Below are 130,241 nucleotides of genomic sequence, written 5' to 3' on the forward strand. Positions count from 1 at the left end.
TTTATTTATTCATTCCACCTTTCCTTCCAGAGCTCAGGGTGGCACACACGGGCCTCTTGGGTATTCCTCCTCATTTTATCCTCACAACAACCCTGTGAGAGAGAGTTAGTGTGAGAGAAAGTGACTGGCCCAAGGTCACCCAGTGACTTTCATGTCTGAGCAGGGGTTTGGACCGTGGTCTCCTTGGTCTTAGTCCAATACTCTCACTGCTACTCCACATGGGCACACACTTTTCGGGGGTTCTCCCAACGGTTCTGAGCCAATTTGAGGAGGGTGCAGAGGCATGTGAAGAGACGGGGGGGGGGGGAATCATTGCACTGGCTTCTGTTACCTCAACAACCTATTTGGCTCCAGCCCAATATATTTATTTATTAGTGTCAGGGGTTCAGGGAGAGAGGCACAGATGAGGGAGGAGACTGAGAGCGAGGGGGAAGAATCCAGGAACGAGGAGGAGGAGGATGACAATGACTTGAGGGCTTCCATGAGTCTCTCAAGTGAATCGGAGGATTCCCAAAAGGGGGCGCTCCTGGTCAGGCCAAGGGGAGCCACAGGGGGGACTCGTCAGGAGCAGGGGAGCAGCAGGGAAACCCCAAGTGGGAGTGGGAGATCGGGGCCGGCTTCCCAGCCGGAACGGAGTGAAGAGGGTGGAGTTCACAGTGTGACACACGGAGCAGAGCAGGAAGCAGAGAGGGGAAGGAGATCGGGGCAAGACGTCCTGCCGGAAGGGGCGGAGAGTAGTACAGAGAGTAGTATAACTGTCAAGAGGAAGGTCAGGGGTAGCGAACGCGCGCCAAGTTCAAATGTGGAGGCGCGCGGAAATGCGGAGAGCCCGGAGGAGGAGCCTGGTCCCAAAGCACGGAGGAGGGGGGAGCAGGCGTCTGGGGACTCAGCGTCAGGGGAAAGCAGGAGGGAAGGAACCCAGGGGGGCAGAAAGACCCTGCGGAAAAGGAAGGACAGGAAGAGGTGGACTAGCACAAGCCTCTTAAACTGGTGTAGAGGCGGGACTGATTCAGAGGGGACTTCAGCGGTCTAAGCATAACAGACGTGGGGCTGCGCGCCTCGGCTGTGGAACAAACAATGTACTTCAATAAAGACTTTTGTAAATAAAGTGGACTTGGCGTTGGTCTCTTGTGAGCTGGGACCTGAGGCGGCCCTGACAATTGGTTTTTTTAAAAATAATTTTTATTAACAGACCAATCAAATCACATTAATTCCAAATTACAAAACCGAATTTTAAATTTTTGGTGGGGGTTCCCATGCTTCGAGCTCCGAAAGGGATCCAATCATCTTTATTGCTGCTGCTTTGATGTTCATAGTTCTATCCAATTAGTATTCGCAGTTCTGTCCATTCCTCTCTTTATTATTTCATCTCTTCTTGTTGTTATCGTATATTTTTCCTTTCTTTGTAACCTCTGATAGACTCCACAAGTGAGTTGAAAACAAACGTTGTTATAGTCCTGTGTGTGTTTTCACATTAATTCAAAGGTCATATTCACACAGCAGACGCCATTCCAGCACTTCCATAGAAAACAGTCTTAGCGTCTGCTCATTAATCTTTGCAGGCTTGTCACTCCCACTTCAATCTTTTCAGGGGGCTCTGCCAGGTCAGACACAGAGTCCAATATAATAACAAAGCCACGGCTTCCTCCCCCTCTTGATCTTCAACCCTGCAACGAAGCCTGCCTGTCATGGCGAATCTCTTTTTAAAACTGCGTCATTCCAAAGGCCTTCCATTCCTTTCCAGATCTTCCACAAACAAATCCTTTGGTTAATAATTCATTTCCACACACCGTTCATAATCATCCCGCTTATTATCAATTGTTGCAACGGTTCTTCTTGGGGGGGATTGTTAGGTAATCACATAGAGAAAAAAATAAAAGTCCCCCCCCCTTTCCGTCCTGTTCCAACATACCAACATCTTTGATGTATCTTCTTCTTGATTTATTTTCCTGTTGAATCCAGCCCGTCGCTCAGCTTCACGGAGGTCACTTTAATTAGCAGTCTTAACTCCCTTTCTTCACTCGAAACATGTGCATTTGCTGCTCTCTAATTGTTTATTTTGAGCTCCTGCAACTAGGTTGTGCGATCAGAGACGGCGTCCGGGAGAGCGAAAAAAAACCCACACGAGTGCTGTGCACCTATTGCCCTCACCCCTCCTTCTTTCGAACTCGGGGGTGATTTATTGGCAACCGCAGGCGAGGGCAGTGTTTTCCCAATTCCCTGGGAAAACCTTGGGAGGCTAATTACTCCCATATTAGCCTCTTAATTACCTCGTGTGAGCCGGAGAGATGGTATTGTCGGCCATCTTCCAAAGAGCCCCTAGCAGCCCCCAATATATTTATTTATTGAATGTTATTCTTAAATTTGTTCTTTAATTGTAAATTGAATTGTCATTTTTTTTAAAATGATCCAGTTAAGATGAAGAATTCTTTTCATTATAATCTGAAGAATTATTCTCTGAAAAACAGTTTTCTCAAAATGTTATTCCAAAAGTTAGTAATATATATACTTGCTACTGCAGAAGTACGTATTACAAAGCCTGGGAGAAACAGTGGCAAAATAGCTTAAATAGGTGCAACCCCATATTCTAGTCAGTGGCAGCTCATAACACTTTGACTACTTAGGGCTTTTTGCTTTCATCACAGTAAGACTTGCACAGCACTTATTCAGGAATGTGTGTGATTTCACATGAGCAGAGTGCCACTGACTAAAAGTCCATTATGCTCTGCACATCTGTGGACGAAAGAAGAACTTCTATGCAAGAGGGCCCAAGGTATGATTTTCAGACAAGATTGACTCTCTGCTCCTGGCAGGCTCCCTCATACAGACACAAATATTCTTAATTTTCTTGCCCTTTCATCCAGTCCATCATAATGATTGGTGTTTTCTTTAATAGCCTAATTGTAATCCATATTTTCACTCATTCTATACTGTAGTGGAAAGGTTATGCATAGTTCAAGAATCTGTCTCTACATAGAAAGATTCAGTTGGCTCACTACTTCATCGAAAGACTCCACTATCATTTTATTCTATAGGGACACAATTTTATTTTCAATATTTTTTTAAGTACACAGCAGGCAAATCAGGCTAGAATACAGGCTCAGTCAAACAACAAAACTGCTTTATCATCTTCTCCGTCCACAGGATTTTAATTTAATGCAGTTCCTCATGTGTCACTTGTCTCACTTCTGGATTACACGAATATGAATGTGTGTTTGGGATGCAGCTCACGCTTCCAATCATTTTTGATGGAAGACAGAATGCATCTCTCATCACACCTTTTCCAAATAAGAACATGTACCTGATATAATGCACAACTCTACCGAATTCCCTTTTCAGTTTAGGATTTCCCCAAATCAAGAGGCTCGATTGCACGGATGGGCATGCATTTAGAATGATGGCGCAAAACCGGCTTGCAAGACTGCTGTCTAGAAATCTATTGGACAGAAGGACCATCAAAGACACAAAATTAATGACATTTATGACCAAGAGAGAAATGATTATTTTCACAGCCTGAAAATGGGCAGCCATGCTTGGGCTGCTGAAACTGGCTGAACTGTTCTGCATCTGCTGGGTGTGTCTCCACAGAGAAAAGAGTAAGAGAAAAGTTGATGTGGTTGAGATGAAGAAAGCCACTGTGAATCCCAGGCCACACCACAGAAACAAATGAACCAAATCTGTTTCGACTGTAAAGCCTTCAAGTGTGACATTTCCTAATATATCAAAACTACTATAGTTCTGGCATGTAAAGATGTAAATTTCTTTGAAGAAAGGTGACGTAGTTGCCAATGATCCAAGCAAAGAAGCCAGAAGCATCCAGGGTACCAATCTGGAGATTCTTGTCTTCAGGAGGAAGAAAATGTAGTGCTGGAAGTTAGCAATCTTTGCACAGTAAAATGTACACAGGCAGGCAGTGAAGCAGAGGTTGGTACAATTTAGAAACCACGTTGTAGCTTTGTATGTTTGGTATAAGCTTGTGTATTCAAATATCCAAGGAAAGAATGCTATCCAGAAAATCTTGATAACTAGCAAGCACATGTAGAAACATCTGGAGACACCAAAAGCAGTCAAGATTTTATCAATGGATTTCAGGTGTCCATTTCTCATCCCATCAATGCAATTCACTACAGCAATGAAAGCATTCAACGACATCCCAACAACAGCCTCAATTGATGTGCAAACTATGTAGAGTATAACTGGGAGTGGAAAACGCTCCGCTCTTTGATAGTTGCACCCTTGGTCTTCCATTCTTCCAGATACACAGTCTGAAAAGGCTGTAGTCTTTAACTTTTGGATAGCACATGCTTTATTATCCATGAAATTGAGAAGTGATGCTGTCATAGGGCACCTATTGCACTCTGATTTGCATTCTTCTTTTCATGGGGTGCAGAACAACCAACTCTTTTGCCAAGAGCTTGTGGCAAAAAAGCAATGATTTACATGACATTTACTCACAATCCCCAGAGCATTTGTTTTCAAGGTTATGTAGAGATGCATTCTATTTTTATCTGAGACTGACGCATTCCTGCAGGACTTGAAAATGATGGACAATTTGCACCTGTTATTTCTTGCTAAAGAATTAGTATGAAACCCTAGGCAAATATCAGAGGAAAGTGTAACGTAATATTTAGGGATACTGGTAGAGCTAGGTTGCTGCCAAACCATTCCTTAGAGCTGTGGCTTTGACTTTAAGGGTGCACTCAGACCTCTTTCCACAGGGGAGAGCTTTGACACCAGCCTATGCCAGGAAATACTCCAGAGGCACATCCTCTGCACCAGTTTTCCAGCTGAAACTTCTCAGGCTGCTCCCAGATGTCCTCAAGTGCCCTGGCTGACTTTCTGCATAGTTCAAGAGTGAAGGAGGATGGCAAGGCTGACAAGAGTGATGCACAGAAGGAGAAAGGGACAGCCTTATATGCCATGAATGGAAGTTTTTAGAGAGTGGAATGGCAGATTCCCCCCCCCCCCCAAGCTCTTGAATCTAATAGTTGCTGTTAGCAGACATTTCAGCTTGGGTAAATTAGACTGGAATAATCACTTACAGCTTCTGGAGTTCAAAGGCTTTAGTCATGCAAGAACTATTTTCAGGTTATCAGGGCTGGATTCCTATGCAAGAAGTAGAGTTTGTCAGAGAAGTTAACCCTTTATTCAAGGAAATGGCATACAGCTCAGCCACACTTCTCACTCAGTCTTGTCCCAATAGAGCAGTTGCCAGTACTGACTGCTCCCACTTTCACCCCCCTCCGCTGGCTGTTTCCCAAGCAGTCTCCAACTGTGGACAGGGCTCTCTGTTCCGCTCTACACATCACTCTGTATTGTTGTGTTCTGAAGGTAAAGGAAGGACTGGACCATGATTAATAAAATACACACGAGGCTTGGCCAGCAAGACTCTGGGAGGAAGTGCCAATAATAATCTGCCACACCCTGGCCCAGGTCCCTTTTATTAACAAAAGAAGTTTTGACACAGAGTTTGTAAGAACCCATCAGGTTTCCTCTGAGCATTTCAAAAAATTACCACGTGGGACGAAGTTAGATCAGAGAAATCCTTTTAACTACAAAGAACTAATTTCCTACTTGAGCATGCATACATACATGGTTAAGCTAAAATAAACAGGAACCAATGCATTTAGCATTGGTCATAAACAGGCAGTAAACAGGAAAGGAAGGACGACAAGGAAAGTCAGGCATTTTTATCACCTCCATGTGAAACTCTATTTCCTGGCCCTAAAATTAACAAAACTAACAAAAGCTACACCAAAGCTATCTCCTATCTTATGTACTGAGGATGCCTGGTGAAGCAACTGGTCTGTGTAAAATGCTCTATACGTGACTGTCAGGCAGAGAGAAAGAAAATGGCAGAGGTGCAGAGGCTTGTGGGATTTGATCAGAAATTATTGTCAATGACTCAAGCCCGTTCAAGCAATGCTTTCATCGCCGACACAATGGCGTGCTGCATTTTTCATAATTCCTCATAGCAATCCCACCTGACCACCATACTGCATGCCCTTGGAGATAAGGGGGGAGCGGAGCTTGTCATAGTAGGAGAGGCAGGCTCCGTGTATGCTTCGGCCTCTGAGTTGGAACTGCTCTCTGTCACAGGCAGAGGGAAAGAGGACCTAAACAGCTACAGGTTGGCCACAACAGCAGCAAGAATACTTATCGCAAAGTATTGGAAGACACAAGATCTACCCACCCTGGAAGAATGGCAGATGAAGGTGATGGACTATATGGAACTGGCGGAAATGACCGGCAGAATCCGAGACCAGGGAGAAGAGTCGGTGGAAGAAGATTGGAAAAAGTTTAAAGTCTACTTACAGAAATACTGTAAAATTAATGAATGTTAGAATGATGTTGGATAAGAAGTTAAGTGGTTTTTAGCTATAATGCTATAAGGAATATGAAAAAATGGATTATTAACAGGTAAAAATTTAATGTTATAATATTTTAAGATTAAAGATTAGGATAAACAAAGAGGGAAAGGATTTGCTGAACTAACAAATTGAACTGGAATACAAAAAAGGGAGGTGTGAGGTGGTCCGGGAAACAAGCAAATGAAAGATAAGTAATGGAAAGATGGAATTGTTTTTAACTATTTTTATTTTGTATTTTTCTTTTTTCTTTCTTCATTTTGTAATACTTTGAAAATCTTAATAAATATCTTTTTAAAAAAATAATAAACAGCTACAGGTTGATGTCAATTTCAGGGAAGTTCCTTGAAGTCATCATTAAATAATCTGTCTGTGAGCACTTAGAAAAGGATGCTGTGATTTCGAGGACCCAACATGGGTTTTTCAAAACAAGTCATGCCAGACTACTTTTATTTCTTTTTTGGATAGAGTTACAAGCTTGGTGGATCAAGGGAATGCTGTGGAGTATCTTGACTTCAAAAAGGCTTTCAACAAAGCTCCCACATGATATTCTTGTGGAGAAGCTGATAAAATGCAGGCTAGATGAGGTTGCTATTAAGTGGATTTGTAGCTGGTTGACTGGCATGACCCCAAAAGTGTTCACCGATGGTTCTTCATTATCCTGGGACAAGTGCAGGATTCTCTTTATGAAGGAATTGAGGAGATACTCGTACAATTTGTGGAGGACTCCAAACTGGGAGGGGTAGCTAATGCCGCTGAAGACAGATGATGCTGAAGACAGATGCCGCTGAAGACAGATGACCTTAACAGTTTGGAGAACTGGGCCCAAACGAAACAAAATGAATTTTAATAGGGGCAAATGTAGATTCTACACTTAGGCAGGAATAATCAGACAGACAACTATAGGATAGGGGACATCTGGTTTGACAGCAGTATAAATATGAGAAAAGCATCTGGGCATCCCCTTTCACCTTAGAAATTGCAGAAATGTTTATTGTGTTGTGACCAGTGTATAGTGATACATTTCCCCCTATTGTTCCAAATTTCCTAAATCAACATCAGAACAGAACAGAACAGAAGAAATATCCAGTGATAACGCTTTTACCCAGTAGGCTGGGTATGGAAAACAATATTTCTAGTATTTGTATGAGTGAATATTTGTTTTCTTAGTCCACATTTAGCATCACTACGCATGTAAATGTGGGAAATATTCCATTACAGTCACAAGTTTAATTTGCTTTGATTTGCTGTCGGGTAGTGGCGTAGCTCAGGCTGCCTTTCAGATGGCATTTCTGTGCACAGATTAGGGCCGCTTTCAACATCCAGCGGAAGGCAGAATGGGAACATGTTTCCTGCTTGGCAGGGGGTTGGACTCGATGGCCCTTGTGGTCTCTTCCAACTCTATGATTCTATGTTTTATCCAGGGCAGCTTCTGAAACCTGAAAATATTTGAAAACACTTCTAAAAAGGGGTGTGTGTGGCTGTTATTCTTCTTCCATCATACCTTCCCACAGTGTATTCCATTTTTGGTTCCATGTGTCGTCTTCCATGAGAAATTCCAGATTCAACGTAGTAATTTAAAATATCTATTTTATTAACAAGCACACACTCATACACATGCAATGCCCATCAACTGAACTGAACTTTCTCAAAGTGAAGAAGCCGACAAGCCTTGCCCGGAAGAGTTTGTTAATTTTAAAGCTACAGCAACATGTATCCGCCTGGGCGTGCGCACAAAGAAGGGAATGAAGAGGCGGGATGGAAGCGGGGCATCTGCACACAAGGGGGACTCGGGGAAAGGAGACAGAAGGAGACAGAAGGAGGCGAGGGGCTGGAGGAGATGAAGGGCGTCTGTGCGCCCCAGGGGCTCTGAGCCAGAGAGAGGGAAAGGCGCAGAAACGGGGCTGATCGGAGTGCAGGGAGAAGGGAGGAAAGCGAGGAGGAGCGGAGACGGGAAAGGGGTGCGAGGGGGCGGCCCCAAAGGAGGAGTGGGAGGCACGATGATGGGGAGGCAGCTGAAGGTGGGGTCCGGGGAGAGGAAGAGTTGGAAGCATCGCAGGGGCGGGAGCGAGGGGGCTTCATGCCTGCGCGGAAAGGGAGCCGCCTGCTCGGTCGCTTCCTTGTGCGGGAGGAGATGCGCAGAGCGGGGTTGGGGGGAGCCAAAGCGAGGCTGCAGAAGAGAGGAAGGGGGGAAGGCAAGGTTAGTCGTTGCCGGGGGGGGGGGGGCACGGAAGAAGCTCGAAACAAAGAACACCAACGTGCGCCGCGTGTTCTGAAATTGCGCAGGAACCCTTTGCCGAGACCCTGGGAGATTCGCAGCGGCCGAGCTCTCTTTTCCGGGGGGGGGGGCTGCTGGGCCGGGGCGCTCCCCCCGCACTCCTCTTCTTCCGCCAGTGCGCCCCCCCCAAAAAAAAACACGCTCCCCGCACCGATCCCTTCCAGCATCCAAAGCAGATTTGCAGGCTCAAAGCAAGTTCGTGAGAACAAAAATTGCTGAGCAACCAGAAAGTGTGATGTTCAAAAGTTTAATTTATCCGCTCTACATTCAAATCCTGAGCAACAAATTCTAAGTACTATATGGCGCAAGAGGAAAATATGGCAAGAGAAAAAACTGTTAGTAGCAGGCATGGAGTAGGCAGGATTTTTTAAGGGAGGGTGGAATATACTCAGTTGCACAGTGATTTCATGCTCTTTATTGCAGCTCCTAAAACAGTGAATGAATCCCCCCCCCCACCTCAGGCTTTATAAACATTATTTACACAATGGGTTCCTTCTGATTGGCTGATTCTGCTTCCCTCCTGGAGCCTGATTGGTCTTCTCCTGCAGGCCAGTCAGGTGTTGCATTCTAGGATCCTACCTGCCTCTTGTTCTAGGATCCAAGCTCAGTCCATAACACCCCTCCCCTCTATGTTCCCCTGGCATCCGGGAGGTTAGCATTCATAGTTGCCAAGGTACGCCGGGTGCCTTCATATGCGTTGTGGTCAGGGGTGTCCCTCGGCGGGGGTTTCTGGTTCTGGCTCTCGTTCCGGCGCTGCCGGCTGCGACGGGGCCTTTTGGTCGGGCGCCGCCGGTCTGCTCAGTCATGGGTCTGGTTCCTGTGGCCGCTCAGCCTCGGGGGTCACCCCTGGCCTTACTAGTTCTGCCTCCCTTGCCTGCTGCTCCTGCTCATGCAGGAGAAGAACCCAGGAAGGATGATTCAGGTGGATAGCTGTGTTGATCTGACATAGTCATAATAAATAACAAGATGAAAGATGAAAAAATATTTTTAAATAATTCCAGTGCCACCTTAAAGATCAACTAAATATAAGCTTTCAAGATATGTTGTTGTTGTTTAGTCGTTTAGTCATGTCCGCCTCTTTGTGACCCCCTGGACCAGAGCACGCCAGGCACTCCTGTCTTCCACTGCCTCCTGCAGTTTGGAGTACTACTCTATTCCAGACCACACCTGGAATACTGTGTCCAATTCTGGGTGCCACAATTTTGGAAGGATGTTGACAAGCTGGAAAGTGTGCGGAGGAGGACCATCAAGATGGTCAAGGGTCTGGAAAGCAAGCCTGATGAGGAACGGTTGAGGATGCTGGGCATGTGTGGCCTGGGAAAGAGGAGGCTGAGAGGAGATATGAGAGCCATCTTCAGATATCTAAAATGCTGTCACATGGAGGAAGAACTTTCTCACAGTAAGAGCTGCTTGACTCCCAGGAGAGGTGGTGGACCTCCATGGAGGTTTTAAAGCAGAGATTTGTGGTATGTCATGTTTCAGCAATGATACATTCAGATCAGCCTCAGTGCTCTAATAATACAGTACATGCAGATCTCACTATCTGAACACAATGCATTCTCAGGAAATTGTTAGGTAATGATTTCCATTGATTCCTATGGGAAAATTTATAATGCATTCCTGACCACAGAATTTTAATCCCAAGATGACAAAAGAAACATTGGGAAAACCCTCTGCAACCTTCAAAAAGGCAGACAAGGGAGGAAAAAAATGTTGTATTATTGATCCAATCTCTCCACCCCCTTCCTCCCCACTCCCTTCTGGTTTCTGGAAGATTGGCTGCTGTGGAGCAGCAATTCACAAAAAGGTTGTTTAATGCTCTTATTCTTTTACACACACAGGTCCGACTGTTTGGATATCTGTATGGCAAGGTTTCGTACAACAAGAGTTTGGATAGCAGGACTTGCATGTATTATGCCGGCCTTAATTGTTAGTCATTCAACTAACTTGCTAGATGCTGCCTGTGATGTTAGCGTGCAGCCTTGAGCAGATGGGCCACTTTCACACCCACTGTCACTGTGATTTTCTGATTTTCAGAATCTTGAGCCTAGCTAGGATGCATCAATTACAGGGGGGAATAGCAAGATCCCACAGACTCCCAAGTATAGAGATATGGGTGTCTTCAAAGACCCCCCACCCCCAATGGACAAATCACTCAACAATGTCTTGTTGTAGGGGAAGAGAGAGGGAGAGAAATAGAGGCAGCACCGGCCTGTTACTTTTTAAGGAGAAGGAAGGTGCACGAAGGATGCAGAAGGGCCCACAGTGGAGGCACTGAGCCCCGAGAAAGTATTTCAGAGGAATATCAGGAACCTGAAGATACATAAAGGAAAGCAAAACCCCCAGCTGGACTATATATTTAGCACTGTGGTTAATGGAGCCTGATTTTAAGCTCCAGGGTAGTTATTAACAAGCTCCCTGAGGAGATAGCTCTCTCTGTTAGTCCCTCTCCTACTATCAAGAAGGAACTCGCTGACATAGTGTGTGGGACTCTCTGCCCACTCAGCCAGTTTAATCACGTTTCACAGGACATCTAGTGCACTGGAGGTCGACAATGGACACTGAGTTCAGATTTAATCTTATAGTCATAGGATTCTGTTTGCTTCTGTGTTGTAATTAAAATATTAATTGAATTTTGATTTTGCAAGAAGTTCAAAATGAAACAAGTAAAACGCACCAGGCAGCCAATAACTATACATGCATCTAAAAGGTCCTCATTAGCTTCTTTGAACTCACTATTACTTACTAACATGGGTGGACTAGATGATCCTCAGGGTCCCTTCCAACTCTGCGATTCTATGATTCTGTGAAAGAGGACCGCTGTAATCAGAGTCTTTTTGTAGGAGATTCTCTTCTATAAAACAAGATTTTAATTCCATTGATTTTGTGGAATAGGGACTGACAGGCAGGCAGATGGCAGCAATAGTCAGAACATATTTTGGCTGGCTTTTTCAGGATGGATTCTAATTGAACTCTGCTTGCATTTAGCATACCTCACCTAGGTTCTGCAAAGCAGCGCAGAGAAGCCTTGACATCTCAGCGGCTTTGCTGAGATGTTTCTGCCTCTGGTTTTGTTAATGTTCAATGAGGGGTGGGAGGATAAGCGCCAGGCCTCATTTAAAAGTGTTTCTGCGACAAGCTGCTTTGTGCATTGACAAGAAGGGATTAGAAGGTCTGTTTCTTTCTGCCATGGCTTCTAGTACAGCTTTCCAGTTTTTCAGTCTCACTGTGCTTTTTGCACATTGCACCTCATTTTCAGTAAGTTCCGATCCAGCGACACTCCTCCCTCTTCGTTGCCTCTTTCGGTGGTTGCTAAACACAATGAATAATTTTCCTTCTTTTTTAGGTCGACCGCTTACTACCGGATGAAGGTAGGATGCTGGAACTCATTAAGATGCTCAGAGTAAAACATTTTTTATTTCGTTTACTTTTTGTGTCTGAAACTTAATGTTATTGCTTGTATTGATTAGATGCTGATGCTGATGCTGGTGAACTGAGAAAGGACATCCCTGAAATAAATTCAGGTGGGCTGCACTGAGACAGTTAGCACTTGGATAAACATACTCCCAACCCAAAAAACTTTTCTTTTTCAAATAAAGTGGGCTCTATGAACTTTTTGGCACTTTGCTCTGCTCCTTTCTTTGGCATCAAGAACATTGCATTTTATGGTGTTGTGGGTTTGTGGTGTGCAGTTTGATGTGTGTGTTGGGGTAACACTCCCAAGATCCAAGAGCTGAAACCGTATTCTCTCCTTGCCCCTTGGATAAATGTTCTTGCTGGCCAAGAGATAATTTAACTGTTCGGATAAAACTTTGAAAAGAATCCAAAGGGAATATTCTCAACAGAATTCAAGAAGTTTACCTAGTGGACATTTTCTTTTAGCCGTGGGTTAACTCCTTTCAGCTCTCCTCTGAATGTGTTTCTTTTCTCCCAAGTTTTAAAAAAACTTCAAATATTTTTGAGCTTTTCAACAAAAGTTGTGTGTGTGTGTGTGTGTTTCCCACGCCCCCTTCTTAAGCAAAATCAAATCAAAACAAAGCCAAGCCAAGCCACTTACCTTTGAAAGGAAGAGTGGTACTCTGAGTAGGAAATGAAGATTATGAACACGCACAGAAATGGCATTTCCAGTTAAGACTTTCTTTTTGGAAGGAAATGTGAAGCAGTCAGGACCTGGCAGGGAAGGTTGCCTAGGAGGGAGGAGAGGCCCCGTTAGAAGCCACAAGTGAATTTGGAGTGGTGGTGCTAAACGCATATGGCCATGTTGCAGATATTAGTTTGGTGCGCTTTGAATAGAATTGTTAGTCATGTTGTGAGTCTTTATAGTAAGCATATTCAAAGAGTGAACACATTATTTTAAATATCTGATGAATCATCTTTTGCATTTTGATTATGCCATCTTTTTTATTTTCTTCTAGCTGCTGGACTCACCCTCTTCCAGGGGGATATTGTACTGCCTGTAAGTGGTGTTGTTGTTTTAGGTCATACATTTTTTCTTCTTATTTGTGTGCCCAAAGGTAAAGCATCTAATCTTAACCTTTCTCCATTTTCAATAGAGAAGCCGTAGTGCGCTCAAAGATGAGGCTTACCGATGGCAGTTCCCTATTCCATTCATTCTGGGTGACAGCCTTGGTAATACAGCCTTTGTATCACTACAATACTGCCGAGGATAAAATCTGATCCTGTTGTGATTCCTCTAGCTGTGCCTCCAACATTGCACAGGGGGTTGGACTAGATGACTCTTGGGGTCCTTTCCAACACTACAATCATTTTATTCTATGACTCAGAAGATCCCTGTCCTGCACAAATAAATAACTCAACCTGCTAAAACAAAAAAAATTCCTTCCAGTAGCACCTTAAAGACCAACTAAGTTAGTTCTTGGTATGAGCTTTCGTGTGCATGCACACTTCTTCAGATACACATGTGTGCATGCACACGAAAGCTCATACCAAGAACTAACTTAGTTGGTCTTTAAGGTGCTACTGGAAGCAATTTTTTTTGTTTTGACTATGGCAGACCAACACGGCTACCTATCTGTAACTCAACCTGTTAAGCAGTTCCTCTGAACAATTCCCTGCCTTTTACGTAAAGGTAATCTGATGTCCCTCTTTAAACTGCAGTAATCATAGGAACATGGGGAGCTGTCTTACATCCTAGGCCAGGGATCGGCAACGTGCAGCCCATGGGCCGGAAGCAGCCCATGGAGGCCGTTTAACCGGCCCACGAGCCACCCCAGAACCGAGCTGCCCGCTCAGCGAGTCCCGGCGCGCTGCGCTAAACTGGTGCAGTGGGAACTCACTTCAGCAGCGCCAGAAATCACGGGCACGCTCGCTTGTGCATGCGCGCATGTGATTCAGCGCGATCCAGTCCACGGAGGGATCTCCACGGGACCAATCCGTCTCAGGCAAGGTAAACCTTGCCGACCCCTGTCCTAGGCAGGTCCATTGAGCTCAGTATTGCACACTGAGTGGCAGCATTGGCTCCCCCAGGTTTCAGGCAGTGGGCCTCATCCCCACCTGGGGATGCCACTCGGGGTTGGGCCTGGGACCTTCTGCATTCCAAGCACATGCCCTGCTCCTGAGCTAAGGCCATTCCTCTCAGTAGATTTGTCCTGGTCTGGTGCATGTAATGTCTTTTGTTTTGTAGCTGTGTGATTTGTGCTCGTATTGTGATGGCCATTGGCTATAAACAATAAAAATGACTGATTGATTGATTGATTGATTGGTAGTGGCAGTCAATCAATTTCTCATTGATTCTCATAGATTTCTCATGAACTGCTTTTTTTTAAAGATCTGAATGCCAAAGGGGTAATTCTTAGAGCGCTTGAAGGATTCCAGTTAAAATCCTGTGTGGATTTCAAACCATATAATGGGGAGCAGTCGTATATAATATTTCAGAAGTTAGAAGGGTAAGTAAAAACACATTGGTGCTTGGGGTTTTTCTTTTTTAATTTTTAAAATTAAAAACACATTTATTCAAAGGTTGCACTGCCATGAAACCACAGAATGATCACCTCGTTTTCCAGAGACATTTAGGTACGGGACAGTGAATCATATTGTTCTAGTTTCTTCCAAAGAGATGGAAGCTTATGAAATCTTGGCTGTGAATCATTGCTCAAGTACTCTTTTGTTTGGACAACCTTGTAGAGATAGGCAACCTGTGAATTTCATTTTCTCTCAATTCATCTAACTTCAGCAGCGAGGTTGTTTGTTTGTTTAAGTTGCATGAAAATTTGTACACTTTTTGTATGTAACTTTGTCTAATAGAGGCACTTTTGCAAGCAGTTCCCCCCAGCAGCTCCCCTATAAAGCTGCTTGAATGATATTTTCACCCGTATTTGCTTTTTTGTGCACTCTTCCCCCTAATATACAAAAGCATTTTCTGTCTGGAGAAGTGCGAAATCTGAAAGGTAGCTGTGCTTTGGTTGGTCATGCTGGCTTGATCCCTGAGATGCTGCGCCAGAACACAACTAAAAAGCCTCTTCCTGTACTTCCTTCCACCTTCCTGAACCTGGTGTGGTCCTCCCTCCTCTGCCTCTAGCCTTGTGTGGAATGAAGATTTCCAGCTGTGCCATCACCATTCTAGTTGTGCAGATAAGGTGAATGTGTTGGGGGTGGATCTTGTGCGCTCTCAGCCTCATGGAAAAAGAAAAATGGAGAGGAATGATAAAAGGCCAGAGGCAGAAGGAGGGCCAGAGAGTGAGTTTGCAGAGGACATAAGGAGGACTCTCCACCCCTTCAGATACTTGGCCATGAAGGGGACGTGTGGATGGTGGGAGGAAGTGTGGTCCAGAGGAAAAAGGAACATGGGAAGAGTCTGGCTGCTGGATCCGGCCAAACAGGGCTCCGCATGTCAGAGGTTATTGAGCTACTGCATCTGTATTGCAGGGGGTTGGTCTAGATGACCCTGGGACCCATGCCCTGCTCTACAATTCTATGATTCAACAAAACCAGATGACAGGAGCTGGCCTTGATACAGCCCATCACTATTTCTTTTCTTTTCTTTTAAAAGCTGTATTTTACATGCAGTTTGGCCCTATGAATGCTGAATACAAAAAGAAGAGGGAACGGAAAGGCAAAGGAATAATTAAAATTAATTTAAAAGGTGTGGTCAAAAATAGTTACAAATTGTTATTGGTTTCCACATATAAAGAGTGTTGTCCAAAATGAAAAGCTGAAAGTTTATCCCTGTCAAGCACCTTTACTTTTCATTTGCGTTTTTCAGATGTTGGTCTAAAATTGGAGATGTAAAAGGAGGCCAGAACCTTTCTGTTGGTGCAGGATGTGACACCAAAGGCATCATATCTCATGAGATCTTACATGCTTTGGGACGTATCCATGAGCAGACACGGCCAGACCGAGATGATTATGTCGAGATCTGGTGGGATCACGTGCTTCCAGGTTGGTGTTCAGGCCCTTGAAATGGGTTGGGATGTGGACATTGCAGCTGCTTTGTTTCTCCTCCTGCAGATGCCAGAGGAAATGGGGGAAAGTCCTTTGGAGAACAGATGGGTGATTGATCTCGCCTCTGGTGCTATGTCTTATTCCTCTGCCTTATACGAAACATTCATTCAAGAGAATATACATATGCATGCTCAGCAGTTAGAACAGGCATAGGCAAACTCGGCCCTCCCGATGTTTTTGGGACTACAGCTCCCATCATCCCTGACCACTGGTCCTGTCAGCTAGGGGTCATGGGAGTTGTAGTCCCAAAACATCGGGAGGGCTGAGTTTGCCTATGCCTGAGTTAGAACAATTGAAATGGTTTATTGTCAAGAAATTTGAAGCTACTGAAATGGCTTTACAATTGTCCATCTTCCTAAGTGGTTTATTATTATTATTATTATTATTATTACCCAAGATTGGTTACAACAATGTAAAAATACAATATTAAATATTTTGTAAACGCCTTTAATTTCATATATCCCTAAATATACTGTAATATTCACACATTATATGCCCACAAAACCAGGCTTTCTACTAAGTGTAACTCAACAGACAATCCCAATTCTCTGATTATTACCGTATATATGTATGATGCATATGATCCTTCATGGATCACTGCCTTGCCGTGGCGAAGGGGCCTGAATAACTCAGAGAAGCTATGAGCTATGCCGTGCAGGGCCACCCAAGATGGACAGGTCATAGTGGAGAGTTTTGACCAAACGTGATCCACCTGGAGCAGGAACTGGCAAGCCACTCCAGTATCCCTGCCAAGAAAACTCCATGGACAAAGACAACAGGCATATAAAAGTTATGACGCTGGAAGATGAGCCCCTCAGGTCGGAAGGCGTCCAACATGCTACTGGGGAAGAGCGGAGGGCAAGTACAAGTAGATCCAGAGCTGATGAAGCGGCTGGGCCAAAGCCGAAAGGACGCTCAGTTGCGGATATGCATGGAAGCGAAAGGAAAGTCCAATGCTGTAAAGAAAAATATTGCATAGGAACCTGGAATGTAAGAACCATGGACCTGGGTAAGTTGGATGTGGTCAAAAATGAGAAGGCAAGAATAAATATTGACATCTTGGGCATCAGTGAACTAAAATGGACGGGAATGGGCGAATTCAGTTTGGATGACTATCATATCTACTACTGTGGACAAGAAACCCGTAAAAGAAATGGAGTGGTCCTCATAGTCAACAAAAGAGTGGTGAAAGCTGTACTGGGATGCAATCTCAAAAATGATAGAATGATCTCGATACGAATCCAAGGCAGACCTTTTAACATCACAGTAATCCAAGCACCAACTACTGGTGCTGAAGAAACTGAAATTGACCAATTCTATGAAGACTTACAAGACCTTATAGAAGTGACACCAAAGAAGGATGTTCTGCTCATAATAGGGGATTGGAAAGTAGGGAGTCAAGAGATAAAAGGAACAACTGGCAAGTTTGGCCTTGGAGTTCAAAACGAAGCAGGGCAAAGGCTAATAGAGTTCTGTCAAGAGAACAAGCTGGTCATCACAAACACTCTTTTCCAACAACACAAGAGACGACTCTACACATGGACATCACCAGATGGGCAGCATCGAAATCAGATTGATTATATTCTCTGCAGCCAAAGATGGAGAAGCTCTATACAGTCAGCAAAAACAAGACCTGGAGCTGACTGTGGCTCAGATCATCAGCTTCTTATAGCAAAATTAAACTTAAACTGAAGAAAGTAGGAAAAACCACTGGGCCGGTAAGATACAATCTAAGTCAAATCCCTTATGAATACACAGTGGAAGTGAGGAACAGGTTTAAGGATTTAGATTTGGTGGACAGAGTGCCTGAAGAACTATGGATGGAGGCTCGTAACATTATACAAGAGGCAGCAACTAAAACCATCCCAATGAAAAGGAAATGCAAGAAAGCAAAGTGGCTGTCCAACGAGGCCTTACAAATAGCGGGGGAGAGAAGGCAAGCAAAATGCGAGGGAGATAGTGAAAGATACAGGAAATTGAATGCAGATTTCCAAAAAATAGCAAGGAGAGACAAGAAGGCCTTCTTAAACGAGCAATGCAAAGAAATAGAGGAAAACAATAGAATGGGAAAAACCAGAGATCTGTTCAAGAAAATTGGAGATATGAAAGGAACATTTTGTACAAAGATTTCCATAATAAAAGACAAAAGTGGAAAGGACCTAACAGAAGCAGAAGACATCAAGAAGAGGTGGCAAGAATACACAGAGGAACTATACCAGAATGAAATTGATGTCTCGTATACCCCAGGTAGTGTGGTTGCTGACCTTGAGCCAGACATCCTAGAAAGTGAAGTCAAATGGGCCTTAGAAAGCATCGCTAATAACAAGGCCAATGGAAGTGATGATATTCCAGCTGAATTATTTAAAATTTTAAAAGATGATGCTGTTAAGGTGCTACACTCAATATGCCAGCAAATTTGGAAAACTCAGCAGTGGCCAGAGGATTGGAGAAGATCAGTCTACATCCCAATCCCAAAGAAGGGCAGTGCCAAAGAATGCTTCAACTACCGCACAATTGCACTCATTTCACACGCTAGCAAGGTTATGCTTAAAATTCTACAAGGAAGGCTCAAGCAGTATGTGAACCGAGAACTCCCAGAAGTGCAAGCTGGATTTAGAAGAGGCAGAGGAACCAGAGACCAAATTGCAAACATGCGCTGGATTATGGAGAAAGCTAGAGAGTTCCAGAAAGACATCTACTTCTGCTTCATTGACTATGCAAAAGCCTTTGATTGTGTCGACCACAGCAAACTATGGCAAGTTCTTAAAGAAATGGGAGTGCCTGATCACCTCATCTGTCTCCTGAGAAATCTCTATGTGGGACAAGAAGCTACAGTTAGAACTGGATATGGAACAACTGATTGGTTCAAAATTGGGAAAGGAGTACGACAAGGCTGTATATTGTCCCCCTGCTTAGTTAACTTATATGCAGAATTCATCATGCGAAAGGCTGGGCTGGATGAATCCCAAGCCGGAATTAAGATCGCCGGAAGAAATATCAACAACCTCAGATATGCAGATGACACAACCTTGATGGCAGAAAGTGAAGAGGAATTAAAGAACCTTTTAATGAGGGTGAAAGAGGAGAGCGCAAAATATGGTCTGAAGCTCAACATCAAAAAAACGAAGATCATGGCCACTGGTCCCATCACCTCCTGGCAAATAGAAGGGGAAGAAATGGAGGCAGTGAGAGATTTGACTTTCTTGGGCTCCATGATCACTTCAGATGGTGACAGCAGTCACGAAATTAAAAGACACCTGCTCCTTGGGAGAAAGGCGATGGCAAATCTAGACAACATCTTAAAAAGTAGAGACATCACCTTGCCAACAAAGGTCCGTATAAGTTAAAGCCATGGTTTTCCCAGTAGTGATGTATGGAAGTGAGAGCTGGACCATAAAGAAGGCTGATCGTTGAAGAATTGATGCTTTTGAATTATGGTGCTGGAGGAGACTCTTGAGAGTCCCATGGACTGCAAGAAGATCAAACGCATCCATTCTTAAGGAAATCAGACCTGAGTGCTCACTGGAAGGACAGATCGTGAAGTTGAGGCTCCAATACTTTGGCCACCTCATGAGAAGAGAAGACTCCCTGGAAAAGACCCTGATGTTGGGAAAGATGGAGGGCACAAGGAGAAGGGGACGACAGAGGACAAGATGGTTGGATAGTGTTCTCGAAGCTACAAACATGAGCCTGACCAAACTGCGGGAGGCGGTGGAAGACAGGAGTGCCTGGCGTGCTCTGGTCCATGGGGTCACAAAGAGTCGGACACGACTAAACGACTAAACAACAACATGATGCACATGTTTTCAAGAACTAATTTGTTACTTGCGTGGTCAATTACCAAAAATTAAATTAAAAACAAAATTGAATGGCCCTGGGATCTTCAGATGAATAGTGGTATACAATTATTATTATTATTATTATTATTGTTATTATTATTGTTATTATTGTTATTATTATTAGCATGAAGAACAGTCTGACATTTGCAACACAATTAATCCCATTTAGCTTAATTAAAGTACATTCATGCCTTGGCTAGTGACAATTAAAAATGACAACTTTTCATTATCCTGGAATCATTATTGAAAAGTAAGTGATCCATATTTTTAATTCCTGGCTATTGGCCACCATGGGAGTTGTAGCCCACAGCAGCTGGAGGGCACCATGTTGGCTGTCCCTGTTTCAAAATATTGTTTATTTACACCTCGCCTTTTTCCCTGTCAGGACTCAAGGTGGCTTACAGCTAAAAATAAGCAAATCAAGTAAATAAATAAAAATATTTAACTAACTGACCAACTGTGTCACAGATAGCTTGGTTCTGCCCCCCCCCTCCTAAATCTTGACTTTGCCCATGCCTCTACCTGAAGAGACAGACATTTAAACCTGGTTTGTATTTGAGCCAGGTGTGCAAGGAAACATACATTGTAGATCAAAATGAAGGCTTGTTTTCTCCTGCTCTGGAGGGTCTGACCCAGCAATGGCTTCCAGTTACAAGGAAGGAGATTCTGACTAAATATCAGGAAGAACTTTCTGGCAGTAAGAGCTGTTGGACAGTGGGAGATTGTGGACTCTTGTTCCTTGGAGACTTTTAAGCAGAAGTTGGATGGTCATCTGTCATGGATGCTTTAGCTGAGACTCCTGCATTTCTGGGGGTTGGACTAGATGACCCTAAGGTCCCTTCCAACTCTACTGTTTTATGATTCTATAAGAACTGGACTCAAATATTCATGGGGGCAGGGTGAAATGTCTCGTCCCTTGACAATGGAATTGATCTTTGGGGAATCAAAATTCTCAGACCTTTTGAGCATGCCCATTGGTGGGAGGGTCTTTCTAAATTGCCCAAGAGTTTGGTTGTTTGTGGCACTGAACATTCAGTTACAAGTGGCCCTGGACTGTTGAAGGGAGCCAAGCTTCGTAGAAGTAGAAGCTTGGCTCCCTTCAGTAGTCCAAGGCCACTTGTAACTGAATGTTCATTGCCACAAACAACCAAACTCTTGGGCAATTTAGAAAGAAGATTTGGAAAACCCCTAAACCATGGTAAAAATATAGGCTGATGTGTATTAGATTCCTGTTTATATGTTTTTCTTGTAAAAGCCATGTGCACTTTTTTAAACATTTTGGCATGACATTTTCATGCATATTCCTCTGCAGTTGAAAAACAGTGCTTTCTCGTAAGAGGTAACAGCAGTGAGTTGATGGTTGATGAGAGATTTGAAACTGTGAACTCTAGCAACATAGTTCATGCTCTTAACTAGCACACATTAGTTGAGGTCATAATTTTTCTACACATATTTGTTCAGAGTGTGACCCCCCCCCCCAGTCATCTTACGAGTCGAAGGTGGCAGCCATGGCCCTGATGAAATCATGGCATCCTGTTCCATAATCAAGTCAGCTGGCAGAGTGTGGATTGCAAGCCCTTTGTGAGCACTTCCAGAAAGTAACTGTGTGGTGTTTATTCTGCATGCAGATCAAGAGTACAACTTTAAGAAAGTGGTTGATGACGATATAACAGACTTGAATACTCCTTATGATTACGAGTCCATCATGCACTATGGTCCATCTTCATTTAGTAAAAATGAAAGCTTAAAAACAATTACTACGAAAATACCAGAATTTAATAACATTATTGGCCAACGCTTGGATTTCAGCGCTTCTGACCTGGAAAGACTCAATCGAATGTACAACTGCAGTAAGTCATGATGAGACAGTGAAGTTTGCAGAGTGAAACTGAAACCATTGCCTTTGAATAAAACTGATTAAATGGTTTTGTTAAATGGAAATGGGAAAGGCACTTCTCTTTAGTTTTTAAATATTTCTTTCTGTATTTTTACTCTCCCCTCACTCCTGCCCCAGCGAGAACTGTCATCCTTTTGGACCAATGTGATTTTGAGTCAGCTGATATATGTGGCCTGGTTGAGAAAACCAGTGGAGATACCAACTGGATTCGTAAGAAGAGTGGCCAAGACCATACCCTCTCTGGACGCTGCAAAGGTAAACTGGGGACAATCCCCTCCTTCTTTCATGGGACCAGTTCTTTGCTTCTTGATCACTGTGTTATCTCCTGTTGACTCAGTGGAAAGTCTGTCACAACTCTTGGCTTTGCCATTTTCCTGAGCTTCCGATCATCTTGGCCCAAAGTGAAGTGGAAGACATGCCAAATGAGTCTTTAATCCGGACAGCGGTTCCAGTAGTTACATTTTATACTTCTAAGAATAGTCTGAGACTAGTCAATTAAAGTGTGCAAAACTAACGTAAGGAGCATTTGCAACAGGAGCAATTGCTTCCAGTTCTGCACTTCTATGATCCTAGATTTGTTGTGTTCATCATTTAAGTGAAAGGGAATTGAATGAGGCCACTTAAGGAGCTGGACTCCGGCAGCTTTAATGCAATGAAGTTTTTGTGGTGTTGGAGAAGGACCACATTTGTGTCAGCAGCAGAGTGTCCTGTTCAACCCCCAAGTGAAAGAATTGGACTCCTTGATGCCAGATTTACATCAATTTATTGTTTTGCATAGAATCTGTGTGCAAAAGAATAAAAGGACAGAGACCTGGCTCCACAAAAGAGACGCCAGGGAGAGAACCGTCTTGCAGGAGGACTCCATTCTGGGTGACCCCAGTGCTGCACCAGATGATACTGGAGAAGGGAAAACGGGGAAGCATCTGCCTCCTCCATTTGATAGAATTCACTGAACTTCAGATCTGTGGGGCTACTTCCGCTTCTGGAGCCTAGCCAGTGGCTTAAGCCCTGCCAGTGGTGAGGTGGGGGGTGGGCCTTTACTCCCCTGTCTCCCAGTTCGCCCCCTCACATTGCAGCCAGTAGGTCAGAATTCACCACATCAGCTTGAGGGTTGGCATAGTTGAGGAACCATTTAGCAGGAGTGGGCGGGGGATGAGGATTCTGTAGATCCTCTACTATTCCTCAACACACACAAACACACACACCCCGACCTGACCTGTTTGGTTCCCTCTGCAAGTGGGACCAGGGCCAAGTCACTGCCTCTCTGCCAGCAAAGCAGCCCTTTTGTCACATCCAACAGCCTTTGGCTGGCTTCAGGGCTGCAGCCTTCATTGCATACAATTTAAGAAGAAGGAAAAAACACATAACTTGCCAATATTCGTTCCAAAGAAGAGTCTCCTTCTTTCATAGAATCATAGAATCATAGAATCATAGAGTTGGAAGAGACCACAAGGGCCATCGAGTCCAACCCCCTGCCAAGCAGGAAACACCATCAGAGCACTCCTGACATATGGTTGTCAAGCCTCTGCTTAAAGACCTCCAAAGAAGGAGACTCCACCACACTCCTTGGCAGCAAATTCCACTGTCGAACAGCTCTTACTGTCAGGAAGTTCTTCCTAATGTTTAGGTGGAATCTTCTTTCTTGTAGTTTGGATCCATTGCTCCGTGTCCGCTTCTCTGGAGCAGCAGAAAACAGCCTTTCTCCCTCCTCTATGTGACATCCTTTTATATATTTGAACATGGCTATCATATCACCCCTTAACCTCCTCTTCTCCAGGCTAAACATGCCCAGCTCCCTTAGCCGTTCCTCATAAGGCATCATTTCCAGGCCTTTGACCATTTTGGTTGCCCTCCTCTGGACACGTTCCAGTTTGTCAGTGTCCTTCTTGAACTGTGGTGCCCAGAACTGGACACAGTACTCCAGGTGAGGTCTGACCAGAGCAGAATACAGTGGCACTATTACTTCCCTTGATCTAGATGCTATACTCCTATTGATGAGGCCCAGAATTGCATTGGCTTTTTTAGCTGCCGCGTCACACTGTTGGCTCATGTCAAGTTTGTGGTCAACCAAGACTCCTAGATCCTTTTCACATGTACTGCTCTCAAGCCAGGTGTCATCCATCTTGTATTTGTGCCTCTCATTTTTTTTGCCCAAGTGCAATACTTTACATTTCTCCCTGTTAAAATTCATCTTGTTTGTTTTGGCCCAGTTCTCTAATCTGTCAAGGTCGTTTTGAAGTGTGATCCTGTCCTCTGGGGTGTTAGCCACCCCTCCCAGTTTGGTGTCATCTGCAAATTTGATCAGGATGCCCTTGAGTCCATCATCCAAGTCGTTGATAAAGATGTTGAATAAGACCGGGCCCAAGACAGAACCCTGTGGCACCCCACTAGTCACTCTTCTCCAGGATGAAGAGGAACCATTGATGAGCACCCTTTGGGTTCGGTCAGTCAGCCAGTTACAAATCCACTGAGTGGTAGCATAGTCAAGACCGCATTTTACCAGCTTCTTTACAAGAATATCATGGGGCACCTTGTCAAATGCCTTGCTGAAATCAAGGTAGACTACATCCACTGCGTTCCCTTCATCTGCCAGGCTTGTAATTCTGTCAAAAAACGAGACCAGGTTAGTCTGACATGACTTATTTTTCAGAAATCCATGCTGACTATTGGTGATCACAGCATTCCTTTCTAGGTGCTCACAGACTGTTTGCTTAATGATCTGCTCCAGAATCTTCCCTGGTATTGATGTCAGACTGACTGGGCGGTAATTATTTGGGTCCTCTCTTTTCTCCTTTTTGAAAATAGGGACAACATTTGCCCTCCTCCAGTCTGCCGGGACTTCGCCTGTTCTCCAGGAATTCTCAAAGATGACTGCCAGTGGTTCTGAAATCACATCTGCCAGTTCTTTTAATACTCTTGGATGCAGTTCATCTGGCCCTGGAGACTTGAATACATCTAGACTAGCCAAGTATTCTTGTACTATCTCCTTAGTTATTCTGGGCTGTGTTTCCTCTGCTGAATCATTTGCTCCAAATTCTTCAGGTTGGGCATTGTTTTCTTTATCGGAGAAGACTGAGGCAAAGAAGGCATTGAGGAGTTCAGCCCTTTCTGTGTCCCCTGTTTGCATTTCACCATCTTCTCCTCTGAGTGACCCCACGGTTTCTTTGTTCTTCCTTTTGCTACGAACATACCCATAAAAGCCTTTTTTGTTGCTTTTAACCTCTCTAGCAAGCCTGAGTTCATTTTGTGCTTTAGCTTTTCTGACTTTGTGTCTACACGTGCTGGCTATTTGTTTGAATTCCTCTTTGGTGGTTTCCCCCCTTTTCCATTTTTTGTACACATCCTTTTTTAATCTTAACTCAGTTAAAAGTTCTTTAGATAGCCACCCTGGCTTCTTTAGGCACCTTCCATGTTTCCGTCTCATTGGTATTGCCTGAAGTTGTGCTTTTACTATCTCCCTCTTAACAAACTCCCAGCCATCTTGAACCCCCTTTCCTTTTAGTATTACTGTCCATGGGATCTCACCCAGCACTTCCCTAAGCTTTATGAAGTCGGCTTTCTTAAAGTCGAGAAATTGAGTCCTAGTATGCTTGGCTGCTCCTTTCCGCTGTATAGTAAACTTCAGAAGAGCATGATCACTCGCGCCTAATGATCCTTCCACTTCTACCCCACTAACCAGGTCATCAACATTGGTTAGGACCAGATCTAAAATGGCTGTTCCTCTTGTTGCTTCTCCCACTTTCTGGACAATGAAGTTGTCTGCAAGGGCAGTGAGGAATCTGTTTGACCTTATGCTCTTGGCTGAGTTTGACATCCAACAAATATCCGGGTAATTGAAGTCCCCCATTACTACTATCTCCCTTCCTTTTGCATGCTTGGCCATCTGTTCCAGGAAGGCATCATCTATGTCCTCCGTTTGGCTTGGGGATCTATAGTAAACTCCCACAATGAGGTCACGGTTATTCTTCTCTCCCTTAATTTTGACCCAAATGCTCTCACTTTGGCTTTGAAGTTCTAAATCTTGGATCTCTTCACAGGTATACACATCCCTGACATATAACGCCACTCCTCCTCCTTTCTTGTCTGGTCTGTTTCTTTGAAATAGATTGTATTCCTCCATTATTACATTCCAATCGTGGGATTTATCCCACCAGGTTTCAGTGATTCCTATTATGTCATATTTAGTTTGCTGTACCAGGAGCTCAAGCTCATCTTGTTTATTTCCCATGCTTTGCGCATTAGTGTACAGACATTGAAGTCCATTAATCATTCCCCCGTGTCTCTTATTTAAGGATTTTCTCCTCCCACCACTAGGTCTGCATGCTCTTTGCTCCATTCGGTCTATGACATTTGGATGATCATCTTCATCAATTGATAGACTCCTACCTTCAGGAGCACTGTCTCCCTCCCCCACATTAGTCAGTTTAAAGCCCTCCTGATGAGGTTTCTGAGATTTTTTGCAAAAACATTCCTCCCAACCGTTGTGAGGTGCAGCCCATCGCTTGCCAGAAGTCCATCTTCAAGAAACTGCATTCCGTGATCTAAGAATCCAAACCGTTCCTGTTTGCACCATTTGCGAAGCCAGTTGTTCACTTCCACTATTTTTCCCTCTCTCCCTGGGCCACATCGTTCAACTGGGAGGACAGATGAGATAACAATTTGTGCATTTAATTGCTTCAATTTCCTGCCCAGAGCCTCGTAATCTCTTTTGATCTTCTGGAGGCTATTGCTTGCAGTGTCATTGGTTCCCACATGAACCAAGAGGAAGGGGTATTTGTCAGTGGGTTTTATGATTCCTTGCAGTCGTTCAGTTATATCTTGGATCTTAGCCCCGGGGAGACAGCACACTTCCCGAGACATCTTGTCAGGCCCACAGATCACTGCTTCTGTTCCCCTCAGTAGGGAATCCCCTATCACCACTACACGCCTCCTCTTAGGTCTGGTCGGGGTTCTTCTGTGAGCTGTCGGTTCCAAGGTCGCCTGGACATTCCCAGAGGACTGCCTTTGCTCCTCGTCTTCATATACCTGATCGACTGTAATGAGGGAGAGATCCTCAAATGGAGTCTGCTCTTCGTCTTCCATGCTAGGGGAAAGGACCTCAAAGCGATTGGGTATTTCTAAACAATCAGAGCGAACCCTGGGCCTCCTACTTCTTTGAGTCACGTTTCTCCATATATCTGACTCCTGTGTTGGTGAACTAGCCACCTTCTCAGGGGAGTCCCCTGTCTCTTCCTTGGTGGAGATGGTGTGCTCTGTTGCTTCCAAGAAGAGTTCCAGCTCTCTAATTCTTTGGAGCGTAGCTACACGTTCCTCCAGTTGCTGGACTTTGTCTTTTAAGAGGGCAATCAACATGCAATTGCTGCAGGTAAAGCTGCCTGCAACCTTTGGCAAGATGGCAAACATTGCGCAGGAACCACAGGCGACTGCAGCTGTTCCCTCACCCTCCATCTTGGGAACGTGTCGTTGGGGGTGACTACAGTGGTCCTCTATCATAAAAAGTGTGGAGACAGGACAAATAAATCCCTCCCAAAAAACCTAGGTCTCCCCCAACAAATGTTTGAGACTAGGTCCCCTAAATCTAAAATATGGATCAAACTGCGCGCGCCGCCAGGCGCGCACCGCTGCCCTGAAGCTCTGAAGGTCTTTAAGCAGAGGCTTGACAACCATATGTCAGGAGTGCTCTGATGGTGTTTCCTGCTTGGCAGGGGGTTGGACTCGATGGCCCTTGTGGTCTCTTCCAACTCTATGATTCTATGATTCATTCCATTTGATAACTGAAGTGAATGAGGGCCTTGGAAGCCTTCGCTTGGTAAGAAGAATCTAACAGAGACCCTTAGCCCCTCGAAGAGCCATAATACCCAGGACTCTTAGGAAAGCCAATGACTGCTCAGCCATTTTAATACCATGAAGCAGATATGCCCCTAAGTGCTCAGTTTTTTCAAATTTTTGGAACCCAGCGAAAATAAAATTCTCAGTATTTGTAAGTTATAAAAAATTACAGACATTGTGATTCAGGTTGTACATAGCTCATTGGGTAGAGCATGAGACTCTTAATCTTGGAGTCGCTGGTTCAAGCCCCACGTTGGGCAAATGATTCCTGTATTGCAGGGGTTGGACTAGATGATCCTTGTGGTCCCTTCCAGGTCTATTATTCTGTGGTTCTAAGAGGTAGCATATGCATAATAATGCTTGATACGCCTTCAGTAGCGCTAGCTTCTTCTCCACAGATGCCGGCTATTTCATGTACTTTAACACCAGTTTTGGGAAGAGAGGCGAAACAGCGATTTTAAAATCCCGCATTCTGTACCCAAAGAGGAGAAACCAGTGTCTCCAGTTCTTCTTCAAAATGACAGGAAGCCTCTGGGACAGGCTTTTCATCCAGGTGGTCAAGGATGATGGCACCGGAGAAGTCCGCAGGCTGGTTAAAGCCAAAACATTTCAAGGTAATGTTGAAAACCAGTAAAAGATTTTTGGAGTGTTCTAAGCATACAGTGATACCTCGGGTTAAGAACTTAATTCGTTCCAGAATTCCGTTCTTAACCTGAAACGGTTCATAACCTGAGGCGTGCTAATGGGGCCTCCTGCTGCCACTGACATGCGATTTCCATTCTTATCCTGGGGCAAAGTTCTTAATCTGGAGCAACCATTTCCTGGTTAGCGGAGTTTGTAACCCAAAGCGTCTATAACCTGAAGCGTCTGTAACCCTAGGTACCAGTGTACCTTGTTTTAAGACCACAGCAAGATTTTATATCATTTTGGCAGTGACTGCAATGGCCAAGGAGTTTGGTGGTCATATATTTGGAGCAGATTCTCACTCACGAATAACTCCTGCACAGGAAAGAGATGTAGGAAATATGAGCAGCATCCTTTATGCAGACTGTGCAAGTGTCTGTTTCACCAGATTTCCCAGGGTTCTAAAATGCACAGAACCCTGCATCAGATAACCACCTTCCATTTGGCCACAGAGGCAAGCTGCTTCTTCCTGCTGTCCCCTCATCAGTTTACTGCCTCTCTTAGTGGCACATGTGTGAATTATTCTAGGTTAATACAGCATTACTAAGAGCTGGAGTCAAGCAGCAATGGGTTCCAGGAAATAAGTTATGCTTTTACAATTAATGGCAATTTTGCTATCAGCAGATACAGCAGGTTTTAGGGATAAATGATTCAGATAATTTCTGGGTCATTCCACTTCTGCATATTTTGGGGGGCTGGAGTCTCTTTTGTCCAATTTCAGCAATAATGTGCAGGTGTTTAGTTTTTGTTTTTTAAAGAAGAATTCCACATAAAACTCTGATATGAGCGCCAACATGGTCATCTTTCTCATATGCCAACACAGAAGTCACAGCGTCTGTCTTTACTTCCCATAGGAGACAGCGACCATAACTGGAAAATTGCCCATGTGACTCTGAAAAATAAAAAAAAATTCAGGTATCTCTTCCATGGCCTAAAAGGCAATCCCGATGACTCATCTGGAGGAATTTTCATTGATGACATCACCCTGAGTGAAACGCGGTGCCCCAGTGCTGTCTGGCTTATTCGCAACTTCTCTCATCTTCTTAGAACTGCCCCCGAAGACTATGCCATGCTCAGTCCCCGGTTTTATAGCTCTGAAGGCTATGGTTTTGGCATAACGTTGTATCCCAGAGGCCAGAGTGATTCTGCTTCGGCAAACTACACAAGGATTTCTTTTCACCTGGCTAGTGGAGAAAACGATGGTGTCCTCGAGTGGCCAGCTCTGAACAGGCAGGTGACCATCAAGGTGCTAGACCAGCATACCAATATCAAGGAAAGGAGGTCCATCGAGAGGAGTTTCACAACAGATGAATCACAGGTTCTGCCAGGTAGGTAGCTTCTGCAAGAGGGGAGTGAGTGGTTCAATGTTTTTGCCTCCCTGAGATGCTGGAATACAAAATGCCGGAGCTTTTGCTCAAGATTACAAGCAAATGTCACAGAAGATGCTGAGAGTAAAATTCTTTATTTGTGTGCTGTTAATTCAGCAAAGGACGAATTTGCTCTTTAACAATCCAGGGAGACAGGGAATGAAGCATAAACTGTGATTTAAAAAAACCCGTCACAGAAAAGTTTGTAACTGGAACAAATCTTTGGTGTAAAATGCTTCCTTTAAGGCACATTGATACCTTCAGGTAATAATAATACTATGACATTTGAAGGACATAAAGCAACTGAAAGCAATATAGCAAATCAAAGGAGGGAGCTGCTGCTCCTCCTCCTCCCTCTTGTCCCTCTTGACATGCTCTGAGGGGGCAGTTGGAAAAGTAGCAAAAGCAGCAAGGAGGAAGCCATGAGGGGGCTAGCGGGGGCTGAGATTCTGCTCTTGCTGCCAGAGCTTCCCTCTGCAATGCCTCCCTCATTCTTTCATCTGATTCATCTCCTGCAGCTTTCCCACCAAATTTGTTCTCAAGGCAGCATGCTAAAGTTAAAACCAACGCAACGGCTTAACAAAGGAAGGGTATTTTTTCCTCCCAGCTAGAAAACTCTATCTGGAATTCAACATAGTGCTAAGTGGCGTATGATAAGGTTGCCAGACATCCCCGTTTCCCAGGCACAGTCCCCGGATTTACAAATCAACCCCCTGGCAAAATCTATTTATAAGAATAATTTTTATTAACCGACCAATCACATCAAATCAAACCAAATTACATAAATTCCAAATTACACAGCCGAATTTTAAATTTTTGTTGGGGGTACCCATATTTCAAGTTCCGAAGGGGGTCCAATCATCTTCTTGCTTCTTGCTGCTGTTTTAATGTCCACAAATCTGACCATATGATGTTCACAGTACTATCCAGTCCTTTCTTGTTGTTTTTCCACATCTCTTCTTATTATTTTCATATATTTTTCCTTTCTCTTTGTGACCTCTTATAGTCTCCCCAAGCGGGTTAAAACAGTTTGTAATCCTGTGTGGATTTTTTTTTAATCCAGTAGCCATATCCAGACGTTTTCCGTATAACATCACTTCTATAAATCAAAACAGTCTTAGCATCGTTAATCTTCACAAATCTGTCGTCTTTCTCTTTTTTTTTTTTATAGTAAATTTTTATTAGTTTTCCATAAATAAAGAAAAGACAAAACAAAAACATAAACATAAACAAACAAAAACACGACTTCCCCATACCACCCCTTTTCTGCATTCTTGTTTCAAGATTTTTCAGCAACCCTCTGATCATAACTTAAATATATTTCATGTATTTAACTTCAGTTAGTTATTAATACAACTGTAGTTCTTTATCTCTTATAACTCTGAGCCCCTAATTTTCCAAATTACAACAGTTTTTAAGATAAACTTTAAATTTGTTCCAATCTTCATCCACCGCCTCTTTCCCCCGGTCTCGAATTCTGCCAGTCATCTCTGCCAGTCCCATATAGTCGATCACCTTCGTCTGCCATTCTTCCAACGTGGGTAAATCTTGCGTCTTCCAATACTTTGCTAGAAGAATTCTTGCTGCTGTAGTGGCGTACATAAAAAATGTCCTATCCTTCTTTGGCACCATTTGGCCCACCATACCCAAGAGAAAGGCCTCTGGTTTTTTAACAAACGTTCTCTTCAGAACTTTTTTTATTTCATTATAGATCATTTCCCAGAAAGCCTTAATCTTCGGGCAGGTCCACCAAAGGTGATAGAAGGTTCCCTCCGTTTCACTGCACTTCCAACACTTGTTGTTGGGCAGATGATAGATCTTTGCTAACTTAGCAGGAGTCATGTACCACCTGTAGATCATTTTCATAATGTTTTCTTTTAAGGCATTGCATGCCGTAAATTTAACACCAGTGGTCCATAACTGCTCCCAGTCAGCAAGTTCAATGTCATGCCCAATATCCTGTGCCCATTTAATCATATTAGATTTCACCATTTCATCTTGAGTATTCCATTTCAACAGCAAGTTGTACATTCTTGACAAATTTTTAGTATTGGGTTCTAACAGTTCTGTTTCTAATTTTGACTTTTCCACTTGGAAGCCTTTCTTTCTGTCCTGCTTGAATACTTCATTTATCTGTCGATAATGTAACCAATCTCTCACCTTAAACTTCAGTTTCTCAAAACTCTGCAATTTTACATTTTCGCCATCTTGTTCTATAATTTCACAATATTTAGGCCAATTAGAACCCATATTCAATTTTTTCACCTCTTTTGCTTCCATTGGTGACAACCACCTGGGGGTTCTACTTTCAAACAGGTCTTTATACTTAATCCAAACATTATACAGAGCTTTCCTCACGATATGGTTCTTAAAACCTTTATGCAATTTTACCTTGTCATACCATATATATGCATGCCAACCAAATCTGTTATCAAATCCTTCCAGATCCAAAATGTCTGTATTCTCGAGGAGCAGCCAATCTTTCAACCAGCAAAACGCTGCTGATTCGTAGTAAAGTCTTAAGTCCGGCAGGGCAAAACCCCCTCTATCTTTCGCATCTGTTAATGTCTTAAATTTTATTCTTGGCTTTTTGCCCTGCCAAACAAATTTCGATATGTCTTTCTGCCACCTCTTGAAACAGTCCATCTTGTCTATTATTTGTAATGTCTGAAACAGAAATAACATTCTAGGCAATACATTCATTTTGATAACAGCAATTCTGCCTAACAAGGAAAGTTTCAGCCTTGACCATATGTCTAAATCTTTCTTAACTTCTGTCCAACATTTATCATAATTGTCTTTAAAAAGATTCACATTTTTCGATGTCAAATTCACCCCCAGGTACTTCACTTTTTTTGCTATCTCCAAACCTGTTTCATTCTGGAATGTCTCTTTTTCTTCATTTGTTAAGTTTTTTTCCAAGACTTTAGTTTTTTGTTTGTTCAACTTAAATCCTGCAACTTGACCAAATATCTCGATCAGTTCTAAAACTCTTTTTGTGCTAGTGATTGGCTGTTGCAAAGTCAAAACTAGGTCATCTGCAAATGCCCTTAATTTATACTCTCTCACTCCGACCTGAATTCCTTTAACCAACTGGTCCTTTCTAATCATGTTTAGCAAAACCTCCAGAACCAGTATAAAAAGTAGGGGAGAAATAGGGCATCCCTGTCGTGTTCCTTTCTCTATAGCTATCTCTTCCGTTACCACATTATTCACAATTAGCTTTGCCTTCTGCTCAGAATAAATTGCACCTATACCATTTTCAAAACCTTGGCCTACCCCCATCCCTTGGAGATTCTTTTTCATAAAACTCCAACTAATATTGTCAAAGGCTTTCTCCGCGTCCACAAAAATCAAAACCGCTTTTCTGTTAATGTTCATCTCCAACAGTTCCACAATGTCTATTATGTTCCTCACATTGTCAGACATGTGTCTTCCCGGGAGAAAGCCAGATTGATCTTTATGAATCTCGCCTGTCAATACTTTCTTCAGTCTTTTTGCTAAAATGTCTGCAAAAATTTTGTAATCCACATTTAATAATGATATCGGGCGGTAGTTCTTAACCTGGTTCTTTTCAGTCTCGGTCTTTGGTATAAGTGAGATAAAGGCCTCTTTCCACGTTTCAGGTGCCTTTTTCCCCTCCAATATTTCATTGCAAACTTCTTTCAGTGGTTGCACTAAACCTTCTCTCAAAGCTTTATAATATCTAGCCGTCAGTCCATCTGGTCCTGGAGACTTTCCCAGTTGTGCCTTTTGAATGGCCTCCTCTATTTCCTGTTCTGTTATTTTCTCATTCAAAATCAACTTGCCCTGTTCTGGAATTTTCGGTAGTCCATAATTTTTAAGAAATTCTTCTATTTCTTGTTCGTTTACTGGCCCTTGTGTGTATAATTTCCTAAAAAAACTTTGAAAACAGTTACTTATCTCATTTGGCTTATGAACATTCTTTCCCTCTATCTCCAAACAAGTAACTGTATTCAATTTTTGCCTCTTTTTCAGTTGCCATGCAAGGAGCTTCCCACACTTGTCTGCAGACTCAAAAGTCCTTTGTCTCATTTGTTTAATTTTCCATTCTATCTCTTGATTTGTCAGTTCCATATATTGCGTCTGATAATATTTTATCTCTCTCAAAATTTCTTGAGACTTTGGTTTTGACCTCAGTTTCTTTTCTCCTTCCTTCATTTTTTCTAAAATTCTTTCTTTCCTTTCATTTTGCTTTTTCCTCTTGATTGAATTCTGTTGTATCAGGAAGCCTCTCATCACGGCTTTACTCGCGTCCCAAATTGTTCTTTTTTCCACATCTGTTCTCAAATTTATCTCGAAGTAATCTTTCAATGTCTTTAGGGCCTTTATACAGAATTGTTCATCTCTAAATAGGGAGTCATTCATTCTCCATCTAAAGGATCCAGTTGTTGTCATTTTCATTTCCATCTTTACGGCATTATGGTCGGAGCAGGTTTTTGGGCAGATTTCTACTTTTTTAATCTTTGTAGCCATCACACTAGATACCCAGATTTGGTCGATTCTCGTCCATGTCATTTTAGATTCCGAGAAAAAAGTTCCCTCTCTCTCGAGAGGATTCTTTGTTCTCCAGATGTCAATCAAGTCCATATTTTCCGTCATCTCGAAGAAAGTCTTTGGTAATCTTCCTTCTTTAGATATTGTCTGTCTTTGTGCCTTGTCCATATTTGTAGAAACCACTCCATTCATGTCCCCCATCATTATTATTTTGCAGTCGAGATAATCTAGTAAGGTCTCATGCAACTTCTTAAAAAATTCTGCCTTCCCATCATTTGGTGCATATACTCCAATTATCAAATATTTTTCCCCCTGGATCTGTACTTCAATTGCCAGGTATCTTCCTTCTTCATCCTTAAATTTTAATTTTGGGTCCAATTTTTCCTTTGCATAAATCACTACTCTCTTTTTTACTTTATCGGAAGATATAAATTCTTGTCCCAATCTTTTGTTCACCAACAATTTCCTGTGTGCTCTAGTTATATGAGTTTCCTGTAGACATATCAGATCCAGTTGTTCCCTTTTCAAAATGTGGAAAACCTGTCGTTTTTTTCTGGGATGGTTCAAACCGTTGCAGTTCCAGCTTAGAAGTTGCAGAGACATTTTGTTTGTTAGATGTTTGATCCTCCGACTGCTCCAAGTTTTTCTTCCTCTTCAGTTGGCGGTTGTGGTAGTCCAAATGATAGATTTGCAATGTCCGTTAGCCCTCCTCCTTCTGATGTTAATCCTTGTCCTTCTCTTGCCGGGTCCACCGTACCTTTCTGTAGGTCCTCTAGGTTTCTCTCCAAAAAGTACTCTTTCTCCTGTACTGTTCTTATTCTTACTTTCTTCCCTTTGTAGTTAAAGGACAACCCCTGTGGGAATTCCCACCTGAAGGGTATGAAGTTCTTCCTCAGCAAATTGGCAAGATCTCTATAAAAAGTCCTCACTTCCAAGATGTATTTAGGGATGTCCTTAAAGATTTGGACTTGAATGTTTCCAATCACCAAAGCTTTTTGATAGTGAAGGTTCAGTATCTTGTCTCTTTCCTCTTTGGTTCTAAAGGTGATCAGACAATCCCTTGACTTCTTGCTTTGCTTTCTACCAAGTCTGAAAGCAGTTGTTATCCCCACTTCATCTTCCTCCAGATCTCCTTGCCAATTTTCCAGAATTGCCTCTGTGAGAAATTCCGCCAGATTGTCCTCTTCTTTCTCTGGGACCTGTCTAAATTTCAGATTTCGTTCTTTCCGTTGTAATTCCAGTAAGGAGAGGGCCGCTTCATGCTCATTCACCTTTTTCTCAATCGGCACAAGTCTTTCCTGCGTCTCACCTGCAACAGATTTTGCACTCTCTGCAATTTTCCTTGTTTCTGAAGATTCCTGAATCAGTCTATTTATAGATTCTGTGTTTGTTGCCACTGATGTGGTATTCAGATCCAATCTTGCTGTAAGTTCTGTCAATTTCTTTGAATTTTCTGTAGATTGCTTTGTTAAGGCCTCAAGGGATTGATTTATTTTAAGCAGTGCCTGTGTCATAGATTCCATTGATGCTGCTGTCACACTGTCCGGTGCAGGCACTGTGTTGCCAGAGATTGAACCTCTTTTCTTTTGTGTTAGTTTAGCTTTAGATCTGGTTCTTATCTCCTCTGCTGTGCCACTCATATCCCAAGGCCGTTCTCACAGGAAAAACTTGCAATGGAAAATCCCACTATTAGTCAGTTACTTTGCAATTTTTCCCTCTTAGCCCTCAAGAGGGAGCAGTTAAAAGTTTCCAAGTTAGAAACAACAAAGAGACAGAAAGCCGGATGTAGAAAATCTCAAATCCGCCATTAAAGTTGTAAAACTTTTTCTCCAATTTAAATTTGGTTAGTCCAATGTCAGTAACAAAGTCCCATTCAAGTCTTAAATGTCTTAAAATTTTTTCACCATTTAAGGTATAGTCTATATCCACTTCAGAGTTATTTTAAAGAACAGTTTTCCCGGTGTTAAGTCCTGGCAGGTCGTCCCGGGGATCAGAGCAGTGAAAGACTTTGTTTCCCTTTAAATTAAAAGTATCTTCACAAGACTGTCTTTTTTCCCCCTTCTCCTGCCAATCTGGAGGGGAGAGATACTTTTGACAGCTCAGGTTTGACAGTTCGCAACTAAGTTTCTAATAACTGCAGCGAGGTCTTTCGTTGCTTTAAATTCCTGCAGTCCGGGGGGGGCAGACTTCCTTATTTTTTGCCCTCCCGTTTTCAGCCAAATTTTCTATTTTTAAAGGTTCCTGATTTTTTTCCCTTCTTACTCACGGGAATCCAGTCCAGATTTTCTTTTCAGGAAGGAATCGGCGCTCTCCGCTAATGGCGACGCGGCTTCACTCCGCAGGCTGGGTAGCGACTCTCAGCACCGCGCTCACTCCCGATGCCGCTCCGGAGCCTTTAAAAAGGCTCTTTCACAGTACCGGGGGGCGCAAAGGTGCCCACCGAGTCTCCTTGCTCTCAGGCTTCCGCGCCTGAGATTTTAGGGGTCCCCCACTCGCCGTAGCGGGTAAGACCCGAACTTGCGGAGCAGTCCTTCTCCTTCTCCGGAGCTCGGAGGTAGGACCGCCATTAAGCGCTGGCACCGACCGGAAGTCCAATCTGTCGTCTTTCTCAAACCTCTGAGGAGATTCACCAGGAATGCAGTCTGAAAACAAGTCCATTCTTCCTCCCGGCTATAAATCCTTCGGCAAGATGGCGTCTCTGAATTAATTGCTGTGCCAATCCAAAAGCTCTTGTTCCTACTCAATCTCCATAAAGCATACTTATTCATCCTGCTTGGGTCAGTTAGACCGACGGTTCTAACGAGGAGGGGTTCTTGGTTAATCACATAGAAGAAAAGTATAAAAGGTTTTCCCGCCCCGCCCTCATTCAGTCCCATTGCCGACATACCCAGCCTTTGATGTATCTTCTTCGTAAAATATTCCTGTTGCTCCAACCCGTCGTCTTCTTTTCGCAGAGGTCACTTAAATTAGCAGACTTCACTCCCCTTCTTCACTTGAAATATGTGCATTTGCTTCTTTTGTAATTAATTATTCCAAATTGCTGCAGCTAGTGCGCGATCAGAGACAGCGCCCAGGAGAGCCAAAGTCCTCACGGGGGCATTCTGCCTAGTGCCCTCACCCCCTTCTTTCGAATTTGGGGGTGATTTATGAGCACAGCAGGCAAGGGCTGTGTTCCCCATCCCCTTGGGGCAACAAGGGAGGCTGCCTACTCCCATCACAGCCTCTTAATTACCCCGTGTGGTCTGGAGAGATGGTATTGTCGGCCATCTTCCAATGCGCCCCCTAGTGGCCCCCATCCGCTGACAAAATCCATCTATTTAGTAGGAAGTTGAAAAGTGTCCCCAGATTTATTGAAAAAAATCTGGTACCCTTAGGGTATGAGCCTGCGAAGATGGGAATGCAGGACAGCTCTGCTTTGAAAAACTGTTAGTGGTTGTCATGTGTTTCCTTTTGAAAGTGAGCTGGCTTCTGGTGTCACACGGAAGGCACTCAAACAGAAGGCCCGCCAAATTTCTGGTGTCCTGAGCACTCATGGCAAGGCCTCAAGTATCCAGGACCCAGATTACTTTTGGGCTTTAAGTGTCAAAGCCAGCACTTCCAAGTCAGCCTAGAATCTAAGTTGCAATCCTTGCAGCTCCTCACAGAGTGGATCACATGGTCTCTCAGACTGTCAGCTGTCGGCTGATGCCTCCTGGACCGACTGAAGTTTCTGAATGCTCTTCACGGCCTGCGCAGGCAGCACTGCAGTAGTCCAAAGTAGGGTATGTGCACATTGGCAGCTTAAAAGGCAGAGGTTGCTCCCCCCCCCCCCGCCTTCCAAGTCACATTTGATAGGAAGCCTCCGAGGGAGGGAGCAAGACGGGGAGCCTGGGGAGGGAAAAGCCCCCGGCTCTGGTCTCCTGGATACAATCATCACGACTATAGTCAGTCATAGGATTGCCGACTTAATTTAGAATTTGTGTGCAGAGAGCAAACAGTGTCACTGCGTAATTTGTACTATTTTGTAGAAAAAAACAATTCTTCCCGATGGGGAAAGCCTTCTCTTCTGGGGAAATTTGATACTTCATGCAAATGCCACCGGAGCATAGATCGAGGATGGAGCAATTTTGTGTCCCATGCACACCTAAGAAGAAGGAATTATCTGAAAAATGATGATCTTATTATCTTTGCAGAGTTTGACGGTATGGAAAAAGATTCTATTAGAAGATGGAAAGCAGAGTCTTTTCAGTTTTGACTTATTAAAAACAAAGAACAGAAAGTTATTTTTTCTTAAGTAAGGAAAAGGAAATAACAGTAAAGTATTATTGGGGCTCTATTTGAGCTAAGATTCTACAAAACCTAGCATTCAGTTCCTGGGATTTACTCTGAAGAGTAATAGTAAAAAAGTGTTAGTGAACAAGTACATAATGTTTTTCATTCATCACTGAGTAGCCACACATCTGGAATTAGCAGAAAGAACCTCCAGGGAATAATAATAATAATAATTTATTTTTTATACCCTGCCCATCTGGTTGAGTTTCCCCAGCCATTCTGAGCGGCTCCCAATCGAGTGTTAAAAACAATACAGCATTAAATATTAAAAACTTCCCTAAACAGGGCTGCCTTCAGATGTGTTCTAAAAGTCAGATAGTTGCTTATTTTCTTCGCATCTGCTGGGAGGGCGTTCCGCAGGGCAGGCGCCACCACCGAGAAGACCCTCTGCCTGGTTCCCTTGTAACCTCACTTCTCGCAATGAGGGGTAACGCCATACAAGTCTCATTTTTAGAAATTAAGCAATGTGCACCACTGTTCTCATTTATATAGATAGATTTTTATCCAATAGAGTGTGTATTATATATAACAAATGGCTCCAGCTTCTCAATATGTTTGGGTTTCTCTCCACGCACCCTCCGCAACCGAGGACTAGGATTCTTAGAAACAGCCACCTAGTATTTTATGAGAAAATTACAATTGTGTATAAAGGTTATTTACTTTTTTTTAGTGCAACATTTGACAAAGACATTTAATTTTAGTCTGCATTGCTCAGCCTAGTTACAATTTTCATTTCATTTCATTTTAACCTACTGTAACCTATGCATTCTGGTTTTTTGCTGCTGCTTTAAATAAAATTAAATAAATTAGTAGGTGTAAGTTTCCATTTCAATTTTGGTTGAAAAATATGTGCCACATTTGTTTGGACCAGTCCTTTCTCTCTTTCTGAGTAAGATTTAACACATCTCAAGAAGACAGAACACATTTTCCCAGAAAAACGGCCTGTGGAACAGAATGACTCCCTGGAACGGAAAAAAAGATCAGCCTCTCTGGAAGACTGGCAGTCCTACCTGAGAGAACAGTGTGACCCAAATCCGTGCCAAAATGATGGCATTTGTGTAAAACTAAAAGGAAAAACAAGCTGCAGGTATCCTATGCTTTCATGGCATTTTTTTTCTTTCTCATTTATGTGCCACATGATTAGATCACAACAACAACAACAACTTCAAAGGTAGACTCCACCATGGGAGCAGGGCCAGGGTGGGAGAGTGCTAGAGTCCTGTCTACTCAAGTTGCATTCCAGTCTGTTACCTCCAAGGATGTGGACAGGCTGCTTGGACGAGTGAAACCAACCACCTGTATCCTTGATCCTTGCCCTTGGCTTATAAAAGCAAGCCGGGAAGGGCTGGGCGATGGGCTTCGTGGGGTGGTGAATGCTTCTCTCTGTGAGGGAGCCTTCCCAGACCCGCTGAAAGAGGCGGTCATTAAACTGCTTCTTAAAAAAACATCTTTAGAACCGGCCAATTTGGCCAACTATCGCCCAGTCTCCAATCTACCATTCTTGGGCAAGGTGCTTGAGCGGGTGGTTGCCGAACAACTCCAAGCACGCCTGGAGGATGCGGACCATTTGGATCCCTTCCAGTCGGGATTCAGGCCTCATCATGGGACTGAAACTGCCTTGGTTGCACTGGTCGATGAACTTCAGCAGGCTAGGGACAAGGGTGAGAGCTATTTCCTAGCTCTGGATCTCTCAGCTGCCTTTGATACCATCAACCATAACATCCTTCTGGACCATCTAGAGGGGCTGGGAGCTGGGGGCACTGTTATACAGTGGTTCCGCTCCTTCCTCCTGGGTCGTGTCCAGAAAGTGGTGGTGGTGGGGGGTGAGTGTTCAGACTCCTAGGCCCTCACCTGTGAGGTCCCTCAGGGTTCCGTCCTCTCCCCCATGCTTTTTAACATCTATATGAAGCCTCTGGGAGAGATCATTAAGGGGTTTGGGCTGGGTGTTTATCAGTATGATGATACCTAGCTCTATCTCTCTTTCAAATCGGAACCAGTGAAGGCGGTGAAGGTCCTGTGTGAGTGCCTGGAGGTGGTTGGAAGATGGATCACGGCTAACAGATTGAGGTTGAATCCTGACAAGACAGAAGTACTGTTTTGCGGGGACAAGGGGTGGGAAGGTGTAGAGGACTCCCTGGTCCTGAATGCGGTAACTGTGCCCCTGAAGGACCAGGTGCGCAGCCTGGGAGTCATTTTGGACTCACAGCTGTCCATGGAAGCGCAAGTCCATTCTGTGTCCAGGGCAGCTGTCTATCAGCTCCACCTGGTACGCAGGATGAGACCCTCCCTGCCCGCAGACTGTCTGGCCAGAGTGGTGCATGCTCTGGTTATCTCCCTCTTGGACTACTGCAATGCGCTATATGTGGGGCTACCTTTGAAGGTGACCCAGAAACTACAACTAATCCAGAATGCGGCAGCTAGACTGGTGACTGGAAGTGGCCGCCGAGACCACATAACACTGGTCTAGAAAGACCTACATTGCCTCCCAGCACGTTTCCGAGCACAATTCAAAGTGTTGGTTCTGATCTTTAAAGCCCTAAATGGCTTCAGCCTAGTATACTCAAAGGAGCGTCTCCACCCCCATTGTTCACTGAGGTCCAGCTCTGAGGGCCTTCTGGCGGTTCCCTCACTGCGAGAAGTGAGGTTACAGGGAACCAGGCAGAGGGCCTTCTCAGTAGTGGCACCCTCCCTGTGGAACGCCCCCCATCAGATATCAAGGAAATAAACAACTACCTGACTTTCAGAAGACATCTGAAGGCAGCCCTGTTTAGGGAAGTTTTTAATGTTTGATGTTTTCTTGTGTTTTTAATATTCTCTTGGGAGTTGCCCAGAGTAACTGTGGAAACCCAGCCAGATGGACAGGGTATAAATAATATTATATCATCATCGTCATCATCATCTGTTTTGCCTTTGCTTTTCTTGCAAAAATTCCAGCCCATTGATGTTGCACTTGGATAGGGAAGGGACTTTGTGCCAGAGTGCCTCACCTTTCTTTGAGGGCTGCACTGAGCCATGGTCCTCTCTCCAAGAGCTGCAAGTCAAGTGGGCATAGCCAAAGTATAAAACTGAGCATGGCCAAAAGAAATGTATTATTATTATAATTACTACTACTACTACTACTACTACTATTATACAAATTTGGGCAGAAAATTTGGGCACAAAAGCCATTTGTACTGCAGCAAGGGGACGCATGGTCAGTAAAAAGCAACAATTAATTTAATTTTTTTTAAATTTTTTTATTAAGGAATGAAGGAAGAGTCCCAAAACTCCTTTTAGTATCACAAAGGGGATCTATTGTAGCAGCCTGTTAAAAAAAAAGAATTGCAGGGACCATTGGGGTGGCACATAAAACTTTGTGGCATCACAGGAACAGTCAATCATTTAAGGGGGTTTCTTAATTACAAATTTATAGGGGTCTTTGCAAACACACCAAAAGACTTGGCGGGGGCTCAGTTACAGCCCCTGGGGTGCCAGTTAGCCCCCCCCCCCATGCAGAGGAAGGCTACTCTGTGTGTGCTTTGGAAGCATAGGTACAGCTTTTCTCCATGAAGCAATGTCAACAGAAGCTACACCTGTTGAATTTTCTCCTACCTGAGATCTACAGATGAAGGGTGGTATATAAATTTAATAAACAATAACAGTAATAAATAGCATGCAGCTATTAAAGGCCCTGGAACACCACCCGTCAAGCTCTTAATTTAGCATTTACCTCTGTCCCTAAAATCTTGGCAGTCTTTGAAGCGGGCCAACATGGGCAATGGCAGTCTGGTTGCTCTGAACATGGAGACATGCATTGGGTCACAGCTCAGATTGGGATTATGGTGGTGACACATTTTCTGGGCTGGGCTTTAAGACTAATAAGGGGCAGGGAGGCTAACCTTTCCTTCAGGCAACGAAGCAGCTCCAAACTACCTTCCACTGGGAATTCCTGAACTCACATCAATGTTCAAAGAAGCCTCCTGTTTACAACCCAAGCTCCAAAATAGACATTTTCCCTTCTTCTGTTTACAGGTGTGCTACAAGCTGCCTCTTCTTCTACACAGGAGTGAGATGCCAGGTGACACATGTCCACTGGAACACCCTTGGTCTGTTAGCTGCTGGAGCTGTAGCACTAACCATAGTTACGATTTCCTTATTAGTTAGGCAATAGTCTTCCTTTTTCCAGAGTGTAGTTTTACAGTGATTTCATACTTTCCGTGAATTTTGTTGTAATTCCAACTCACCTGAACTCGATCATCTGAATTATGTGAAAGTGATAACATGATCACCTCCTGTCACCTCAGTCATGTGCTCCAAAACTGGAGGCCAAACAGGGAAGTGATAGAAGGTCCCGACTCCTTGTCTTGGTTTAACTTGACATAACAGATAACTGCCCTTAGAATCTCAATGGAGCATTAAGCATGACTATGGCCTCTGTTGGAGTTCTGTTGATTTCATTGTGCAAGCAGAGTCTGTGGAGATGCGAGCAGATATTATGTGCCTGGTTTAAAAGGCGGAGGAGACCTCTTCAAAGTTGGCTTTGCATTCTTAGAGCGTTTGCACTGCACAGTTCTATTCCAGGCATAGGAATGTTGCAGTATCCTTTCTCCTTTCCTCCTAAAATGCTTTGCTGTTGGTTTTTATGGGTGTGTAGTCCTCAGCACCAAAGACAATGGGGAAAGGTTACTTGTGAATTACTGTTAACTCCAGATTAAAGTTGTGACACAATGTGTGGTACAATAGTTATCTATAGAATGCCAAAGGAATGAAACTGAGTTTCAAACTGAGTACTAGGGATGAAAAAGGTGCCTAGCTCAGCGGTAGAACTTCTGCTCTGCATGTAGAAGGCTTCATCGCCACAGCATCTCTTAGCAGAGCAATGTGAGACCCTTGCCTGAAACCCTAGCGAGCCGCTGCCGGTCCATGTGGACAGCACTGGGCAGTACGGACCAGTGGTCTGACTCATTAGAATGCAGCTTCCTATCATTACAGAAATGGATTCATAAGTTAAAGGCACCTTTTTTAGGTTTTCATCCTTTAAAAAGCTTGCTTTATTTCTGGTTTGCTTTGCTTAAAAACACACTCTGCTTCTCAAACCTTAAGCTTTGCGACGTGGGTGTGACCCACTTAGAAATAAGCTGCCTGAGCAGCTGTCGTGGAGGCCCTGGACGTTCTGGCATGAGAAAAGTTCACAAGGAGATAGAAGTCACACAGTGTTTCCAGTATGCCTCCAGTTTGGACCAGGAATACAGAGTAGAATAATAATGTTTTCTGGACTCCTACTCCGTCTTGTCTAGTGCCAGTTAAGAGCCATCTCTGAATTTATCTGTGGAACTGACTGTTCTGGCATGTAGAACGGAACCACCTGAAGCAGCTTCTCCTGTGAACTGCACACCTCAAGGGGAAACTGCTGGCATGAAACAAAAGCTGGCAAGTAGCAATTCAGCAACTATCTATAGTTGCTGTTTTAAAAGAAATGGTTAACGGAGGGCAAGGTGTTTGTTTAAACGTGGTGCAAGCACCTTTTATTAAGTATGACCATAAATAAATATATATTTACATGTTTACAGAAAAATTTGAAATTTCCCCTTCATTTTAGTAAAGCAAGGTGTATAACTGGAAATTGTTCTCTACTATAAAAGTAAAGTGCTTTATAGAGGGCAGTTTACACAACTGACATGATAGTCCTAGTACTCTTTCTTAAGCAGAAGTCCTACTTCATTCAACTTCACTCTTTCCTGTGCAGGTCAGTGTAGCCTTGTCTCCTGGTGTCCCATCGGCCCTTGTGGCCCCACAGGAATCCCCTCCCTCGCCCCCTCAAGGCCTCAAAGCCAGTGTGGTGTCGTGGTTAAGAGCAGTAGATTCGTAATCTGGGGAACCGGGTTCGCGTCTCCGCTCCTCCACCTGCAGCTGCTGGGTGACCTTGGGCCGCTCACACTTCTCTGAAGTCTCTCAGCCCCACTCACCTCACAGAGTGTTTGTTGTGGGGGAGGAAGGGAAAGGAGAATGTGAGCCGCTTTGAGACTCCCTAGGGTAGTGATAAAGCGGGATACAAAGCCTGTGCTGCCCAGCACCTGTGGCCTTTGGGCAGTGCCAGGCGCCCCTTTGGAAACCGGAGGGAGTGAGGAGAGAGGGGATGAGCTGGGGAGGGGAAGAGGGGAAGCCACAGAGCCCAGGGGGGATTTCTTTCCATAAAATGCCACTGCAGGGGGCTCTACACTGTGTGGTGGTGGTGGGGCTTAATGGTAGTGCAAATTACAATCCAGACTGAGACTCCAACAGGGAGCAAAAGGTGAAAACACATTATGCCCCACGTATGAGGGTCCTGATGCACATCAGCCCCTTGGGCCTGCCATTTAGTGCTGAAAGCAGCCCAATTCATTTCAGTCAGAACATGTTTCACATTTTTCAATTGGCTGTTGCAATGCAAATTGCTGGGGTTTGTCTGTGGTGTGTCCGTGTTTCCACATGCGTATCTGAACATCAGTTTTCTTCCAGTGAAGTTGGTATTTTATTGTGCTTTGTGAGAACAAATGCATTGTTTGGCTCAAACTTAACTGTGTTAGCTTCTTGAGCAATTTACTTGGGCTTTGTACTAGCAAGGCCCTCACAACCACCATTTTGTAGGAGGGCCCACAACAGTTTTTCTGATTTTCCACATGTGCCTATATGTATGAAAAGTTTGGGCGGTCTTACTTCAAACATTGCAAAAAGCACAAAAAACAAACCCACCCAGAAATGCTACAATCCAGCAAGGAACTCGTTTGAGGTGCCTGGATACCTACTTTGCTGTGCTGTATCTCTCACTCTGCCCTGAAAGCCAGAGTGCCCAGTTGCTCTGGCACATCTCCTGGTCCCATGACTGCAACAGGGCTGGGGAAAACACGACATGTGCTGAAGGATTAGCGGGGCTCTGGCACAAGACGGCATTCAGATTCTTACGGCGTTGGGACCCTCATCACTGAATTTCTTCTAGCAATCAAGCAGATATTATAATTAACTTTCCAGACAGTGCATGGTATATCAAAGAAATATTTTGTTAAACTAATACGCCACAGTTCTTTACAGCCTATACGAAGTCCATGCTTCTTGCCACATCAGGGGAAAGAGCCCAGAGGTCTTCCAAGCTTCTCAGTTTAGCAAAGAATATGCCTTTGAAGTGCTTTCAGAAGCTGAAGATGATGCTGGTTCTGTAGAAGAGACTTGATATTTTCCTGCAGGACAGAAAGGCAAAGTAATGTTCAAAAAATGTTGTTTCATTATTGGACATGTAAATCACACACACAAACCCCTGCTCTGCCACTGTCAATGTGGCTGGCTGTTGCCAGAAAGCGCTCTCCTTCCTTGTTTAAGAGAACACAGCATAAAGTTAAACATTACTGCTTGAACTGTGTGCAGGAATAAACCACATTCAATTGTACTGCAGTCGCCATCGGTTTCCTTGCCGTGTACAGTATGCTTTGTCCTTTCTATCCTCCAAAGCCATATTCACAGAGGAGGGGGCTATCAGTGGCCCCCTAGCCAGGACGGCTCGGCTCTGCCTGCACAGATGGAGACAGCAATGCTCCTGCACACCACTTGCTGGAAACCAGGGGAGGGGAGGGAGCTGCTCTTGGGCTCCTGTTTTGCTCCCTGGTTTCCCACAGGCATCTAGTGGGCCACGTGGCAATAGGATGCTGGACTAGCTGGGCAGGGCCTCATCCAGCAGACTCCCACCTTATGCCTGGCTGAAGGGTGGCTTCGATTAAGGCAGAGCTGTCCCTCTGCTCAGCTCTGGAATGGGGCCAGGGTCCCCGCAGACACAGGAAGACCCTGAAATGGGGGGCAGGTCTTGGGGTAGAGAGAGGATGGCGCTGATCCAGCCTGGGATATGCTGGATTGCAAGTCTGTCTCGCTGCTGTTGAGTGGCAGCATTTGACCTGATCTGTGTCCAGACTCAAGCTCATGCGGCCACCGGGGTCTGTTTAGAGGCCAGGCCCCCTCCCCTTCCTCACTGTCTGCTGCCACTGCAGATACAGTGGTGCCCTCTAAGGGTGGGAGTTTGGATTGCACCCTTATTCTGGCAAGAGGGGTTGGGCTGAGCTGTTGAAGGCCATCCAAGACAATGTTGTACGTGGGTCTCCATTGTTGAAGTGCAGCCTTTTAGGCACTGCTATCGCAGAGGCCCCCAACTGCTTTTGGAGGCTGATGGTAACCATGCTTGGAAAGCGCCTTCCCCTCTTAATGAACTGCACCATCAGGGCATCACTTCCAGCAAGCAATGCTTTGCGCATCTGGCTTCTACGGCATATCCGGCTTGTTGATGTTTTAGCACAGCAATTGGCCTTGCAGTGCCTTGAAATGGCATGAATCTGAAGGCCCAACATACAGAAGGACATTTGAAATTGTACAAGGAAGTTGGTTGCTGATTACATACTGTACCTGTTTTGCCAAACCAGTTGTTTAAAGTTTTTGAGAATGGAGAACTGATGGAAAGCATAGGCGCTGACATGCCTTGGGATGTTGACTGTAAGACACAAGCACATATTAGTGAAGAGCAAGCAGCATTTTCTATAGGACAGGCTTTTATTTCGTCTTAGCTTTAATCTGGCAATTGTAGAAAACCTCAAACTTAAGACTAAGTTAACTAACTTAAAACTAAGGATTGTCAAATTGAGCCCTGAACCAAATCAGGGGGCCCTTGCACAGTCCTAGTGCAAACCATAAGCACAGATAGAAAAGTGTTGGAGATAGCAAACATGTCCCTTGCACCAGAGTATGTATGGCAGAACCATATGGACCACGGAGGGCAGCTGCACTTTTAGCCCCACCCCAAACTTTGTGTTCCTCCCTTTAACTATTCCCCATGGTGCATATGTATCCTGACAAAGTCCAAGGGTCCTGGCCACATGCAGCCCCCGCACACAAACAGGAATTTGCACACAGAGCTTTCTATACAACCAAAGAAAAAGGATCCAACATTGTCTGAAAGCAGCCCCCCCCCCCCCCCCGCACACTGGGGGCTGCCAACAGGGCATTTAAAGTTGTCGTGGTGCTCAGAAAGGCCTTCATTGGCACCCCAGGGCAGGAGGGCCACTCTGAGCTTGCTAGCTTTCTTTTAAGTATTTAGCAATCTTAGGAAGTTATCAAACAAAACTTGCAGGTCCTCTTCAAGGCAATTTCTGTGAAATGAGACATACTGGCTGCTCCAAGTTGCTCAAGAGTCCTCAAGAGCTGCTAATTTCTCCCCAACTGTAGTGAACGCTTCCTGCTTTTGTCTTACTTTCAAGTTCTTGGACCCTACATTGCTTGCCCTTCCTTTCCCCTAGATGCTAGGATGCATCTTCCATGGGGTGGGTTTGTCTGAGATCAGGTAGTCCCTAGGAGTTATTTCCTGCAAGAACTGCTACACAAGTGTGAATGAATGCTGAATAATCACCCTTCCCCCACTCCCCCAACAAATGTAAATACTTTACAAAAAATGCTAAGGCACATCTCCTGCTTTGTTGTTGTTTAGTCGTTTAGTCGTGTCCGACTCTTCGTGACCCCATGGACCAGAGCACGCCAGGCACTCCTGTCTTCCACTGCCTGCCGCAGTTTGGTCAGACTCATGTTTGCAGCTTCGAGAACACTGTCCAACCATCTTGTCCTCTGTCGTCCCCTTCTCCTTGTGCCCTCCATCTTTCCCAACATCAGGGTCTTTTCCAGGGAGTCTTCTCTTCTCATGAGGTGGCCAAAGTACTGGAGCCTCAGCTTCACGATCTGTCCTTCCAGTGAGCACTCAGGGCTGATTTCCTCCAGAATGGATGCGTTTGATCTTCTTGCAGTCCATGGGACTCTCAAGAGTCTCCTCCAGCACCATGATTCAAAAGCATCAATTCTTCAACGATCAGCCTTCTTTATGGTCCAGCTTTCACTTCCATACATCACTACTGGGAAAACCATGGCTTTAACTATACGGACTTTTGTTGGCAAGTTGATGTCTCTGCTTTTTAAGATGCTGTCTAGGTTTGCCATCGCCTTTCTCCCAAGGAGCAGGCGTCTTTTAATTTCGTGGCTGCTGTCACCATCTGCAGTGATCATGGAGCACAAGAAAGTAAAATCTCTCACTGCCTCCATTTCTTCCCCTTCTATTTGCCAGGAGGTGATGGGCCCAGTGGCCATGATCTTCGTTTTTTTGATGTTGAGCTTCAGACCGTATTTTGCGCTCTCCTCTTTCACCCTCATTAAAAGGTTCTTTAATTCCTCTTCACTTTCTGCCATCAAGGTTGTGTCATCTGCATATCTGAGGTTGTTGATATTTCTTCCGGCGATCTTAATTCCGGCTTGGGATTCATCCAGCCCAGCCTTTCGCATGATGAATTCTGCATATAAGTTAAATAAGCAGGGAGACAATATACAGCCTTGTCGTACTCCTTTCCCAATTTTGAACCAATCAGTTGTTCCATATCCAGTTCTAACTGTAGCTTCTTGTCCCACATAGAGATTTCTCAGGAGACAGATGAGGTGATCAGGCACTCCCATTTCTTTAAGAACTTGCCATAGTTTGCTGTGGTCGACACAATCAAAGGCTTTTGCGTAGTCAATGAAGCAGAAGTAGATGTTTTTCTGGAACTCTCTAGCTTTCTCCATAATCCAGCACACGTTTGCAATTTGATCTCTGGTTCCTCTGCCCCTGCGAAATCCAGCTTGCACTTCTGGGAGTTCTCGGTCGACATACTGCTTGACCCTGCCTTGTAGAATTTTAAGCATAACCTTGCTAGCATGTGAAATGAGTGCAATTGTGCAGTAGTTGGAGCATTCTTTGGCACTGCCCTTCTTTGGGATTGGGATGTAGACTGATCTTCTCCAATCCTCTGGCCACTGCTGAGTGTTCCAAACCTGCTGGTATATTGAGTGTAGCACCTTAACAGCATCATCTTTTAAAATTTTAAATAGTACAGCTGGAATGTCATCACTTCCACTGGTCTTGTTATTTGCAGTGCTTTCTAAGGCCCATTTGACTTCACTCTCCAGGATGTCTGGCTCAAGGTCAGCAACCACACTACCTGGGGTGTACGAGCCATCCATATCTTTCTGGTATAATTCCTCTGTGTATTCTTGCCACCTCTTCTTGATGTCTTCTGCTTCTGTTAGGTCCTGCTATGTAGGAGCTAAATTAAGAATTCACCATATAGGTAACTCACAGTGCAATGGCATGCATGTTTACTCAGGGATGCTGAATAGTAGCCTAGCCTTTGGTTTAGGGTTAGCATGGGGCGGGGGAATTAGGTTCTTATGCTTTTAGCGGCTGTATGGCAGGCAGAAATTCAACAGATCAAGCCTTTTTTAGTAAGGAAATACAACTATGAGAAAAGTTTCTCCATGACAGTACGCTCTCTAATCGTGTGTTATGCCATACCCGCACAGCAGCCATCCAAATGTTGCCACTGATTCAAAAAGGTTAGCAGCCCCTGCTGTAAATCATTATGCCTTAAACATAAGAAAGACAGTCCATTACAAAATCCTGTTTGATGAGGATGGTGTTGATGGTGATATGTTTTTTCCATTCCCTCATTCCCTCCCTTTTCCTTATTGTGAACAGTTTCAAACACATACTATTTATAAAGGTTGATAAAATAAAGGTTTTCTCATTCATTGTTGAGGGATTAAAATCAGAGAGAGTCTATTAAAAATTAGGCAGAGTACAAGATTTAAAACAATGCTTCCATTAGCAGTGGATATCTTCTGCAATTAGAAGGGCACCTTTGGCTCCAACCCACTATTTATTCCTGGAAATAATACTACCTTTGTGTGTTGTGAACTCCAGCTGGAGAGGGAACACTTTTTCCACAGAGCTTCCCATACCTGCACATTTGAAACAGAGAAAAGCCAATATCAAATAATCTCTGCAATTCAATCTAATAAAATAAAGCTTTAATATTTTAAAATTAATTTCCTACCGTTCTATCTGAGAGGATTCCAAGCAGCAGAATGAATAATCCCTGCAAAATATTTTCATATTAATATTATACACATTTGTAAAACGGCACCCTAGATGCCTGAATCTAAAGGCCAAAGGATCTCTCTAATGTAATTCCAAAGAAAGAACAGCATTTCTGAACACTGATTGCCAAAGTGTATGGGGGAAAACATGGAGCCTAGGAGAAAAATAAGCGAGAAGTTTTGGATAACATTCTGGGGATTACAAACTAATCCTGATAACAAGCTTCAAAAGCTCAACAAGCAACATACTGGGGAAAGAGACCTCACATTGCAATCCTATGTGTTTCCTACTGAGTTCAATGAGACTTAGTCCCTGTTAAGTGGGATCAGAATTGTAGTATAACAGACCCTCCAAGTACCCCTATTTTTCCAGGGTCAGTTCCAGTTTCTGATTTGATCCTGGAATGAGACCTCCCCAGGTATAGCGCAGTATATTAAACAAACAAAAACAAACAAACACATATATAATGGAACAATGAATCTTTCACAAACATTTGCTCCGCATGCAATTCTGGATTCAATCTAGAGGTGACTTTGAACTCACAGTCACAGGTGCTAATTTAGGATCAGGGCTGGCACTACAGTGCTTTGATCTCAGCATTTCTCAGGTCAGGAAATATATACTTATAGTAAGTTTAATAGGAATATGTCCAGGAGAAACAGGCCTGGGTCATAGGTCATGTGATGGCACAGGCTCTAGGAAAGGAGACTGCAGCCCCTTCACTCCTCCTGGGTTGTGTCAACAGGAGTGTGTGAAGCTGCACTTACATTGCTAGCAAAGTCTATTCAAACTCCTGAAGGGGGGGGCAAGGTAAGGGGGGGAGCAGTCTAAGACACAGAGCAAGAAAGATAGGGCAGGTTCAGTTAAGGGCTCACTATCACAGTATCCCACCAGATTTTAGCCATTTCCTCTCTAGGATGGGCAAGAGGAGAACGGGGCCAGGCTTAGCACAGAAGTCCAAATTCAGTGAGATCGCTAGACTCTTACCGCATGGAAAGTAACTATATGAATCACCTCCTCGTGTGTACAGTGGTACTGAGGAGTCCCAAGAAATGTTGACAATATTTTTTTATCAGTTAAGCATAGCAAACAGCTAGTATCTTTTATCTACTTACCTGAAAAGCATTGAAAAGAGTAAATAAGTAGTGGAATGCTCTAGGGCTTCCAGGGATAACTGTAGCAAGACCAAATAACCAGGTGAGGCCTAAGAGTGATGTCAGAACACCGATACACTTGGTGATGCGATACAATGAGCTCTTTTCTTTATTTATTGATTTTTCGCCGATGGAACGTCTTTGCATTTTTGCTATGACCACAATGGTAACAATCACATTGACAGCGACAATGATCATGGCAGGAATGACTAAGGCCAAGAGAGCTCTACTCTCATCCCAGTTGAGTAAACAGACCTTTTTTCTTGTGTAATGTGGGTGGGTGCTGCTTACGGTGATAGCAGATATAGCTAGTGGGCAAAAGTATCCCAAGCAGAAGCTAAGAGCTTTCATGATGGTCTTGCTTGCATTATGTACGATAAAGACTATGTGGTAGAACACCATGAGGCCCAAGGTTAGCATCCAAAAGAAGACACAGAGGTAGAAAAACTGAACAAAGAATGCTGCTGTTATGCAGAGCCAGGCCTGGTCCATTTTTGTGTTTGTGTCATGCATTGCTGCTACCACAATGAACCAGACGTCTGCAATCAGGAGAGAAATCACTATGTTCAGTATGCAAACATGGCGCATGTAGGATATTCTTGCTTTGGTCACTGATTTCCACACGACAAATTCTATGCCAATGCAGGCCACCAGGCTCAATATAGAAATGCTCACACCAATGTAAGACATGTAATCCAACGTGTCCCATGGATCGTGACTGGGAGACATCAAAATGGAGAATGAAGTCAAGTGATTACAGGAGCAAATGACATTGTCCCCATTCTCTGTGCTTTCACAGCCAGTACTGTCCCAACCTCCACCATCTTCTGAGAAGCTGAAATTCCAAAATACACATCGAGGATTTTTCAGGGTCTTGTTATCCTTCGTAAATGTCATAATGATCCTGAAATCTTCACTCAGATTGCTGTTGGCATTGATTAGTGTTGTTATCACCAAACCATTTACTATGAATGCATCCATCTTCTTATACTGTGGAATAATAGGCCCCAAAGATGAGTAAGCCACACTGATGATGGTGAAGATGGAGTCTCCAGTTATATTTTTTGCTTCGTTAATTAGCACACTACCACTGAGGTTTGAGGGCTTGGAGAATGTAAAGCTCTCGTCGTAGTCTGAAACCTTGCTTTTGTCAATGACCACACCCTTGAGCTGGAGGTTGTCATAGCTGATGGAAGGAATAGAATTGTTAATAGGTTGAAGGGAGTCAGAAAATTGCTCCACTGAAGCCAGTAATTGAGAAGTTCCATTCGCAAAATCCTTCCAAGTTTTTGTTGGACTGCTGATAACCATGTCTACTGTGGATAAAAAATTCTGCAATAATAAGAGAATAAAGAGATATTACTAAAGTCCAGTAACAAAATTATCAGTGTGCATTAGAAATTCCAATCCCTTTTCATTTAACACTAATCCACCTACCAACTTATTATTATTATTATTATTATTATTATTATTATTATTATTAATTGAATTTATATATCACCCTTCATTCAAAGTTCACAGGGTAGTTTACAATATATAAATCCCAAAATACATAACATAAGAACAAGCAAAACAATAACCCAGCCGCCCACCCTCTCGTTTTAAAGGCCATAGATTGTTTCACTAGCCATTTGGAAGGTCAAATGGTTGAAAGCTCAAGCTCCTCTCATATTTCAAATACATTATTAGATACAGATACTGATTTTATCATATTGTGATGCTGTCATATCCAACAGTCAATCAACCTGTAACATCCACAGCAAGCCATGAGGCTGTGCTGCAGAACAGTCTGAGGTCCTGCACAGGTATTTGTTTCATGGTAGAAACTGAAACTTTGCCTCAGTTTGCTCATTATTATTTAGGAAAAGTATAGTTCTTGATTTAACTTCTGTAAGAATTATTGGAACAAACTCTTGATATTTCCACATTGATCCTGATGATTTCTCATTTTCTTCTTTCCTGATCTACTCTGCCATGCTCTTGTGAACAGGTGTGTGAATCTGAACTTATTCCTATGGTTTATCTAATAGCATTGAAATAAAAGCTTGACATAACTGAAATATGACATGAGATTCTCCACCACGAACCTTCCTTGACCTTGGTACAAACCTGGTACCAGCCTCATCTCAAAACATGTCCTAAAGCAGTGTTTCCCAACCGGTGTTCCGCGGCACACGAGTGTGCCGTGAGACGTTGCCTCGTGTGCCGCGAGATGCCTGGAGGGAGGCGGGCGAGTCGGGCGGCGAGAGGCGGGGCGGCGGCGGCGAGGAGAGGCCGCGCCTCCTGCTGTTGCCTGGCGCTCCTCCTCGCAGCCGGAAGCGCTGCCTGGGCGCCTCCGCGCGACTCTGCCTCGCTGGGTTTGGTCTCCCAGCAGAGACGGGTCACACGCGCCCCTCCCTCCCTCCCTCAGCCTGCGCGGAGGGAAAGCCAGAGAGAGGCATCGCTCCTGCGCGGCGGGAGAGGGAGCAGCCGGAGCGATGCCCCAAACGAACGCATGGGACCGGAGGGGAAATCCTCTCCGAGGCGGATTGAGCGCAGCTGAGAGAAGCCTTTCGAGGAGCTGCCGTGTCCCCTGGAAACCCCCTTCCCAGCTCTGCCTCAGCCGCCGCCGCCTCAGTTGCCGCCGTCCCTCAGTCCCTCGCTCTGCTGCCTCCTCCCACCCCCAAAGCTTGGAGGTTCCCCAGCAAGGGGGAGGGAAAAAACTTTCACTTTTGTGCGTCCCTCCCGGCGTGACGCTGCGCGCTGACGTCACGGGGCGGGGCTTTAATGGTGGTGTGCCGCGAGATTTTTTTTCAGTAAACAGGTGTGCCGTTGCCCAAAAACATTTGGGAAACACTGTCCTAAAGGCACTCTGAGAAACACCCTCAAACCTTGCATAAATCAAGCTGTCTATTCAACTCCTGAATGGGAGTCAGCAGACAAAAGATAGCCAGTTCAGCCACAGCCCACTAAGATGACTTTCATGCAAACATTTAATTTGCAAGATGGGCGAGGTGAGAAGCAGGCAGAAATTCTGGGATGAATTCAAATGCATAACAAAACTAGCTGAAGGAGAAAACAAGCTTGCGTCATCTTCCATGTGACAGCCCTTTAGATATTTGAAGATGGCTCTCAGTCTCCTCTTTTCCAGGCTAAGCATATCCAACTAGTGCAGATGAAAAGAAAGGAGTTCTCAACTTCTGCAAAGTCTTCTGTAACTTACTTCCATTGTTTCCTGCTCAGCAGCTACTGGCACGACTGAAACCATATTCAAAATTTCCACAACAGCTTTCAGGTTTGCAAGAGCTTTCATACTTTGCTGCTGTTGCTTGATGGTTCGGTTCAGGTGGCTGAGGAATTCAGGCAAATTCTTCTTTTGCTCAGGACTAGACACCAAAGACTAGAATTAAAGTTAAATGTGTTAAACACAGAGTAAATGGCACTTAAGGCTTGTTATTCAATAGAAAGCCCACAGATTCTCTTCAGCCAGCTGGAAGAGGCACAGAATGTTGTGAAATTAATTCAAGAAGGGAATCTTGCTTCACAAAAGCACAATTTCCTGATTTCCTAGGTGACGGTCACTTGTGGCACAACCATCTTTTCCTGCTTTGGCTCCCGCAGTTTCAGCAGCTAAATGATAGAGACACACTGAACAGGCCAGGATTCTCTTGGCGTTTCTTTGTTCAATGACATAGGATGGAGCTGGGGGAGGAAAGTGGATTTCTGTTCGAAAAGCTTTGGATGCCCTGGGAGCCTTGCTACAGAGAGGCGGAAACACTAATCAGCAGTATGCAACTTGGGGCACATCTACACTTGTGTTTTTAATGTTAGGAAAGGTTAAGGAAGAGTTGTGATAACACAAAGGGACAAATGACTTGTTGCTTTTAACATTCTTAATTTGTTATTAAAATGTGACACCAGAGGGCGCTGCAGAGCAAGGGTTTTGACGAAAATAAACCATTTTTAAGTATAAGTATGCCCTGGGACATTTTAGAACGATAGATCTAATATCATTCTAATAACGTTAAAACCGGTCAGAGTAGATACAGCCCTAGTGCCAAATTCATTTCCATGACATCCATAGCTGGAGATCACATCAGGTGGGCAGTTTTGTGCTAATGCAGCTGCCTAATGTGTTGGCTCCATTGCCATTCTGGGGGCTTCCCGAAGGGGGGTTAATATTGCAAGTGGGTTGTTCAGATACCACAAACTGAGGTCTTTTTAACTTGTTAGATTTTCTGCTGAAAGGGAAAACCCAGGTTCAATGCAAAAAAAAAAGGCAGTTTGGGACTTTGATGCGGACAAGGTTGTGTGGCTGCTGTGACAGGAAAACAAAGCCCACATTCCAATGCATGAGCAGCAGCCCCACAAGAAACTCTCCTCCGTGAGCTGGAGGCTGCCCTTCGCCCTGTTCTCACAGAAGCGCAGGGACTGCGATGGCAGCGAAGGAATAAAGATCCCCTCCCCCATGATTCTGGCTCCCCCCCCCCCCCACTGAACAGTCATGGGAGATGTGGGAAAGGATAGATGCTTATTATTATATTAATAATATAAATAAATAAATAAACCTGTTCCTGGGCTTATCTCACTTATTTCTTTGCAAGCTGTCCAAAGACCATCTGTTTTAAGGGACAGCGCAAAGCTTCTAAAGAACCTACACCATAGCTGTCAACGTTTCCCTTTTTTAAAGGGAAATTCCCTTATTCCAAATAGGATTCCTCACAAGAAAAGGGAAAAGTTGACAGCTATGACTTACACAAAACCCCAAAATGATATACTTGCAATCAAACTCACTCAGGTGTCTTCAATTTGTCATAAAGTGGAGATAACCCAATATATACAGCCCTTGAAGTCTTTGAAGAGCTTACAAAAAATAAGTGAGATCAGCCCCTGAGAAAGCTTACCAGAGACAAAACATGTTGGACTACTAATAAAATAATAAGCACTCATCCTGCCTGAGGTGCAGGGCAGCCCAGCCGAGGCATCTCGGGCAGCAGAAGCCCCCAAGGCACTTCCCCCGCGAGTGGCAGAGGCAGCGTGGAGGGTGGCAGTGGGGGGCATGGCAGCAGGGCCAGTTGGCAGAGGCGGCAAGAGTGGCAGACTGTCTGGCCAGAGTGGTGCATGCTCTGGTTATCTCCCGCTTGAGCTACTGCAATGAGCTCTATGTGGGGCTACCTTTGAAGGTGACCCAGAAACTACAATTAATCCAGAATGCGGCAGCTAGACTGGCAGCTAGACCGAGACCATATAACACCGGTCTTGAAAGACCTACATTGGCTCCCATACATTTCCAAGCACAATTCTGTTGGTGTTGACCTTTAAAGCCCTAAACGGCCTCAATCCTGTATACCTGAAGGAGCGTCTCCACCCCCATCGTTCTGCCCGGACACTGAGGTCCAGCTCCAAGGGCCTCCTGGCAGTTCCCTCACTGCGAGAAGCCAAGTTACAGGGAACCAGGCAGAGCGCCTTCTTGGTAGTGGCACCTGCCCTGTGGAACGCCCTCCCATCAGATGTCAAGGAAATAAACAACTATCTGACTTTTAGAAGACATCTGTTTAGGGAAGTTTTTAATGTTTGATGTTTTATCACAATATATTCTATTATTTATATTTTAATATATTTTAATATATTTTAATGTTTGATGTTTTATCACAATAATATTCTGTTGGGAGCTGCCTAGAGTGGCTGGGGAAACCCAGCCAGATGGGCAGGGTATAAATAATAATAAATTTTGTTGTTGTTGTTGTTGTTGTTGTTCTACTCCTATGTGTTCCCTCCAAATGAATGCGTCATACTTTGTGCCCTCTCTGTCACCATTTTAAAAGCTCTTAAACATGCTGATATATCCCAGCAATGTTCTGTTTACATATGTGCTCAACTCGTTTTGCACAAAGCTGCTAATTTGAGTTGTTGCAGTGTATAATGTTTAGTTTTAAAAATCTATTTCTCTGAATAGTCTGGAGGCAAGCTGTGCTCCAGGCAAAGGGATGCTTTTACCTCTGCAGAGCTGAGAAGGTTGTCTACTGGGACAGCTAGGCAGCTATTCCCCACGATTTCCCACAAATTATGTTTGCACTTATAGGTGATACTTCCTCTGACAGGGTGGTTTGCCTCGTTCCTGCAAGGGCTTGTGAGCTCAGCTCCATCCTCTCCGGTGCCAATCTCTGAAGAATTGCATGCTACCTTCTTTGCTGTGAAAGAACGAAGAGACGTTGTTTTATCTCTTGAAACATCAGGACACCACACAGTGTAGACAAGTGTCATGTATGGACAAGTATAAGGGCATTTGGATCACATTGATACAAAATATAGTAAGCTGCAAATAAACACACACACGGATAATAATAAGATTTGCATATATACGTAGCAATAGAGTATACTTTCCTCTGCACTTTTTATTTTATTGTTACTTTTTTTGTTCAGTTGAAATACAAAATTAATACCAAGAAAGGACACCAGCCGTCTACAAATGCAAAGTGTCTCTCTTCCTTTTCCCTTTTTTATTGATATGAGACACTTTGAGAGACAATACTTGTCTGAAGAGTGGGATAGAAATACAGTAAATAAATAAAATTAACTGACAGAAAATGCCCAAATTAATATACTTTATTTGCATCATTAGTAAACATTTTGCACAATTTGCAAATATAACTGGGCTATGGCAACTCTAAAGATATCATATACCATTGCCCACATTTTCTCCTTACCTAGTAAAAGTTTTAGGACCATTGGTGAACTTTGAACATGCCCATCAATTTGGTTCCTGAACTCACAATGCACAATGTGCTCTCTAGAATTGCAGTGAGCTTCTGTGAAATTTACTGTGTGTTGATAGCAGCCTTTTCCTCTTCTTTCTGTAGGAAAAGCTTTTGTATAGAATGAGGTAAATTCAGACAGCAAGTAGAATTAGTGAGAGCCGACTTTTGTGTCAGAAATGTAACTGTTTTTTCTCTGTGAACTTGTAATGAGAGCTGCCACTAAATATTGTAAACATAAATAGAGCCATTGGCTTGATTTGCGTTTTTGAATGGTGCAGGGCAAAACTAAGGTGACAGTGTGAGCACAAGTGACGCTGAGGTGGTCCATTTAAAATAATACAAAATTACCTTCTCCCTCCTGCACACATGGCATGTGCTCTCACTAGTCCTTTCTGTGCCCAAGGCAGGGCACTAACTCAAAACGGATCAGCACTGAGCTGAGTGAAGGATGATTTAAGGGAGCTGCTGCTGAAAATCCAAGTTTCCGTTTCTCAGGTAAACTCCTGCTCAGAAGCTGCTATGCAAAAAAACTGGAGGCAGCTGCTGCCTGCTATTGTCGCCTCCTGTTTTCTCATTGCCTTCCAGTGGTATTCAGTAGGTCAACAAGTTTTTCTGCCCTACAAAAAGTCGCTCTATGTTAACCCAAAACCCACATTAAACCTCTGAGCAAGTTGGTCTCTAAGCTCTTCACTGACTGTCTTGAAAAGTTAAGTCTGGACTGAAGAGAAAACATTAAAATAATTCTAGCTCTAGAACCTCTGGTTGTCCACTGGCCCCTCTGTCCAGAGCGCACCTTTGTCACGCCACTGCCATTCAGGTTGCCACCCAGCCAGTGGTTGCTCTCCCACCCAGCCAGTGGTTGCTTACCTGCCTGAACAAAGGGATGCCTTTGTTGAACAGAGAACGTCACGGTGTAATTTCCTGTCTTGCTTGTACAACACCTTAGAACCTGAGTCCCTGGACAAGGGATGGATGCATTTATGGGATCTGTTATAATGTCTTTTTTCAGTGGCAAAGGAAACACGTCGATTTGCATGTGTGCAGAGCTGTTCAGAAATCTTTGGGAAAAGGTGCAGGTATAGTTGCCTAAAAACAATCAAACCAGATCTCTTTAGCCAACAGCACAAGCAAGCAAGTAACTAAGATCTTTCTAAATTAGCACCAGCAGCCACAGCAGCGCATTTAGGGAAGTTTAATGTTTGAAGCTTTATTCTGTTTTTAGTCCTTTGTTGGGAGCCACCCAGAGTGGTTGTGGAAACCCAGTCAGATGGGCAGGGTATAAATTATTATTTATTATTTATTATTATTATTATTTATTGTTATTTATTATTATTATTATTATTATTATTATTATTATTATTATTATTAAACACAATACAGGTACACACATGGTGGAAATTGTATTGTGAAGGTGGTTTTCATTGCTTTATTTGTTTTTGGTTCTGACAGTGGGGATGCAATTCACTCACCAGCCCAGTCCAGATTAGCACTGCCGACAGTCAGCACAGACTCTGCCCCCTTTCCGCTCTGCCTGGTGGTGTGCCACACGCTGTCAACCTGCTTAGTAGAGCTTCCACTTTGGATTTGCCAGGTGACGCTGTCAAAGTTGCTCACATCACTGTTGCAGCTTAGAGAGAAACGTTGTCCCTCAGAAACCTTGCCACTTGTTCTAGAAGATATGCTCACCTTTGCTGGTGAAACATAAACATTGGGGATTTGATTGTGAGTTCATTATTTTGTTTATTTAGGGAGATTGTCTCCCACTTTGCACATTGTCTCAACATGGCTTACGGTAAAATACTTATCAAACCTTTATTAGGCATTATGCAAATAAAACCATAAAAGAGAAAATAGCATATAAAAGCCTTAAAATATATATAGAAAGGCAGCAGTTGGCTACATACATATTTATATATATACATATAAAATCAGTGGTTTTCCTTGTTAACCTGCTCCTTGGAGGAGTGCTACCAAAAACTCGGCTACCCCCGCCGTTACCCTTTGGTCAACGTCGGATAGGCAGAATCCCACACATTCACCTTGCTGGGGTTCCAGACCACCCAAAAGAGGGGACAGCACGCGTTGACGGAGCGTACTGTACAATGGGCAATGAAAGAGAATATGCTCTACAGTGTCCGGGACATTCATAGAACATCTGCAGAATCTCTTGTTTCTGGGAATGTTTTGATATCTTCCCCTGACAAATGCTGAGGGAAAAACATTCAAACGGGCCAGCATAAAAGCCCTACGTTGGGCTGGGATTATTAATTTAGTGACATAATTGGCTCTGCTATCTAAGATATTTAAATCATAGAATATGGGGGAGCAAATTTTGTTTACAGCTGCCATAATATTTTGTCTCTCGACATCCTTTAGTCTAGTTAGGATATTATGGAAAATGTATTGCTCATTAGAATTGTACAGGGGCTCCAGCTCGATGCCTAAAGATTCAATCTTTTTTTCGAGGTACTGATACCATCTTGATTTATAGGAGTCTTTGAGCAAATCAGCGAGCAGACTTGATGGAGGGCAGCGAAAATGGCAGCGTAACCAGTACTTTATTGAGGTGGACCAGGCCCAATATTCCATTGTGTGTATGCCTATTTCTGCACACATTGTTTCATATTTAATCACAGCTGGGAGTCCAAGAATACGCCTCAGAAAGCTGGAGTGAATCTTTTTTAAATCACTGTTATATGCTTGGACCCATAGCGGGATTCCATAGAATATCTGGGATTGCACTTTTGTTTGAAATATCTGATTGGCCGCAGGAATAAATTGATTACCTTTCTGATAATAAAAACGGGCAACTGCTGATGAGGTGCACTTTGCCTGTTTTATGGCATTTGTGCGATGATTTGCCCACCCTAAATTGCTCTGGAATAAGATTCCCAGATACCTATAGATTTTCACTTGTTGGATTTCTTGCCCTCTTATTTTCCATTTCTCTAATTTCCAACCATTCGAGAAGACCAAAATTTTTGTCTTCTCATAATTTATAGAGAGTTTGTTACATTCACAGTAAAGGATCCGAGAAGATATAAGACGTTTCAGACCCAAGCTCGTTAACGATAGTAGGACAGCATCGTCTGCGTATAATAAGAGAGGGACTGGTTTCTGATTAAGTTTAGGGGCATGTGATTCTATTTTTTGAAGGTGATCTGGCAAGTCTGATAAAAATAAATTAAATAGAAAGGGGGCAAGAATACACCCTTGTTTTACCCCTTTCGAGTTTGGGATGTCTGATGAAAGGTGACCTTTGGTGTTAAGTTTGACTTGACAGGTATTGGAAGAGTATAGATTTTGTATTAGAATCAATAAGCGCTGATCAATTTTTAATTCTGCGAGTTTCCTCCACAGCTTTGGGCGGTCAATTGAGTCGAATGCACCACGAAAGTCCACAAAAGCAGCATATATCTTAGATTGCCTTTGGGATCTGTATTTTTCAACCAAATGCATAAGTATAAGGCAGTGGTCTAATGTAGAGCAACCTTTGGAGAAACCTATTTGTTCTTTCCCTGGTAAATTTAGGTTTTTCATCCAGGTAAGGAGTTTAGATAAGAGGTGCTTAGCGTAGATTTTCCCTATCACTGATAGTAGGCTTATCGGTCTATAATTCCTTGGTTCTTTTGGATCGCCATTTTTAAAGATTGGGATAATTATTGATCTTAGCCATATCTCAGGTATGATCCCATGTTTATCTATGAGAGTAAACAATTGAGCTAAGGGTTCTGCCCACCAATCTATATAGGTCTTGAATAATTCTATTGGTAGACCGTCTGGCCCAGGAGATTTCCCCGATTTGAAATTTTTAACTATCTCTCTAATTTCCTCTTCTTCTACCCTTGGCCACTCCTGGAGTTTATTGATTTTATTTTTAGTGGTCTCATTTCCTTTAGGTTCACTGTGTAGATTGTTAAATACAGATGTAAAGTATTGGGACCATTTGGATTCTGCAATTGGTGGTAGAGTTAGTTGATTTTCGGCTTTCAATCCTCCATAAACTAGGTTCCAGAACGCTTTGTTGTTTTTACTCTGAATTGAGTCGAATAATTGTAGCCATTTTTGGGTTGCATATTTCTGTTTCTTTTCGGCCAGAATGTAATGATATTTTCTTTTTTCATCAAGATAAGAGGGCTCTAGTTTAGTGCGATTATTTTTAAATATTTGGCGCAGTTTTCTTTTTAGCTGGAAACATTCATCATCAAACCAAGGGCTAGCGCTATGTTTAAGTACCCAAACTTTAGGTGGAGTACTAAGCTCTACGAACATTTGGAAGATTTCATTATAAATTTTCGGAATATCACTGTGGGAATTAGTGGTCTTTAAGTTAGATAATATTTGTTTTCTCAGGTTGGCTGTAAGTTTTTGCCCCACTGCTGCACTCATTTCCTGGGACCATTTTAATTGGGTCATTTGTTTGTATTGAGAAGGTTCTATGATATTGTACTTGGTTATTTTGGTTTCGACCTTTAAGTTAATAGACAACGATAATGGCTGATGGTCGCTTTCAGTACGCGTTCCAATTTTGAGGTCCATGATCGAATTTATAATATTATAAGGGACAAGAATATAGTCGATGACACTGCATCCTCGGGGGGAGAAGTATGTAAACTCCCCGCTTCTATCGCCTTTTGTTGAACCGTTCACAATCTGCAAATTAAAGTTGTTACATAATTCAAGTAGGCGTAGGCCTTCGTTGTTTACAACCCTATCTCTGGAGAATCGTCCTATTTTCAGGGCATGTGCGATATCATTATCAGTATTCCAATTTAGTTTGCTACATAGTTGTTCATTGTTGGTTCCCACTCTGGCATTAAAATCACCTGCTATTATCAGTGAGGCGTTTGGGTATTTATCGGTCAAATTTTCTATATAAAAGGTTAGTTGTGACCAATTTTCACTGCTGCTGTTGTTTTTAGTTGGGGGGATATAGACATTTACAAGTAGCAAAGTATCGTCTTTTTGGGTTAAAAGTAGAGCTTGTGCAAGTGGTAAGCATTTTTCTAGCTGCTTGATTTCAAACCCTAAGTTGTCTTTGATCATACAACAGAACCCTGCTTTCGGCCGGCCCTTCGTGTTTGTTTTCAGTGCGGGTTTCGTATAGGAGGTGAATCCATTGATTTTAATATCTCTAGTTGACCATGTTTCTTGTAGAAGTATTAATTCAAAATCTTTAAAGAAGTTCATTAGGTCTGGGTCTCCGTCTTTGTTTCCCCACCCTGCAATATTCCAGGACAGCAAGCGTAGGATCCGTTTTTGAGTTGGTGGCTGGTTGACAGCATTTAGTCATTCTAGTTCTGTTATTGAGTCCAGCGAGGGATTTTGTCTTGTGCAGATACAGCCATTTGTCGCTGCTTTCGGTGGGGAACATAATGGTGGATCTTTTAGACTCTTTTTTAAAGTGCGGGAAATTAAAATTTCCTCCCTTTCTTGATTTTCTTCCTTAGCTGTTCCTTGTTCCTGAGAAATTTCTGTGGTTGGTGGACTGTTATGGACAGTAGGACTGTTTTCAGTCTCTACTTCCATTTCTTTGGCCTCATTTGGTGTTGAGCTCAGTGTGTCAGGTCTGTTGGAGGTCATCCCCTGTTCGGCAATGCTAGAGTCCTTTGCAGTACTTAAACAAGGGGTACCTATTTCGTTTGGAGCTAGTATTTGATATCTCAGCCAGGAATCCGTGGTCTCGTTGCTGGAGTTTTTCCTTGCCATTTCATATTCTAAAGGAGGCTGGATTTGAAGCTCTGCATCTATACATTTGAAAGTTCCATTAGTAGCTCTCTTCTTGACTATGCATTTTGGGGAGAAGGCTGGTAAGTGTAAAGTTTGATTGTGTATTGTTTCTACTGCATTTTGTTGACCTTGTTGGTGAATTTCGGTCAATCTGGCCTGTAGTTTCGTCAATTTACTGAGTATGTTTATTTGTTCTTTATCTGGTAGCTTGGTAAAGTTACTCAGCAGATCTTCTTCTTCTGGGACTGTCCAGTCTATTGTGTCAAGGGCGAGGCTGTTATTTGATGCTACAGTCGCATGGTTTGGGAGCTTGGATTTTTCTTGCGTGATTTCCCGGGTAGCTGGCTGCGGTTTCTCCCGTCTACTGGGTTCTTCCACGGGAGTAGGGCAGATGTCGGCTTCTGGTGGAATGGCCTTGTTCATCTTGTTCTGTCTTTTAGATGCAATCAATGGTCTGAGTGATATATCTTCAAAGTGTCGACGTGGAATAATTCCTTTCTGGGCTAAATGAGCCTTTTCCCTTAAGATTTTGGTTGGAATTCTATGACTACCAAATCTTAGTAGTACTTTTTTGGAGTATCCATCGTTAGTGAGCCTCTTGACTGCTTTTAAGTCGATGCTTCCACCCTCAAGGCCTAGGAGCAGATTTAGATGATGTCTGGCCCAGAAGGATGACTCCCAGTAAGGTAGGGGCCCTCTATATGGAAAAATGTGGAGAACGATCTCACATGGCCTCAGTATCAGATTGACTGAGTGAGGGGGGCTTCCTCTGGTTTTTGGCTGGTTTAGAGGTATAAATTTGTATTTGTTCTGTTTATCTCCAGGGCTTGTTAAGGATGGCAAAAAGGGAGTAAGTTGCCTCCTTTCATCTGGGTTATCCAGCTTCTTGGAGATGTTTTGTAATTGTTCAAAGATTTTTTGAACTGTTTGAGCAGTCAATAGGCAGCATTCCTCCAGCAGCTCCACCTTTCTATCAATTAGTGCTTGTGCCTCGATTATGGGAGTAGTAGCCTTGTCCTCATTTATTCCTAGGGATATCTCTTCAACTGTCTTTCCATGTAAAGAGTTGAGGAAGGTTTTGGGAGGAGATATGTGCTGTTTTTGAGGTAGCAGGTAATTATCTAGATTACTCTGTTTGAAACCAGAGGGCTCTGCGTCAGTTTCTGTATCAGAACACCTGAGTCTTTTGGCTCTTCTCATTGCTAGATTCTTCTTAAATCAATGAGATCAGACTTCTAAATAGAGTGATAGAGTGCTAAAGTTCTCAGGTCGCAATCTCATTCACTTCTCATTCAGTCCTGGCTGGGCTGCTGCGAGGAGTTTAAAAACTGGGTCCAATTAGAGCACTCCTTTGAAGTATCCCCCCCCCCTTCTTCTCAGTTTGTTAAAACAACTGAGATGTTTGGGGGTCCACGAAGTTAGAGGTGGTGGGAGAAATTTGTGGTTTTATGAATTTGTAGTTTTTAGGGTTAAAAGCCCATTAGAAGTCCTTAAAGATCCTTGGAATAAGTTTGTCACGAGGAGTCAACGAGAAACTGGGAGGGAGTGCCTTAATGCCCGGGAGGGAATGTCTGAGAGCCTTCGTTAAAACTTCATTAACTTCATTAAGTCCCGGCACCGAGGAGGATAAGATAAGATGTTCAAAAGCACAGCGAAGTAGTGAAAGGAAATAAAATCCAAAAGAAGGAGGAGAGCCAGCAACAAAGGCATTTAGTTAAAAGATTTCTTTGAGCTCCGATAAGAGCGTCTTACCTCGGCGCCATCTTAGTGTCGAATCTCGCTTACGGTAAAATAGCAGAAACATAAACATCAGAAGAGCACACACACAAAGAAATCAAAAGAGGAAAGTCCTTCACAAAGAGATGCTTACCCACTCGAAAATATTCAACACTGATAACTTTGTGTTTGCGGGCACCATTGGTAGTGTTCAGCTCACATGTGTAATCCGTTTTGGTTCCAGACTTGTCTGCTGGGCATTGAGATTCATTAGCCTGTAGGAGGTACGTGGTACAGTTGTGAGTGGCAGTGGTGGTCCCTGCAAGGAAGGGAAATGAGTTAGAAGAGGTCAAAGCACTACCTGCAAATGAGGCTGAAAACTGGTCAACACCTTGACTCAAGGCAAAGCTGAAGAGTTGCTTCAGTGTCAGTGTCGCTGGGTGGTCAGAGTACGATGTCACCCCCATTTAGAAGTTGGCCAGTATGTTATCAGCTCCTACTCCCAGTAGAGACTTTGGGTCTAACATGTCCTACAAGCTTATCCAAAGTGGCCTGTTTAATTCCAGAAGGATGTTTTCAGGGACATGCCAGACAATTGCTCCCGGCCGTATCCAAAGCTGCTCTAGGCCAAAGATACCACACTTAGAATCACAGAACTGTAGAGCTGGAAGGGACCAACCCCCTGCTTTGCAGGAATCTTTTGCCCAACGTGGGCCTCAAACCCACGACCCAGAGATGAAAAGTCTCCTGCTCTACTGACTGAGCCACTGGAAGACAAGGAGAGGCAGCAGGAATTTGTGACTAGGAATGAATGAACACCCCCAGTTCCCATCAAAAGCTGTTCGCTTTGTGGTCATTTCTTGCATACACTAGCAAACAAACAAAAACCCTCAAAGTGTTTTGCAAGGACTCACAAGGAATGCTTACAAAACCAAAGTGTTATTATCATTAGTATTTATTAAATTTGTAGCTGCCCTTCATCTGTAGATCTCAGGGCAGAGCACAACATAAGAACACAATATAGAAAACACAAAATACATAATAAAAATAAGAACAAAAACAAATCAATAATCCCCCTCCCCCTTGCAGTTTTCTCTCCCCCCACCCTCCTCACAAGGGAAAAAAGGGCCTCTCCTTGTGAAGGAGGCAAAGGGATACCAGCAGTGAATGGCAGCAGCAACGCCTTGGCCCTCCTGGCTGACTCCAGAGGCTGCTGTGGCTCTGCCTGCAATCTGAGGCGGATTTAGGGGAACAGGAGCAGTTCACCTGCACTGGGAGCAACAATGACAAGCAATGGAAGGTGAGTGGCCAGGGTGGGGGTGCTGCTGGAATTTTAAAGCCCAAAGTCCACCACTGCTGTGATTCACCACTCTGTGGAGCCAGCAATGACAGCGCAGGAGAAACAGGGCAGTGCAGGAGGCGCCTGACTCATGACAGGTCTCCTTGTGCTTTGCAAATGTTGTGAGAGAGATGCATGTGTGGAGTTGGGCAAAGAAAACGTTTTAGGCACACTTAGGAGCCAAGAGAGATTCTTGCACTTCATACCTGAAATATTTATTGCTCCATTTGTTTTCCAGTAATAAGTGAAGAACTGCATATCTCTGTCTGTGCAGCAACTCAGTTCTTTAGTGTCACCATTGCATACAATCACAACGTCCTCTGAGGGCACAATTTTGATTGGAGAGACTGTTATATTAGTCCCAGCAACATGTATGACTGACACATTATTAATCCATTCCATAAAGCTGCAACGGTAATAACCTGCAAAAAAGACAAAAATCTGGTATTTAGCTCCATAAAGCAATGTGCTCAAACATTTCCAGATCCAACTGTGAACCTTCCAGCTTGTCTCATCTCCATGATAAAATTAACTCAATTGAATCAAAGCATTAAATGAGTGGCAAAACCTTTACATTTACACCGGTGATCTGAATGTGCAAAGGATCTGCATAAGAGTCAGCCGTTTTGTGTGTGGAGCAGCTCCCCTGAAAGGGCAATTTTAGGCTGCATTAATGGTTTCCAAGCTTTGGTTCCTCTCTATTCTGCTCTGGTCTGGTCTGCTCTGGAGAACTGCCTTCCATTCTGGGCGTTTTACTTTAAGGAGGAGATAGACCAGCAGCTCTCAGTGAAAATGGCTGGTGGTCTTGGTAGACCATTTAAGGGTTCTTCTGCTTGTTGCACAATTGTGATATGCTGTGCTAGATGCTACATTTTAAATCCAATTTTTATTATTTCTTTTATTTCTTATACAGTAAGACCGCAACATACTCACATTTACCTTGTGCCCATCCAGCTTTATGCGCTTGGCAAAATAAAATAAAATAAAATAAAATAATTAAAAGGAGACAGGCCTCGGGGGGAAAGACTTTGGCCACACACCCCCATGGCACTCGATGTGTTTTGACTATGTGCAGTTTTGGCACAGGTGCAATGGGCACTAGCTGCCTCTGCCTGGAGGGTGGCAGACTCCCCCTTGCTGGAGATTTTCAAGCCAAGGCTGGGTAGCCATCTGTGGAAGATGTTCAAGCTCTGGATTTCCCACAGTTCCTTCCGCAGAATGGAGATCATAGGTAACATAAAGATTGCCAACTCACTAAAGAAACATTAACTAATCATGAGAGATAATCAGGTCGCATGACCCCTCCTGGTACACCTGAGACCCCAGGGGACACACCTATTTTTATGGTCAGACAACTAGATGTGCATGACCCTTGGGAAGGGCAAGAACACCTGCAGAATTGATTTAACAAGACACAGAGAAAGCTGTGGAGCCCCAGTCATGGCTGCACCCCTTCTCTGAATCTAGGTTTCCATTGCATGTCACTCTGTATGTTACAATCCTAGAATATGATGGTCATTGTTGTCGAATATGATGGTCACTGCAGGCCACCCAATTCACTCCCAGCCTTGTTTGATGCAGAATATTGGAGTGTTTGCTTGATGTGGTTTTATTCTTTGGAGTATTGTCTTACAGAGGGTAATAATCTGTATTTGTTCCCCATGTTCCCTAGTGACAGACTACTTCCCCTGTCCTCACTTTGGTAGGAGGTGACTGTAAAGCCCAGGTCTGACTCAGTATAGCAGTATAGAATTGCTCAGTATAGCAATTCTTACACTCTTGACTTAAATACTTTTCTATCTAGAATTACCGGCATCTTCCAATTTAATGTTTGTAATTTTCAGTGTTGATGTTGACTTTCCATCTATAGTGTCATTTTTAAGAAGCTCCCTGCCACGGCTAAAAGTTCCTGGGAAGTGCCAGATTGCCCCCGAAGAAGAATTTGACTCGCATGTCATTGTTACTGTATCACCCTCAAAAATGTCGTCAGGAGAAATGGAGATGTTTGTTCCACCTGCAAGGCAAAAAGAGAAGTTCTCAAAACCAACGAAAAGAAAGCTTTATTTCTTGCTACATATACAGAGTGCATCAACTATTCATTTCACAGCTTCACTTGCTGCTGTTCTGAACGCACCCAGGAAAGCTTTGGAAAATTAGTTTGCAGAGTCTAGAAAAGGCCTTGACCAAAGGTGGTTGCAGCAAAAGTGAACATGTCTTGCTTTCCTGTCATGGAGTTTTATAAGTGGGATTTTCCAAAGTGACCAATGGCTGTTTAGCTGAGTGGGTTTAGAATGTTTAGAATGAAAGCAGCACCAAAGGGCAGGTGTGCTTCCCACCTTCCAGGGCAAATGAGGAATCTCTATTCCCATTTTTCACTGGCAGAGTATCATCTGCAATTGCAACCCAAATACATATTCCTAATGTGATACATTGACAACCATGTATGATGCTGGCAACATTGCTCTTTGCCAGGAAGCTGAGTTTATCCCTTCCTCCACCAGCAGCTAAGGTAAAGGTAAAGGTACCCCTGCCCATACGGGCCAGTCTTGACAGACTCTAGGGTTGTGTGCCCATCTCACTCTATAGGCCGGGGGCCAGAGCTGTCCGCAGACTCTTCCGGGTCACGTGGCCAGCGTGACATCGCTGCTCTGGCGAGCCAGAGCCGCACACGGAACGCCGTTTACCTTCCCGCTAGTAAGCGGTCCCTATTTATCTACTTGCACCCGGAGGTGCTTTCGAACTGCTAGGTTGGCAGGCGCTGGGACCGAGCAACGGGAGCGCACCCCGCCGCGGGGATTCGAACTGCTGACCTTTCGATCGGCAAGCCCTAGGCGCTGAGGCTTTTACCCACAGCGCCACCCGCGTCCCCCACCAGCAGCTAGAGCCCTGCTTTTCCCACATCAGCAGTTAATACCCATTGACTAGGGAAAGGTAAAGGGACCCCTGACCATTAGGTCCAGTCGTGACCGACTCTGGGGTTGGGGCGCTCATCTCGCTTTACTGGCCGAGGGAGCCGGCATACAGTCATGTGGCCAGCATGACTAAGCCGCTTCTGGCGAACCAGAGCAGCGCATGGAAACGCCGTTTACCTTCCCGCTGGAGCGGTAGCTATTTATCTACTTGCACTTTGATGTGCTTTCGAACTGCTAGGTTGGCAGGAGCAGGGTCCAAGCAACAGGAGCTCACCCCATTGTGGGGATTCGAAGTGCCAACCTTCTTATCAGCAAGCCCTAGACTCAGTGGTTTAACCCACAGCGCCGCCCGCGTCCCATTGACTAATGACTATTAAAAACCCGTCCACCAAAGACAGGTAGATTTGACTTGATTCTTACTGTTGTGTGGATGCAGGGAAGACCCCTTTCACAGCCAGAAGCCATGGTGCAGAGTACACAGAGCTTTAGATGGCAGGATCCTTCTGGCCTAGCAAGGTTAAACTTTTCCCCTTGGAGTGCAGATGTGTTCATACACGTATATTGGGGAAGGTGCATCAGTCTGCACACACAACAGAACGACAAGTTCCTTGCATAAAACTATTTGGAGAGCTCTGTGAAACCAGAACATGAAGCTTCCACCAAAAAGTTCCGAAGACACCCTGCAGCACGCCCAGAGGCTACTGAGCACCCGGGACACAGGCTGTGCACATGCTGTGACTTTGAAACACACTTTCCCCTCAGATGATTCTGGGCACTGCAGCTTCCTCCTCAAGGTGCTGCTATTACCAGCAACTCTTTAGCAGGCTGCAGGGATCAAAAGTCTTTGAGGGAGAGAATGTGCTTTGAATGTGCTTTAAAGGCAGAGTGTGAGGGGGCGCAGCTTCTCCCTCCATAATCAAAATGGGGTGGTCTGGAGGGTGTTTTATATGTGTGTTCATTGTGGGAGAAAAATGGCATTTCTACCATTAAAATTATAATATACATCTCAATAAGCAGGCTTTTGACATTACCATGCACTTCCATTGAAGACACCTCAAATGATGTGGGCACAATCTTGTAGGAACGATCTAAGGCTTCAGCTGCATCTGTATTTGCACTTTCAGGCGGCATATTCACTGCTGATGTTAATTCATATTGAACCATGATGCTTCCAGGTCTATGCAAAAAGGATATCATACCTGATTATTTCAGATTCATTATTAATATATGGGTATAAATTGTAAGATAAGAGTGGGAAAACAACAGTGACCTTACTGTGGGGGTCTGCTATAGAACGCCAAGCCAGACTGAAGACTTAGATTATGCCTTCCTAGAGCAGATTACCAACTTTCGAAAAAGAAGAGATATAGTAGTCATGGGAGACTAAAACTACCCAAATATCTGTTGGAACTCAAACTCTGCCAAGAATGAAAGGACAAAAAATTCCTCCATTGTCTTGCTGACAATTTCATTTCTCAGAAGGTGGAAGAAGCAACAATGGGATCTTTTATCTTGGACCTGATCCTCACCAATAGGGAGGAACTGACTGACCAAGTGGAAGTACTCGGAAACTTGGGAGGAAGTGATCCTGTCCTCTTGGGTTTCATGTTACATAGGCAAGAGAACAATGAGTGTAGTTGGACAGGCACTCTGAACTTTAAGAGGGCCAATTTCAAAAAGCTTAAGCATCACTGTATGAGAGATCCCATGATACGCAGGCTGAGACCCTACCTGCCCGCGGACTGTCTCGCCAGAGTGGTGCATGCTCTAGTTATCTCCTGCTTGGACTACTGCAACGCGCTCTACGTAGGGCTACCTTTGAAGGTGACTCAGAAACTGCAATTAATCCAAAATGCGGCAGCTAGACTGGTGACTGGGAGTGGTCGCCGAGACCACATAACACCGGTCCTGTAAGAGCTACATTGGCTCCCAGTACATTTCTGGGCACAATTCAAAGTGTTGGTGCTGACCTTTAAAGCCCTAAACGGCCTCAGTCCTGTATACCTGAAGGAGCGTCTCCACCCCCATCATTCAGCCCAGACACTGAGATCCAGCTCCGAAGGCCTTCTGGCGGTTCCCTCATTGCGAGAAGTGAGGTTACAGGGAACCAGGCAGAGGGGCTTCTCAGTAGTGGCGCCCGCCCTGTGGAACGCCCTCCCTTCAGATGTGAAGGAAATAAGCAGCTATCTTCTCTTTAAAAGACATCTGAAGGCAGCCCTGTTCAGGGAAGCTTTTAATGTTTGATGCTGTATTGTTTTTAATATTTGGTTGGAAGCTGCCCAGAGTGGCTGGGGAAACCCAGCCAGATGGGCGTGGTATAAATAATAAATTTATTTTTATTATTTTTATTTTTATTATTATTATTATTATTATTATTATTATTATTATTATTATTATATTGTCAGAAATACTCAAAAAGAAGGGAGTCCAAGATCGATGGGAGTTTCTTAAAGGAGAAATATTGAAGGCCCAAATGCAGACAATACCAACAAGCAAGAAAAGTGGGAGGCATCTAAGGAGCTTACAGATGAGCTGAGATGTAAGAAGGGCATGTATAAGAAATAGAAGAAAGGGGAAATCACAAAGGAGGAGCAAACAGTTGCAAGGAGGAGGTTAGCTGGGTCCAGCTAAGGATGAGCTCAGGCTTGCAAGAGAGGTTAAAAACAATTTTTAAAAGGTTTCTTTGGCTATGCTTGAAGCAAGAGGAAGAAGAAGCAAGTGGCAGGTGCTCTGCATGGAGAAGACAGAGAAATACTATTGGGTGACAGGGAGAAGGCAGAACGGATAAACTTTGCATCTGTCTTCATGCAATGCAGGGGGTTGAACTAGATGACCCTGAGGTCCCTTCCAACTCTATAATTCTATGATTCTATGTAATAAATAATGAAAAAATTAATGATGTTTTTAACATTTTAAAAAGATTTTTATAGATATTGGGAAGGAAAAGGAGAAACTAGTTTCAGCTACAGCTTCTTTGTCACCTTATCTACCTGGCCAATGGAGAGGAAAGCAAAATATTAAAAACATAAAAGGCTTTAAAACTGAAATAAAATTGTCCGTATCCTATTTTAAATGCTAGTAAATATTCACATTTATGTATTGATCCTGATGATGGGCAAGTTGCAGCCCCTGCCAAAAGCTATTTTAATTAGGCTCTGGCATCCCAACCTCATGCTAACCAGGATGTGGAATAAAATTTGTAGGTGCTGAGGTTATTTTACACTCAAATAAATATTATGTTTTGCTTTGGCAAAGGTGTTCACACTGTGGCTAGAGACCAAGCAGGAATGACTTAAGGACTCCATTCGGTGTGAAACTGGTATGATGAACAGCACATCCAAGAGCAGTATTTCATAACAAAGTGCAGGATTCGCTTGCATTTTGGATAACATTGTATTAACATGGATTTAAAAGTAAGCACTGGAAATGCAGTGAGCATACAATAAACAGAAGTGTAAAAACACCCTTAATGTCAACTGCCTGAGGGGGTGGAGGCAAAACGAAGGTGCCTCCTCCCAAAAGGGGAAGGGGGGTCAAGAAACGTGGGGGGGGGGAGCAGGCATGTGTTTGTGTGTGCTGCGCCTACCTTTTAAAATTAACAAGGTGTCCAGATGGAATCCTTTAAGAAAGCCCTGTGGTCACTTGCAGGTTGTCGGGCTCTTTGCAGATGGGCAGCACTTGGAATGGCCGCACAGCCACAGAATCATAGAATTGTCGAATTCAAAGGGACCTTGAGGGCATCTAGTTCAAGTTCCCCCAACTGAGAAATCTCTGCTCAAGCTTCCGTGACAGATGGCCATCCAGCCTCTGCTTTGAAACCTCCAGTGAGTCCACCACCTTCTGAGGAAGCCCATTCCAAACTGCACTTCTTTCTCGGAAGTGCTTTTCTAAAACATTTAAATTCAATAATTTGACTAATGTACAAAGATCAAAGCATTTTTTTTTATTTTCTCCTGTAATCCATGTGAGTGCAAAGGGAAAGAAGGTGAATGTTTTCTATACCTGAATCCTGCAACTTTTACACTTCTGAAGCCTGGCAATGATTTGTATCCCTTGGTAAACTGGAAAAAAAACCAACAATATAAATTATGACATCTTTATGAGACAATTAAAACCTCATAGGAAACCGGACTGTTTTATTTCACTTGGTAGACTTTGAACATGCCTACTTCATGCATGAAATGAAATGAATCTATTACATTACTTTATTACTCTGTTACTGATTTTATTAAACTGTTTATGGATGGCCCACCTGCACCCAATTTGGAAATGATCCATTAAAGATTAAAAATACTTCCACTCAGCTTCTGCAATTAGAATCTCTTTTTTAATTAAATCATTTCCAAATCAGCAAGGCCGCCAGGCCATATCAGGAGCCCAGTGTCACCATCAGGAGTATGTTGGGGGCTCAATAGTTTTTGGACCCTTTCCGAACCATTTTGGAATGGATAACCTTCACACACCTCAACTCACTAAATGTGCCCCGTTTAAGGGCATCCAAAACACCCTCGGAATCAGTGCAGTTGGCACAGTGCTGCTGTAACATGATAATAGCACCCAGTCAATAACATGGAAGCTGCATTTTGCACTAATCAGTTTTTGAGCAGTTTTCCAAAGCAGCCCATGTAAGGATCCCTTAAGATATTTTTTGAAGATATGAAATCTATCTTCTGCAGATAGCTATTAGAATAATCTCAGCAGGTATGTTGCACTATAACATGTACCATGAAGTTTTGACCTATGAAAACCTCAGGACTGCCATACCTCAAGGATCACCTTGTAGGAGGTATTTTAATAGCTGGGAGAGGATATATGAATTGCAATTTACCTCTCCAGGTCTCACATTCATGGGCTGAACAGAGTTTTAGAAGTCCCATCCTCGGCAGCAACATGGAGGCCTGTCAGAATTGGCAGTAAGTGGTGCCTTCTTTTAATTAAGTCCAGCTACAAATCAAGCTGGCTTCTCCCTTTATTGCACTGCTTAAGATTTAATTGGACAACTGGCAAGTAAGCTCAAAATATGATTTATTTACTCAATAGTCTTGCACTAGTTTTCAGCTACAGTATCAGTAAAAACTATGCAGGGGAAATACTTATATTTACAGTAAAAACAGTCTCAGGCTTGTGCCTGGAACTGGAGCAAGTGCAGGACACGTCTGTCCTCATGGCTGGCTGAGGAGAGAGGAGGGAGGGGGAGGGAAGAGGGGAAGAGGGGAAATGACATCACATAGAGCCCTCTCTGCCAACTACATTTTCTGTAGTCTGAGTAGCTGCCTATCAGCAATATAGCTCTGTAGTATTAGCCCCTTCTTATGCTAACTAGCAAGGGACACGGGTGGCACTGTGGTCTAAATCACGGAGCCTCTTGGGCTTGCCGATCGGAAGGTCGGCGGTTTGAATCCTCGCAACGGGGTGAGCTCCCATTGCTCGGTCTCAGCTCCTTCTAACATAGCAGTTCAAAAGCACATCAAAGCGCAAGTAGATAAATAGGTACCTCTCCAGCGGGAGGGTAAATGGTGTTTCTGTGCACTGCTCTGGTTCGCCAGAAGCAGCTTAGTCATGCTGGCGACATGACCCGGAAGCTGTCTGTGGACAAACGCTGGCTCCCTCGGCCAGTAAAGTGAGAAGAGCACCGCAACCCAGAGTCGTTCGCGACTGAACTTAAGTGTCAGGGGTCCTTTACCTTTACCGTATGCTAGCTAGCAAGAATATGTGTTTGTTAGGTTTGGCTGCTAATCTCGCACATGCATCTCCTCATATGAACCAACCCAGACCCTGCAGTCATTGGCTGTGGCCCTTCTTTGTGTGGCTCCTCTGTGGGATGCCCACAGGGTGGCAAGACAAGAACTGGCCTTTTCTGTGGTGGCTCCCCATTTGTGGAATGCTCTTTGTGGAATGAAACATTCCTCTTCTCCCAGGCCTTTGACTAATTAAACAATCTATGGCCATTTTAACGGTGGCGGGGGAGGGGAATCATTTTGTTTGCAACAATGTATTTTTGGGTTTTTATATTGTAAACTGCCCTGTGATCTTGTAATAATAACAGAAATGCAATATATCTCTGCCACATGCAGAACCAGCTCAAACATACCGCTTTCTCCAAATCACTTTTGTATCGCTTAAACATGCTAGAGGACAGATTTCTCAGATCATCTTCAAAGTCTTTGTCAAGCCGGACAGACATTTTTATAATGTATATAAACGTAACACCTAGTGTAGAAAAGAACCGGAAAAGTAGTATTACTAGTAGTAGCAACTACTGCTGATTACTACACAGCGATAAATTTTGTTTTTTTAAAAAATCACCATAAAATTCTTTCAATCTGTCCTCAAATCTTAAATATCTGTTCCTGTCTTGTTGTTTTGCACACAGCAAAGAAGAGAGACCTTAGACTAAACCGCAGCACTGGAAGCACATGGAATTGCATGTAGAGGAAGAGCAGCTTGGCTGCAGGAATAAGATTGTAAATAAAATGGGGGAGGAGACCTCAGAGAGTGTAGCAATAAGAATAAAGGAGGTCAGGGAAAAGGAGAGGCAAGTCCTGCGGAAGACCTCTCTCAGGAAGGAGTTCCCTAATCCATGGTGCAGGCAGGAGAGACCAGAGTCGTTGCTGGGCTCTCTTTAAGAAGCAAGTTCCACTGAATTCAGGGTTTACTCCTGGTCAGCGAGTATAGGATTGCAGTCCATCTTTGAGATAATTCACATGGTAAATGTGTGACAAGTGAGGGGTTCAAATGTTACAAAAAGCACTGGGAAGCAAAGTTTGAATTCTAAAGCTGAAATGAAATTTCATGAGATGGCCCTGCCCTGAATTCCTTGGGGAAAGGGATAAAAGTGTTTTCAATGAAATGTCAAAATCCAGCAAATTTCAAATTCTGCTGACGTCAAAATCAGATGTCCTAATGTGAAATACTCCTTTTCCCAGTATGGTTGTCCTCATTTCCTGCCCATTACCCCCCCCCTCCTACCTGCAGATTGCGGTTGACAGTAGGTCCCCCGCGGAGGCCGCTGTGCAAGGCAGGTGCAGCTCTCTCCTGCCGGCGCAGCCCTGGGACAGGCTGGAGTAGCTCTGCATGCGCTGGCCGGCCATTCATAGCCCGGCTCACAAGAGCAGTGGGTGCCCTGGGGGCCACCTGAGCTGCACACTAAGGTAAAAAAGCATGGAACAAGAAGGCTGCAGGTGAGACAGGGTATTTTGCTGAGCAACGTCTGCTTCCTAATTATAATTCCCTCTGTGCATGACATTCACACTGCACAAATAGTTCTTTGAAAGTTGTCAACATTGTTTGACCAGACAGTTGGACAGTTTCTCTAATATTGGCTAAAACTGTAGTAGCAGAGCTCGCCATCTCTTTTTACAATGTAGAAAACCCTACAGTACAGCTGTAAATTACTCTGGAAATATCACAAAATGCCAGCTACATTTAGTCTAATTCAGATATTTTTTAAATCTAGCCTCTTCTCATTGGACTTTCCCCCCTTTTCTTAAAAACAAAACAATAACCTAAAACCAGAGAAAGCCAATTTAAAAAGTGGAAACTAGTGACATATAACCCACCTGTGGTGACATCAATGCTTGAAATGTTCACAGCTGGATCAGAAGCATTTACTGAGACTGGGAAGCTAAGGCTGTTTGAATAACTTCTGAGGGCCCCCAGGAGGGAGGAATCTGGAAGACTTATCTCAACAGCAATCGTGTATTCTACAGGCGAGATGCCTAATGTCACATCTGGAAAACAATTTGATAAGTTAGGCATGTTATAATTACCAATCACAAACTCCGTTTCCTTCTCACAAATCGTTTATATCTCTCTATACGTAAGACAGCCTCAGGATCAGGAACAAGGAGGCCTCGCCTGAGAATACATTTTTGGACCAGGGGGCTGCTGGCTTTCTCCTTGTCCCAACAAATTTCCACGGTTTTGAGCCTGAATGTGTTCATTTCCATTCTCATTCTCCCTCTCTCTCTCATGTGGGTGAGCCAAGATCCTTCAGCCCTTGGATGAAGATTTCTAAAATGATGATTCAAATGAGGGAGGCATAAAAATCCCATAAAAGCCCCATAAAAATAATGATTGCAGTGGCACAGGATAGCAATTTAGAGAGGCCAAAATGTGGCAGCCAAGAGGGCCAAAATGGAGCCCAGCAGACTTCCTCTGCGCACGCAGCTCCCTGGCGATCACGGAAACGTCCTCCTGCCTCTTTGGCCGGTTTAGCAGAGCGATACGCAACGGTCAAAACTGCTGCAGTGTGTGGGTAATAACTCAGACTTGCACGCAGGCTTCTCTCTTATCTCTAACAGCCTTTATTCGTGTAGCATAACATCGTAAATTCAGTCTTAAGCACCCGGTGACGACTCGCACATTTTTCCTCTCGGACAGAGCGGAAGAGAAGAACACACACAGAGAAACCACTCCCGTATGTGTCACTGTAACCACGCCTCATGATGTGAGACGTCATTCAGAACGTCACTCAGAACTTTTAACCCTGTACGTTCTGAAACCCTTAACACCCCCTCTCGTCTCGCATCTTGAGGGAAACTGTGAACACCTATTTACAGACCTCTTTGAGTTCAACTCACCTCCCATTGCCTTTTGCCTTCTTCTGGCATCTGTCCCAGGCACCTGTTGAACCCCTTCAACACTCCCAGAATCGCACTGTGCGAAACCAACCCACGCACTGGTGACCTCAAACCTCTCAGGTGGAACACCCTTCATGGTGCATGCTGACCGTCTGAGCACAAACTCAGGTGCTCCTCCTGACCCATTGGGGTCAGCAAGCGTGTCCTCTACATCAGAAGACTCCCCCTCTGACTTGCTGCGTCTTCGGGCCTTCTGGACTTTGCTAACAGGAGATGAAGGCTCACTCTTGAGTTCCCTCTTAACAACCTGCGGAGAAACCCAACCCTGTGCTTGACCCTCATCAGAGACCTGGTCCTCAGCAACAGGCTCAGCCTCTGCCTCTCCTTCCTCCTCAGAATCAGACAGACATTCTGAGAGAAAATCAGGACCATCACTGAGTCTTGACCACCCATCCTGTTCACAGAACTCAGCATGCTTACTGACCAGAAGCTTGGTCTGATCACCCCCTGGGTATGCAAACTTCCACCCATTGGTTTCAGGTTCGTACCCACAGAAGATCATTTCCTGGTACTTTGGACCACCTTCCTTCCGTTGAGCTGTTGGTATAGGCACTAAAGCCTTGGACCCAAACACGCGGAAGAAGTGTAGCTGTGGTTTTTTCCGGTGCAACAGAAAAAACGGTGTGTCACCTATAACGTGGTTATAGGACCTGTTAAATGTAAAGCTGGCAGCTTTCCAAGCTTCACTCCAAAAACTCTGAGGCAACCCAGAGTCACACAGTAGAACCCTGACAGCTTCAGCCAGTGTTTTACTCCTGTGCTCTGCCACACCTCTCTCTTGAGGAGACTTAGCACCCGTCACCTGGTGACGTATTCCCTTTTGCTTGAAAAACTCCTTCAGAGCAGACCCAGTAAACTGTGACCCACGGTCGCTCTTGAACCCTTGCACCTTGGTGGAAAACCTTAGTTCCACCTCCGCAACCCAATCTTTGATCAGTTGCGCCGCTTCGCCTTGCGTCTTCAGCGAGAAAGACCAACCGTTCTGGCTGTAATCATCTGTCAGCGTCAGCACATACCTGGCCCCACCCAGACTCGGACACTCCATGGGTCCTGACAGGTCTGTGTGTACAAGCTCAAAAGGTTGTGTGGCTACCCTCTCCACCCTGGGATAACTGCACCTTTGTACCTTTGCCCCTTTGCATGCCCTGCACTCTAGGGATCTCCCACATGCTTTGAGTTTGCACCCCTTAGTGCAGCTGGGCAACTTCTGCACATCTTCCAAACTGCTGTGCAACATTCTCCTGTGCCACAGATGAACACATGAATCATGACTGGGAACACTAGCACACTGCGCCTGTGCTCTTTCCGCATTCCCCCCACCCTCCAGAGGTGTCTCCAGAACAAAGAGATTGTTCTTGCATTCCACGTTGACAAGCTGTTTCCCCCCTCTGGAAATGGAACAGACATCATTTTCAAAGCAAACTTTGTACCCTTCCTTTACAAGAGCAGGTACAGATAACAGACAACAATGCATCTCTGGCACAACGTAGACTTCCAGCTGCGCCTGCAAAAAGGAAACATAAACATTTGCAACGTTAGAAACTGGCTTTTGTGATCCATTAGCAAAATGAAAAATTCTCCCAGCTGAAACAGCCCTGCAGTCCCGCATCCCGACAGCAGGTGTCTCTCTAATCAGGTGATGACTCACTCCCGAATCTATTATCCAGCGCATCATCGTGTCCTTGCTGGAGTTGTTCTTTAAGGTTGCCATAGAAGCAGTGAGGTGATAAGAACAGCCTCCACTCTCTGAGTCACGTCCTTCCTTCGTGTTCCCACGCTGACCTCCTCTCCTGGACTGGTTCCCATGGGAAACGACCTTGGATACATCCTGCCCGACCTCTCTGTTCCTCTGCGGACAGGATCTTTTGAAATGGCTGTTGGACCCACAGACATAACACTGACGAGTGGAAAAAGCCTGAACAGAGCTCTCAGCTGGCGGCTTGGCCCCCCTGCAACTGGATGGGCTCCCTGTGCCAGCCCTGCTCTCTCTGACACGGCGCTCCTGTTCGTCAGCTAAGCGTCCCGTCACGTACTGCAGAGTCAAATCCGCGGGACTCATCGATTCCAAAGTTAGACACAAATTGTCATAACTTTTGTCCAAAGAGCTGAGCAAAATATAAACCTTCAGCTCCTCTGAAAAGTTGACTTGCAACAGCCTCAACTCATTGAAAACAGAGAGCATCTCAGTAACATGCTGTCTGATGTTGCCACCTGGACGCAACTTCATCTCAAACAAGCGTCTAGTGGTGTGGATCTTTGCACCAGCCGTGGTCCTATGGTGCACTCTCTCTAGCGCTGCATAAGCTTCCTGAGCAGTGTCCAGCCCCTCCACCAAGGGTAGCTGTGAACCCTCCAAACTGAGCACTAAAGCTCCCAGGGCTTTCTGGTTTTTTCTCTGCGAAGCGTGAGCAGCTGCAGCCTCCGCTGCCGAAGCACCGGCCGCCGCTGGTGGCAGTGGAGGCCCTTGGACCGCCTCCCACAGCCCCTTGGCTACCAGCCAGGCCTTTAGCTTCCAGCTCCATTCCTGCCAATTTTGTCCGTTTAATTTTTCGAAGGGAACGGAATATGATTCCTGACTGTCTGCCATCTCCTCCCCCGGGGCTAAGCGTACTCACGAACAACAGCAGTAGCTTCCTCCGGCTCCCGGCAGATCAGCGTCTCCTCCCAGCGAGCTCCTTTCAGCCTCAAAGAAAGCAAAGCTCTAGCTGGCTCCAGCGTCTTCCCAGTTGGCTCCCCCACACATGGGACGTCTCTCCTGCAACAGCTTCAAAGCTTTGGCAAAGTGCCCATAACCTGTGGCGGCCAAGAGGGCCAAAATGGAGCCCAGCAGACTTCCTCTGCGCACGCAGCTCCCTGGCGATCACGGAAACGTCCTCCTGCCTCTTTGGCCGGTTTAGCAGAGCGATACGCAACGGTCAAAACTGCTGCAGTGTGTGGGTAATAACTCAGACTTGCACGCAGGCTTCTCTCTTATCTCTAACAGCCTTTATTCGTGTAGCATAACATCGTAAATTCAGTCTTAAGCACCCGGTGACGACTCGCACATCTTTCCTCTCGGACAGAGCGGAAGAGAAGAACACACAGAGAGAAACCACTCCCGTATGTGTCACTGTAACCACGCCTCATGATGTGAGACGTCATTCAGAACGTCACTCAGAACTGTTAACCCTGTACGTTCTGAAACCCTTAACACAAAATACCTCTGGCCAAAACACAAGTGCCAAAGACACCGTACGCTAATGCTAGAAGATGCTGAGCCCAGATGGGTGAACTGGAGTGCTTGGTCTTAGAGGATGACATTGACATAGTGGACACAACGGAAAATGGAGACAACCAGTAGGACACCGTTATCTCTGGATATAAGCACTATAGGAAGGACAGAGAAGGACATATCTCTCTGGATGTCAAAGAGGACAGTGAGTCCAGCAAGCCAGGAATCCCCCAAAGGCAGACTCTGTGATAATTATTTAGTAACGAGGACATGCTGTCATCCTCTTGATGAAAATGCTGGGAGATATTGAGATGATAAATGAAATCAAGGAAATGTCCAAAGGAGGAAATGTTGTGGTATTGGGTGGCGTTAACTGGTATCCTCACAGAGACTGGCTACAGAGGTGTTCCTGTTGGAGAATTTGTAAGGGCTTCGCCCCTCAGGTACGTACTTGCTGGTGGAGGTTGTCTCACATTGACTTGCAATGCCCAGATAAATGTCCTTTTGACTGACAGTTGGAGTCTGGATCCTATTAGCTGTCCAGCCTGAACTACAGTACAGTGGTACCTCAGGTTAAGAACTTAATTCATTCTGAAGATTGGAAGAAATTTAAAATATATCTTAAAAATTGTTGTAACATTGAGGAGTGCTGAGATGTTATGGTGTTAAGAAACAGAGAATTGCAGCTGTAAATCATAAACTTAAGGGAATTATAATGAAGATGAGTTAATTAATTAAATGGAGGGTTGCTGTGAAAAGGTAGAAGTAAGGATGCAGAAAAAGGGAGGTATGGGGAAGTCCGGGAAGTAAGGTGAAGGAAAATAAGTTTTTGAAATTATACATGTTTATTTGTTTGTATGTTTTGTTCTGTTTTATTGTTTGTTTTTATTACATGTTTGGAAAATTAATAAAAATTATTTTTTTTTAAAAAAAGAACTTAATTCATTCTGGAGGTCTGTTCTTAACCTGAAGCACCACTTTAGCTAATGGGGCCTCCCGCTGCTGCTGCTGCCGCTGTGCCACCACCGTGCGATTTCTGTTCTCATCCTGAAGCAAAGTTCTTAACCCGAGGTAATATTTCTGCATTAGCAGAGTCTGTAACCTGAAGTGTATGTAACCCGAGGTACCACTGTTGTGGGTTGGGTATTAAACCCCACTTTCCCGCCAACAATCCAGGCATGACAAAGCGAATGACAGTTCTAGATCTGGAAAGTGGCCAATGGAGCACCCTTTTTTTTTTAGGGGATCCAGAGGGGATCCTGGAAATTACAAGTCAGTCAGCTCAGTGTCTGTTTGGGGGAAACTGGTGGAAAGTATTGTTAAAGTTAAAATAACCACGCATAAACCTGTTCATCTTTGATGCTTCCATTCTTCCGCCTGAATTGTACTATGCTCTTAGCAAACAGTTCATCTGAATATTTTCATGATGAAAAGGATTTCTTGTGTTCAGGCCAGAGTACCCTGGCTGCATATCTAAGAACAAAGATTCTGCCTTCAAGCAAAACACACTGTTGAGAAGTATTAACGTACCCTGCCGTTTCTGCCTGTGCAACTCTCTCTGTTCCTCTCCTCCGTTACCTTTGCTGTAAATCTGAAAGAGATGCACCCACAACATCACAACATTAGGAAAATTGGTTAAGAGCAATACAATGGGGGGAAGGGGTTCCAAGAAGAGCTAAACCCACTCATCCCTAATGAACCGATAGTCTCGAAAGTCAGAGTGTGCTCAGAAAGAAGCAAGATCTGAAGAAATGTGGGCCTCTGCCTTTTCAGAGCTCTCTAAAGTAGGAGTCAGAAAGCCACAGGGGTGAATTGGGGTGGCCACCTCAAGTCCTGATACGGTTTCTGCAGGGGCTCTTCCGCCCCTTCCCCCTGTGGCATGGCTGGCTTCAGCAGTGTGGCCACAGGAGGATAGCTCTGGCCAACCCTGCCATGCTTTCCAGAGTGTCTCTGCATTGAAAGAACAGCCATATGCTCATAGATAACTGTGAAGCTACACACAGAAAACATTACTCACAGGTGAATGGGTGAACGAGCCAAAATTAAAATTTTGGGAAGCTGTGCTGACAACTATGAGGGTACAGAACATTGTTATCTTCCAAGGCAGCATTTTTCCCGTGTTTTGTTGCTGTAGAACCTACAAGAAAATCAAAATATGATATTCTACTATTATTTTAAAATAAAATTAACATAGTTTCCCTTCTAAAGAGTCAGTCCTATGAAGAATAGGCTGTAGAGAAAGTTAGCACGTTTGTTTTTTAAGAATCCTATATACACACTGTTCCTTCATTATGCTGCTGCTGCTGTTCTGTGGCAAATTCCTTTTCTTATTTTACAATCTTCCTGTTTGTAATCCTTCTTTCCTTTAAAGCCTTCCGACATGGGGGACAGGATCCCATAGCATTAACTCAAGGCACCCCAGAGCCGCCTTCTGGATCCCATCAGCCCAGGGAGAAACAGCACCCCTGCAACTCACTGCCACCAGGCTCCGAGAGCCAGTCGGGCAGAAGACCATGGTCAATGGTATTGCAAGCCACCAAGAGGTCCAGAAGAACTCACAGGGACACTGCCTCTTGTCTGGTGTAAGGCATCCATCAGAGCAACTGGTGCTATTTTGATGCCAAAACCAGGCCAGAAAACAGACTGAAGTGGCTCTAGAAAACTAGTGTGATGCAAGCGGAGCGGGGAAAGAAAGCCAGTCAGTGGAGGAGACCAGTAGTGCCCTGTGATGATGAGGGAGCCCCATATCTCTGCAAAGCAGCCTGACAGTGGTGGACCTTGGGCTCTCACATTTTAGCAGCGCCCTGGACAACACCAAAATGCAGCGACCCCCCCCCACCTCCCATTCTACAACATAGTTTGGCACCCGTGAGGCTCTGCACCCCGTGAGACCAAGCAGTTCACGCTCCTCTACGTCCACCTCTGAGCCTAACTGACATGTCGCCTGGAGCTGCAGCACGTGCTTAACTGTAATTGTTGCAATACAGGAACTAATTGGTGCTTGTGGGACACTTGTGGCTCCTCCCCGGGGCTCTTCCAGACGTCCTTTTGAGCCATGTTTCTAGGCACAGGTCCACGCTTTAAAGCTCTGCATCTGATCACTTCCCCACAGCGCTTTCCCTGCGAAATCCCACTTTTTACCACTGAAATCAATTCCACAGAAACCCTGAATTGCTGTTTGTCCCAATTCAGCATTAAAGAGCGGGTTTTCCTGGGGAAACCAGGGTGGGGCAGGAAGCAGGGGCATACCTAGCTGCTCTGGCAACCGGTGGGGCAGGGGCGGGGCAATCTGTGCATGAGGGCAGCGCAGGGCCCCAAGCCACTGCGTCACTCCCAGGAGAGACGTGTGGCTCAGGAGCACTGCAGGCCAAGCCCCTCAGTAAGTGCCCCCCCAAGGGTGACACCTGGGGCGGACCGCACCCCCCTTCCTACGCCCCTGGCGAGAGGCGCTCAGACACAGGCTGGGAAAGTGTGGAGCTGTGCCTCGGAAGCAGGGGGCAAAAGGTCAGTGGGGATGAGGCCTCAGTAAGTAAGAGTCTGGGCTCAAGTGATGCTCAAAGCACAGGAGGCAGATCTGATTTGGGGGGAAAGACTGTGACCGGAAACCCCTCTCCTCCACTAGTTTCATTTGCTGAATTAAGTTCAGCATAATCCTCACAAAGAAAGCCCAGAAGCCCCTTTGCTCTCCCTTGCTGCAATATTGAAGGGCACCTAAGCTCTCTGGAGGAATGGCAGAGCTTGCTGCTGCTGCTGCTGCTGCTGCCGCCACCTCCTGCCACAGTTTATATTATCACACTCTTTTTTTTTTTAATTCTTTTTATTAATTTTCACAAACAAAAGAGAATAAAGAAAAACATAAGATACAAATGATAAAAACAAAAAAACAAAAAGAGAAATAAAGCAATCTTTTAAAATCAACATTTTGTACCGTCTTCTTTACAAAGCGCATACTCACGCCTTGACTTCCCTCCTCCCCCGCATCAGCTTTCTCAATACATATCTTCTCCTACAGATTCTTATTCTTATTCCCTTTTTGTGCACATCACATGATTTATGTCAGACCCGCTGCAGTTTTTAAACTTCTGCAATTTATCTTTATATAAGCAACAAATTTTCCCCATTCTTCCTCAAACTTTGACCCTTTTTGATCTCAGATTTTATAGGTCATTTTGGCCAATTCTATATACTCAAAAAGTTTCACTTGCCAGTCCAATACTGTTGGAATTTCCTGTGATTTTCATTTTTGAGCAACAAGAATCCTGGCTTCTTGATTTCTGGCATGTGGTGAACACACTCGATAGAACATTTATGCTCCTCAAGTTGCTCATTGTGTTGTTATGTTGGTCACAAGAAATGGTGCGTGTAAAAAAGTTTCAGGTAACATCTTATCATATTTGCTTAAGGTTATGAATCTCAAATAAAATTAAATCATGTAGATTTTTCTTTTCATTCGTTGGCAGAGGAGGTGCATGTTTTTGTGACCAATGTAACAGGCATGCCCAACATAAATTTTGTTATCTGAAGGTGGTCTTATTCTGCTCCTAGGATAAAATTTATTGTCAGTTCACCAAATGAGAAATATTATCAAAACGATAAAGTGTCATTAACCTATTATCTGTTTTCCTGGAGAGGTCTTTAACTGAACTTTAGAAAACAATTAGAGAAGTTCTGAGTTATCTTGTGTGTCATACTTCTGATTGTTTTACTCATGTGTAAATTGCCATTTTGAAAATCTGTTGCCATATATATATTTTCTTTAAAATGATACACAACACTTTAACTATATATGAAAATGAAAAATGGGTCTGTAGATTGATGTTTTCATGGAATTAATGTTGGCCTTTCCTCTTTCCCCCCAAAACATACCATTCAAAGCAGTGTCTCCTCTCCAAAAACTGTACTAGCTGTGTCTTCAAAGTTGGTTTTGGATTCATTCATGGAGAAAGACTATTGCTCCTCCTTAATCCAGCTCCTCTTATAAAGCAAACAATCTCAGAGCAAGTCTAGGCTTGGCTGCCCAGACAAGTGCCATTAAGTTCAGTGAGACTTATTCCTAGGTAAGTTCGTTTGTCGTAGATTTCAGACTCCGTGACCTGGGGTTGACAAATGGTTCCCAATGAGCAAATACTCTATTCAGACACTACTCAGACTTTTCACCTTTCCTCCTGGAGAGAGCCTAGTGAAGTGATGCTATAGCTGTCTCTTGGGTTCCCCTCAATCTGATGTCTTTCCTCCTTCCCAAGGCACATAAGATACAGTCCTGCTTTTTTACCTGATCAGCTTTCTCTGGACGCAGCCCTCCTATGCAGATCTGGGATCTGTGGACATCTCCTTCCCTGCGCAGTCCGGGGCTCCTGCTTTGCTGGTTACTGAAGGGAAGTCATGCCCAAGGCAGCAAGTTAAAGAAAGTGAGCTGCGCGTTGCTGCGCAGGCAGGATCTGGGCAAGGGAGGAAGTTGAATTTCACTGTCTGTTCAGTGGGATTGTCGAAGTTATTTCCTGATGCCATTCACCTGATCTAAGCTTTTCAGTTTATTTTATCTGAGCAAGCAGGCAAACATGTTCCACAGGCATTTTACTTCTGAGAGATGCATTTGTCATGTTTGTTTGTTTGGGGTTTTTGTTACCAATGAAATGGATGAGAAAACACCAACAGAAAAGCTTCAGCCTTGCCTTGCCTCCAAGCATAGCTAAGGAGGACTTCTACTGCCAGATTTGCTTCTAAGCATGATGCCAAATATTTAAATTAAGAACTAATACAGTGGTGCCTCACAAGACGAAATTAATTCGTTCCGCGAGTTTTGTTGTCTTGCGATTTTTTTCGTCTTGCGAAGCACGGTGTCGGAAAAGTTTTGGAAAAGCTTCAAAAACCACCAAAGTCTTCAAAAACCTCAAAAAAGGCTACCACACCGCGTGCTATGAGTTGCTCCTCGAAGTCAAGTCGCAACTGTATTAATGGTGTTAAGAAAAAGGAAACAAACTTGCAAGACGTTTCGGTCTTGCGAAGCAAGCCCATAGGGAAAATCGTCTTGCGAAGCAGCTCAAAAAACCAAAAACCCTTTCGTCTTGCGAGTTTTCCGTCTTGCGAGGCATTCGTCTTGCGAGGTACCACTGTATATTGTTGGCATAGTTTAATTCTCTCACAGCAATGGGGAAGGCACAATAATATATAGCAGCATTTCTTTTTTAAAGTTGCTGTTAAAGCCCTGTCATTTAGTGCAGGCAGGAAGCAAGACTGAACACAACACTAGCACTTGCTATATGAAAAGTCCCTTATCCAAACACAAGGAAGTAGCGCCCAAACCTTACCTTGCACACCACAGATTCAGATTTCCAGAAAGTCAGGTGTGTGTGTGTAGTGCTGTAAAAAACACAAAAACAAAAAACAAGCAGCCTTAAACAAGCCTTACTCTTTCTGTTTTACTCATCCGTGACAGCTGTTTTCCCAGAAACTGGGGGTGGGGGAAGAGATTAGACAAATATTTTTTTTCCTTCCTTGTTTGCCTTCTGCAGGGTTTCAGGGGTTTTTCCTGGAGTTTTCTGGGCAGGGTTTCTGTCCTTTGGCGTCAAAATTTGGGGTCAGGAATGCATTAGAAATTTCCCCATAGGAATGAATGGAAATCATTGACTTGTTATGTGAATGCTCGCCTAACAAACCATTTCCTGAGAACGCATTGTGTTCCTCTAGCAGAACCTGTGTGTATTGTAACCCTTTCCAGAAAGCTGCCCCTAGAAGCCTTCCTTACCTGGGTTGCTCTGTCAATGGCACTGTTAATTGGTTGAGTAATAATAGCCCATAGTTTCACTCCAGTATCAAAATATCAACAGATAAGTTTCCTATGATTAAAATAATTCCCATGTGCTATTAAAGCACAATATATTTCTCACAATATATTGTGAGAAGTAAGGCATTTTAATTGGGACGCGGGTGGCGCTGTGGGTAAAAGCCTCAGCGCCTAGGGCTTGCCGATGGAAAGGTCGGCGGTTCGAATCCCCACGGCGGGGTGCGCTCCCGTTGCTCGGTCCCAGCGCCTGCCAACCTAGCAGTTCGAAAGCACCCCCGGGTGCAAGTAGATAAATAGGGACCGCTTACTAGCGGGAAGGTAAACGGCGTTTCCGTGTGCGGCTCTGGCTCGCCAGATGCAGCTTTGTCATGCTGGCCACGTGACCCGGAAGTGTCTCTGGACAGCGCTGGCCCCCGGCCTCTTGAGTGAGATGGGCGCACAACCCTAGAGTCTGTCAAGACTGGCCCGTACGGGCAGGGGTACCTTTACCTTTACCTTATTTCTCACAAAAGTAAGGCATTTTAATTGAGCAATAAGGACCATCACAGATACATAAAAATGGTTCAAATTAATTCTAGTTCAGAATAAGGATGGAGCAATATTTAAAAATTATACAACAACCAGAGGAAGAAATGAAAACAAATCCAAATATGATGCCCAAAATTTCAGTTAAGTTATTTTTTAAAAAATCATTATTTTAGGTGTTACCAGAGGTCAGGAACCTTCAGTCCATGGGGAACCTCCCCATCTGGCCCCAGAGGTCATACTGGGCAGGCCACACCCACCCAGCCCACACTTGATGTCATACACAATGTCAGGTGTGGGCAGGAAAGGGCAGGGCTTGGCGTAAAGGGACTTTGTAGGCCCTGCGGATTGGGAGGCCTGCAAAGGTCTCTTGCACAGCTTTCAACGTGCCTGATAACTTTCTGTCGCATTGTGCGAAGCAGGAACTCTGTGCACCAGCTGCTGCGCAGTGGGGTGAGAGAGAGAGCGCTCCCTGCACAGAACTCTCTTACAGACACAATCCCATTTTTGCCTGGCGCCTAAGCATATATAAGGAAGGCACCAGGCGAACCTCCCTGGGGAGAACACTCCACAAGCAGGGAGCCACTGCAGAAAGGCCCCGTTCTCGTGTTGCCACCCTCCGGACCTCACGTGGAGGAGGGAAACAAAGAAGGGGAGAGGCAGTTCTTGAGGTCTTGTGGTCCTGAGGCACTTGCAAGGCAAGGGAAGGGGCTGTTTCCTGGCTCCTCACTTTTCTGTGGCGCTTGGTCACCAGGCAGCTGCGAGTCCAATGCAGGACCCCCCCCCCAAGCAGGGGGCTCTGAGGGGCAGACAGAGGGCAGGCCCCCCTTAGGCAGGAAGAAAGGGGGCAGAGAGGAGTGGAAGGAGTCTTGATCTAAAAATAAATGCTTTGTGCATCCACATCTAATCTTGCCCCTTTCTAAAAGTTGCTTATTGGTGTGTGTTTTTCTTTTTGTCAATCTACCAAAGAATAAAATAAAATAAAATTGGGATGATGGGTTTTTCTCAGGATGGTGGAGGGCCTGTGCCCCGTGTCCCCTTGATGTCGGGATGGGGGCACTCATCCTCCTTCTGATAGGAAATGCTCTGCGGGAAGAAGGGGCACAAAAACAGGGGGTTGAAGAGGATCAGTTGGGAGGGGGAGTGAGAAATGTCCCTCTTTTCATCTGAGGAATGTTGGAGGGTATGATACAGCTTATTATGACTTGTAAGAAACAAAACCCTACACAAAGCAAGAATCAAGGGGAGAAGCTGTGAGAATGAGAGCACATCTGCCCTGACCTTTACAGATAAAGCAGCTTCATATCAACAGCAACAGCAAAAATTATTAAGGATTGAAGTGTCAACTTTTGCCGTGATAAGGATTTAGAGGTTAAAAAGCAGGCATTGACGTATTTCCTGCTTCAGTGTGCTGGGACAGGAGAGCAGTCGTCAGTGGGAGACTCCAGTTCCAGACACGGCAGAAACAGCAGCTCAGTTGTTCTGCCCTTGGCATGGGGCACAGCAGTGACTTCTCTGCACATGGACAGAGTTGCTTTCGCTTGGGGCTTTGACACACACACAGGGTTAGGAATGCAATTTCAGATTTAGAGGGAAAGCCCAGTGCCTGATGCACACACACACACACACACACACACACACACACACCCTGCAAACTTTTCTGACTGCCCAAAACTCCATGGTTTGGGGCAGCAGCCGGAGCAAAAAGAAAAAAGAAAGACCCAGTGCTTGGAGGGGGGAGGTTTAGATGCAGATGCAAAGAAGTCCCTCCCTGCTCATCAGATCTGGCTTTGGATGAGTGGAGAGGAGGCCGGCTGGATCTAGACACAGCAAAGAAGCATTTAAGTTAATCGCATTGCAAACTTTGTACAGTATGAGAAACTGGGTTGGCAAAAACGGAACTCCACAGCGCCATCTGGTGTCATAGTGTTAGAATACATGAACAATGCCTATAAAGCGCTTTTTCTTTGCCAGTGTTGCTGAGTCCGCTATAAACTCTTCCCTTCATACTTGCACACATCATTTATGGGGAGGGGGACGTTTGTTTGTGCAAGGCTCTCACAATCAAAGGCACACCCACCCATGTCATACCAGAAGGTTACTTACCCCTGCTGTGTACACTAACCAGGGAGTAAGTCTTGCTGAGTTAAATGGAGCTTGCTTCTGAGTAGGTATGGACAGGATGGTACTGTTAAGTTCCAAAAACAGTGCATTTTGAGGTGCCATTGCCATTTGTTATTTATAATGTATGTAACCCCCCCCCCCTTCTTAATGGCCAGCATTGCCAATGGTCAGGGATACTGGGGGTTGGGGACTGTTGGTGTCTGAGAGGCCACGGGTTCTCCACTCATGCACAAGAATGGACTACAGGGGAATGTTTTTACACAAGTTCAGGTTAAAAATAAAAAAGGGAAACTTTCATGCATTTGCTAAACAAATACCAGGAGCATTTTTTAAAGGGGGGGGGCTTGAAAGAATATGCACATTTTTGTGTACAAATACATGTATATTGTAGGAACTGCACATAAAGATGCATATATTTTTGGAAACAAAACACAAAAATGCAGAATAATAGGGGAAATCACTTTCAAATATTATATATAATACAAAATTGTGTATTAGGAAGAAATGTGCATGAAAATGCACAAAGTGATGCAGAAATGAGGTGAACTGAGCTTAAGATTAGAATAATTAGAAACAGAAAAACCAACATTCTCTTTCCCTAATATTTATTTTACAAGCACATGCCCTCGAATTTCTTTGATGTTTGAAGCACTCGTAACAGCGGTTGGGGGTGGGGGAATAGCACTGGAATAGCACTCCCTCCCAAATCATGTCACTTGGCCTTAGGACTGAGCTATAGCTGGGGAGAAAGGAAGGCGGCTTAGGAGGCAGGGGCGGTAAGGGAACAGCTGGTCCTTCCCCATTGCAGCCACTACCTCAAGTTACTATGCAGCAGCATTATTATTATTATTATTATTATTATTATTATTATTATTATTATTATAGGATATGCTTTTAAAGCGCAGTGTTTTGGAGACCATATAATATTGAATAAGTGGGTCAGCAAGCACCCCTTGAACATCCTGCAGATCTTAGATCTACTCACTCAGTCACCCAGTCCTTCTCCCTTACGCTCCCCCCAGCGGCTCCCATGCTGAGGGAGGCAGGAGGTGGGAGGGAAGACACCCCAGTTTCCCTTTTCCAGAACTGAGATAAAGACCCAGTTCCTTCCACTCTGCCCCTTGGAGACTCCCTGGGACTCTGCCTGCCCTGAAATTGCACATCATCAGGCAGAGACAAAGCGTGTCCACCAGGTTCTTAGGGCAAGTGAAATCTGGATACTTGGCTAAGCACTGGAGTCCTAGAAAGTCCAATGGCAGGATGCTTCCTACTCATTGCAGCTCATTAACCTTTCGAAAACCCTTTTCCTGTTATTGTCGGCAAAGTTGCTGAAAAGACATCAAGGCAGCCAGGCCTTGGAGGCAGCGGGTCCTGCAGGTGTAGATTGTTCCACATTTACATAACTCAAACAGCAGAGACTGAAGCAGTTTCCTCGACAAACCTTATTCCTGCCACACCTAGAAACCACATTATCTGAGAACAAATTAGCGTGCAGTTCCTGACAAGTATCAGGCATGAGTTAATGGGGCTTACTCCCAGGCAAACATATATAGGATTACAGCAGTTTATTGCAACAAGGGCAGGGGAGACCTCCAAATAAAACTGTCCAGCTTAGGCAGCCTTTTAGAAAGCTTGTATAAGCATAAGCATCATATACAGTTGGCCTTGGTTTGAAGGCCATTTATACGACACCCTGGGGACAATAGTAAGGTAAAGGTAAAGGTACCCCTGCCCGTACAGGCCAGTCTTGCCAGACTCTAGGGTTGTGCGCTCACCTCACTCTATAGGCCGGGAGCCAGCGCTGTCCGGAGACACTTCCGGGTCACGTCGCCAGCGTGACAAGCTGCATCTGGCGAGCCAGCGCAGCACACGGAACGCCGTTTACCTTCCCGCTGGTAAGCGGCCCCTATTTATCTACTTGCACCCGAAGGTGCTTTCGAACTGCTAGGTTGGCAGGCGCTGGGACCGAGCAGCGGGAGCGCACCCTGCCACGGGGATTCGAAACTGGACCTAAATAGTGGGCACTCATCCACCCTTCCTCTCATCCCTGTTTCCCCTTGAGGAAAGCCGCTCTTTAGTGCTCAATCAGAGCAAAGAGCAATTCGTGTTTCCTCTGGATTGACATTTGTTCTGATTTAGCACTAAAGTGTGGGTTTTCCCTGGGAAAGCATTGGGGCAAGGGGGAAACTGGTCAGACCCACATTTTCTAGGCACAGGACAAGCGGCAGTGTGGACAGGCCTGTCAATCCAGAGAACACCCAAATTGCTGTTTGCTCTGATTGAGCACTCAAGAGCTGTTTCCCCAGGGGAAAAGCAGAAGAACAAGAGGAAGTGTGGCTAAGCACTGAGAAAGAGGCCCATTGAAAAGAATGGGACAAGTCTCCTCAGTGAGTCACCTCTCAGCATGACTCTGAATCCAACCCATTGAAATGGCAATTCAGTTATTCTGCTGTGGACTTTTGCGTTGGTCCTGCTCCCAAGGAATACCCATCTTTCACCCTAGCATGGGGAAAGTTTGGGCAGTTATTCTATGTTTGTTTTTATTGTTTCATTTGAGTTGTGGTGGTATAACGTCCTGTCCGTAGGATGAGAGTGATGCATCCTCTAGTGTGGAAGGGACTGAAGAAGAATTTTAGCCCACCTCAGACACCAAGCGTGCAGTAAGTGCAGCAGAATGAGAGATCCAGAGGTCCGTGCCTGGCCTCTGCTGCTCCTGTGTGTGGCTGCTGCAGCGTCTGGCAGAGTGGGCCATTGCCAAAGGTAAGGTCCGAGTGGAGAGAGAAGAGGCGCTCAGAAGGCAGAGTGGAATTCTCTAAAGGGCTGGAGACAGGCTGACTGGGGGGGGTCTGTCCAAACCCCTACTATTTGGTCAGGGATCTATTCACTGGCCCCTTCCTTCAGGTGGTTCTTAAGAAGATGCCACTATATTTCCATGATCTGAATCCTACAGCGATACGGAAACAGCCTCCGGACAAGAAAATTAGACACCGGATATCCTGTCGAGAGATTGGTGCTAGACAAGCTGAGCTCCTTCCATCTGTCAGATTCCATATCACAGTGGGAGGAAGGATTTGGGCAGGCAGGGATAAGCCAGAAGGAGATTGGTCAGAGGCCTGGGAATCGCCATCCTTCGCAAACACAGTCACATCACACGTTCTGCATTCATTCAAGCAGTGGGGGAAACAAGGAAATTTAAAAGTGGCCTCATGCTGCCTTGAAACTATCAAATAAAGTGAAGCTGAGCACATGCATTTTGAAAAGTAAACACAGGGAACCCTGTGTTAAATATGGACGTCTATATAACATGTTTCTTAAATATTGTTTCTTAAAACATATTTTTAAAATGAAGTTTTTGTCTCAATTTTCCCCCCTGATATATTCATAAAATATAAAAAGTAGATCCAGAGAAAAAAATCAGCAACAAGCCACTATTGAAAAAACAATAAATAAAAATATTAATCATGAACTATGCATTTATCTCCAAAATTGGTATATATTGTACACTATTCAACAGCTCATGCTTTTTTACCTGTTACAATATGCATTATATATAGAACACACCCATATGCACTTTCTCTGAACCTTTTAGCCTCCCTAACTCTGCTCATGAAATCTTCTCACTGACTCCTTATATGCCGCTCCTTGCTATTACTTCACTGCCTGGACCTTGATTTGTAATTTCTCTAACAAAAATGTTTTTCTGCACCCCAAAGCAGCCGTGATGCTGGGGCCTGTTTTTCCAATCTAGATGAATGGGTTAAAGAGAGACAGGAACTTGACTGCAGTTCCAGCCTTTTCCTTTGTGCTTTAACAATCAAAGGAAGCTCAGACTTATTTGAGGAATTTCCCACGCCTCTACTTCAGACATTAGAAAATGGTTTTCTTAAACTCATATCAGATATGTTTACAGAAAGAGCCAAACAAGTTGGGGGGGGGGATCCTGGATAGGATAACTATCTGTATACGTTACAGCTATTTGAACATTTTTAAAAGAAAAATTAAAAAAAATAAAAGGATACGCCATGGAACAGTTTGGGTGCTACAGGTGCCCTGTCATCTTCACTGCGAAATAAGGAGGCAAACCTCCACCTCTGTCATTGTTTCATAGCAGGCATGTCCAACTCCCAAGAGACTGCGATCTACTCCTGGTATAAAAAACTGGCAGTGATCTACCCCTTGTCACTGGAGGGAGGAGGAGCGTGGGGGGGTGGATTGCCCAGAGTTGTTGAGCTTCTTGGGGGCATGATTGCACAGAGTTTTTTAGCTTTATTCCCATAACTTTTCCCACACAATAAGGATCCCGCGATCTGCTAGGATCAGCCAGGGATCTACCAGTAGATCATGGACGCTTGAGCTGAGATTCCTGCCTTGTAGGGGGTTGGACTAGATGACCCTGGGGGCCCCTTCCAACTCTATGATCCTATGATCTGGGTGGCCACTGTGAGAACAGGATGCTGGACTAGGTGGGCCATTGGTCTGAAGCAGCAAGTTCTTCTTCTTGTTGCCAGCCACCCCAATCTCTGAGCCGTGTGAGATTCCTTTGGGAATGAGGCACAGCAGAGACTGTGATGTCCTTATGGTTTATTGACACATCTATGCAGCCTGAGCCTACGAGGGAGGAGTGCACGGCATCCGCACCCCAAAACGGCCTTGCTTCTCCCATAACTGCAGCCTTGGAGTCACACAGAAATCAAGCCTTTGCTCTCTGATCCTCTGCTTGCTGGTTTGCTTTTTTAAGGTCACATCACTGCAAACCTTGCTCTAAAACTCAGGCTTTGTTTTTCAACTGTCTGAGAGTTAAAGGAGGGGCCCCACTCATTTGGCATCTGGCACGCAGGTAGGGCTGCCATATCTGGAAGAGCAGGGAGCCTACTTGGGCCCCCGGTTATGGGTTCCCCTGCATGTGATGTCATGATGTCAAGCCTGTGCCACCCAGCCTTGGCACCTGACTTCCGGTGGCATTGCAAGTCGGGTTCCGAGACCTCTGGAAGCATCTCCAGAGTTGCGCCAGGGGCCCTGCAGTGTGGGTGATGAGCACCCACAACAACATTTTTGTGGATGCTCGGGCACCCAGAGCCCCCTATAGTTGGTGCCCCTGTTGAAGAGCAAAAAAAGGGGCAGCCTAAGTCACTGCCAGCCCAAGCGCCCAGGCCCTTCTTTCCCTGGCTCAGGCTGGCAGTGGCTGCAGAGCAGCCCAAGCCCACCAACTCCAAAACCTAGACATTTCCTTTAAAATGTAAAAATCTGCCCAGGTGGGCATGTTGACCCCCCAAAAGAGGACATGTCCGGGTTTTCCTGGACACATGGCAACCCTACACAGAGGCCCCTTTCCTTTGTTCTCTTCAGAGCCCATCACCCAAGAATCACTTCAGCAGGAAACCAGCCTTGCTGGATCCAGGGATTCAGGATCAGCCTGGCTGGATTAGCTTTTAGCACTTGCGGGATCCAGAGAAGAGAGGAGTCCGGCACCCACAAACTCATCACAAACGTCCATGACTCCACCCCCAGGGGTAGGGGATTAGTCAGCCTAAGGGCCTTCCCCTTTGGGTCACACCCCAAAGAGCTCGCCAGATGAAATGATCACCCCTCTTTTTCACATAAGTGTATGTGCAGAGGGCTTTATTTTACCCCAAAGAAACCACATCCTGTTTTTAAACAACCAGATTCTTTTTTTTTGGGGGGGGGGGGAGTGAGGACCACATCAGCAGATCTTGCCTTGTGCCTTCCACATGAGATTCTCACTCAGTACTTCCCAGACAGACACTAACCTGGCCTGTATGGAACAACAAAAAGAACAATGTGTCCCAGCACATGTACAGAGAGTCTTGATGGCGTTATCTGTTCTCAGCTATAAAAACAGAAGAGGGGAAGAAAGGAGAAGCAGGAGTGCTGGCCTCTCTTCCTTTAAAATTGGATTCATCAAGGATTAACCTAGAACAATTAGCTGATAGTGGGACATTTCCAGGTCTTTGGGAGAGTTGCCTCCTTTTATTGTGATTTGAATGATATTTACAGTTGTTGCTCCATTAATCCTTACCTGAAAGAAATGCCAAGGCCGCTTTCACGGAGGTCCCAGCTAATGGATCTCTATTCTTTCTTTTGCAGGCTGTGGGACGTTCCTGCCGCTGTGCATCTCTCGGCTCTGTGTGCTGTCTGGTTTTCCCCACCTTCCCTGCAAAACCCCCTGAAATCAACAAGGCACATCGGATTCTCTTCTACATTCAATACAGGTCCAGGGAAAAGGGTCAAATATTTTGAAAGCTGTGATCAGAGAGCATAGCTTCAAGTTTTCAAGTGTGCGAAACATAAAACATTCAACAGAACAAAAGACCACTTCCTAACCCCACCGCCCTTTCCTGTGGTCAGCAGGAATCTCGCGAGTGAAATGGAGTAAGCAAAGCTCATGAAAGGGGGAGGCTGGTCATCAGCTGAAGTGGCCCCAGGAACAGCTCAGGACTTCACCCCCCACCTTAATTCAGGCTCCAGCTTGCAATAGTAAGGGGCAGATATAGGATGCCTATTACGGTTCCCGGTTACTGCCGTGACAGGAAAATTAGGCAAAAAGTTGACCTTTAAAGAAAGAAAAAATATACAAGTCTGGAGAACTCATAAAAGCTATTTTGTGACATTTCTGCTGGTCTTAACAAAGTTATTCTCCTAACTGGGGGAAATTAGTCAGCTATAAATGACAAAAAAGAAATTATTTTATTTGTTGGTTCCTCCAGCCAACAATAGGGAAAGAATTTTTGTGTTATTGGCTTTATAGCATGCCATCCCATAAGGAGAGAAATGTTCTTTGGGGAACACATGCATTTTTACTATGAAATGGCAGCAATATCAAATAATGATGGGAGAAATGGCCACCACTGAAGAGTCACCACAGAGCTTTCCTATCTTCCCAAACCCAGTTCCTGTTTGGGAGAGCTTGCTTCAGGGCACCCAGGGGCTGGGGCAGGTCTGGGCTGCTCTTTGACAAGCCAGAGGACAAAAGCCCCATGGCTGCCCCAAACTAATTGCAAGACTTTTCAGGTAACTGAATTCATATATTCATCTGTCATGTTGTTCTGTCAGTGCAAGCTTTTTGGCATTCCAGAGGGAATGGGCTCCTTCCCCCCCCCCAACCCCACCAGAGCCAATTTCAGGGGGTACAGGAGCCCCCTTATGCTAGCAGAAGTCCTTGCGTGGGCTCCCACTAGTGGGACTTATCAGTTGAATCCCACCCAGAATGACAAAAGCCCTCCAGCAATATAGCATATGATGCTGGCCCATTAAGAACTGCATTGCTCTTGTGTGAAGTATATGCGTCACGGGCTTATGTCAAGCGCAAAGAGAGAGGGATCTAAAAAGGCACCCAAAGGGCCTTCAGGATGCTGGGCCTGGATCCCAAAATCTGTTCTTCCTTACCTTCTAATTATGTCTGCTGGCTTTCTTTAAAAAGTGTCATATTTCTGGTTGAATGGAGTATAAAAAAAGAGTCTCATTCAGCAGCATTAACCTTAAAACAATTGCCAGAAGAGATAATCCCAAAGGGAAGGAAACAAGAAAAGGAATTTACATGCATTAGCATGAGGTGTCAATGAGCCAGTTCTGCTCTTGTTTTATCTTCTTCGCTTATTCAGAGGAGGAAAGTGGGGCAAAATCCTGGGCGTGGGAAGTTACTGCATAGTTTAGACTTGGCACTGAGTGCAAAAGTTGTAGTCCAATGAAATACAGGAATATTGCTAACATTGCCATGGCATAGCCCTTGAAGATACAAAAAACAACAACACTGACAGTCACTTTGTGCCAATTCATTATTGGAGTCCAAATGCAAATCAGTTTTATCCAAAAAAGATAATGAATAATCTAAAAATGGCAGTAACTTTTTCTTTTCCTTTCACATTAAGTCCTTGTGTTCCTGTCAGGGAAAAAGGTGGGTTAATGATGATGATGATGATGATGATGATGATGATGATGATGATGGTGCTATTGTTTTTATAGGTTGTGGGACTGGTTTTATTGTTTTCAGAATCTGTCTTTTCGTATTTTATCTCATTTTTGTCTTGCTGTGGACTATTTCAATGTTTAAGTCTGTGAAACAAACAAGGTCCAGCTCTGAGGGCCTTCTGGCGGTTCCCTCACTGCGAGAAGCCAAGTTACAGGGAACGAGGCAGAGGGCCTTCTCGGTGGTGGCACCCATGCCGTGGAACACCCTCCCATCAGATGTCAAAGAGAACAACAACTACCAGACTTTTAGAAGACATCTGAAGGCAGCCCTGTTTAGGGAAGCTTTTAATGTTTAATAGGTTATTGTATTTTAGTGTTTTGTTGGGAGCCGCCCAGAGTAGCTGGGGAAACCCAGCCAGATGGGTGGGGTATAAATAATAAATTATTATTATTATTATTATTATTATTATTATTATTATTATTATTATTAGCAATCAAACAAACAAACAAACAAACAAACAGATCTGTGGATATTGAATATCTTCAGGGCAACGCATGAGAAACGTGAGGGCTACATCAGAGGCCAAGAAGCAAGTTGGAGGCTGATATCAAAACAAGACTTGATTAAACTTGTTTAAATTTCTTAATAACTGATGTCATTACTTTCTAATGTTGTTTTATGATTGCAAGTTAATGTTGTGTGCTTAGTAGGATATGTTTTATATAGAGAAAGAAAATATGTAAAATAGCATTACCTGACATTTTCAGAAGGGAAACTTAAAATTATTTGGTTTTCTGAAAGCCATTTATGTGTTTTTTAATCAAATATAGATTTACTAAGCTAAATGTTGTCCAATCACAAAAATAATAGCAGATTTGAATTACTCACACCCCAAACCATCTTTTTAAGACCTCTCACTGAAAATTTTTTGCAAAAACTAAGTTTCACCCCCTAAAATGACACACCCTCTCCTGACTTTCAGTTTTGGTTACAGGAACAGTATTACAAGGACTGTTGAGAGGCCAGGATGTCACGCCAGAATCTGAAGGGCAGGAATGTGCCACCTTGATGTTTATACAATGTCAAGAATTTGCCATTCCACATTCCAGACACGCACTCCTTTGTGAGCACCACAACTTGCTCTTTATTATTTCTGAGAGCTCTTCCTGTCATAGGAAAACCTGCATCCTCTGCTTCCATGGAATTAACTGTTGTCCGTTTCAGACCAGACTGGATTTTTTTCCATTCCTTTCCAGGCCCGGTTATTACATTAAAGAAGGTAAATGATTTTTGTAGCTTGGATGAGTGCAATGGTTGCTTCGCAGTTGAGGAAATCAGAGGAGTTCTCTCCAGGCATTTGTCCTCCCTTGGCTTCCTGCTGCCCTTGGGGATCCTCAGGATTCGGCCTTAAGGATCCTGGGCCCAGAGAAATAAAACTATCCTGCCTTCCCACTTACCAAAGCAATGCTCAAGGCGGCTAATAGCAATCCAAAGGCAATAAAATGAGCAGCAATTAAATGTTAAATTGAAACAGCAGCTAAAGAGATAATTAAAACAATGTCAGCTTAAAATAACAAAATTAAAAGAAAATGTGCTCAACTGCAGCAAAGGTATTAAGGTCTTCTGGGTATCCTTCATGGCCATTTTTGTTGTCCTGTGGTTTTTGTTGTCCTCATACTACATGGATACAACATTGTCTGGGTTTCTCTATCATAAGTCATGTCAGCCCAGTCTTCTCTCTCTTTTAGCAACCAGATCTGGTAGATCAATGAAGGCTTTTTAAATAGCATACCAGTAATGGTTTTGACAAGGTTCCATGGGAGACTCTTGTTTACAAAACTGACTTCACTTCTCCACTTGGGGTGAGGGACAGGGACTTCCTGTGAAAAGAAGACAGAGGCTTTGCTTGTTTCAGGCACAATATCCTCTGCAGTTAGATTTGGACCTGAAAGACTAAGGAGAAGTGCAAGGCCAACAGAAGATATACTGCACTGCAGAATCACATCAGCCAACAGGAACATTTTTTTTTCATGCCCATAGATTGCAGGTTTTAGCCTTTTTATGAAAACTATAACAGCTAGAGTGATTATTTATTTCCCCCTTCTTAGCAACTGACTGAGCAACTATTGAGAACGCACTGGACTCTGAGATTGAGCAAAAATAAATAAATCCAATATACTGTACTGGAGATGAAACTCATTCTGTTACTTTAAATTCAGTTTTATATACACTTGGTATCCAACATTTAGCAAACAAGTGACAGTTTCATTTCCTTTGAGAGGGGTTTGTCCCACAGAGCATTCCTCTTCCTTACATGTCATTCATCATTGTTCTGCAACCCAATCTGTTTCCTTCAGCTTCTGTCTGCAGGGAATCTGTCAAATAATAATAATAATAATAATAATAATAATAATAATAATAATAATAATAATAATAATAATAATTTTATTATTTATATGTCACCCATCTGACTGGTTTGCCCCAACCACTCTGAGCAGCTTCCAACAAATTAAAACATCAAACATTAAAAATTTCACTATACAGGGCTGCCTTCAGATGTCTTCTAAAAGTCACCCAGAGAAGCTGCTGGTGTTATTTAAAAACAAAAGACTACAAACTTTTTTAGTAATGAAAAGTCTGTGTCAACCAACTCTTCCCAAGTCTGGGAGAAAAGGAAATAACTTTAAAGTGGGCCCCTAAACTTAAGTCAGAATCTCCTAAGCATAGCTTAAGCACTCTTAGAGGGGACGTAACAGCTGCTCTATTTTGATTGTTCTGCTTGCAAAAGAATTACAACCCCGCTTTCCTTATGTGCTGTTCTTGGGGTTCTCCTGCCGCCCAGAGCCAATTGCAGAGGGCAGAGCAGGAGAAGATAAGGGCTTCCGTTGATGGGATGTGAGCGGTGAATCCTGTCCTTAAGTTCCATTGACCTCAGTGGGAAAATGCAGCATCAGACTGACTCCCTTTTGCCAAGGAGACTTTAAAGATGCTTCATGTTGGCTGCATGGGGCTCATATTTTCCTCTTCAATTCAGACGCTCCAGGGGTTTGAAGAACTGCTCATCCACTCCAGGGTCAGCAAGTGGGCAGCTGCTGAGGGCACACCACTGCCCTGTGCTCCCTTGGAATCGTTGGCAGAATCTACACACATATGTTTTATTAAAAATTTTTTTTGAAAAATACGTTGAATTTTGCCTAGCTCACTGTCGCCATCTAGTGTCACATTTGTATTGCACTTTCTTCTTTGGCGATCACTCATAGCCAAGTGAGATTGTCTTTCATGAACACGGTTTTAACAGTGAGTCTGTGACTGTAGAGGCCAATTCTAGATCCACATGTCCTTCCACAGTGGGGACATAGGTTTCCGGGTGGGAGATGATCACGGTATGGTTTTGCCAAGTGTGCCTTCCCCTTAGCGCGTTTCTACCTTTTTGTCCTAAGTTAGAGCGTCTTCAATAATAATATAATAATAATAATTTATTATTTGTACCCCGCCCATCTGGCTGGGCTTCCCCAGCCACTCTGGGCGGCTTCCAAAAAATATATTAAAATATATTAAAATATAAAATATATTAAAATATAAATGAAGGATCGAAATTGATGTTCAGTGATTGGATAGTTTTAGAAAGTTGCAACAGTTACATTGTTCTGGAGCTCTATATAAGCAGGCTGACTGCCTGCAGTTCAGTTCTATTCTGGCCTCTGAATAAACAAGAGCTGTTGAAGAATCGCTGTGTTGTCTGATATGTTCACCCACAACTTAACATTTTTCATTTAGTTAATAGGTGTACACAACTCTCCCACATTTGGAGATACTGCAAGCTCATCTCTAATTTGTTTCTGCGGACTTTGTGATAGGACCTCAGCAGCTACGGGGGAGTTGCAGTTAAGGAGATGCTGGTAATGTTCTTTCCAGTGCAGTGCAATAGCTTCTTTATCTTTTAGAAGTGTGATACCATCTGTTGAGCAGAAGGGGCATATGCCATGATTTATTGGCCCATAGATGGTCTTTGTGGCTTTAAAGAAACTCTGTGCATCAAGAGTGTCGGTTAAGTGCTGGATCTCTGGAGCTTTTTTTATCCACCAGGTGTTTTTTAGTTCTCTGGTTCTTCTTTGAACCAAAGCCTTAGCGTTGGCATGGGTTTTTTTCTTAGTGGCGCAGTTTCTGTCTCTTTGCCAGTTCTGAAAGGCCTTCCTTTTCTTGTCAATCATGCGTTCAATCTCACTGGCCTTCTCATCAAACCAGTCCTGGGGTTTCTTGGTTTGGTATCCAATAGTTTGTTCACAGGCTGCAATAATGGATGTTTTTCGCTTGGTCCTGTGTCCCTTGATGCTATCAGGGAATTCCAAAAGCAGATGGCCCTTAAGAGTCATTGGGAAGCAGTCCCGCTTAATAGGATCTTGAAGGGCTTGAGTGTTCATTTTGTGCCTTGGTTTCCTTCCTTGAACCCTGCATTGATGTATAATCCTGATAGCCATCATGGAGTGTATTAATCACTGATCTGTCCAGCAATCGTCAGCACTCGTCATAGCTGTGGTAAGGAGCACATCACAGCAATCTTCAGCTCAGACAATTACATAGTCTAAGAGGTGCCAGTGGTTTGACCGACGATGCCTCCATGAAGTTTTTTTTTTAAAAAATTCTGTCAAAAGAGTGTGTTGGTAATAACAAGGTTGTGCGCTGCACATATCATCAAAAGTAAGATTCCGTTCTGGCTGCTATTGCCAATTCCTTCTTTCACAAAAGTCCCAGGCCACAGATCGGAATCTCATCTAACTCTTGCATTAAAATCATCCGGGAGGATAATTTTATCCTCCTTAGCCGTCTCTGATAGGATGGTATCCAGCTGAGAGTAATTTTTTTCTGTAATGTCTTCATCGGCACCCAGTATTGGTGCATAAGCACTTAGAATAATAGCCTGTTGGCTTTTGGTGAGCTTTATTTGAAGGGTTGAGAATCGTTCATTAATGCTGGTAGGGACTTCTGACAAGAGCTTCACAAGATCATTTTTGATAGCAAAGCCTACTCCATATATTTGACGTTCTTATTCACATTTAAAACATTTTATTTGCAGCTATATAGCGGCCACCTCTGTAATTTCCCACAGGGCTCAGTAGCAATACCATTTTGCTGAGGGGCACTGCAACCATTGATGATGGAGCCCTGCCACAGCTGTCCTGCTCCTCTCTGGCAGGGAATCCACACAAGCCTCCTGGGCCTGGACAGAAGGAAAAGAGAAAGGGGACTTTGTGCTGGCATGGAGATCAGGGAGGCCCATAGCTGGTCAGAGGCTACTGCAGCTGAAAAGAGCTGCCCCCTGCCCACTTTTTAAGCAGCCATTGGCTAAAACCAGAGTTTTCCTAGGATGAGACACCAGAGAGGTGCTAATGCTCTAGATTTGCTACGTGGCCACCACCTACTGGTGCAAAGTGTCCATTGTAAATAATTTGAACCGCAGAAGGTTTATACAGAATGTTATGATCCCTTCCACATTTTTAGGCTCTGCAGGCTTCCCTGCTGCTCATGCCGTTGAATCCAGTGTGATACACAAATGGCCACTATTAGAAAGGCACAACTAGTCCTTTCCAAGTCTTTCCACATGAAATTGTTTTTTGCGAAAAAGGGACATTTCTTCCAGATGAAGTACCAATATTTCCTTTAAGTCTGGTGTCAGTGCAATATTTCATTCCTAAGAAACTACATACTTCTCCCAAATCCATTCCTGTTGTGCTTTTTGTGAACTTCCCTTTAATTGTTTACAAACTTAAAAAATTCTCTGCTGTAGCCCTCCACTGTACAACCCCACGGCTGGAACAGGCTCAATATTTCCCTTGCTATTGTTAATTTGTTTCTAATTCTCATAAAGTTATTATAACAAGAATAAGTAAAATATTTAAATGTGTGTGTGTGTGTACAAAAGAAGCTCTCTATAGTATACTAAATGTGCACTAGTCTGTCATTGCACTGCTTTTATTGGCTGTTTCCCAAGATCAGAACCGTCTTTCCTATTGGGCTTACTGGCGCCTTGTGCCAGGGCGCTGGCCTCTCAGGGGCGCCCCAGCGAGTGGGGGAGCAGTGCGGCCTCCCCTTTCCCTGCACCCGCCAACTAGATGGGTGGCTGCTGGTGTGCAGCGCTCTCTTTCTCTCTCTCTCTTTCGCCTGCCCTGTGGGAAGAGGGAGGCGAAGAAGAAGAAGAAGAAGAAGAAGAAGAAGAAGAAGAAGAAGAAGAAGAAGAAGAAGAAGAAGAAGAAGAAGAAGAAGAAGAGAGGCGCGCCCCCACTTGCCCCCTTTCTTCCTCCTGGGTTTGCAGCTCTGCTTGCAGGGTCCCCTTACCCGCCCGAGCCGTGAGTAGTAGCAGCTGCTGCCCTGGTTTCTCTCTCTCCCTGGAATCGTGCCCTGTGCTTAATGTTACGGGCAACTCTATCCCGGGGAAGGGAAGCCTCCTCCCATCGCTCTTCTTCTACTACTACTTCTTGGGGGGTGGGCTCCTTCTGTGCCCCACCACCACCAACAGGGTCCCTAGGGGTTGTAAAGCAAGCCAGACCATTTAGCACCAACCCCATTCATCCCAGCAGCTGGCCATCACCCACTCCAAGCCCTGCGAAAAATATCACCACCATTACTACTACTACTACTACTACTACTACTACTACTGCCCTCCCCCCATAGATATCAGGGCGGCTCACAGCCTGAAATTACGGTACTAAGCACGTGCTAGAAACTAGAACAAAGGCAAACCAAACCAAGCCAGCAACCCTCCTTCTCCCTTATTTGTGAAACAAGCCTGTTAATTGCCTCTCCAACTAAAAAAAAAGACACTGAAGGTTTTTGAGATCAATGCAAGCTAAAAAGCATTGCAGGGGGCTGAGCTAGATGACCCACAGGGTCCCTTCCAATTCTACATTTTTCTGAAAAACACACACGCACAACCCAACTATGATCCCTTTGCAGTCCTCACTCCAAGCAACTGTGTGTGAGGCTTGCTCCCCAGAAACTGTGCCTTGTCTTGCTACCTGTGGTTTTTGGTCTCCCGTCAGTTGGTTCCCAACTGTGTTTCTTGCTGCATTCCTACTGTCTACTCAGAAGTAAGCCCCTATTAGATTTAGCAGGGCTTACTCTCAGGTAAGTGCAGTTAGGGCTGCAGCCTTTCTGACCCAAGTTTTGGGTCCTTTTTAGGTTTGGATGTCACTGCTTTACACCCACCCCACCCCACCCCACCCCACAACATTTGAAAACGTCAGCTTTGTACTTAAACACAACTTGGCCGGGAACTTCATTGTCTGTGTCTTTATTAATTTATTTAAAGAACAACAAACTGGTGATTGCTTTAACTTCTTGATATGTGGTGATTTGAATCATGAGGATAAATTAGAAGAACTGAGTCTTGAGTGAGTCTTGCTTTGGAATTGAGGACTTCATTAGATTTTCTTCTGCCTTTTCATTTTATTTTGTTCTAAGGGCTTGTTCGAGATAATGAGTAAGCGTGGTGTCAGCTCCCAAAAGAAAGGTCAACAACATTGGGGAGAGTTGTTCCTTTCCTTAAAAAGGTCAACAACTTTGGGAAATGGGGGGGGGGGCAGAGGGATCTTTGCACCACAGCCCCGGATATACTTAAGACGGCCCTGCCCAAGATCCTGCCCAAGGCTGGAGGCGGGAGAGGAGGGGGGGGCAGGAGGAAAGAGGAGGGCTCTCTTGTCTGCAGTAGATGACTTGGGTGATGGGGGGGGGGAGAAGGGTCTCCGTGTGTGTGTGTGTGTGTGTGAGAGAGAGAGAGAGAGAGAGAGAGACTTTAATAAATGACTTCTACTGCACCTACCAATATATTATAAACATGCTCCATTTTTTTCTAGTTATAGAGTTGTCCTCCCTTAGGTGCACCTCTCAGAGTTCTGCTTACAAAACGCATGCCATTTTGAAGTCCTGGGAGTTTTAAAGCAATTTCCAAGCAATTCACAGGAGCCTCATCATCAGCCATTGCAAGCTCTGCTTCACTGAACCGAGAATAAAAAATTAACAGGAAATAAACTGAAATGTAGGATATGATAATAAAGGAATATTGCATTTCAGGGTTTGTTTCTGTGTTTATATTGACATCACAATAGAGCTGGCTGACCTTTTCATTCCGTGTTTTTGCTGTTCCAGGCTGCCTCCAGATGGGGATAGAAGCCCTTGAGACAGAGACAGAGGCCCTGTTGTCATCTTTCCTCTGGGAACTGCATCAGTCAGAAAATATATAATAATACATCACTACTTGGTGCTAAATTTTCAATAAACATTATCTGTGACTAATGTGGAACACCTGTGAAGAGAATAGAGAGTGCATCGTCTGGTAGAGGAGAAAAACGGAGGTAGCTGGGCAGCTCAAAACAGATTTACTTTTCCTTCCCTGGATGAACCCTAAAATTTGTTGAATGCACCAGGCAGTGTCCACCCAGCTACAGTTCTGTTCCTACTGCCTGGGAAGTTAACCGGGTGGAACTGAATTCTGAGTAGACACACAACAACACACACACACACACACACACACACACACACACACACATACACGACAACTTGAGGGAAGGTAGTATTCACAGTATAAATTAATGAATATAATGAAAAAGCTTTCCTTCATAGCAGTGTAAATGGAACCCTTCACAGCAAAAGTTCATTTGCTCATTCCTCTGCTTAACTGATTTATATTTAGAACCATTTTTAACAGGAAGAAATAATAGTAAAAGATTAGGACAGAAGATGTAAGACCAAGAAATCAAGATCTGTGACTGTAACATAGATTAATGCAGAATAATTTTTTTAAACTGTCTGAAAGGTTTTGGAAGAATTGACAATATTGGATTAATGTAAAGAAAACTGAATAATAATTTGTATAGATCATAATTAGAAATAAAATGACTGGTAGAAATATCTAGATTTCTGATTAGCTATAAAATATTTGAGAATAGTATTTTTCATTAAGGATGAAGTACTACAACAGCTGAAATGATAGAATGGAATATAAGATTAAGGCAAAATTGTAGCTTTAAAGATGGAACTATTAACTAGAATTATTTTTCCTTTGCAATATATACTTATAGCAGCAACAGAAAAAAGAATGAGTGTATGGCAGTGAATAATTGATCATTTTGTTTGATATGACAAGAAGCTGAGGTTAAAATCAAATATGAGGAGGAAAATAATATCTTCATGGAAGAACAGGCAGGATTTAATAGTAATTTCTCTACTTTACATGGTTTTGTGTTGAAGGGCAGAAAGAGATGATTGTCTGCAGCATTTGGGGATTTGAAACCTTGCTTTTGATGCATTGATCATGTTTATTATATGAATGATAAAACAATCTTTTCTATAGCAACCAGAGGGGGGGAACCTCCTGTCTTACTAAATGCATATGGCATAGTCCTCTTGTTTGCTGTTTAATAAGGATATCAATATAGTCTTACAGACCTTTTGGGGTACAAAGTTGGACTGAGGGGGTCCTCTTGGTAGTTCCTCCCCCCTCGGAGGCTGGGGGATGGCCCTGGAGAGGGCCTTCTCTGTGGTGCCTCCTAAATTGTGAGTTCCACTCTCCACAGAGGTCTGTGTAGCATCTTCACTATATGGCTCCCAGGAAATGCTGAAGGCACAGCTCTGTGCCCTGGTCTTTGGCACTCAAGAAGAAAAGGCTAAGGAGTAAACCCTACACAGATCTGGAGTGGAGTGGTTGGGTGGCGCCTTATATGCCCCCTTCCAGCAACTCCTGCCGCCAAGTGGGTGCCAAACGTCTTGCTCTGCTTTGCAAGGCCAGGGGTCTTGTCATCTGGGCAGCCCAGGACCTCCAGACACAGGGCCCAGGCTTGCACCCCAGAGAAGTCACTACAGTGCAAAAGGCCGTTCTGAGTTGCCGGTCTCTACAGCCGCAGCGGGTGCTGTGATTCTCTGGTGGTTTGACTTTGCCCTGGGAGGGGTGCCCCATTGTCCCTCAAGACGGATGGATGATGCCAGCAGCAAGTTGTTTTAAAATGTTTTTAGTATTGTGCTTAGATTGTAATCCATTTTGGGACATCTGGTTGAAGGTCGGGTAAATAATAATAAGATTGAAAAGAGCTGTTACCTTCTTAATAACACTAGTCAAGGCATGTGTGGAATTTTATAAAATCAGTGTAAGAATTCTGTTGGAGAGACTGGATTATTTCACTTACGTTCCTTTTATTTTTATATGCTTTGTTATAGTTGTTCTTGTTTAGTCCCAGTCTTGTTCTTGTGGCCCAGGAGAGGACCACATCATTCAGCAACGCTGAAGATACGCCCGGCTGTCCTGTTTTCAGGACCCACCCTATGCCTGTGAGTGTAATTTGTTTTTAATACTGGAATTTAAATTGCTGTAACCTGTCCTGGGAAAACAACAACAACATATTTATAATTTATTAAATACATTTGTATACTGCCTAGATTTGTATACACCTAGATCTCAGGGCAGTTCCCAGCATTAAAATATATAATAAAAACAAGAACAAAGAATGCTCAGTTCCCTTATTTTGTATTGTGGGTAGATATCTTATTGGTGCTTCCACACATGGAATTAAACAAGTACTTGCTTTGTTGTTGTTTAGTCGTTTAGTCATGTCCGACTCTTCGTGACCCCATGGACCACAGAACGCCAGGCACTCCTGTCTTCCACTGCCTCCCGCAGTTTGGTCAGACTCATGCTGGTAGCTTCGAGAACACTGTCCAATCATCTCGTCCTCTGTCGTCCCCTTCTCCTTGTGCCCTCCATCTTTCCCAACATCAGAGGGGTTTTTCCAGAGAGTCTTCTCTTCTCATGAGGTGGCCAAAGTATTGGAGCCTCAGCTTCAGAATCTGTCCTTCCAGTGAGCACTCAGGGCTGATTTCCTTCAGAATGGAGAGGTTTGATCTTCTTGCAGTCCATGGGACTCTCAAGCGTCTCCTCCAGCACCATAATTCAAAATCATCAATTCTTCGGCGATCAGCCTTCTTTATGGTCCAGCTCTCACTTCCATACATCACTACTGGGAAAACCATAGCTTTAACTATATGGACCTTTTTTGGCAAGGTGATGTCTCTGCTTTTTAAGATGCTGTCTAGGTTTTTCATTGCTTTTCTCCCAAGAAGCAGGGGTCTTTTAATTTTGTGGCTGCTGTCGCCATCTGCAGTGATCATGGAGCCCAAGAAAGTAAAATCTCTCACTGCCTCCATTTCTTCCCCTTCTATTTGCCAGGAGGTGATGGGACCAGTGGCCATGATCTTTGTTTTTTTGATGTTGAGCTTCAGACCATATTTTGCGCTCTCCTCTTTCACCCTCATTAAAAGGTTCTTTAATTCCTCCTCACTTTCTGCCATCAAGGTTGTGTCATCTGCATATCTGAGGTTGTTGATATTTCTTCCGGCAATCTTAATTCCAGCTCAGCCTTTCACATGATGAATTCTGCATATAAGAGAATTCAGAGAGAGTGAATTCAGAGTGAGACAATATACAGCCTTGTCGTACTCCTTTCCCAATTTTGAACCATTAACTGTCCTTTCCATACCGAGCGAAAGCCATCCACTCAGATTTGGTTAGACCTACAGTGGTACCTCGGGTTACAGACGCTTCAGGTTACAGACACTTCAGGTTACAGACTCTGCTAACCCAGAAATAGTACCTCAGGTTAAGAACTTTGCTTCAAGATGAGAACAGAAATCGCGCGGCGGCAGCAGGAGGCCCCATCAGCCAAAGTGGTACCTCAGGTTAAGAACCGTTTCAGGTTAAGAACGGACCTCCGGGATGAATTAAGTTCTTAACCCAAGGTACCACTGTATTTTAGAACCTGCTATACAGTAGTTCCATTTTTTTAAGCAATTCAGGTAGCCTCAATTGGTAGCCACTGCTATTGCTCCACAATAGGCAGTGCTTGCAGTCCTTGCAGTGCTCCAGACTGCTGTGGGAAGTTGTTGCAGGAGTTTAACATGTTCAGGGGAGTCAGGGCCCTTTTTGCAACAGAGCACTGGCGAAATGGCACAGTTGCTGCCAGTGCAAATGCAACCTTGAAGCAACTTCGCCCTATGCAGGGAATCAAGTTAAAGGAACTTTGTGAATAACTTGCCCTCTGTCTGTATGGCCATTCCCTGTCAGTGCCATTCTATAGCCATTAATATTTTGGTCAATGGCCCAAGCCAAAAATGTCAGTGTCAAATTCTAATATTGCAGATGTCTGGTCCATAAATCTCTCTCTGGGAGTTTAAGGTCAGCTTCCAGTCCAGATCACCATGACCCACAGTCTATTTCTAGAGACATCAGATTCTATGATAGCGTAGGATTGGCTACTGAGACAAAATCTTCAGCATTGAGTTAGATGCAAGTCCATGCCATCTTGTAGAGGACACGTTCCTTTTTAATTAAAAAGGTGGGAGGGAAAGAAAGGCAGAAAAAAGAAAAAGACAGAAAGCAAGAGAAAAGAAAAGCAGCTTTATCTCTATCCTCAATATCCTTCTGCATGGCTGGCTGGCTGCATGCTCTTCATTTAGCTGTTTCCAGGCCTGGCTGGATGCTGAGGCAGAGCCATCGCTACAGGGGGACCAGCCAGGTTTTCTGCCCCAGGTGAAGCCCCCAAAGGGGTGCCATTGGGTCTCCCACACGGGGTGCATGTGTACACAAATGCGTGTGCAGGGGTCTTTGGCCCAGTTTCGCCCCTGTGGCGAGGAGTCATGCCTGGATACTGAGGAGTGGGCAGCACAAGAAGGTGGGGGTCAGGACCGGCTTGGAAGAAGGGATCAGTGATCTGAGCAGAGAAGCTGCAGGACTGGAGAGTGAGGAACAGGGGAAGGAGGAGGGCGAGATGGGTCTGTGGGTGGAGAGTCAGGGGCTTCCCCACATCCTCCTTCCCTGCCCCCACCTCTCCTGCTCTACTGCCTCCAAGGGCCAGGCGAGGAGGGAAGCAGGTGACACGCAGGTGGAGTCTGCACTGCTTGCACACAGCTCGGATGGGGGAGATGCACAAGCCAAGGTCGGGGGCAAGAGCGAGGCCTCTCTGTTGCGGCCACTGCCTCACTGGGTGCACACCTAGGAGTAGCTGAGAGACAGGGAACTGGTGGACATGCCTTTCCCTAACTTAAAAATTTATTTTCCACAATGAAGAGTTGATTCCTCCCTCTGGACATTTCTTACTTGTCAGGGCCATGACTGCTCTATATGCATTTCAGTCATCAACTGCATATTCTTTCTCACATGCACAGCAAAGTGTGCTTGTAGAACTGCCTGAAAGTAACTCATGCCTAACTCACATAGAGGATTGCACTCTAAAACACAAATAAAACACAAATATTTTGGTAAATATGTGAGGATTTAGGCAAATTCTATAATGTATTTGACAATAGCATTAGTTTGGAGGAAAATCTTTAGGAGCAAAATTAAACTAGCTCTAATCCAGTGCCACCCTGGCCCCTTTCAAGCCCTCTAGATTCAGGTTTACTTACTGTATATATTGGATGTGTATCCATCTCTTCCGCCAAAGAACTTGAGGTCCAAACGCTGACTCACACGACTAACCCACCACACCCTTCATTTTGTCCTTCAGGATATACAGGCCTCATCCAGACCTTTTGCATCTTATCCTGTGTACTCTGTGCTCATTTCACAATGTTAAGATCAGTTTTGCAAATTTCAGGTACAAGGAGAACCAGGCTGCCTGCCACCCATAACTGACCAAGTTGTGTCAACAATACCTTACATTAGCCATCCACATTTCAAACTTTCATCGGTGTGTCAACATGCCCTCATTTATTTTGGATCACTTGGTCAGGATCTCGCCATCAGAAGCAAACAAGCGGCTCTTTGTGAGGCAATGACCATGGAAAAATATTGCTGGCAGGTGAAAGCAGCCTTGTTCCTTGGCACCAGCTGGGCCTGCAAACAAGAGTTTTCACTTTCCAAGCACTGCCTTATTTACTGAGAGCTGAACAGTCACTTCCTCCATCAGAAAGTTGTATTTTTAATTCCTCCGGGCTGCTTTTTACTAGCAATCTGCTAGTTATTATATGGTTCCACATGTACAGTGCAAAGACTCCAGCTGCCCCAGTAAATATTAGCATTACTGGCAGACTCCAGAATTAGGTCAAAGTCTGAGTAGCCTAGGAGAAAGAAGCCAGGCCTTGTTCCTGGAGGGGGTCCCTTTGGACCAAAGGGGGAAAACCATCATCAAGGGGGGGGGGCAGAACTCAGTCGGCACTGATTCCAACCAACCCATATGTGGTTGACTTGAGCTGCTTGCAAGTTCCATAGAAGACACCATGCAGTTTCATGTGGCCCACAGGAATCCGTGGGCTGAATCAAACTATTGAGCATAAACATCATACATCCCAAGAATGGATTTTGCATTGACCTGGGCAGGATTCTTCCCATGAGCCCAGGATGGAGCTGATTAACATAACTCTTTTTTTTCCATATCACTTCTGTCATTTCCCCTCTGTCTTAGAGTGAGAATCAACACATAATTATGTCAATTTTTTTAAGGTTGGGGTTTTTTCCCCAACTGAATAAGGTTTTTCACCATTGCCAGTGTGTCTACATGAGCCAATGTCTGCATGGCTCTTGCCACGATCTATGGAATGAGGGGATCACAACTGTTTGTAGGACAAAGAACTAACCTTGTAATGTGGATCCATCCCTTTTCTGCCTAGTAATCAAGTTATTAGAAATATATTCACTCTCCTAGGGGCCAAATGTTTCTCTCTTAATTAAAAGTAAAGTCTTTTCTTCTCTTTATTCTGGTGAATTTTGTGACCTTTTCAATATTAATGCTCAGTAAGCTGTTTTGAGAAGCAGTGATTGAAGAATATCTTTCCTAATTTCTTACCCTCTTGTTTTGTTTTCGTCTCTGAGCATCCTTCCATTTCCTTGTCTGTCTTACTCCCATGACAGCTGTCTCTGGAGGAAGGCTCTCTCCTACCAGCTCTCATACTCTCAGGAGCAGAGGGCCAATTACTCAGAAGGTAGAAATGGGCAAAGTACCAGTTTGATTCAGCAGCACTGTGATGACGTCTTTCAGCTGAGCCAGGTGCTGTATTGCTGTGCAGACCTGAGCTGCCGTTAGTGAACGGGGCACCGTGTATTAGTTCCCTCTTCCTGAAAGGGATATTCAGTGGAGGGCAGCCATAGGCAAGCAGGATGGGAGAGTTACAGGCAACTATTGAGTGGATGCATGCATTTGAAATAGAAAAAGAATCATCTATGTATCCTGGATCTATATGAGGCCAAACTGATGTTCATGGATGCTGTACATGTACAGCAGTTAACATTCAGGAAGGAAAGAGGAAATCTCCCAGGTGAGAGACAGGGAGGGGGAAGTTCCCGGGGGTGGGGGGTTGGAAGGCTCTGTCATTCTTTTGTATGGGGTGGGCAGGTGAGATTAAGAGCTAGTACTTCAAAAATGCATAAACTTGGTATGAAAATTTGCTGAAGAAAAGCAATGTTCCAAATTTGCCTTCCACAGAATTGAAAATCGTAGAGGACTGAATTCATCCACTTGCTGTTTCCTTACCTTCATTGTAGATAATGGACATACACTTGTCATATGTGTTGATACAGGCCACACACAACCCCAGTCTCTGCCTAGCAGTAGAAAGAGTCCAGGGGTCTTTAGATGTAACCAGGGTTTGTGTTCCTTTGGAATGAGACTAATGTCTTTATGAAATATGGCTCATTTTACACATATTTACACCGCAGAGGAGGTACAGAACATTACACCCCGAGAGCGTCTCTCGCTGCTCCTCACATAGCTTCAGCCAGTTTGGGTCCAAAGCAGCAGCCAGCCCTGTCCCCTCCCCCCCCCCCCCGGGTCTCTTGGTGGAGCCTCCTCCAGCCAGCATAGAGTTCTGCCCACTTCTTCTTCCTCCTTCCCAGCAGCCTTTGCAGGAAACAAATCCTCCCCAATCTGCTGCCAGCACCCTCCCTCTCCCCCTGGTCACTCTGGCATCCTCTGTTTCCAAAGCTTCCTGCAAAAGACACTTTTTCCTGTGGTGACATCACAGCCCCTGTTGCCCTGGCAACCTCCTCCTCCACTTCACAGCTGTGGAAGGAAAACATCTGCAGGCTCAATTGTTCTTAGTTCCTAGTATATTTATATACAGCTGTGTCATAAAAATGTATCACAATGGCTTACAACAATATAAAAACATAAAACCAAACAATAAAATCATAAAAATTAAAAAAAACAAGTTAAAAGCAAAAAACAAACAAACAATTAAAAACAAACACCAATGGACCCTTGTGTGGCGTGTACTCTTAATTGACAACATAGGCCTGGCAGATGAGAATTTTTTTGTCAACTTCTAATCAAAACTGTATAAAGAAGGCCCGGAGAAGAATGAAAAAAATTAAGGAATTCTTAAAGACATGTAAATTCCCATTAATTTCTAAGGAAAAATTAATAACTTTGAATTCCCCCATTACAGTGATGAAGTACAGCATGCTATTCAAAGATCAAAATCAGGGAAGACACCAGGTCCTGACAGTCTTCCAGCTGTTTATTATAAAAAATTAGAAGATGCTTTATCCCTACCCCTAAAAGATTTAATGAATAACATCCTTAAAACTGGGAAGCTACTGGACTCTTGGAAGGAGAGCTATATCTCGGTCATCTATAAACAAGGAACAAAACCAACAAATATCGCTAACTATAGACCTATCGCTCTGCTAAGCAACTAAGCAATTTTTAATTCAGCAGAAGTGAAGAATACTATTCTGAGGAAGAGTCGAGAAAAACAATTGATAGATGGGAAAAGAATTGTCGTGTTCAAGGATATTCCCAATCGTTTTTTACGCAAGAGAAATGTTTATAAAGAATTGACAAAAAACATAACAGCTAACAAAATAAGGTTTCGATGGGAGTATCCAGAGGGTGTGTCATTTTATTATAAAGACAAGAAATTCAAAATTAAGACATTACAAGAAATGCAGAAGTTTGGGAGAAGATATAAGGAGTTGGGGAAGATGGAGGGACAGGAACAGGAAAGTGAAGAGGATAAACAAGAACAAGAGGAAGAAGAGGGAGATATTTAAATGTAAACAATAAAATAAAATTGTATTTAAATAAATAAATCAAAATGACAATTAAAATCATATCATGGAATGTTAATGGCATGAACAATAAAGCCAAAAGAAATAAAATTGAATATGAGTTATTAAAAAAAAACACAGACATAATTTGCTTACAAGAAACACACGTAACACGGAAACACAACAGAGTTTTAAAAAATAAAAAACTGGGAAATGAATTTATTTCCTCAGATGTGCAAAAGAAGAGAGGAGTTGTTATATATGTCAAAAATAAATATAGTGCACAACAAGTATTTAAAGATAATGAAGGAAGAATAATAGGAATACAAGTACAAATAGAAGGAGAAAAAATAATCATAGTGGGTATATATGTGCCAAATGAAAAGAAAGCAGATTTTTACAAAAAAATTAGAGGAAATACTGATGGACTGTATAGAGTATAACCTTATATTGTTGGGAGACTTCAACGGGGTAATCTCCACTGAACTGGACAGATCAATAAGAAGAGTGAAATCGGACCAGGAGAAACTGCCAAATTCCTTTATACCCTTAACAGAAAATAATGAATTAGTGGATATATGGAAATTAAAAAACCCATTAACAAAAACAATTCACATATTATTCAGAACCAAACCAAAGCTGGAGCCAGATAGATCAAATCTGGACATCAAAAGAATTAACCACAAGATTGGTGAAAGCCGAAATTTTACCAAAGACGTTATCAGATCATAATGCCATTACAATGGAATGGAAGACTAAAGACCCAACAGTTAGGAGGTGGAGAATAAACGACAATTTATTAGACAATACAGAAATATTAGAAAGAACTAAAAAACATCTAAGTACTTAAAAGGTAAAGGTAAAGGTACCCCTGCCCGTACGGGCCAGTCTTGACAGACTTTAGGGTTGTGCGCCCATCTCACTTAAGAGGCCGGGGGCCAGCGCTGTCCGCAGACACTTCCGGGTCACGTGGCCAGCGTGACATCACTGCTCTGGCAAGCCAGAGCCGCACACGGAAACGCTGTTTACCTTCCCGCCAGTAAGCGGTCCCTATTTATCTACTTGCACCTGGGGGTGCTTTCGAACTGCTAGGTTGGCAGGCGCTGGGACCGAGCAGCGGGAGCGCACCCCGCCGCGGGGATTCGAACCGCCGACCTTTCGATCGGCAAGCCCTAGGCGCTGAGGCTTTAACCCACAGCGCCACCCGCGTCCCTATCTAAGTACTTACTTCGAACTAAACCTAAATAAAGGTACAGACATAAATGTAGTCTGGAATGCAAGCAAAGCAGTTATGCGAGGATTCTTCTTGCAACAGAACTGTATTCAAAAGAGGGAAAGGGAAAAGAAGAAAGTAGAAATATTAAATAAAATAAAAGATATAGAAAAGCAGTTGGTTTGGAAACCAGAGGACCCAAAATTAAAACAAACAAGTATATTGTTGCAAATGAAACTATCTATGATTATAAATCAAGAGGTGGAATGGAAAATTAAACTACTAAAACAGCAAAATTTTGAATCAGCAAACAAAACAGGGAAATGGTTAGCTTGGCAATTAAAGAAAAAACAAGGACAGAAGATTATAAATACAATAAAAGATAATAATGAAATAATAGACAATCCCAAAGAAAGAAGGAAAGTGTTCCTTAAATTCTACAAAGAATTATATAAAGCACCCAAAGAAAATGAGGAGAAGATAAGAACTTATATAGGAAAACACAAACTGAGGGCAATTTCCCAAGAAAGAAGAGAACAATTAGAAAAACCAATATCAGAAGAAGAGATTATAGATGCAATTAAGCAAGGAAAGAATGGGAAGGCCCCAGGGCCGGATGGCATACCAATTAAATATTATAAGAAATTAAGTCAGCAATTAGTCTCCACACTAAAGGAAGTAATGAATAATATAATGGAAAAAGGGCAGATTCCCAAGACATGGGAAGAAGCATTTATTTCCCTAATACCAAAACAAGGAACTGATCTCACAAATGTAAAAAACTTTAGACCGATATCATTGCTTAATAATGATTATAAACTGTTCACAAATATACTAGCGCAGAGATTAAAAAACATTATGACTTCACATATACACTCTGATCAGGCAGGCTTTTTACCAGGACGGCAGTTAAAAGACAACATAAGAAATATAGTAAATATAATTGAATATTTGGAAACAAAAATAAACAAGCAGGCTGCTTGTTTCATAGACGCAGAAAAGGCATTTGATAACGTGTCTTGGTTTTTTATGAAATACAATTTAGAAATGATGGGTTTGGGAACAAAGTTTTTAAGAAGCATAGACGCAATTTATAAAGATCAGAATGCAAAACTTATAATAAACAACAGAGTGACAGAGAACTTCCATATTACAAAGGGCACAAGACAGGGTTGCCCATTGTCACCTCTATTATTTATTTCAATAATGGAAGTATTACTTCAAAACATAAGAGAAACGGGAAATTACAGGAATAAAATGTGGAGAAAAGGAATACAAAGTTAAGGCCTTCGCTGATGATATAGTCCTGACATTACAAGAACCTCAAACTTCGATAGTAGAAGCATTAAAAGTAATAGAAGAATTCGGAGCAATGGCAGGATTTAAAATTAATAAAAGTAAAACAAAAATGATGGTAAAGAACATGAATGAGGAACAACTAGACCAACTACAAAGCAAAACAGAAATAACAACGGTAAAGAAAATAAAATATTTGGGTGTTTGGCTTTCCCCGAAAAATACAAACCTATTCAAGGATAATTATAAAACAATATGGAAAGAAGTAAAAACGAAATTGGAAATATGGGACAGACTGAAGCTATCCTTCTGTGGAAGGATAGCAGCTATTAAGATGAATGTCCTACCAAAAATGCTCTTTTAATTTCAAACCATTCCAATTATAACAGGACAAGGCCAATTCAATGAGTGGCAAAAAGTGATCTCCAGGTTTGTATGGCAAGGGAAAAAGCCTAGAATAAAATTCAAACTTTTAACAGACAAAATGGAAAGAGGAGGCTTTTCACTACCGGACCTCAAAATATATTACGAAGCCTCATCTATAATATGGTTAAAAGAGTGGTTTAGTTTGGAAAATACAGATATATTAGATCTGGAAGGTTGGAAAATACAGATATATTAGATCTGGAAGGTTTCGGAAACAGATAGGGGTGGCACGCATACCTTTGGTATGACAAGGTCAGAGTACATCGGGACTTTTTAAATCACATCATAAAAAGACCACTATTTGAAGTCTGGAAAAGATATAAAGAGTGGTTCGAAAGAAAGACGTCATGGTGGCTGTCACCCCAAGAAGCTTTTTCACTGAAAAAACTAAATAGGAAAGAGAAATGGTTGACCTATAGAGATATGTTATTGGAAGAGAACAATGTAATTAAGATCAAACCATATGAGGAATTGAAAGATAAACTGCAAAGTTGGATGGAGTACCATCAAATGGGTGATATCTTCTCAAAGGATAAGAAAACAAAAGGGTTTGAACAAACAAAATCAATATTAGAAACTGCAGTACTACAAAATAACAAAAAAGCACTGTCTAAGGTCTATGAGTATTTATTAGAATGGCACACAAAAGATGAAGAAATCAAAAGTGTCATGATTAAGTGGACAATAGATGTAGGCCACAACATTGAGTATGAAAAGTGGATAAAATTATGGAATACCGGCCTAAAATTTACAGCATGTACATTGTTAAAAGAAAATCTGTTAAAAATGATGTACAGATGGTACCTCACGCCAATTAAATTGTCAAAGATGTATAAAACAGGAAATAAAAATTGTTGGAAGTGTGGGGTGAAAGAAGGCAGTTTCTTCCACATGTGGTGGACTTGTGACATAGTGAAAACGTATTGGGAAAATATATATAACAAATTAAAGAAGATTTTTAGGTATACGTTTTTGAAAAAAACCGAGTCATTCCTGTTGGGAATGGTGGGAGAAGACATTGACAAGAATGACCAGAAACTGTTCTTATACGCAACAAGGTTATTGCTGGCTCAGGTATGGAAACAGCAAAAATTGCCTACAATAGAGGAATGGCAGTACAAGGTTATAGAGTATGCAGAAATAACCAAATTAACAGTAAAAATTCGACATCAGGGGGATGAAACATATCAAAAAGAATGGGGAAAATTTATGTCATATATAGAGAAGATGATGTGAAATAGGGAACCAGTAGAATTAAAATAATATCTCATAACGGGAAAATACAAGAAATTTACTGGATAATAATATCAAAATGAATTAAAAATGTATATTAGGACTATTATTGAACAATATTTGTAAATGAATATAGACAGACAACAAGAATTTGTATATATAGAAAGATTTATTTGTTTACGGACATTTAATGGAAAAAATGAAGAAGAACAATCTTATTGAAAATGGACAAAGACAATGCGAAAAGTCAAAGAAGACATAAAAAAGCCAGAAGAAGGAAGGCGAGAAGTCAGCTCGGGAGAGCAAGAACAAATGTGAAATATAATGTATATGTATGTACAGTATGTAACTAAAAATTTAATAAAGATCATCTGAAAAAAAGCAACGACTATTAAGATCTATGCTGATATCATCGCGAACAGATTAAAGATATTGTTGAAGGAGATAATTCACAAAGATCAAACAGGTTTTCTCCCTGGAAGATATATGCAAGCCAATATAAGAACACTGATAAATGTATTAGAATACTTGGATCTTAAAACTGAAAACCAGTGGCCATCGATGCTGAGAAGGCTTTTGATAATGTGTCTTGGAGGTTTCTGAAACAATTGATAGAAGAAATGGGATTCGGCAAAAATTTTAGTGGAGGAATAAAGGCAATTTATTCTGATCAAAAGGCAAAACTAATCATCAACGGTAATATCTCAGAGGAATGCAAAATTAGTAATGGAACTAGGCAAGGATGCCCCTTATTGCCCCTAATTTTCATATTAATAATGGAAGGATTAAATAACCAAATTAGGGAAGACAACTGTATCACCTTGGGCAATAACACATATAAGATCAGAGTAAGAACAGAACACGTATAAAATCAGAGTAAGAATAAGAACAGACGACGTGTTACTCATGACTGAAAATCCCAAAGAAAGTTTGATAAGAGTAACAGAATTGTTTAACAACTTTGGAGAAGTTGCAGGCTTTAAGTTGAACACTAATAAGACTAGGATAATAGTTAAAAATGTACCTACAACTGAAATGAAAGGCATAGAAGAAGCTACGGGACTGAAGATTTGCCGGAAAGTAAAATATTTGGGCATCTGGATTACCTCCAAAAATCTAAATTTATTTCAGGATAACTATATAAAAACTTGGCAAGAAATAAAAAAACAATAACCTTGAAACCTGGACTCAGCTGAAGTTGTCATTCCTTGGTAGGATTTCGATCATAAAGATGAATGTTCTCCCTAGACTGGTTTTCTTATTTCAAATGATCCCAATTCTGAGTGAGGTAGGCTGCCTCAAAAAATGGCAACAAGAAATATCTAAATTCATATGGGAGGGCAGGAGACCCAGGATTAAACATCGAATTTTAATAGATATAAAGGATAGAGGTGGCTTCACCCTGCCCAATTTGAAATTGTATTATGAGTCACGTGGATGAAGGTATGGTGCAATTTGAAAGATATGGATATGTTGAACTTGGAGGGACATAATAACCGTTGGGGTTGGCATGCTTATTTAATATATGGAAAGGCAAAAATACACAGAGATTTCTCAAATCATATCATAAGGAGATCACGTCTTAAAATTTGGGAGAAATATAAAGATTGGTTGGAGTTCAAAATCCCGTGGTGGGCCTCTCCAGTAGAGGCCACAGTGGTGAAGAAAAAAAATATGTTGGAAAATTGGCCTACCTATAAAACACTTTTAAAAGAAGAAGAGAACCAATTGGAACTTAAGAGCTTTGAGGACTTAAGAGATGTCATTACAAATTGGTTCCAATATTATCAAATATTCAAAAGATTTAAAGTAGATAAACAAAAAGGGTTCACCAAGGAAACCTCGAGATTTGAATCCGACATAATAAATTCAAAAAGTAAAACCCTCTCTAAAGCTTATCGCCTCCTATTTGACTGGGAAGTCGAGGAGGAGGAAGTTACATCAGCCATGATAAAGTGGTCTCAAGACTTTGGGTATGTTATAACAATGTCCCAATGGGAAAACCTGTGGAAGAATAGTTGGAAATTTACTACGTGCTATGCCATAAAGGAAAACTTGTTAAAAACGCAACACCGGTGGTATTTAACTCAATGGAAATTAGCCAAAATGTACAAAGGAGCCAAAAGTAATTGTTGGAGATGTGGAGACTAAACAGGCTCACTGTACCATTTATGGTGGCAATGTAGCAAAATAAAGAAATTTTGGGAGGAAATCCACTTTGAACCAGAAAAATATGTTAAGAATCTCATTTATTGGGAAACCAGAGGCATATCTGTTGGGCATCACTGATTCAGATATTCCTAAAAAAATTAAATACCTTTTTTTGTATTCAACAGTGGCAGTGAGAGTTCTTATAGCTACAAGGTGGAAGAGCGGCACAATTCCTTCTAGACAAGAGTGGATGCAAAAATTGATTGAATATGCTGAATTAGATAGTCTATCTGAAAAAATAAAAAATAAACCGAGAATTGAATTTGTATCAAAATGGGAGGCCTTCAGAACATATCTTAAACAAAATTATACCATGTTAAAATCTGTAGCAGCTTTTGAGTGATCCCAGCAGTTTTTATTAATTGCTTATATAAATATAAATATTTATAAATTGTGAAAATATTAACATAAAAAATAGTATTTTGATATGGCAGTAAATTTATGTAAAAAGAATTAAGGAATAAATGGAAGGTCGGGTATAAAAGATAATGAGATTTTTATTTTTATTGTAACATGAAATTGCAATCACAAATTTTTATCATAATTTTTATCTTATTAACAGATTGTGTAAATTTTATTTTCTTTCCTTTTCCCACCCCTCTAAAGTTGTACCCCTTTTCAGTATTATTATTTTTTTGTATGTAATAAGCATGGAAATAAGCATGGGGGAAAATAAAACAAAAATAAAAATAAATAAAAGAAATTCTGGAACTTTCCTGATGTTGGGCACTGTAGTCTAATGAACCTTTTATATCAATGGCTGCGAAATATATCTTTATATAATGTGGTTGAGAGCTGTGCAGAATCAACAATAAATGCTAACTACTTTGAACAAAAGATAATATCCTTGAAATGTTTGAGCTTAAAGGTTATGTTTCATCCATTTGCTTTCTATGTGCTATTTTCTCCTCAGAAGAATGTTGTATTGTATTCTGTGCTTTGTCTGAATAGATTTCTATGTTTGTGGTCCAACACCATGGGGTCTGTTAGGTAAGTGTGGTTTTGAAATGTTTGAACTAAACATTAGAAGACTTTAAATGAATAAATGAAATGTTTCGTTAAAAAAATAAAAGAAGGGAAATTTTTTCAGCAGGCATTTAAAGGTTGATACATCAAAAAACTGACGTATGAAAAATGGGTGTAAGCATATACAATAGAAACATACAGTGGTACCTCGGTTTAAGAATAGCCCTGTTTACGAACGATTTGGTTTACGAACTCTGCAAAACCGGAAGTAGTGTCCCAGTTTGTGAACTTTACCTCGGTCTACGAATGGAATCCAAATGGTGGAAGGGCACCGGCAGTGGGATGCCTCATTAGGGAAACCGCGCCTCAGTTTAAGAACGGATTCGGTTTAAGAACGGACTTCCGGAACGGATTAAGTTCGTAAACCAAAGTACCACTGTATTCTAAATATTCTAAATATTTTGCCTGCTTTCAAGGATTCGGCTGTTTCTGTTTTCATTATAAAGTGAAGTGCACGTACGTCAGAGTGAGCAGGCAGCTTTGGTCAGCCACTCACCTTCTCCACGTTGCAGGATTAGGCACACCACTGGAAATGGTCTCATTGCTGGCAAATGAATTCCCAGGCAGCTAAAAATGGTTCCAAGTCCGTACTGTAATATACAACTTTGCCCTTTCAAAATTCTAGCAAATGCCTCTGGGACACCCTGATCTGCCAAGGACTCTGGGAGAAGTGAGAGGGTCAGTATCTGCATCATCGCTGCCAGGGGCAGGGCAGAGGTCCGGGGGGGGGGGTGTACTGGTCCTTGTTGACATATATGTGCAGCAGCTGCCCTCAGGACAGAGAAAATCAAAAGGGGGGTGTTGTGTTTCAGATATGCCCGCCTGGCACAAAAGTTGTGGAGCTGCCAAATAGAGAGACCTTCTTTAACATGTGACCCCCAAACTGTTGCCAAAGTTCTGCGCATGTTTTGTGCTCTTTTGTGTAATGAATCCCACATTTTGTGCCACCCCCCAAATCAAGCAATTGACAAAACAAATTAGGGTTACAAGTTAATGCCAGAAAATCCAGCCTTGTCTGACTGACTCCAAACAGGTGCCAAGCTTTTGTGCTAATTTTGTGCGGCAAACCCCATGTTTTGTGCCACCCCACAAATGGAGAAATTGACACTCAAACAGGGTCACCTTTGTGGGAATTATGGCAGTGCTATTACCACGTAGGAATAAAACATTGTTATTTGCATTTCTATAGTGTTTAGGATGTAATCTACTCAAAAGCAAAGCCCATTGCCTACAGTGAGGCACACTCCTTGCTAGGAGCCATGGGAGGAGGACTACAGTTTTACAGTGTTGTGTTCAAAGGGCTAAGCATATATTATTCCAATTCCATTCCAGTTTCCCTGTTGCACCACGATAGCCTTTGATAATCATGGTCCGCAGTAGGTCAACCTCTTGGGCGCAATGATGCACCAGCCCACAGAAACTAGTGTCAGTAGAGGATTTGGTATCTTTGTGCTCAGTTTCAGTTTGGGGTGTGAAAGTGATGCCAGAAACACATTTGTGTTGTGTTTTTCACAAGACTTTTCACAAGGCATAGGAGAAGAATTTGTATAAGTTCACTTGCAAAAAGGAAGAGTGTATCTCTGTTTCTAAAATGCATATGAACAATACAGATCTGGGACATTTGTTTCTCAATAAGCCGTACGGAAGGCCATCTTTTCCATCCAGCCACTGGAGAGGGGGGCAGCGGACAAATAACACACCTGCTGGACAAAACAAAAAAATTCCTTCCAGTAGCACCTTAAAGACCAACTAAGTTAGTTCTTGGTATGAGCTTTCGTGTGCATGCACACTTCTTCAGATACACACGTGTATGCACACGAAAGCTCATACCAAGAACTAACTTAGTTGGTCTTTAAGGTGCTACTGGAAGGAATTTTTTTTGTTTTGACTATGGCAGACCAACACGGCTACCCATCTGTAACTGGAACACCTGCTGGAGTTCTTATTGCATATTCATGAGATTTCTACAGCACTGACTGCTAAGGTAGACCTAATGAGCGGCTTCACATAAGAATCCTAGAATCCTAGAGTTGGAATAGACCACAAGGGCCATCGAGTCCAACCCCCTGCCAGGAGTCTACTGGATCAGGTCCAGTGGTATTTTTCTAGAAAAAGAGGTGCTGGAACTGAATCCCCGCTGAAAAAGCCCCCTGTGCATAGGCCTGCATATACGGGCATCCCACCACAAAGTGTGGCTTTCAAGAGTAAGAAGAGAAGTATGAGACTGAAGACACAATGACCTCAGGGCTGTTAAAGCTGTTTAAGCAACAACTTAGGCTGGAATGAAGCCCTGGTCAGGTCAATGGCCCATTTTGTCCAGCATCCAGTTCCCACAGGGGCCAACCAGAGTTCTGTGGGAAACTCACAGGCAGGATTCAAGCCCAGAAGCCCTCTCCCCACATGTGATTTCCTGCAACTGGTCTTCTGGCCTCCTGCCTCAGACTGCTTTCCCCAGACCCTTCTATTTTCTCTTTGAAGCTTCTCAGAAATAGCTCCTGTGTCTAAATATTGCTCTTTTCATCAGTGTCTTGGACTTTGCCATGACAAGTGAGGAATCTGGGAGCAAATGAGGAGAGAAGGTAACCTGGAGGGATGGCAGCTGCCGTCTGCATCACTCCCAGAAACTCAAGAAGAGTCCATGGCGTCCACCTCACACGTGGGGAGGTATTTCGGGAGCAAGGACCAACCTCCCGTAAGGGTTACAACTAGTTGCTGCTGCCTTGACCTTTGCTGAAATGATGAGTCAGTGCTTCCTAGCCCCTTTGGATCCCAGAAGAGCTGCTTCGTTCTGTGAATATCAAACTGCTGGCAAGAGTTTCACAAACAGTGCAGCTGGAAGGAAGTCTTAAAAGAGGCAACATCCCCATTTGAAAGTGAACTTGCCAACTTTTCTGCAAAAAAAGAGGCTTTGCAAGCCCCCTTTATTAACAGCCCCCCCCCCCCATGTTTAATCCAAGCAGCAATGTGCTCCTTAGATTGGAAGGCACAGCTGCAGGGCCAGGTCTTGTCATACAGTGGTACCTCAAGTTAAGTACTTAATTCGTTCCAGAGGTCCGTACTTAACCTGAAACGGTTCTTAACCTGAAGCACCACTTTAGCTAATGGGGTCTCCTGCTGCCGCCATGCCGCCGGAGCACGATTTCTGTTCTCATCCTGAAGCAAAGTTCTTAACCTGAAGCACTATTTCTGGGTTAGTGGAGTCTGTAACCTGAAGCCTATGTAACCTGAGGTACCACTGTATTTGCTAGTCTTAGTCAATTTGAAGTTCCCACTGAATTTCACCTACAGTACAAGTTGAGGAGATTCCTGTTTGCTCTTAATGTCAAGAGTTTTGATCAGACCAGAGACACTTCCAGTTTGAGTCCTGCACCTTTCTAATTGTACTGCTGTCACCTTTTAAAATTATTATTGTTAATTTTTAAAACAAAAAAAATTCCTTCCAGTAGCACCTTAAAGACCAACTAAGTTAGTTCTTGGTATGAGCTTTCGTGTGCATGCACACTTCTTCAGATACACTGAAACAGAAGTTGCCAGATCCTTCTATATAGTGAGAAGGTGGGGAGGGGTATTACTCAGAGGAGGGTGGGGATGGGTGATTGGCAGATAGCTGTGATGAGCCTGTTGACGACTATTAACGACTGCAGTAGGTCTTACAGGAAAAAGCAAGGGGTGAGAAGGTGAAAAATGGCTTTGTCATGTATAGTGAGATAAGAATCCAATGTCTTTATTCAGGCCAGGTGTCTCCATGGTTTTAAGTTTGGTAATGATTTGCAATTCAGCAGCTTCTCTTTCCAGTCTATTTCTGAAATTCCTTTGTAGTAAAACAGCTACTTTGAGATCTTGTATAGAATGTCCTGGGAGATTGAAGTGTTCTCCTACTGGTTTCTCTGTCTTGTGATTCTTGATGTCAGATTTATGTCCGTTTATTCTTTGGCGTAAGGTTTGGCCTGTTTGTCCAATATAGAGAGCTGAAGGACACTGTTGGCATTTGATGGCATACACAATGTTAGACGATGAGCAATTAAATAGTCCAGAGATGGTGTGTGTGATGTTGTTGGGGCCAGTAATGGTGTTGTCCGGGTGTATGTGGCAGCAAAGTTGGCATCTGGGTTTATTGCAGGCTCTGGTGCCAGTGTCCGTGTTAAGTCTGGTTGTAGTATTATTGTGGGTTAGGAGTTGTTTAAGATTGGGTGGCTGTCTGTAGGCAATGAAAGGAATGTTAATTTTTATTATTGATAATTGTATGGTTTTATGTTTTTTTGTAAAAAAACACAACACAATCAAGCTGTGTATGAATTTTATGTATTTTTAAAAAATGAACAAAACCCCAAGTTCTAGCAAAACTTGTTTCTGGTAGGGCATGGGGGGCCACTGCTGTCCCCTCCATATTCTGTGGCCTGCAGCAGTCCCTGGTGGGCCTTCAACTTGTGCTGCAGGTGAAATTCAGTGGAAACTTCAAATTGACTAAGACTAGCAAATATGACAATAGAGAGGATTAGCTTGGATTAATCATTAGCTAGAAGCCTAGAACAATCTTTGCAAACCTTAATAGGTTTCCTTTACAGGAAGTCACCAGCGAGTGTTTTCAGAATTGATATGTCACTTACCTTCTGCCCTCTGTAGATATAATGATGATTAGGCAACTGCTAAAACCTGAAAACTACAGGTTTCAAATTGTTCTGGTGAGCAGCCCAAGGTATGGAGCCATTCAAGGTGTCTGAGACAATAAGGCTGAGGCAGTTCAGAAGCACGATATGCGGTGCAGAGTGTTTTATTTTACATAGCACTCGAAACCAAAGTTAAAACAAACTTCCATTTAATGTGAAAGCAGAGTCAGGAACAGACCTACTACCGTGGATTCCGGCGCATTAGGCGACTGGGTGTATTAGACGACCCCCCAAATTAGCAGCTGCAATTGGGGGATTTGTCTTATAAGCCCAGTCGCCTAATACGCTGGGCAGCTCCCCGGCGGGAGAAAACCGCCCGGTGCAGAGCTGAGCCCGCCGCCCGCTGCTTCAGAGCCGCCGCCGCCGCGGGGGGAGGGGCGGGCTCCGCTCCGTGCCGCCCATACCCGGCGTATAAAGCGACCGCCGACTTTTTAACCTGTTTTCCGGGGCTAAAAAGTCGCCTTATACACCAGAATCTACAGTACTTATGGTTTGTTTGGAGAGAAACCAACTGTGATCTTGGGTTCAGCCATAATGCTAAGCTTTTTGGGGCAGCACGGCAGCAAGGAGGAGGGAAGCTCCTGTGATTTTAGCACAGCCCCATTAAGCCATAGTTTACTTTAACTGTGGTTTCAAGTGATATGCAAACCAGGCCACAGTGTGCCAGCCACAGTGACATTACTTGCATGGTGTCAGCATGTTAAAAGCAGACACCCAGGCTAGGTCAGCTGTATATTGGGCAACAAAGATTTGTGTAGTTCACACTCTCAACAACCTTGAGGGTAATTTTCAAGGTTGCACATCACTGCACAGATGAAATGCAATACGGTATCTGTTAGGGGAAATGCCAGATGAGCAGTTAACATGCCTAAAACCTGGTCACTGAGCACATTGTTGTTTAGTCATTTAGTCGTGTCCGACACTTCATGACCCCCTGGACCAGAGCACGCCAGGCACTCCTGTCTTCCACTGCCTCCCACAGTTTGGTCAAACTCATGCTGGTAGCTTCGAGAATGCTGTCCAACCATTTCGTCCTCTGTCATCCCCTTCTCCTTGTGCCCTCCATCTTTCCCAACATCAGGGTCTTTCCAAGGAGTCTTCTCTTCTCATGAGGTGGCCAAAGTCTTGGGAGCCTCAGCTTCAGGATCTGTCCTTCCAGTGAGCACATTATCTGTCCACAAAGAAGCATCTATTATTCCCAAACCTGGTGAAGACAGTACTCACCATGCATAATAGAGGCTGTTTTTCTTAATGTACGTGCCAAGATACTAACAGCAATAGATGCTAAAAGGTTAGCAACATTAGTACACCCAGGTCAGGTGAGTTTTATTCACCATAGGCAGAGTGCAGATAATTTAAGGCTAGTAACAAATTTGTTAGACCACGGGTGACACTGTGGTCTAAATCATGGAGCCTCTTGGGCTTGCCGATCGGAAGGTCAGCAGTTCAAATCCCCATGACGGGGTGAGCTCCCGTTGCTGTCCCAGCTCCTGCCAACTTAGCAGTTCAAAAGCACGTCAAAGTGCAAGTAGATAAATAGGTACTGCTCTGGCGGGAAGGTAAATGGTGTTTCCATGCGCTGCTCTGGTTCACCAGAAGCGGCTTAGTCATGCTGACTGCATGACCTGGAAGCTGTCTGTGGACAAATGCCGGCTCCCTCGGCCAGTAAAGCGAGATGAGCGCCGCAACCCCAGAGCCATCTGCAACTGGACCTAATGGTCAGGGGTACCTTTACCTTTCCCTTTTAACAAATTTAATTGCTTCAAACAGTAATTGATATGGCACAGCTGCAATTATGTCTCTTTATGCTGAAAACATAGACAGCATCTTAAAAAGTAGAGACATC

The 130,241-nt window shown here is 43.7% G+C and overlaps 3 protein-coding genes and 2 long non-coding RNA genes across 15 annotated transcripts; 2 read left to right on the forward strand and 3 right to left on the reverse strand.

Moving 5' to 3' along the window:
- Nucleotides 1–3,153: 3,153 nt before the first annotated feature.
- On the reverse strand, nt 3,154–4,248 carry LOC144327177 (taste receptor type 2 member 40-like). Its single transcript, XM_077925353.1, has one exon. It carries the CDS (start codon nt 4,246–4,248, stop codon nt 3,154–3,156), a length of 1,095 nt encoding a protein of 364 aa, XP_077781479.1.
- Nucleotides 4,249–8,360: 4,112 nt separating this feature from the next.
- Nucleotides 8,361–45,951, forward strand: MEP1A (meprin A subunit alpha). 5 transcript variants are annotated; one of them, XM_077926620.1, is made up of 14 exons: nt 8,361–8,568; nt 11,993–12,017; nt 12,117–12,170; nt 13,062–13,102; nt 13,200–13,275; nt 14,435–14,552; nt 15,869–16,044; nt 21,575–21,796; nt 21,961–22,098; nt 28,071–28,286; nt 29,211–29,684; nt 38,249–38,422; nt 39,447–39,639; nt 42,564–45,951. In XM_077926620.1, exons 1-14 carry the CDS (start codon nt 8,449–8,451, stop codon nt 42,700–42,702), a joined length of 2,166 nt encoding a protein of 721 aa, XP_077782746.1. In that variant the 5' UTR covers nt 8,361–8,448; the 3' UTR covers nt 42,703–45,951. The 5 variants fall into 5 exon arrangements, with proteins under 5 accessions (XP_077782746.1, XP_028577666.2, XP_028577665.2 ...); XM_028721833.2 differs by lacking the exon at nt 8,361–8,568 and adding an exon at nt 8,789–10,575; XM_028721832.2 differs by lacking the exon at nt 8,361–8,568 and adding an exon at nt 10,588–11,904.
- Nucleotides 44,030–97,705, reverse strand: ADGRF5 (adhesion G protein-coupled receptor F5). Of its 6 annotated transcripts, XM_077926618.1 has the most exons (25): nt 97,408–97,705; nt 95,460–95,515; nt 88,246–88,297; nt 87,210–87,375; nt 86,804–87,030; nt 83,955–84,074; nt 83,468–83,528; nt 77,644–77,814; nt 77,054–77,230; nt 76,176–76,294; nt 74,087–74,145; nt 71,116–71,261; nt 68,983–69,186; nt 67,379–67,594; nt 65,988–66,152; nt 59,857–60,078; nt 59,255–59,473; nt 58,337–58,495; nt 57,627–57,820; nt 54,853–55,029; nt 51,612–52,982; nt 50,453–50,494; nt 50,298–50,357; nt 46,953–47,037; nt 44,030–45,745 (listed from the first exon to the last, which is right to left on the reverse strand). In XM_077926618.1, exons 5-25 carry the CDS (start codon nt 86,804–86,806, stop codon nt 45,663–45,665), a joined length of 4,053 nt encoding a protein of 1,350 aa, XP_077782744.1. In that variant the 5' UTR covers nt 86,807–87,030; nt 87,210–87,375; nt 88,246–88,297; nt 95,460–95,515; nt 97,408–97,705; the 3' UTR covers nt 44,030–45,662. The 6 variants fall into 6 exon arrangements, with proteins under 6 accessions (XP_077782744.1, XP_028577658.2, XP_028577662.2 ...); XM_028721825.2 differs by lacking the exon at nt 95,460–95,515; XM_028721829.2 differs by lacking the exon at nt 95,460–95,515 and having other exon boundaries at nt 58,337–58,483; nt 97,408–97,704.
- A 7,768-nt stretch (nt 97,706–105,473) lies between these two features.
- Nucleotides 105,474–109,791, forward strand: LOC114593470 (uncharacterized). 2 transcript variants are annotated; one of them, XR_003705695.2, is made up of 3 exons: nt 105,474–105,641; nt 107,148–107,329; nt 107,440–109,791. It is a non-coding gene; the product is annotated as an uncharacterized LOC114593470 (long non-coding RNA). The 2 variants fall into 2 exon arrangements; XR_013392434.1 differs by lacking the exon at nt 107,148–107,329.
- Nucleotides 109,792–109,794: 3 nt separating this feature from the next.
- On the reverse strand, nt 109,795–112,882 carry LOC144327346 (uncharacterized). Its single transcript, XR_013392435.1, has 2 exons — nt 112,744–112,882; nt 109,795–110,716 (listed from the first exon to the last, which is right to left on the reverse strand). It is a non-coding gene; the product is annotated as an uncharacterized LOC144327346 (long non-coding RNA).
- Between the last annotated feature and the right edge of the window lie 17,359 nt (nt 112,883–130,241).

This window comes from Podarcis muralis, chromosome 3, assembly GCF_964188315.1.
Source record: "Podarcis muralis chromosome 3, rPodMur119.hap1.1, whole genome shotgun sequence".
Taxonomy (NCBI): Eukaryota; Metazoa; Chordata; class Lepidosauria; order Squamata; family Lacertidae; genus Podarcis; species Podarcis muralis.

What these genes read in the sequence shown, in the direction of transcription:
- LOC144327177 (XM_077925353.1), bottom strand. Translation starts at nt 4,248, where the DNA reads ATGGAAGACCAAGGGTGCAACTATCAAAGAGCGGAGCGTTTTCCACTC.
- MEP1A (XM_028721832.2), top strand. Translation starts at nt 11,731, where the DNA reads ATGAGGGGTGGGAGGATAAGCGCCAGGCCTCATTTAAAAGTGTTTCTG. An exon ending in ATATTTCAGAAGTTAGAAGG is followed by an intron (nt 14,553 to 15,868) that starts GTAAGTAAAAAC and finishes TGCGTTTTTCAG; the next exon opens with ATGTTGGTCTAAAATTGGAG. An exon ending in CCTCTCTGGACGCTGCAAAG is followed by an intron (nt 22,099 to 28,070) that starts GTAAACTGGGGA and finishes TCTTCTCCACAG; the next exon opens with ATGCCGGCTATTTCATGTAC.
- ADGRF5 (XM_028721828.2), bottom strand. An exon ending in AAGCATTGATGTCACCACAG is followed by an intron (nt 77,231 to 77,643) that starts GTGGGTTATATG and finishes TTTTTACCTTAG; the next exon opens with TGTGCAGCTCAGGTGGCCCC. An exon ending in CTGAGCAGGAAACAATGGAA is followed by an intron (nt 52,983 to 54,852) that starts GTAAGTTACAGA and finishes TTATTATTGCAG; the next exon opens with AATTTTTTATCCACAGTAGA.